At 40.1% G+C, this 144179-nt stretch overlaps 1 protein-coding gene and 1 non-coding gene across 3 annotated transcripts; one reads left to right on the forward strand and one right to left on the reverse strand.

Annotated features, from left to right (window-relative positions):
• Positions 1-5900: 5900 nt before the first annotated feature.
• Ep300 (EP300 lysine acetyltransferase) lies at positions 5901-85706 on the reverse strand. 2 transcript variants are annotated; one of them, XM_077798232.1, is made up of 31 exons: positions 84937-85706; positions 63295-63932; positions 55625-55801; positions 53265-53526; positions 52037-52150; positions 50515-50760; positions 44922-45015; positions 44245-44382; positions 42099-42216; positions 41151-41325; positions 38098-38175; positions 37411-37520; positions 35548-35685; positions 34403-34840; positions 32005-32184; positions 31637-31781; positions 29367-29485; positions 27668-27907; positions 26945-27033; positions 24253-24333; positions 22600-22656; positions 21373-21450; positions 19146-19213; positions 17809-17959; positions 17535-17681; positions 16698-16811; positions 14739-14904; positions 13895-14059; positions 12320-12481; positions 9577-9858; positions 5901-9197 (listed from the first exon to the last, which is right to left on the reverse strand). In XM_077798232.1, exons 1-31 carry the CDS (start codon positions 85028-85030, stop codon positions 6993-6995), a joined length of 7269 nt encoding a protein of 2422 aa, XP_077654358.1. In that variant the 5' UTR covers positions 85031-85706; the 3' UTR covers positions 5901-6992. The 2 variants fall into 2 exon arrangements, with proteins under 2 accessions (XP_077654358.1, XP_077654359.1); XM_077798233.1 differs by lacking the exon at positions 50515-50760.
• A 31356-nt stretch (positions 85707-117062) lies between these two features.
• Trnaa-ggc (transfer RNA alanine (anticodon GGC)) lies at positions 117063-117135 on the forward strand. The gene has a single exon. It is a non-coding gene; the product is annotated as a tRNA-Ala (tRNA).
• The last annotated feature ends 27044 nt before the right edge of the window (positions 117136-144179 follow it).

Genomic DNA, 144179 nt, shown 5'->3' on the forward strand with positions numbered 1-144179 from the left:
TCTAGCCATCTGTCAATGGACATTTGGGCTGTTGCCACCTTTGGCCTATTGTGACTAATACTGTGAATATCGATTTGCAAATAATCTGTTCCCATCCTGAACGTAATTCTTTTGTGTACATGCCCAGTGGTGGCGTTGCTGACTGCATTATTTGAGGAACCGCCAACTGTTTTCCACCAAGGCTGCACCCTCTCACCATTTCATGTCACTGCCAACCACGCTCAGAGCTCTTCCTCCACATTCTGGCCAACACTTGCTCATTGTTAGAACCACGGGGTGAGGGAGTCAGATGGACTCCAATCTCCACTGCACAGGTGACATGGCTGAGGTCAAGTTAGTTGCCTTAGATCAACACTGTTGAGTTCTCTTCCTAGACATTTATCCAAACCTGCTCATTGTAGGTGACTCTATCACTTGGTTTGTCCCTTAGTTCTCCCCTTTGTTTCCAGTGTGTGTTGCACACAGTAGACCTTCCAGACCTCACAAATATGAGGTGACTTTGATGTCATGTGAAGAATACTAGCTGGGAGATGTCATCTGCAGTTTATACTCACTTTTGGGTTGGTTTCTGGATAGTGAGAAGGATGATGAAGAGTCAGATTCAGATGGGATCATTGTGTCACTACTGATCATTAACTGATAAAATGAATTATCTAGATTTTTATGTATACATATTTCTATCATTATATCGAAGGAGGGTCTCAGTTTCTTTCACTCTCAGGAGAAACTCAGTATATCCTAAGGCAACTTTACTTGTCCTGGGACAAATTTTGCTCAAGTCTACATTATGAACAGATTTTATTTTTGTCCAGTGCTGGGGATGGAACCCAGGGCCTTGCACAGGCTGGCAAATGCTCTCTCTTCCTCTTTTGTTTTTTCCTTAGAACCCAGGGGCGCTTTACTACTACTATTTTGAGACAGGGTCTCCCTAAATTGCTTGAACTTGTGATCCTCTTGCCTCAGCCTCCTGAGTCCCTGGGCTTGCAGGTGTATACCACTGTGCCTGGCCAGTGTTGTTCTTCTTGTTGGCCTTTCAGAACCATCCCCGTTGACTTTCTAGGCTCCTCATCTGCAGGTTAAACATCCCTGAAAGTTCAGGCTTCATGAGACAAACTCCAGCCCAGAATTATTAACCAGATGTTGGTCTGTGTCTTCCTATTTATTTATTTAAGTTTTAATCTTTGTTTTATTTATTTATTTTATGTGGTGCTGAGGATCGAACCCAGTTCCTCACATATGTGAAGCAAGCACTCAACCAGTGAGCTACAACCCCAGCCCCCTATTTATTTATTTTTTAAAAATATTTTTAGTTGTTGATGTTCCTTCCTTCCTTCCTTCCTTTATCCTTCCCTTCTCTTCTCTTTTCTTTCTTGTGCTGAGGATTGAACCCAGTGCCTCACACATGCTAGGCAAGTGTTCTGCCACTGAGCCACAACCCTAGCCCCTTCTTTTTTATTTTTAAATTGAGATATCATTCATATACCATAAAAAAGTACCCTTTCACTACCCAGGAATGCCAAAAACGAATTACCATCTTAAAGCATGCAGTTTTTATATTCACAGAACTGTACTACCATCACTAGAATTCCAGATCATTTTTTTTAGAGAGAGAGAGAGAGAGAGAGAGAGAGAGAGAGAATTTTAATATTTATTTTTTAGTATTCGGCAGACACAACATCTTCGTTTGTATGTAGTGCTGAGGATCGAACCCGGGCCACATGCATGCCAGGCGAGTGCGCTACCTACCGCTTGAGCCACATCCCCAGCCCCAGATCATTTTTAAAAAAATGTCTATTTTTTAGTTTTAAATGCACACAATATCTCTATTTTATTTTTATGTGGTGCTGAGGCTCGAACCTAGTGCCTCATGCATGTTAGGCGAGCACTCTATCACCTGAGCCAGAGCTCCAGCCCCCAGATCATTTTTTTCACCCCAGAAAGAAACCCCAAGAGTAGCCAGTCCTCATCTCCCCTTCTCCTGGCCCTGGCACTCTCTCAGCTGCTCATTCCTGTGGACTTGCTGTTTCTGGTCATTTCATGTAAATGGAGTTTTTGCGTGAACATGCTGTCAGTTCTTCTGGGTGTATCCCAGGGGTGACATTTTAGAGGAACTGCCATACTGCTTTCTTTCTTTCTTTCTTTTTTCTTTTCTTTTCTTTTTTTTTTTTTTTGGTGCTTAGGATCGAGCCCAGGGTCTTGTGCACCAGAGGCAAGCACTCTACTGACTGAGCTCTATCGCCAGCCCCGTGCTGCCTTCCCTTCTATCCAACACCAGCACCGCTTGTCTTTGTGTCTGATTATCAGCATTCTTGTGGGTGTGAAGCTGTATCTCAGTTTTGGCTTGCATTTTCCTGATGTTCAACATCTTTTCATGTGCTCATTGGCCACTTCTTTGGAGAAATGTCTGTCCTTTGCCTGTTTTTTTCCCCCCCCTTCCCAGTGTTGGGGATGGAACCCAGGGCCTCCAGGCATGCTAGGCAAATGCTCTACCACTGAGCTCCCCAACCCCTCCTTTGCTCATTATCTTTTATTACATTTATTCATTTATTTTATTTTTTTGGTACTGGGGCTTAAACTCAAGGGTGCTTAAGTCACATCCCCAGCCCTTTTAATTTTTTCTTTTGAGACAGGGTCTCATTAAGTTGTTCAGGGCCTTGATAAATTGCTGAGGCTGGCCTTAAAGGTGCAATCTTCCTGCCTCAGCCTCCTGAGTTGGTAGGATTACAAGTGTGTACCACTGCACCTGGTACATCTTTTTATTGTTGGATTTAAGATTTCTTTATATAGGCTGGATACCCAAATATGATTTGCATATCCTATTCTGGGTATTGTTTTTTTACTTTCTTTTTTTTTTTTTTAAAGAGAGAGAATTCTTTAATATTCATTTTCTAGCTTTCGGCGGACACAACATCTCCGTTTGTATGTGGTGCTGAGGATCGAACCCTGGCTGCACGCATGCCAGGCAAGCGTGCTACTGCTTGAGCCACATCCCCAGCCCCATACTTTCTTCATTGTGTCCTTTGATGCAGTTGTTTTAAAAATATATTTTTAGTTGTAGATGGACACAATGCCTTTATTTATTTATTCATTTTTATGTGGTGCTGAGGATTGAACCCAGTGCACCCTACTACTAAGCGATAATCCCAGCCCTGATGTGCAGTTTTCAATTCGGTGAAGTCTAATTTATTTTTTCTTTGTTGTTTGTACTTTAGTTGTCTTATCTAAGAAATCATTGCCTCATGCAAGGTCATCAAGATTTATGCCTATTTTTTCTATCATCTTTATATTTTAGCTCTTACTTTTAGGACTGTGATCCATTTTAACTTTTTAAAGAATTTCATTTTTTTTAAAATAAGAAAGTATATTTCTTCTTTTTTTTTAAAGAGAGAGAGAGAATTTTAATATTTATTTTTTAGTTCTCAGCGGACACAACATCTTTGTATGTGGTGCTGAGGATCGAACCCGGGCCGCGCGCATGCCAGGTGAGCGCGCTACCGCTTGAGCCACATCCCCAGCCCCAGAATTCCATTCTTTTGAATGTAGATTCTAGTTGTTCTAGTAATCAGTTGAAAAAATTATTCTTTCTCCATTGAATTGTCTGCAACCCTATAAAAAAAATCATTTGACCATAAATATATGGGTTTATTTCTGAACTGTCAGTTCTGTTCCATTGGTCAAAATGACTGTTTTTATGCCAGTGCCAATTTTGAGATCAGAAAGTATTAGTTCTTCAATTTTTTTGCTGTTTTGCAAGATTGTTTTAATGTTTCTGGCTAAGCCCACATTTTCTCACACCTGCTTGGTACTGGGGATTGAACCCAGGAACACTCTACCACTGAGCTACATCCCCAGCCACAAATATATATATATATATATATATATATATATAATCTTGCTAGATGGCTCATACTGACCTTGAACTTTCACTCCTCCTGCTTCAGTCTCCTGGAGAGTAGCTATGATTACAGGCTTGTGTCACCATGCTCAGCTGTTAGCAGATAGCCTGATAGTGACTGAATTTCTAGATCAATTCAGTGGTATTGTTTTCTTAGCAATGACGGGTTTCACAGTCCATGAAAAATCATGTCTTTTGTTTATTCAGGTCTTTCAACGTTTGTGGTTTTTAGTGTACAGGTCTTTTCCACTTTTATTCAATATATCCTTAAACTGGCTTGCTTCACAGGTATTGGTTAATTTTACAGCCATTGCCAGGGCTTTTCTATAATAAAGGAGATGAAGGCTATGGAAGAAGAGCTTGCAAGTTCAGCAGACCGCCAACTCCCTGGTAAGTCTTTTACTAGCTGTGTGGTCTTGAACTTTTTTTTTTTTTTTTTAATTTGTCAAATGGGACTCTTAGGAACCTAAGTAGATGAAAGCACCTGGAATACTGTGAAGTGATGATTAGAAGCTGCCCAGTTGAAGAATTGGGCCCGTTTGATCTCGTCATAATTTTTCACTGTGAACCAAGGGTGGGAAAAATTACATAATCACTGAAATTACCTTGCACTCTGTGACTCTGGACTAATCTATGTCTTCCCCCCTCCTTAGCACTACTTCTGGTCTGGGGCAGCTATTTTTCTTCATCTCCACTTAAGCATTTCACCCTTACTTCCTCCATGCAACATGTGTGCAAGTTTAGTACTTTTGTTTTTGTGGTGCTGGGGATTGAACCCAGGGCCTTAGGCATGTAAGGCAAGCACTCTACCCACTGAGCTATATATCCCCAACCATTTTTTAGTCAGAGGCACAGCTATGAAAACTAGGAAATTACTGCTTGGGAATGTAATGGAATTCATGGATCTCCCATTTGGGGCTTCAGGCTAATCCTGGGTGCCTGGTCCTAGGGGATTAAGTGGCACTCACCACAGTGGGGTTTCCACCAGTGGGTCTGGAGATGCTCCCCAGGAGGATCTGGTTCTGGGCCAAGTTCCTTCTCACTTCTACTTCCCAATTTATCTCCCCTCTAAGATCTAGCTTCCATACTATCCTTCCCAGGCACTTTCCCAATTCCTATTAAAACTTTCTCCCCCAACCCCTCTTGCATTCCTTGTCACTTAGCACTAGATTTTTGCTGTTCTTTACCTTAGTAAACCCTCCTTCTCTAGACCTTGGCTAGCTCCAAGGCAGGACTGTATCCTCACCAAGTGCTGGACGGCCTGGCACAGATCTAGGTGCCCCCTACTTATCTGCTGGTTTGGTGACCTGAGGCAGGTAGGTGCTTGATACCTTTCTCAGAGTTAGCTCTGATGAATAGTGTACAAGTTCCCATAAATGCTTATCTGTTTTGAGACCATAAAACGCAAGAGTTGAGGTATATATATACCTGCCATATATCATGGTTAGTCCAAAACTTTACCAAGACCAGACCAGACCTGCCAATTGATGTCAAAGCAGCTCAGTAATAGTGTTCTAATTAAAAACACCTGGTCATAGTCAATATCTAGCAAACTGCTGGGCTTACACTGTAATCTCAGCTGTCCAGAATTTTCTTTCTTTCCACACATTTTCCTTCAACTTGGTTCCTCTAACCCAATTCTTGTTGGGCAATTGGCAGTGGTAGCAAAACTTCTAGTGGTTTTCCTTTTGACTTAGGCAGGTGTGATCCCGTGGATCCTCATTTTCATCCCCGGTAAGAGGGTAATTAGAAGACACCGAGGTCATCCTTACTTACTTAGATGATGATGATCCTGTCAGCTCAACTTTTGACATCTTACTGGTATTTGGAATGTTGTATTTTTTTCTCTCTGAACTTTGGACAAATTCTCCAACATCTATATAGGAATTCATTATATCTGTTAAGGCAGCTGTAAACTAAGGTCTTCCTTTTCCCCTCTTAATCCTAAGCAATCAGGCACTTAAGACAAAGATGTGCCCCCAAGAAGTGAAACAAAGCTCAGGTGTCTGTCTCACACAGTTTATTTAACAATAGGTAATAAGAAATCAAATTTAACAGTCTATACAGTGATCCAAAGTTCATATTTATAAGTAATCAACTTTAATTGCATGATTTACAACAGTTGAGGGTTTTTGCTTTCTATTTTCAAGTTTTACAGAAAGTGTGTGTGTGTGGGGGGCAGGGTAAGGAGGAAGAAAGCAAGCAAAGAAGAAACCCCAGGGACATTTTGCATGTTAAAATCATCCCACTGGAATCGTTTCTTACCCTCTTTTTAAATTTTTCCTTTGTTAGATGTAAAAATAACAAAAAAAAATTCTTTCAAGAAACAGAAACCACAATATATAATACATCGATTTGGCAGCTGCCCCTGTATATTTTGAAAAAGTCATTTTTTCCTCTCTACATGTACAAATTATTTTAATACTTGAAGTTTTACGCTCAGACTTACAGAATAGAAAATTTTCTGGAGCACAAAAGTTGACTTAAAGGGAGGAAAGGGGGAATTTTTTTTTAAACATTTTTAAAAGAATGAACATCTTTGCACCCAGAGAAAGAAAAATCGGTATTTTAATATATATTTATATATATTTATATATATATAGAATGTAATTTTAAAGTAACATTAACCCCTTTTGTCCTCTGGTTTTAGAAATGTTCTTTTTTTTTTTTAACTCTTCCATAAAGTGAGGAAAATAGGGAAAAATGTCAACCATCTGCACCAGTAAATAATAACTATTAATATTACATATTTTCATTAATTTAAAAAAAATAATAAAACCTATTGGAGGTGCAAGGCAGGAGCATATGGTTGGCTTCAGACCTCAGCCTCCTCCCAGTGCACACTTAAACCACACACACAAGGGGGGAAAAAAAGACTGGGTGTAACCAGCCATAACAAAAATATATTCTTTGTATTCTATCATCCCTCAGGTTCATCTTGCATGTTTGCTTAAACCACAAACGGCTACTGCACAGTTCTTATGTGTTCCAAAGAAAATTGTCTTTTAGGCTAAGAAAGATTCAAAAAAATTGTTTTCAGTACAAAAAGTCTTAAGAGAAAATAATTTTTTTGCTCCCAAAATACTACAAGGTGTCTCTAGTGTATGTCTAGTGTACTCTGTGAGAGGTTCGAATTCAAGTCTGAGTTATCGGTGCTGAGTCCCAGGTCCGTGGCGCTTGCACCATGGAGGTTTGCCATGCCTGGATTGCTAGCGAGCTGAGAAAGCATTGAATTCTGGTCCGGGCTGGCAAAATGCCCTTGTTCCATGGGATTGGTGGCCTGGGCAGCAACCAGTCCAGGATGTGGGGAACTGGTCTGTGGGGAAACGTGGTGTGGAGAAGGCTGAGGCTGCATCCTCGGGGATGGGCTGGAGTGGGGGGGCTGGGATTGTGGCCGTGGAGAAGGGACAGGCTGGGGAGAGCGCACTTGATTGGAGAGAGAATTGGGGATCTGCTGGCCTTGTAGGTGAGGGGACTGAGCCTGATTTGGGAGTATATGCTGTTGGGGGCTCATGGGGTTGGGTTGAGCAGGGGATCCCATCTGTTGTTGAAGGAGCCTTTGTTGATAGGCCTGTAGAGTGGCTCCTGCCTCTGCTCCCAAGGCCTGGGGGAGCTGGCCCATCTGTCCCATATTCCCTTGTTGCATCTGCTGCATGTGATGTTGCATCCGCTGTTGTTGCTGCTGCTGTTGCTGCTGTGGGGGGTAGCCAACTCCTTGGGGTTGTTGGAATTGGTTATGGTTGGCCATTCCTGGGCCGATTCCAGGCCCTGCTCCCTGTTGCTGCTGCTGTTGTATCATCTGCTGTCGTCTTAAGATGTCTCGGAATTGTGAAGGCATGGTGTTGTGATTCATGTTCATTTGCTGCGCTTGGGGGCTCATCCCTCCCATGGGTGGCTGGAGTTGCTGCTGTGGCTGCTGCTGAGGCAGGCCAGCCCTCTGGACTCCTGCTTGCATGGGATTCATGTTCTGCATGGCTGGACTGGAGTGGACGCCCTGCTGACCTGGCATGGTAGGTGGTTGCAGCCCTGGCTGCCCCTGGGGCATGCCTGGCTGCCCAGGAAGAGGTTGTGGATTAGAGTTGGCATACTTGGCAGCCCGCTGCTTGATGAATGCAGCCAATAGCTGGGGGTTGGCGTGAAGGATACTAAGCACCTGTTGCTGCTGTAGGGGAGAGCTGGGAGACCTGAGAGTCCGCAAGAGGTTTTGTAAGGCTTGTTGAGACACAGTGCCTGGTTTGAGTGGGCTCACACCTACCTGGCCCAATCCTGGTTGTGGAGCCATGTTCAAGGGCTGACCATGTTGGGCCACTGACATCATGGCTGGCCTTGGCATCCCGGACTGGAGTTGCTGGGGCTGAGGCAGTCCTCCTTGGGCCCAGGGTGGCTGTTGCTGCATTCCTGTAGGTCCCATTCCTGGCTCCAGATGCCCAGTGGGACCTCTGGCCATGGGAGGTGGGTTCATTCCCATGGGGGCCATGGGGGGCATCTGGGGCATCTGGTGTTGGATTGGCCTTTGGAAAATTTGAACATGGGCCATCTGGCGCTGCGTCTCAGCTGCCCTCTGAATTTGCATTGCCATTTCTACTGCTGCAGGTGGGGGGCCTGGAAGGGGTGGTTGAGCAGTCTGAGGGGGGGTTGGAGGGGTCACCTGGCCTGCTGCCTTACCCTGGGACACAGGGCCAGCAGCCTGAGTCCTGGGTAAGTAGGGGGGCATGCTGTTGGGAGGGGTAGGCTGGGGCTGAGAGGTGGGCTGGGGCTGGGGTGTCTGTGGTGTGGTTGGCTGTTGCCCAGTTGGTGTGGTTGGAGTGGCAGGAGTTGGGGAGGGCAGGCCCTGTTGCCCCACCACACCAGTCCGCTGCATGCTGGCCATCCTCCTGCGGAGCATCTGAGCCTGCTGGAGCCGGTGCTGCAGTTGCTGTTGCCGGAGCTTTTGCTTGATGTTGAGGCAGAACGGCACAGGGCACTTGTTCTCCTGGCAGTGCTTGGCATGGTAGCAGCAGAGGGCAATGAGCTGCTTGCAAATAGGGCACCCACCATTGGTTTTCCGTTTGCAGCCCTTGGTATGCTGCACAACCCGCTTCATCTTCTGGCAAGAGGGCAGAGAGCAGTTGGCATTGCGGCACTGGCAGGCATGGACCAGAGACTGGATACAGCGCTGGATGCTCAGGCGACGAGAATCTCCTGGGCTCTGGGTGGCTGCAGCCTGCTGGTTGTTGCTCTCATCATCTAAGCCGAGACCTAATTTCTCCATTTTGTGATCATGGTTTTTAGTGTTATAGCAGGTGATACACAAGTCATAATCCTGGGGAAAAAATAAGGAGTGCAGGTCAATTCTCGGAGAATTAAATCATTCAAAAGCATTTTTAGATACTTGGCATAGGCTACAGAAGCTCCTTTTTAAACAGGGTAAAATTAGCCTCTTCAAATATGAGGCCAGGGACTGGGGTTGTAGCTCAGTGATGGAGTGCTTGCCTCAAAAGTGCGAGGCACTGGGTTTGATCCTCAGCACCACATAAAAAAAATAAATATCATGTCCATCCACAATTAAAAAACCAAGCCAAACAAAAAAGCAAACATGAGCATGAGGTTGGGCCCTTTCTCAACTATGTAACATGTGTCTGCATTACCCTTTAAGACAATAAAGACCCAGAACCCCCTCCTTCCTACAACCTGGTACTGACCTCACATACGGTGCAGTGCCAGCGTGTCTCCACGTGGTGCTTGCACTCATTGCAGGTGTAGACAAAGCGGTCCTGGCTCTGTGTGTGCAGTTCCACCAGCATGCACATGGTGGACCACTGGGCTCGTCGGAGTGAAGAGAACTCCAGATGCTTGTCCCTGGCCAGGGTAAGGAATGCATCCCGACCATCCATCAGATCACAAGGGATGAGAGGGTCAGGATCAACGATGGGAGGCAGGGAGTTGGCAGCAGGGCCTGCGATGAGGCGGATCACAAAGAAGACCTGCAAACAGATAAGCTTATTCTAACTCTAGAGTACAACTATAGCAGAAAGAAGTTGAGCAGCACCCAGCGGGCTGAGTAGATGCAGGGTTAGCTTACTACCATACTTACCTCTCCTCCTATTCACCTATCTCTGTTCTCTCTGATTAGGTATAATGTATCTATCTTTCCCACTTGATTCAATAAATCCTTCAAAAATAAGAATGGTCTAGATCAGGCCCAGTATACAGTGAACATTTTGCTTCAAGACAGTCTAAGATGGAACTAATGGTTTAACCTGAATCTAATTGCGAGCAAACAATCACAAAGCTCAAAAAGAGAAAGTCTGCTTAACTACTCATCAAGAAAATACTCATGTCTCTGAAGAAAAAGCTGGCAACAATTCAAAATGAAAGGCAACTCCACACAATTTGACTCAATATCCTGGAGTAGAACACAGGACCAGACATTAGATGGTGACACTAGGGTAAGTTTCTTGAGTGGAAAAACAAAAACAAACCCCCAATTTTTGTTCATTGAAGGTTGGAAACTTGGAACAAACATCATTTCCCATAACCATTAGAGGCGGCAACAAGCAACCGTGTTGAAATTGGTACTGGGGATGGAACTATCACTGTGAGCTACATCCTCTTCTTATTTTCTGAGATAGGGTCTTGCTGAGTTGCTGAGGCTGGTCTTGAATTTGCGATCTTCCTGCCCCAGCCTCTCATGTTACTAAGATTACAGTTGTGCACCACTGTGCCTGGCTAGAACTATGAACTTTTTTTTAAAAATTATTTTTTAGTTGTTGATAGACTTATTTATATGTGGTGCTGAGAATCGAACCCAGTGCCTTACTTACCCCAGTGCCTTACACATGCCAGGTGCTACCACTGAGTAGCAGCCCCAGCTGAAGAACTATAAACTATTATTCAACTGATTACACTAACCTGCTATGCAGCCCATGCTGGTTTTAGCCAGTTTCTAGCAGACTGAAAATCTGCAGACTGGCAGGAAGATCTGCAATGCACTGGGCCAACCAGTGCTTTTGTTACTATCTATAGTGAAGCTAATACACTGATTTATAACCTACCCCAGAGCCTCAGAATTCAGGCCCTAAGATTAAAACCCAGTCATGGAATGAATGTGTCCACAATTTAAGTTAAACTTAGCATTAACTACTGTTTGAAGAATTAAAAGAGCTAGTAACTATCAATTGTTGATAATAAATACCCAATTAGTAACTCAGGAATTCTTCATTTTGATAGGCTTGATACCATGTTTCTCTGATAACCACGTCAGTTTGCTAGGCCTCAAAGGGGGATGGGCACAGTAGTGGACTATGGGAAAAGATGCTTGAACACCTATATAAGGTATAAATTACAGGAGAGGGTTCTGCATATTTATTTCTCTTCCAAAGAAACTGCTTAACCAATAGTTGTAATTCCATATTTAAAATCAAACTTTCTGTTCCCTCTCCACATAATTGCCACTTTCTGTAAAAGAATAACTTGGTGTCTGTAAGAACTGAACTGTGATATTGAAACCACCACCACCACAAAACTTTATGTCTTGGTTTTTTCTTATGGGAAACTCCAGTTATATCCTCAATTACCCATAACAAATAAAGAATGTAAAAAATTAATCAGAAAAAAGGGTTATAAGTATATATGTGAATGATTGATTTTTCTCCAATTCTACTTCCTAATTTTACTTTTTTTTTTAACCCACCACTGAATCACATTCCCATCCCTTTGAGACATGGTCTCAATAAATTGTTGAGATTAGAGGCATGCCCCACCATGCCTGGTTCCAAAGCAGGAACAAACATAATTTTTTTTCCCCCCATTTCTTTCTCAAAAGCACCATTACAAACAAACTGAAATGGCTAATGGAGTTAAAAAAATTTTTTTTTGTACTGGGGATTGAACTCAGGGTTACCTGACCACTGAGCCACATCCCCAGTCCTATTTTGTATTTTATTAAGGGACAGGTCTCATGGAGTTGCTTAGTGCCTCACAGTTGCTGAGGCTGGCTTTGAACTCTTGATTCTCCTGCCTCAGTTTCCCAAGCTGCTGGGATTATAGGTGTGTGCCACTGTGCCCAGCTGGCTAATGGGAGTTCTAAGGAGTTTAGAAAAACAACATTCACCAAACACAAGTACATTCGAGGGCTATGGTTGTGGCTCAGTGGTAGAGCGCTTGCTTAACATGTGTGAGGCACTGCATTCAATCCTCAGCACCGCATAAAAAAATACAGACAATGTTATAGAGTTAGACAAACTATGCATATACTTTTGAGTTATAAATCCAACGACCGCACAAGCTAATAAACACTGTCTTATAAAACCCACTAAGACTCCCTTTTCTTCCCAATCACCATCAAATGAGTTCTCCCCCCTGAATTTTCAGTGGTTTGGTGCTTACATCATAAATGCCAATTGGGGTGGGTCTTTCACCCACCTCTTGGAGACTGCCTCTTACCTCTTTATGTTTCTCCATGGTTGCATATAGTTTCTGGGAGAGGTCATTAGATACATTGGGCATACCAGGCTTCTTTTTGTTACCCCTACTCAAGCTGCTCTTGTTTTTGCTGGTTTTCTTATTATTTTTCTTTTTAGCATTTTTGCTGTCTCCTTTTGTCACCTATATGGTGGCCAGAAAGACAAGAAAACATTAAGGTTTTATTAAGAAGTGATTTGTAAACAATTCTGAAGATAAAATGACTTTTCTCCCCTTTTAAGCTAGAGATTAAACTTATATTTCACAAGCTCTTCACTTACTCTCTCCTTTTTAAGCTGCTATTTATAGCAAACTAATATTTACTAATATATTTGCCCCAATTTTCTCCAGTGCAGACCTGATCCTTCATTAAGGTGATTGATGCATCCCTAACATTCTGCCTAGAAGAGCCTCACAGTGCACAGACCCCGATGATGGAACAAAGCCCAGATCTTGGCTAAGAAACAAGGAATGGCTGTATGGGGTAGTAAAGAGTGCATGGAGCAGGTGATCCATAAGACCTTGGTTTTGTATCCTACCAATTTTCATTCTAGAATTGTATGAGCCTATAAAACAAACCAACAAAAAAGCTCCAACCCATCCTGAAAAACCAAGTATTTTAAACTAAAAGGCTATGTAGAATTTGTATGTGTGTGTATATGGTGTTGGGGATTAAACCCAGGGCCTCATCCACACAAGGCAAGCACTCTACCACTAAGCCAACATCACATCCCCAACCCTAGGATTTCTTTATAAGTCAGAAATCTAATTAGGACTCAAAAAAAAAAAAAAAAAAAAAAAAAAAAAAAAAAAAGCCAGTACAGTGAATTCTAGATATGCTCTGGAAAGTGACTGTCAGGGTTATTAAGCCAAGTTCTATGTGATGGAGAAGCAAAACTGTCCCAGGCCTAATTTTTAATAGCCATACGAAAGGGCTCTTAAAAATTAAAGGGGGGAATGTGGCGGTGGCTGAGAATGCAGGTCTGCAGTAAAGTGCTTGTCTCATGTGCATACATGAGGCCCTGTGTTTTTATTCCTGAGACTGGAAGGAAAAAGGTAGAAAACAGATGCCAGAAGTAATATAGCACTCAAGGTCTAAAATATCCATAACTGAGCCCTTTAGATAGATAATTCTTCACGACTGGGGATGTAGCTCAGTGGTATGCCCAGCATGCTCAAGGCCCTGGGTTTTAATTTCCAGTATGGGGGGGAAAAAAAAACGACACCACACACAAAGTCAGTTTTTCAGAATTAATTCTTGTTTCTTTTATCACTTATTACTCATCTAAATTGTGAAAGGGAGTCTGATGCTAAAGAGGATGATAATCAGAGAAACAGAGTCATATAGAAATCTTTCTAAGCCACCATTTTTTGCCAAAATTTTTTCATGGTGCTGGAGATGGAACCCAGGACCCCACACATGCCTCTTGAGCTATGTCCTCAGCCATCTTGCTCAATTTAAAAAGAGTTCTTTCACACCAAGGTAAAAAGTGAAGCTCCTATCTGGATTATTTGTAAGATTCAAGGCAGACAGTGAAAAGAAAACAATGCCCTTACATCAGTGCTTTCATTGCTGGTGTTTTCTTCCCGCTTTCTCTCTTCTTCCTCTTGTTCCAGTTCCTTAATACTCTCTTCCAAAACATTGGGCCAAAAATCACCCTCAAAGTATGGCAATTCCTTCGCACTTGTCAATCGATCTTCAGTAGCTTGTTTAAAAATATCCTGTAAAAACATCGTAGTACAGTAATTTCTATGTTTTCTTAAAGCATTGATTATATATAGACACAAGATGAAGTATTAAAATGTCTTCTAAAAGCTGGCTGAGATTTTATCCCTAACCCATATGTCAGGAAGATATTTAGTGTCATGCATGAATAGTGAAAAAACCTGGTCTAATGTCAGTATCCCAATTTTCCTTTCCTATACTCATGATGACAGGAATATATTCTGCTTTAACATAAACACATGGTGTAGTATTTTCCTGCTAGGTCTAAGAGATGGCACTAGCACTAGCAGCCCTCCTTCTAATTGTTATGTTATTGGCATTCCAGGAAGCTTTATGTTCAAAATGACCCAAACTACAATACTGGGAACTATTGTTGCTATTGAATGGTTTGCTGGGCTGCTTGGAAAAAAAAAAAATTGTTGTTTTCCTCAACTTAGTGCACATAAGATGTTTAAATAACATGTCTATTATTTTAATTGGCCATAACAGATTTCTTGATCTACAACTCTTTTAACACCTAGTGTTTCTTTGAAAATTTTCATCTGTATAAAATAAAGACACTTTATCAAATTAGCATAATTGTACCAATTATGTGGAAGAAGCAAACAGAAGACTTGTAAAATGACAGAAAACAGAGTAGCCAAGAATACAGTATATTTCCATACTCCAACTGACCTTGTAGTCATGGACAATACGCTCTGACACAGCCTTGTCAAGCATCTTTTTGTACCACTCCTGCAGTCGCTTGGGTTTGGGTATCTTCTGGTCAGGAGGATGGCAATGGAAGATGTAGTCATCCCCCTCACTTGGTGGACATGCCCAAATATGCCCTGTTGTATATCTAACACCACAAAGAGAAGGAATACCAAGAGGTCATTCATTCTAGACAGAATGTTATATTTTATTTATTGTGGCGCTGGGGATTTAACCCAGGGGTGCTCTACCATTGAACTATACTCCTATCCCCCCCCCTTTTTTTTAAAGAGAGAGTGAGAGAGAATTTTAATATTTATTTTTTTTAGTTCTCGGCGGACACAACATCTTTGTTTGTATGTGGTGCTGAGGATCGAACCCGGTCCGCACGCATGCCAGGCGAGCACGCTACCGCTTGAGCCACATCCCCAGCCCTCCCTTTTTCTTTTAAGACAGGGTTCTGGCCTGGGATTCCCCTGTCAATTTAGCCTCCTGCTTATAGGCATGCATCACTGCACTTACCCTTCATATAAGAGATGGGATCTCACTATGTTGCCCAGGCTGCCCTAGGTTCAGAGATTCTCCTGCCTATACTATGAAGTAGCTGGGATTAGGTGTGCACCACTGCACCTGGTAGAATTTAAACTTCAAACCACATGGGTAGAGCCGATACAGAAGCCAATAATTTTTCTCAAGATAACAAACTGCACAATCTAACATCAGATCAAAATTCTTAGGCCAGAACTAGGCATAATACACAGCAATAAAAATGCCTACCTACTATATTTAGGAGGCCATGAAGTAGTATGGTGAATTTCATTCAGAGAGGGATTATTTAGCTCTGTTATCAAAATCCCAGATTTATATTTTACCACCAAAAGAAGATTTTTAAAAAATATTTATTTTTTAGTTGTAGTTGGACACAGTACCTTCATTTTACTTATTTTTATGTGGTGCTAAGGATGGAACCCAGGGTCTCACACTTGTAAGGCAAGCGCTCTACCACTGAGCCACAAACCCCAGCCCCCAAACAAAGATTTTAATGCAAGGAACATGGCCCATTTTAACAAAAGGTTAAATGAAAGGCAAACTGAAAAGTGTATCACTACCTTGCCTTCCACGTTTTATTTTCCAGGATATATATACATGGAATACCTTTAAAACAGTTTTGTTTTTGGTCTTGATACTCAGGTGTCACAAGATCAAATGCAGTTCAAGATTTGGCCTTTAATGGGGCTGGAATTGTGGCTCAGCAACAGAGTGCTTGCCTAGCACGGGCAGGACCCGGGTTCGATCCCCAGCACCACAAAAAAATAAAGGCATTGTGTTGTGTGCATCTATAAGTAAAATAAAATAAAGATTTGGCCCTTAGTGGGGGACAGTGGCACACACCATAACTAGCTTCTTGCAAGGCTGAGGCAGGAAGATCACAAGTTCAAGTCCAGATGGGGTAATTCAGTGAGACCCCATCTCAAGATTAAAAATGAGAAAGGGATATGGATGTAGCCCCTGGTTTCCATCCCCAGTATGTAGGAGAGATGGAGTGAGGGGAGGGAGATTGCAAACCAACATTCAATTTCAATTGAAGAAAATAAAGCTAAGGGGCTAGGGATGTGGCTCAAGTGGTAACATGCTCGCCTGGCATGCGTGCGGACCGGGTTTGATCCTCAGCACCACATACAAACAAAGATGTTGTGTCTGCCGATAACTAAAAATAAATATTAAAATAAATAAATAAAGCTAAAGTAGGATGGCTGAAACTAGGAAAATAATCCTTTGTATTAGTAGCATTAACTTCAGAGGGGCTTCAATAATGTTCAGATTATAGTTAATGTGAGATAAGACCAAGGTCAGGAAAAGGTAAAAATTATGTATTTAAACATTTCCGCCTATGTTCTCACCACAACAACGTTATTTAAAAGAAATAATTAATATACTTACCCCAATTTCTTGACATATTCTAAATATCCAATTAGAATTTCATGATAGACTGCAGTCCTCAAGCATTTAGGACGGAAGAAATGAACACTATCGAGGTAAGATATATATACTCTCCTATATCAAAAATGGAGAAAAAATAAGACATATATCAAAAAGAATTGTTATTTTATGTGGCTAAAAATACCTTCCCTTTCTTCTACGTTCTTTGCTCACCCTTTCAACTGTAGTGCTTGTTAACATTAGTAAACAAATAGATTGTGGACCTTTCAGAGAAGTTCATGAGCCTTAAACTTCCTGTATTAATACCCAGCATGGCACATATTATACCAATCAATATACATATTGAATATATTCTGACAGAATTCTTTTTTTTTTTTCAGAGTTTCTTAATATTTATTTTTTAGTTTTCGGCGGACACAACATCTTTGTTTGTATGTGGTGCTGAGGACCGAAACCGGGCCGCGCGCATGCCAGGCGAGCGCGCTATTGCTTGAGCCACATCCCCAGCCCCAGAATTCTTATTCTTGCCTTTCATACTGTTTTGGGAGACAGAATTTCTAACCATCCTACTCCAAATATTAGCAACCTAGATTTAAGTCAATTTTCTGAAATGTATGAGTTTAGTTCCAGGCTGCTACTCATATCCTTTAAGAGAAGCGTTGTATAGTTATTTTCTGTTTGGGGGCCATTTTGTCAATCTGTTTGACTTAATACTTAAGATTTCTCATGTTCCAACCAAGCACACTAAACCCTTTAGTACCCTGTAATGCTTCTTCATCTGTTATTATTTTCAAGCCCTACACAAATTAGAAATTAGCCATAGCAAGGCAGTCATACCTCTGGTTGGGTGGAGGGCAGTCAGAGCCATACTCTTGAACATGCATGCCAAAGAAGCACAAGTCAACACCATCAATCTCTTCAAAGGCAAAGAGGGCTTTGGTTCGGTATGGAAAGGATTCTGCCATCTCTCCACTATCTACAAACCTACACAATACAGATTAGGGGGAAAAAAACCCACAACATATATATCATTCAGGTTGGAATGACCAATAGAACCTAGATATGAACAACTATGGATCCATAAGAGAAAAAAAGGGAAATTAATAGATACCTTGCTTTCATGCCTGGTTTGACCTCCACAGTTTTGTCGGAAGCATGAACAACCCTAACAGTAACCTCTCCTGATTCAGGATGATTCTGTCGCCTCAGAAAGTCATTCACTCGATTCTCTAGAAAGGTGCCAAGCCTGGTAGATGGCAACCCTAAGAACACACATTAAAAGTTAAAAAGGTTTAACCAAAACAAAAAACTCACCAAGATTATTGAAATTTTACTATCAGTCTTGAGGTTCAATCTCAAATCTCATTGTGCTCCTCATTCACAGTGTAAACAGAAAAACGAACTAAAATTTTTAAAAAGTTAGCTAGGTAGTTGGTATGGGGAAGGGGGCAGAGGAAGAAAATTTTGTTTACATGTCATATTAGAGTGGGGCTATGCTTAATTCTCTGTATCACTGAGATTTATGTATGTGCTATTTAAAGGAAGCAAAGTACTCAAATAATGTCTAATATTTCAACTATTTGGGAAGTTTTCAAAAGTTAAATCCATAGAACAATGAACATCAACATGGACTTTGCAATATATATTATATATTATATATATATATATAAACAATATCTTGTTATTTATTTCATCTTATCTTTTATTTATTTATTTTTACATGGTGCTGAGGATAGAACCCAGGGTCTCACACGAGTGCAGCAAGCACTCTTCCGCTGAGCCACAACCCCAGCCCAAGATATTATTTTAATATTTTTCTTAGTTGTAGTTGGACATTTACTTATTTATTTTTATGTGGTGCTAAGGATCGAACCTAGGGCATTGCATGTGCTAGTAGGTGAGAGGTCTACCATAGAGCCACAATAATGGTTGAGCATTTTGAAAAACAGTATAGGAGTCAAAGCAATCCATAGGTCACAATATACTGCAAAAGCATCTATAAAACTAAATGAAATACTACAATGACATTATTAATGTCTATCACTTTTATGATAAAATATTCTCTTTCTTTTCTGCAGTACAGTGGATTGAACTCAGATGCACTCTACCACTGAGCTACATCCCTTGCCCTTTTTATTTCTGAAACAGGGTCTCAGTAAGTTGCCCAGATTGGCCTCAAACTTGTGATTCTCCTGCCCCATGTTGCCTGGAAAAGATCATGTGAAGCCTAAAAATGTCGTCCCTATAAATGATATAGTTGCTCAGAGGATGGCATTTCTGGCCAATTATTTCTACATGTGGCCCTCATTATGAAATGCTCCAAGTGAGGAGAAACATACAAAAAAGGAAAACACGTTGTGTCTAATCAATTTCATACAAAAATGCAGATTACAATTCAACTTTCAGTAGATTACTGATTAAATAACTTTAAATAAGATTAAAACTTACTTTTAGCAGAAAACTTATTCTCTTTTCTAGTTCGTGCAGTTTTCTTTAAACAGCCATCACAGACAAATCTAAAATGTAAACCAAGACTTTGCTTACACAAAATAGCATTTAAGTTAACATAGATTAAAAAACACCCCAAAACAAAACTTGTCATCTGCATAAAATTAAAATTCAGAAGACAACCTCACACAAGTATTTCTGCATATACAACAAAAGGTTAATACAAAGAATACACACAGCACCTTTAGGAATCAATAAGAAAAATTTTAAGAAATGTGAAGGGCAAATAAATTGGTTTATATATGAAAAGATTACATTACAAACTAAGACAGGAATATTCTCCTGGACAATCACAGTGGCACAAGTGTTGATATTTCCTAAATGCTACAGGTAGAAATGTACATTTTAAAAGTAGAACCAACTGATTTCAAATATACATTCTCTTTGTTCCTATAATTACATGTGTGTACATGTAGTTTCTTGCAACCTGAAATCACATAAATATCAATAATTAACTAAATGGGTTACAGTTCATTACAGAAACTAATGATCCATTAAAGATATAGCAGACTTAGGCATGGTGATATACCCCTGTAATCCCACGTACTTGGGAGACTGAACTAGGAGAAGAACAAGTTCAAGGCCAGCCTGGGAAACATAGCAAGACCCTGTCTCAAAACTAAAAAAGCTGGGCACAGTGGCACATGCCTGTAATCCCAGCTACTGGGGAGACAGAGGCAGAAGATCACAAGTTCAAGGTCAGCCTCAGCAACTTTGAGACCTGCCGCAGTCTGTCTGGGCACAATTCAGGAGCCACTTGTCAAAAGAAACTAACTTTATTTTTAGAATTACAAACGCCAAACAAAACAGCTCCTCAGGAAAAAACCCTCAGAGCCCAAATGCCACCACCAACTGCCAATCATCAGCTGGCAGCTGGAAGTTTGCTGGGGCCCCTTTGGCTGTGGCTCTCAACAGAGACCCTATCTCAAAAAGGGCTGGAGATACAGCTCAGGGGTAGAGCCCTTGCCTACTATGTCTAAGTTGCTGGCTTTGATCTCTAGTATTATCCAAAATTAAAGGAATCAAAACCAAATCCCAAAAGCCCCAAAATGCAGCACACATAAATGAATGTCCCTGATGTATCAGATGCAAAAACTAAAAAAATAGAACTAGTATTTACATCAGTAAAACATAATGGCTGGTAAACAGAAATAGATGTGGGAACTGTTAGCCATGGTTATTCTGGTGGTGAGGAATTTGGGTGGAAGAGAAGAAAGAATCTTATTTTTTTACTTTATTGATTTAGAAAAAAAGCAAGCTTAATAATGTAAATATTATTTCAAATTAGCTGACTGCTCCTAAATTGTAGTAACCATAAGAAATCTCTTTAATCATAATCATTCTTATCAAGTCTACAATTATTAAATAGAGCTCTAAAAAAGCACACTTCAAGATAATTCAAACTGAAAATTAAGTAGTAACTAAAAATCACCTACTGTAATTTTCCTTGGAGTTAGAAGTTTCTTCAAAAACAAAACCCAAAAACCTTTTTTTGGCAGTGCTGGGGGTCAATTCCATATTTTCTGTAAAAATTTTAAATAGTTTCCCCTTTCCTATGTGACCAAACCAGCATTAATAATTTGTCCAATATGTAATGGAGATCCATGAAGCCCCGTATTTCCCCTTCTTTCTTGGGAATGGAGCTGGGATCAGCTCCACTATTGCATAGTGAAAGGTTGTCTGTCCCTCTCTCAATATGAGCCTATACTGCAAGTACAGCTATGTAACTTGTCCCCATCCCCACCAAAAACTGTTTAAGTCAAAACACTTAGCAAAGTCATCACATTCATAGCATGTGTTCTAAAGTAGTAACAAGTGTCCCTCACCAATATCTATCTGTATCTATTTTTCTATTGCTATATGACATCTAACACCTGCTTTATCAAAAGATTTACTTTTGATATAACAATTTTAATGTAACACCCAGCGGAATAAAATATACATATATGAATGAAAAGAATGCATGCAAATAAGAGAGAAATCTATTTTTTATTTTTGGATTTTAGGTTATTTAATGTTTCAAACATTAAATCATACTGATATTTTTCCCAATCCAAAGAAAACATTTTAAAGACAGTAACTCTGAAGGTAAAAATGGTTATGGCAAAGAAAAAAACTTAATATTCATGAAGAAAAATTCCAGAGAAAACATTGATATAAGCCTCACCCAGCTGGCCAGATGATCTCATGATGAAGGACACAGATCTGATGCATCTTCCTTCCACACTCTGTACATTCAACAAACCTGAAATTGCAAGCCAATGCCAAAATTAACACAGAAACTTCAATGAAATTCAAACTGAAAATTAAGTAGTAACTAAAAAAGAAATTTCCAGGGTTGGGTTATAGCTCAGTGATAGATCATTTGCCTAGCATGTATGAGGCACTGGGTTTGATTCTCTCAGCACTACATATAAATGCATACATAAAGGTCCATTGACAACTAATTTTTTTTTTTAATTTCCAGTATTTCTTTTCTTTTTTTTTAGAGAGAGAGAGAGAATTTTAATATTTATTTTCCAGTTTTCAGCGGACACAACATCTTTGTTTGTATGTGGTGCTGAGGATCGAACCCAGGCTGCACGCATGCCAGGCGTGCGCACTACCGCTTGAGCCACATCCCCAGCCCCCAATTTCCAGTATTTCTAACAATTCAAAAGCTAGCCAAGGTCAAGCCCAAAAAACTTGAAAAACAATTTAACGAACTTTTTATTTTTAAAATGTTTAGTATTTATAGATAAAGCAAATTTCAAAAGTGATAATATTCTGTCATTAAATGTGACCATCTTAGATTTGACTATGGAAAGTCAATATAAATTTCTGTACATAACAAATTTCTGTATTGTCTAAACGAGTCCAATACCATCCCCATCCATTGTAGAAACACCTAAAAAACTGGTATATTTCAGTGCTCCAGGTGCTTCAAATGAGGGGATTATGAGCATGTACTGTAAATGCAGGACATAATGGAACATGGAATACAAAGCACTGAGCAGAGGTAATGTGATGTTTCACATGGGCCCATAGAAACACTATGAACAGCTGTGCTGGGGATTAGCCCAGTGGTAGAGCGCTTGCCTAGTGTATGTGAGGCGCTGATTCCTTAACCAGTACAAAAAAAAAAAAGAGAGAGAGAGAGAGAGAGAGAGAGAGAGAGAACACCACCACAATAAAACATTAAATCATTCAGTAAAATATATATGAACACTACTACCTGGAAATACAAACTAACACAACAGGCGTAGTTCCTAAATGCTTTCCATATTTTTTCTGGCAATTTAAATGTACATCATGTATATTTAACACAGAAATATAGTCATCTGATCATGGAAAACGAGAATGAAAGAAAGGAAAAAAGTCAAAGTGTATTGATTGGTCAAGAGAAACTACTTACAATTCAGGATCCAATGTGTCATTTTTTCTCTTGGAAAACTGTTCTTTATTTATTGTACTAAGGAGAGAAAACAGACACTATGAGAAAAGGCAATAGAGAAAGATGAGCAATCTAACCATATCTAACTAAAGGGATCACACCCACATAGTAGATGGATAATTTAGATACTTTAACGGGTGTGTGTGTGTATACATATACATATATGCATTCTTGGGCTACACAAATGCATGCTTATGAAAAGGAATTTTCAACAGGACTTTATAGTACATAAATTTGCCCTAAAATGAAACGGAGAACCCAGATTTAAATATAAAAATTCTTTTTCTATCTGACCCACTGTTTTACACACTTTTTTATAAGCTTGATGTAAAACAGCAGGAAGTAAACCCCTATTTAAAAAAATTCTCTATCAGTAATGTCTCGACACTCAACTTTTCTATCAAGAGAAAATCTCAACATTAAGAATACAGTTACTCCATGGTATCAGAGGGAGCCAGGAACACTATAACTATAGATACTAACAATCCACAGATGTTCAAGTCTTTTATTTTTGATTGACAGTTAGAAATGGAGGCTAAGTTTGAAGAACAAAAATTCTATATTTCATATACAGTATATACACATATATATTTAAAGCAATTTCCCATGGCAGCCCTTTCTGAAGTCCAGCACATCATACTGCTTTGGCCTTAGTACATACAGAAGCTATGGATCTCACATGCATTTCCTACACAAGTTATCTGAATGGTGGGTCTTAGGCTCTCTAAGTATGATCTGAAGTCAGAGAGCACCAGGAAGATCTGGGTACTTTTAGAAATGTAGACTCTTTTAGATTAAAGTAATTTAGATTAAAGTAATTTTTAAAGCCAGAGACATTGCCTTGAAGTTTGGAACACTTGGTAGGCCACTTCTGAATCAGTGAAACCTGCCCTAGAGTGAACCTCCCTGCTTTAGCCAAGAGTCAGAATGCCTCCTTGGGAAACCAAGGTTCCCAGCACCCACAGTCTCAGACTAGAACCCAGAACTTCTATCCTGTATTTCAATAGTGACTGAAAGGGAAGTGCAACATTATAATCCAGGTTTTCTCAGAATCCTGTTTGTACTATTTTACTACTTTTGTGGAATGTACTCCACATCTTCTGTTTAAAGAGTTATTCTTTCTTAAATAAATAGTGTATCTAAATTTTAGAAATTAAAATTGCAGTTAAGGCAGCATTTACCAAACTGGTAAGAGCTTATGAGACTGCAAAACCCAACTAGGTCTATTAAAGCCCTACATGTTAAGACTGTTATTTTTCAGAAGATAGGGTACTTTTACTCTATCTAAACTGACTGTCCAATGTGGACATATCCCTAGATCAGCACTGTCTAGTAGAGCTTTATGCCATGATGGCTATGTGCTGATAACTAGCCATAGATGGCTACTGGGCATCTGAAATGTAAGCGTACAACTGAGAAGTTACTTCTGTTTTTGTTTTTTTTAATTTTTAACTACCCACCCGAGACTAATGGCTATGATACAAGCAGGACCAGCTAACACCTTGTAGAAGCCCAAGTATCATCATCTGAAAACAAACTGAGGGGAGGGAAGAAAAAACAAAAACAAGCAAACAAACAAAAAAAAACACTTCTCAAAATAATGCAGTTACTTACGTTTGGGGCTGGGAAGGGTCATCCCCCAAAGAAACGCTCTCCCCTTGGATTTCATTGAAACACTTCTCACAGAAATGATACCTGTCGGCAAGAAGGCCATACTGGGGTGAACTGTTCCGTTCACACAACACAGCCCAAGCCAAGCAACGAAGCCACCAATCACAGCAGGCCAAGGAGGGGGACGGGAGCAGAGAGCAGGTCATCAACGGCGACAAGGACATTCAATGATGCAGATTTATGGGCCCCACAGTTTGGGTTTTTTGGTTTTGGTTTGGTTTTTTGTTTTTTTGCAATCAAAGCCAAGTGCAGACAACGACAAGCATGAGGGAGAAAAAAAAAACACAAAACAAACGAAGAAATGAGGGATTGCAGGACAACAAAAAACATAAAAGCAAGACAGGACAACACAAAGCAGAAAGCCAAGGCAAAGCACAGATTAGCATTAAATATCTCAACGGGATCACAAGTAGCAAATGATTACAGCAAATAAAATAAAAAAATTTCACTTACACAGACCCATACCCTTTCACTTCACTAGCTATTGCTACTTGATGTAAATAATCAGGAGGAGGAAGAATGATAAATATACCAGAGAGGAGACTGTCACTCTCACCACTACCTAAACATGGCAATCACACACTACTTCTTCCCACTTCCAAAAAGAAAAACAAAAGAACCCAGTTGGGCAAGGCACAGTGGCGCACGCTTCCTCAGGAAGCTGAGCCAGCAGGATCTCGAGTTCAAAGCCAGCCTCAGCAAAAAGAGAGGTGCTAAGCAATTCAGTTAGACCCTGTCTCTAAATAAAATACAAAACAGGGCTGGGGGTGTGGCTCAGTAGTTGAGTGTAATCCTTGGTAACTAAAAAAAGACCCACTAGGGATACAGTAGAAGGAAATAATTTCTCCAAAAACAAATGATTAAAGAACATAAAATACAATCCTAAAGTAGCCTTAAGTAAAAAAGATAGTTTTTCTCTGAATAGATTCCACACAAAGTAGTTAAATACACATTATACCCATTATATACTTCAAAAGGGCGGGGGGAAGCAGCGGTGTATTCAGGTATGATTAAATGTGCATTGGTAAGAAATAAAAAAAGGGGGCTGGGGTTATGGCTCAGTGGTAGAGTGCTCGCCTCACACGTATGAGACCCTGGGTAAGATCCTCAGCACCACATAAAAATAAATAAGTGAAATAAAGGTATTGTGTCCAACTAAAAAATATTTTTTTAAAAAGTACTATACATTGTTGTTAAAAATCCAAAAATGGCATAAATCAAGATTATGAGGAAAGTTTCACGCCAGTTGTTACCTGAATTTTTAAATACAACGTGCTTATGTAACTTTAGTCTCCCCTTTCCTGACTTTCAAGGAATTAAAAAAAAAAAAATCTGGATTCTAATACCTACAAAGTATTAGAACTCTTCTAAGTAAACAAAGTTTGGGCGAGTTTTCAAGGCTAGAAATGCATCTGTAGCACACAAGTTCAACAAAACCCCAACACCATGGGCTTGGTATTATTATTTTTAAAAATTTTTTAAGTTGTTGATATACCTCTATTTTATTTACTTATTTTTATGTGGTGCTGAGAATGGAACCCAGAGCTTCACACATGCTAGATAAGCGCTCTACCACTGAGTAACAACTCCAGCCCCAGGTTTGGTATTATTAAAAGACTAAAGGCATTTAACTACCCAGTCCTACTGTTACTACTGTCAGAAACTGCAAAATAAACATCCAATGCAAGCTATATTGGAGCCTCATTATTGAAAACAGGAGATTAATCATGTTTAAAACAGATTCAAGAATGCAATTTTTGTGATTATTGGTTACTAACTGAGCAGGAGAAAATGCTTAGTTCATTACAAGTCTACCAATCTCCACAATATCTAGTTTGTTTTTTTTTTTTTTTAGAGAAGTCAGGTACAAAACTATTTTGAAGGTTTTCCTTTTAATTTACTTGAAGAGAACAAAGCAAATACTCTTAAATCCTATTTTCATCTCTTCTAAGAGCTACTAAGGGATAGGCCACACAGAAAAAAAATAACAAAACAAAACACAACACCTAATTTTAGCCACGTGCAGTGACACACGCCTGTAATTGCAAATTGCAGTGGTCTGGGAGACTGAGACCTCAAGCAACTCAGCAAGACCCTATCTCTAAATAAAATATTTGAAAAGAGATTAGGGATGTGGCTCAGTAGGTTAATGTTCAATCCCTGGTACCAGAAAAAAAAATACAATAGTAATTAAAGCCTACAAATTTTAATTCAAAGTTTTACAGTAGGCTGTGGCAATTAATAAAAGCACAACATAAAGAGATGTGGAATCTGGATACAGTCCCAGGAGCTCACAAAGTTGCATATCTTCCCAAGCTCTTGGGTTCCTCCTGTATACAAAACCCAGGGCTGGGGTATAGCTCAGTATTGCCTAGCATGTGTTGAGGTCCTAGTTTCAATCCCCAAACAACAAAAAAATAAACAAATAAATAAAGGCCCAGACAACTCAAGCAAGGGTATTTTTTTGCTAGGAAATTTTATAATTCTGCAAGCAAAGGCAGAAAACAATGATAGAACTTGTGGCGTACAGGTGTATTCAAGCAAGTTACCATGATGCATGTGTGCTTGTTCAGCTGCATGCAACTTCCTAGACACAAGGACACATGAACTGCAGTCTACATGTGGTCAAGCTTACCTGTTCTGGTAGCTGTAGTAAGTAGCATCACGAGGGATTGTGCATAACTGTTTGCCATAGCAACACAGTGTCTGTGGAGAAAACTCCAACTGCAAAAGAAATATTTTGTTAAAGAGCACAGTGTGAAGTGTGAGTTAGAATAGTCACAATGGAAAATCTAAACAAGAGTTAGTGATGTCTTAGTTTTCATTTATGTTAATTACAACAGACTTCAGTTTCCAAAAAACATTCTAAGTTGAAAGTTCACCATCTGAGGTAGACCAAGCAGTCTTTTATTTCTGTCCCATTCCACAGACCCCACTAGGACAAGTACAGGTCAAACACTGTGATTGGGTATGCAAAAGAAAGCTAGTAGATGTTCTGCAATGTACACATACAGTGGAACAGGAAAGAGCCCCTATTCCAGATGAGCTTAGTCTGATGATTTGGCATTCTAAGGTCTAGTTTGCCTTATAATTCATGTCTGTGTACAAAATGTCTTTACAGAAAGCCCATTCTATACAAATATTATATTACTGTGATGTGTGAAACTAACAATAAACAGTGCATTTAGAGAAAGGTCCTCTTGGGGCCGAGGATGTAGCTCAGTGGTAGATTACAGGCCTAGCATGCCTGATGCCCTAGGTTTAATCTCCAGCACAGGGAGGGGAGAGGGAGAAGACAAGACGGAGAGAGAGAAAGACATCTTATAATTTAAAGGCAGATTTGAAAGCCATTTCTTACCTTTCTGCCACAACAATATCCAAGGCTTTGCATGACTGGGTCAATTTCTTGTTCAAAGACCTCAGAGAGCTTGGAACAGTATTTGTATACCCGTGAAGTTTTCCGGTTATATAGCCAGGCATTGTTGAACATGAGCCAAATGTCGTCCACATATTGCCAAGGCTCTTGATACTGTCCAGTGTCTAACTTCCTCTTGATGGTAGAAAGATCCATGGGGCTTTTCACAATATCAAAGTAATCCTATAAGGACAAGTGACATCCAACAACATTATTCACTCTTTGGGCAGTGTATTTGAGGCAGAATGGAGTACTCTATTATACTCTTTTAATTTTCCATGTAATTGAAGTTTTGACCTGTTTATATTCCTAAGAGTAGACTAATATCCATCACATCTTCAAATCAGTTTATATACACATGAAGTGGTACAGAGGGCAAGGAGAATAAAGCTAGTAGGGATTCTCAAGACAGTAGGCTGATGGTCCCCAAAGTAACTCCAGCTGCTATGCCATAGTACACATGAGATTGGTACAAAGAAGACAAGTCTTAAAAACTCACTGGAAGGGGCCTATACAAATGAGGAAATGAAGCCCAGAGAACTAAAGTGCTACATCTAAGGTCAAAGGAAAAACGAACTCCTGAAGGATTTTTGCCCCTGGAAGCACTCATGTATCCTGTCTAATAAATTTTAAAATCTTCCAATGAAAGCTGCTAGCAGCTTGGTGTATATAATGGCATTTTTAAAAGGACACAAAACTGGGCTGGGGATGAGGCTCAAGCGGTAATGTGCTCTCCTGGCATGGGCAGGCTGGGTTCGATCCTCAACACCACATAAAATAAAGATGTTGTGTCCACTGAAACATAATTATTAAAAAATTCTCTCTCTCTTAAAGGACACAAAACTAACTTGGGACCACCATAAATCATAATACCCAGAAATTCTACTCCTAAAGTAGTTACCAAAGAGAAATATAGACATATCTACAATAAAAACATGTACATGAATATATAAAGCAGTGCTACCCTCAATAGCCAAAAAGTGGAGATAACCAAAATGTCTACCAATTCAACAATGAATAAATGAAATGTGGTATTATCTATTATTAAAGCACAAAAAGGGATGAAGTATTGATTTTTTTCATTTTAGAGATGGGGTCATGCTATGTTGCCCAGGCTGGACTCAAACCTCCTAGTTCTCCTGCTTCAACCTCCTAAAGAGCTGGATTATAGACACATGCTTGAGGTACTGACTGATGCTATAAAATGGCTGAACTCTCCCCAACTGCCCCCTAAAACTTGAAAGATATTATACTAAGTCATAAAAGATTATTGTGTCCACCTACAACTTAAAAAAAAAATAAATAAAAAATAAAGAAAGAAAGAAAGAAAGAAAGAAAGAAAGAAAATGAATTAAAATTATGGTGACTGTTGTACAACTCTGGGAATATATACTAACTATGAACTTTAAATAGGTGACTTGTGGCTCAAGTGGTAGCGCGCTCGCCTGGCATGCGTGCGGCCCGGGTTCGATCCTCAGCACCACATACCAACAAAGATGTTGTGTCCGCAGAGAACTAAAAAATAAATATTTAAAAAAATTCTCTCTCTCTTAAAAAAAAAAAAAAAAATAGGTGACTTGTATGTGTATTACACCTCAATAAAACTGGTACCAAATTAAAACCAAAGAAAATAAATACTTACAGGGATTCCCAGAAGCTGAGGGTCCACGGGTTGACGAAAGGGAAGGGATTCTGGGTCCTGTCGGTAAAGTGCCTCTAATGTTGGCATCAGTGCCTGTCGTAGTTCTTCTGGTTTGAAAACTTTAAAAGTACATTTAAATTGATTATCAATTGAAACAAACCATTTAAAAAAAAACATTCAAGCTGAAGTTTAAGTACTCAAGACTCACAAAATACCAAAGTGATTATACTGGGCTAGAGGTATAGCTCAGCAATGGAGTGCTTGCCTAGCATGATCGAGGTCCTAGGTTTACTGACTAGCATAGAAGGTGACTACACTGTCCTCCAGGAAAGGGCTTGTTTCCTGATTCTAACTCCTGCTCTTTACAGGCAGTACCTTCAAAACAGCATGACTTGTCACCACAATTATAAGCTCAGTTAATTTTCCAGTCATAAATTCAGTTAACAGATACTCGGCTAAGTAGAAAGAGAAGCCAAGGGCAATTAAAAATCTATGAAGAGATGTCACAAAATAATAGTCCGAAAGATACGGGTGGTAAGAGAACAGAAAATGTTCTTTCATGACACCAGTATTTACGTAACAAAGCCAGAAATAGGAATTGAAGGCACTCAAAGAGTCTCTGATTAAAATACTTGATGTTTTAGAGCTGAGGAGTAAAAGTGGTGTATTATTTTAACAGTGGATACTAGGGTTTATGTGTAAAATTTAAGAGAGAGAGAGAGAGAGAGAGAGAGAGAGAACTAAATTATTGTTGTTAAGAATAAGAGTCTCGGTTATTCAAAACCTGTTCTTTTCCCAAAAGTCAAGAAAGATTTGCTAGCATTTCCAACGAATGGAATTAATTTAAGCCATCATTCAAGAAACTAGTGATTAAGGATTCAACTTTGAATAAATAAAAATAAAAACAAAATACTCTGAGAAACGGAAGGCCTTGATCTAAAAATTAACTTCACCTTCAGGTACATATTCGTTAGTACTTTTAGATATTGTTCACTTCAGTGAGGAACTGCTATGAAAAAAAAAATTACACTACAGAGAGGAGAGAGTTCTATCACAGACTTCTTTGTACTCAAAATAAATGAGTAAACGTGTTAGATTAGATTTTTTAATTTTTTTTTAGTTGTTGATGGATCTTTCTTTATTTATACATGGTGCTGAGAATTGAACCCAATGCCTCATACATGCTAGGCAAGTACTATACCACTGAGCTACAATCCCAGCCCTACAGATTAAATGTTTTGAAGAGAGATCCCTAATAGTTAAATACTGCATTTGTGGGGCTGGGATTGTAGCTCAGTGGTAGAGCACTTGCCTTGCACGTGTGAGGCCCTAGGCTGGATCCCCAGCACCACATAAAAATAAACAAATAAAAATAAAGATATCGTGTCCATCTGCAACTAAAAAAAAAAAAAAAAAGACTGCATTTGTTACAACCTACCTACATTGAAATACCATCTCAATACTTAACAAATATTTTAAATGAAAAATTTTAAACTTGGTATTTTATGTCATATTTTTAGAAAATTTTTATAAACATCATCTCTAAGATTTAGCAGATCACTTACCTGAAGGATCACCAAGAGCCATAAGAAGCTCTAGTTCTAGTTTTTGGGAGTTATCTGAGTTGAACACTCTGCCCAGGTACTATATCTGGCTGAGTAACCTGGGGCTAGTTACTTAAACTTGCTAAGTCTTAGTCTTCCTGCCTGTTAAAAATTTCAGACTTAGGCTGGCTCAGTGTTGTGGCTCAGTGGTAGAACACTCGCCTCGTATGTGTGAAGCCCTGGGTTTGATCCTCAGTGCCACATAAAAATGAAATAAAGGTACTGTGTCCATCTACAACTAAAAGAATATTTTAAGAAAACAAAACGACCTTCAGAGTTGTTGTGTAGTTTTTAAGTGATATAGTTGCTGGTCCTTGTCACAAAGAAAGCAAACCATAAATGCTACTGTTATTAGTGCTACTCTTTCCTGCATTTTAGTCAAGGATATAATTCATCCATTTTTCTCTTCTGAAAAAGATAATTTCTCAAAGGTGCTAATGAATAAACCCTGAAGAAATGAGGGGCACGACTGACTCAGCAGTCATATCAAGTGCAAATACCTACAGGAAAAAAATTTTTTCAATAATAGTAAACCAAGCTCAGGGCCCCAAACTTAATGAAATCACGTTACTAGTTATTTCTGAGGCCCAAGAGGCCCAATCCTGTTCTATTCTGGGTCTTTGTTTTTTCTCTACCTCCAGAAACAAACAGCCTAAAAAATCTTACTCTTTTTCTTTGACTGTCCGGGAGCTGGAGAAGACTGGGTAGCTGAAGTACTTGGATGGTCTTCCTCCTCTTTTATTTCAGTTTTTAACTCTGTGCCTCTCTCTTCTGTTTCTGCAGGTTCCACTTTACAGTCTTCAGCTTTAGCCTAAAAGATAAGGTACGTATTTTCTGTATTTCAAAAACATTCAGTTGGGAAACAATACAATTAATAACATAATTAACTCTCTCCCCTGGACACATCTGGAGTCTTTCTCACTGGAAAAAATCAATGTAATTAGACCTAATTATCAGAATACTTTCCTAGAATATATTTTTCTTTAAATCAGGAGTCATAATCAAATCATAGCAGTTACCTGCTCTACTCTTACCTCTGGAATATCCTCCGACTGAGTGTCTGCTGGTTCTGATTGATCCACTTCCATTTTGGCCTCCAGTTTTACTTCCTGTGATGGCTGCTTCTCAGGAATGGTCTGAGAATTCACTTCTGTGCTACTAGTAGATGGAGGGTTTGACACCTGTCCTTCAATGCTTACAGCTGGCTGGGAAAGCTATAGAGAAAGAAGGGGAAACACACCAAAAGTTTGCCAATTACACAAGTAGAATTTAAGTTACATAGAATTACACACCAATATTTTGGCTAGTGCCATTATATATCCACTTATGGTGTGCAATTTAGGAACAGGAGATTAAGGCCTTTGTGATACAGACAGGCTGATTATTTTTTGCTAATTACCATTCTGTGGAACTATGTGAGTAGTGGAGTTCCAAAGATGACTTTCTCAGAGAAGCTCACATGTATCAAGAAATGAAACAAGCTAACAAAAGGATAACTATTTTTCTTTTAACCTCTCATTAGCAAAAGTTTCAAATACACAGAAAAGCAGAGAGAACAAATATAGTGAACTTCCTTACACAAAGATTATTTTGAATTAACACAAGCATGTGTTGGAATCCCTGGCAATTTTAATCTTTTATTTTTCAAAATAATAGTATTATTTTTTAGTTTTCGGTGGACACAACATCTTTATTTTACTTTTATGTTGTGCCGAGGATTGAACCCATCGCCCGGCGCATGCCAAAACGAGCGTGCTACCGCGTGAGCCACATCCCCAGCTCTGGCAATTTTAATCTTTCCTTGAAGACTTCCCAATGAGAAATGTTACAGGTCTGGAGGAACTAGCTCAGTGGTACAGTGCTGTGTGCAAAGCCCAAAGTTTTATTCCCAGTACTGTATTATATTAGGAACAAAAAAAGTCATAATTAGTCATATTTTTCAAATCTACCATATTAAAGAAAAAGAGCAAGCAAATTTGGACTTTTCTTTTTTTTTTTAAACATTGCAAATGATTTTATTTAGTACTTCTGTAGCAACATTGTCTCTTAGACCATTCTTAAGACTTTAAGAACGAAACCATGATGTAAAGCTTTCTTTCATACATGACAATAATGGAGTGCATTACATTCATAATTATCCATTCACAGCAATTTTTCGTAACTCTGTATATAAAGTATGTTCACACCAAATTATACCATTATACATGAGCTCTCTTAATTCTTTTTGCATACAATTCTTAGTACACCTTTATACCACCATTTATCATATCTGTTTGTATGTATATAAGGTATGTTGACACCAAATTTACATCTTCAAAATTTGGTCTTTTCTATATTCTGCCCTTCCTTGTTTTTTAGAGGTTACTGCTAGGACTTAATTCACAAACATGACTGAGCTAAAATATTAGTATCAATCATCAAGGCAGAAAGTCTAAGCCTTACAGAGTTCTTTAAACAGAGACTCATGTACTAGATGAAAATTTGGACCTTTTACCATAAACATAACCAACCTGTCACAAAGAAGCTACATGTTGTGGGCCTATAATTCTTTCACCTTAGATCACTTTTTTCTTTTTTGGTGGAGGGGACGGAACCCAGGGCCTTATGCATGTATTGTACCACTGAGTCTTACTCCCAGCCTGAGCTTAACTTTCTTTTTTAATTTTGTAGTTATAGGTGGACACAATGTCTTTATTTTACTTTATGTGGTGCTGAGGACTGAATCCAAGTGTCTCACGCATACTAGGCGAGTGCTCTACCTCTGAGCCACAACCCCAGCCCTAATCATAACTTTTTAACTTTGTTTAGAGCTACAGAGTGCTGGCATGGTGATATAGACCTATAATCAGGGCAAGAGGACTGCAAATTCCAGGCCAGCCTTGGCAACTTCTGTCTTAAAGAAAAAGTGGCCAGGTGTGGTGGCGCATGCCTGAAATCCTAGCGGCTCAGGTAGATAAGGCTGGAGGATCACAAGCTCAAAGCCAGTCTCAGCAATGGTGAGGCGTTAAGCAACTCAGTGAGACCCTGTCTCTAAACAAAATCAAAATAGGGCTGGGGATGTGGCCCAGTGGTCAAGTACCTCTGAGTTCAATCCCCAGTACCCCACCTACCAAAAAAGAAAGTACGAGTAGTAGAAATAGTGTGTGTGTGTACAGATTTATATAAATATAAAAAGGCTAGAGATGTAGCACAGTGTTTGTGCCCGAGTTCTATCCCCAACACTGCAAAGAAAGAACAATCAAAAAAATAAACAATAGTGCTACAAAGACTCAGAAATCCATTAACCCCAGGTCCTTCTATGCTAGGCAACAAAATAGAAAAGGTTCCATTCTATACATGGAGAAATAAGAGATGAAATAAGACTAGAAATAGTGCACAAATAAAATACAGAACAATTTAAGTGATTCTGTGTAAGACCCAATCTCCGCTTACCGGAGTCGCAGGCTGTGGAGGCAATAGTGGTGCTGTTGGTGTGGGAACAGAGGCTGCTGTACTTTGCTGAGAGCGAGGCTGCTGCTGGGGCTGGTCGACTGAAGGAGCAGCAGGAAGTGAAGGTTGCACTTGGGGAGGAAGCTGGGTTGTTGGTGGTGTAGGTGTCTGTCTGGATGGGGGATGCAGGGCCTGGGGCTGTTGTCCAGGTGGCATGGCAGGAGGTGTAGGAACAGGGGCTGGAATTGCTGTTGCTGGTGGCTGCTGAGCCCCTATGCTTGGGGGAGTGTGGTGAGGTGTTGGGGTACGACTGGGTACAGGAGAGGGTGAATTCTGATGGAGAGCTGGCTGAGGGAGAGGGGGACAGTGAATGTGGCTCCCTTGAGAACCTGGAGGCATTATAGGAGAGTTCACTGGACAGGAAGAACTGGACATTTGTGCCTATTAAATTGAAGGGAAAAAAATATTTATATAGACAGGTTATATATTTACGACATAAAATGATTAAACAGAAAGCAGCAAGGTCTCTATTTTAAAATACCCTATAAAAAAATCCTATTGCTGGCCCCGAGATGATGATGATGGATGATGACACAACTGATTTAGTACTTAACCAAAGAGACTTCAAACCATCCAGCAGAATGGTTTTATCAATGCAGGGGCACAGGAGACTTGAGTATACAGAGCTCCTGGGACCTTTCTATCCTCTCTTCAGTCACAGTTCCTCCTTCTACATTGCAGTCTCACTAAACTTTCAGTTCTAAAAGTGTTTACTCCTCAAAAAATGTTAAAATCACCAATTTAAAAAAATCATTGAGGGGCTGGAGATGTAGCTCAAACGGTAGCGCGCTCGCCTGGCATGCGTGCGGCCTGGGTTCAATCCTCAGCACCACATACTAACAAAGATGTTGTGTCTGCCGAAAACTAAAAAGAAATAAATATTAAAATTCTCTCTATTTCTCTCTCTCTCCTCTCTTAAAAAAAAAAAAAAGAATCACTGAATAATCTCTTCATGTTCTGAAATCCAAAACTGTTACTAAACAAATAAACAATTCTGTTTTCTCTCCCTAATTCTCTGCTGCCACCCTTCACTGTAAAAACCTAAATCAAGAGAATAACAAAGTAAAAAATCCATTTGTGAAACATACTTGAGACACTGGTGCTTGACCGCTGGATGGAGCCAAAGGCATATTTGTTACATTCATTCCCTGTGATGGGAACTGAGTTTGGGAGAGGAACTGGCTCTGGCTGGAAGGCTGCTGCATGCGAGGCCCATAGCCCATAGGCTGCAAAAAAATCAGAGCAACAAAATGCTTCAATATAGTTCTACTACACTTGGAACTATCAACTTCTCTGGCTTTGTTTCCAGACTTTGTTTCCAGCAAAGAAAAGCAAAAAGAATAGAATACATGCAGACGTGAGAGTACCAAGGGAGAAATAAAGTTGTGGAAGAATCAACTCTTATGCCAACGTTTAACAGAAGAGCCTCAGTGTTTACCAAAGCCTACTAAAGAAATAATAAGAAGATTGGTACAAAAGCACATTCTCTTGGTATACAAATATACCTGGAACTCTGACAAAGTATCAAGTCAACTGTGTGCACACTGTTAAAAGTGTAGAGAGTGAATTACACTGAGCATTCTGCTCCTGTTACTGGTATTGTAACAACATCAACAATAAGATTCTAACAGGTAAATCCAAAATATTACAAGTGGTTGCTGAATCTGACAGGATTGATGATATGCAAATGCTCTAGTGACTGTTAAATCTCATTTCTAAAATTGCTCTACGTAAACCCAGACTTTTATTGATTTACTTTTTACTTTTTTGCAGTACTAGGAGTTGGACCCAGTAGTGTTCTATACATTGGGACACATCCCAAACCCTTTTTATTTATTGAGATAGGGTCTCATTATGCTGCTGAGAATGGCCTTAACTGGTGTGCACCAGTAGGTAGGAAATCTAGAGTATCAAGAGGAAAACTTCATAAACAAAGAAAAGCCACTGCCTTATAAATTATAAAAACAGGATGCATGGTTAAATATGACAGATTAATGAGATGTAGTAGTAAATGCTGGAGAACTTCAAAAAGGCCCAAGAAATGGTGGCACCTGGTAAATATAAAAGGCAGGCTGAGATATGGGACAAAGGCAGGAGCTGGCTGGCTGGCTAAGACTTTACAGAAGCAACCGCAAGATGCTAAGTCTCTACTTTCCAGTTTCTAAATCAGACAACTGCCTTTCTATTACCCTTGCAAAAGATCATTCCCTGCTTGGAAAGGGGAAAACAGGTACTAAAGGAAAGAGGTATCTATAGACTGTTTGTTTTTTGTCAGCTATGATATATACACTTTAGCCATATATATATTTTTTTAAGTTACAACCCACTTCTGTGGCCATTATCTAAACTAAAAAATTATTACCTACAAAGTGTTTTAATTTACTGTAGTTTAACCATAATTAATTCCTCAATGTACTTAATACCCCCTCTCTCCCCCTAGTTCAGTATACAAGAACTGGGCATAGTCTAACATGCATGTACTCCTAGCCATGGCAATTACTAAGGAGGCCAAGGCAGAAGGATGGCAAATTTAAGAGCAGCCTTGGCAATTAACTGAGATGCTATCTCACAATCAAAAATTTAAAAGGCTGGGGATATAACTCAATATTAAACTATCCTTGATCCCCAGTACTCACACTGCAAAACTGAGTACATAATGCCACTGCCTTAAGATGAATTTTGTTCAACTTACATCCACTTATTATCTCAGGATTAGAAATTAGGAAAAATTTCTAAAAAGTACTTTCTAGGTAAACAAGATATGCAAAATATAAGGGTATTAACATTTCTTTCCCAGTTGTGGTATACTATTTAGTTCTTGCCATATTAAAACTATTCTTATCCTGAAACACATCATGTTGTAGTTTATGATATGAAGTAAAAACGAAGAAAAAAGATTTTTAATATATAAGGTAGAAATCAAACAGATTACCCAAAGAAGTCAAACTAACCGGGTTGAGAGTTCCAGGCTGGGCCAACTGTCCATGGTGCTGAAGAGGAGAGGTTTGCCGGGGTCCAAGAGGGGCCTGGGGCATATTCATCTGACCAAACTGATTTAAACCTGTGAATTCATGTAAAACATAACATCTGAATACCTTGAAGGGAGTGAGATATGAGTTTTTTTTTTTAAATATTTCATTTTTAGTTGTAGTTAGACACAATACCTTTACTTTATTTTTATATGGTGTTGAGGATCGAACCCAGGGCCTCCAACATGCCAGGCAAATACTCTACCGCTGAAGCACAGTCCCAAGATAAGAATTTTTATATCTGATTCTGTGTAATTTTCTCGGGATTAATAACAAAAACTTTCTTTCAACCTCATAACTACAAATGAATATTTCATTCACAACGGCTGAAGAAGTGGATTGTTAACTAACATATGGTTTCTAAATGAAATTTTATAAGCTGCAGTTAATTCCAACTTAGCCAGCTGTTTTGAAATGGAGGTTTTATCATTTACTTGTCATCCCCAATGCCCCTTCCTCTGTGGGCTTCCAACCCCAAAAAGTTTTTTAATTTGACAAACAGGTAATTTTGATACTTGCTACTGGTCTAAAGCAAGAAAAAAATACGGCAAGTATAATTTTATAGTACACCAGAGACTGTTAAAAATGGATTTTTCTTTCATAATTTACCAGGTTGTGGAGTAATCCGAGACATCATCTGGTTTGGCACACTGCCACGGATCATAGCTGGATCAGGTAGAGGACCATCTGGAAAGGAAGAGAAATGGTTAAACAAGTATTTTTGTACCAGCTGCCCTTCACTAAACAAAACAAAAATCTACAATATATTGCTAATAATAGCTTCAAAAATTCAGCCTGAATCTCAAAAAAAAAAAAAAAAAAAAAAACCCAAAACATTCTGAATTAGAGATGAGCCTGAAGAAAATGTCTTCATGTTATATTGAACTATATCATGTGCCTCCTAAACACAAAAATAAAAATATTTAAAAATGAGATTTATATATGAATTTTACTGTTTTCTTAGATCATCTATATATCCAACAAGGTGTACAGAGAAAAATATTAGTTCTCCACAATCCTGTGACAAAACAAGATGCCTCAGTGACCAGCTCCTTCCTCCTGAGTGCTGCACAGTCAAACCTCAGGCACACAGGTGGGAGACCCTCCTCTAAGGAGATATCACCCATCACTTAAGACAGCTCAAAATGTGTAGTAAATGAGCATTTTTAACTTTTAAAGAGCCTTCCAAATATCTCTACTGATTTGGTTACTTGTTCTTTCATATGTATTTTCCATAATTATTGTTTAATCTTTTTCCTTTTTTTAGTATTTATTTTTTAGTTGTAGTTGGGACACAATACTCTCATTTTATTTATTCATTTTTATGTGGTGCTGAGGATCAAACCCAGGGCCTCACACGTGCTAGATGAGCGCTCTGCCACTCCTCAGCCCTTCTCTCTCCCTCTTATCATAGTAAGGTGATTAGCACCCTTAATATTGAAAATACTTTCCTCAGTTTGTTCAGTCCAGTATTGCTTATGATACCTTCTATTATTATTTTTTTTTCTTTAAAAACTTTCAGTTTGGGGCTAGAGTTGTGGCTCAGTGGTGGAGCGCTTGCCTACCATGTGTGAGGCGCTGGGTTTGATCCTCAGCACCACATATAAATAGATAAATAAAACTTAAAAAAAAAATTTAGGTAGTGCCTAGTTATAGAGAAATTTCTTAATTTCCTTTTACATTTCCTTGAATAGTCTATTTCAATTTCAAACATTTCTCTTAAAGCTCAAAATCATTAAGTTTGTCTATGACTAATTTCTATAAATAGGAATAAGGCAAGGATCTAATTTTATAAAATGTCAAATTTAATATGAGCTAACAGCAAACTTACCATATTATTTTACTGATACTACTTGAGCAAATTCTACCCAACCCTAGTATTACAAACGTGTACTTCTCTATTTCCCAAATAATTATATTAGTTCAGGATCAAACCCAGATTATTTCATTTTCTCTTATTTTCGGAATCATTATTTTTTCGTTGAGATCATTTCTCAAATCTAATCCTTGTTTTCTCATTCCAAAACATTTTTTCCTTATACCTACTCAAAAAGTATGCTCCTCTTCCCTTGCCACTGGGGCTCCATATACACTATTCCTTCTGCCAGAAATGTTGCTCTTTCTAATTCTTTATATATCTTTGTTCAGTTAGAAGAGTGTATGTATTTAGCTAGATGTGGTTACATTACAGATGCCTAAAGTCCTAGTTACTCAGGAGGCCAAAGTAGAAAGACAGCAAGTTCTACACTAGTAGCTTGGGTGACTTAATGAGACTATGCCCCAAAACAAACAAAGAGATTGTGTCCAAAAATAAATAACCACATAAATAAGTAAATCGGTGCATCTGGCACACTGTAGTTCTCAAATATGGCTGTTAAAGGCCAAGGATTAAGGAAGATGAATTCCTCAGTTCCAATGGTCAACAGATGGTGTAAGAATTGCTATTTGGAGTTTCAGTTCATACTTCCTATAGGTAGTCAGTATTCCTTAACTCAAGAGGAACAAATACCCACTATCATAGCCTTTCTTACATCATTTCAACAGCCTCTGTTCTTATGTCTGTGTCTCAACACCATATTACACTGCTTAGAACCTAATAGGTCAATGAATGAATGAAGTAATGTTTAGGAGAATGGTGTTACAACCAGAAACGACCAGACGCGATTTTAAATGATACTATGCTTCTAAAAATTTGTTTTAATACACAAAATATGTTGTGTTAAAGAGGAAGCATGACATTGCAACATGTTCTTGAATACTTTCAGGAAGTATTTAAGCCTTTATGGGGTCCCTGAACCTAGCCGGCCTACCTCTACTAGTTGCCTGTCACAGGCAAGCCATTATTTTCTATATTCCACTATTAGAGAAGACTATTTTAGGCTCTAAAAAAAAAAAAAAATGTCAGATTACCAAGTTAAGCATAGTGCCCCAAATCATAATATACTCTTCAGCTGACATTTTTTAAAATATTTTTTTTAGGGCTGGGGATATACGTCAGTTGGCAGAGTGCCTGCCTGGCATGCACAAGGCCCTGGGTTCAATCCCCAACACCACAAAAAATTTTTTTTAGTTATAGATGGACACAATACCTTTATTTATCTTCATGTGGTGTTGAGGATCAAACCCAGTGCCTCACACATGCTAGGCAAGCACTCTACTGCTGAGTCACAACCCCAGCCCCATGAACTGTCACTAAACACACACACACACACACATATGTGTGTGTGTGTATATAAGCTGTTGATGGACCTTTATTTTATTTATATGTGGTGCTGAGAATTGATCCCATTGTCTCACACTTGCTAGGCAAGCTCTCTAGCCCTCAATAGCTGATTTTACTAATGGATGAACTATATTCATTTCATTGGCAAAAGGCCATCTGAAAACCCTAGAACTACACAGCTTATACAAATTAATGGCTTTATAAATCGGGTGAGGTGGCACAGGCCTTTAGTCCCAGCTAGTTGGGAGACTCAGGCAGGAAGATCACAAGTTTTGAGTTCAGCATGGGTAATTTATTAAGACCTTGTCTCCAAATAAAATAGAAGGGCAAAGGATGTAGTACAGTGGTAGCATGCACACAGACCTGGGTTCGAGTCCTAGTACTGAAAAGACACACAAACATAATCACCTTCATCCCAAAATAAGTAAAAGCCACTTACTAGAAGTCATTCCTTGTTGTGGCTGTCCCATGTTAGGCCCTGGATTCATGGAAACTGGTACCATGCCTGCAGCATTTGGTAGCATATTCTGTTTCTGCAGTCTAGTCCTTCGTTTTTCTTCTAGTTCCTTCTGAATCTTATATATCTTCTCAGCTAGAAGGTGGTAGTATTCAGCCTTTTTGAAGTAAAAGAAGAGAGTTGAGGGTAAAAGAACTATTATTGGTTAACTGAAAAAATTAACAAAGAACAAATATAAGCTTCATTTAAAAAGTAGACAGAAACTAAATGGAAAAAATCGAATCTACCTTCTTTGGTCATTTCAACAATAAGTTCATGTTTGGAATGATCATGTGGCCAATAGTTTTGTTATGAATTCATACAATAAACCAAATCTCTAAAAGCAGGATTCCAAAATATACACTGGTAACTTGGAAAGAATATCCTACATTTTAAGTTAGTGTCAACTTGGAAAGAAAGTTTAATTAGAGAAACTACATTGTTACTTGAGACGACAATTTCAAGCAGCTTATATACCACGATCTAGAGAAAATAGCACAAAGCTCAGTCACTTTTTAAGTCGACAGAAACACAATCTAAATGAATAAAGCAGCAAGTCAGTGCACTGTATTTAGTGGAAATAATATAAGAATCTTGGGCTGGGTTGTGGCTTAGCGGTAGAGCATGCGCCTAAGCATGTGCAAGGCCCTGGGTTTGATCCTCAGCACTATATAAAAATAAATAAAATAAAGATATATATAAATAAATATTTTGGTGATATACACTCAAGAAATTGCTTTATATTGACTGTACTGAGATAAAAAGATGAGGTAACTAAAGGGATTACTCTTGGAAGCATAGTATCACTTGGTATGTTACAGAAGACTAAATTAAACAACCAGAACAGGCCCATTTCTGATTCTCAACAGAAAAGAAAAATCAGATGCTCACGCGATTATTTGCAGATTCATACATGTCGCCTTCTACTTTCCGAGCATACGCGACTAGATTTTCCATCCGCCTGTCTTTTAAAGCAGCAGGATCCGGAGTAGGAAATATGGCTTGAACACTGGGAACAGAAAATCCTTTTATTGTAATACCATGTCAACTTTTCATTCATGTCATACAATACTCTATACTTTCCCCAATTTGTACAATGAACATACAGTTAAGGGGAAAAAAGATATATTCACGTATACAGCAATACTTACCAAAATGAAATTCTTTTTTGTGTGAAGACAAAATGTCCTCATTACAATATAAGAAATGACTCCATAAAAATTCTCCAGTCCCTATTACTCTATATGAAGAACTCAAGAAGTTATAAGGCACTAAATAAACAAACAAAAAATCCTGACCTTTGTCATGATAGTTCAAATGTACAGTATACTAGAAGAAAACAGATCAAGATGATGGAAGTGAAAATTTAGAAGACACAACTTGAGTTGCTAGAAAAATTTGAAAGCACAAAAAACTTTTTAATTACAAAATAATAGTTTGGTTATTCCTTATTAATTCATTAAAACCACAGCATTCTTGGCTTGGTAGAGCACTTGCCTAGCATGTGTAAGGCTCTGGGTTCAAATCTCAGCACCACAGATAAATAAATTCTATTGACAACTTAAAAAAAAAATTAAGCCAACCTAAGGTAAGCCTGATGATTCCAATCAAGTCAATTTGAAAATGTGGCTAGTAGTACATGCCACTTATTTGGAAGGCAAAGAGAAGCAGGAGATTCTCAAGTTCAAGGCCAGCTCAGACAACTCAGTGAGATACTGTCTCAAAAATAAAATAATGATAAGTAAAAAGAAATGGGGCTAGAGATGTAGCTCATTGGTAGAGTGCTTGCCTTGCTGGAGTGAAGCCCGGATTCAATCCCTAGAGGACTACAAAAAATAAAATTTATGGGCTGGGGTTGTAGCTTAGTAGTAGAGCTCTTGCTTCACACATGTGAGGCCCCTCAACACTAAATAAAAAAATAAACGAATAAAAATAAAGATATTGTGTCCATCTACAACTATAAAAGTATTTAAACAAATAAAATAAAACTTAGATAAAAATGCTGAGTACAGTGTTGTAAGTCTATAATCCAATAACTCAGGAGACTGAGGCAGGAAGATCACAAGCTAGAGACCAGCTTAAGCAACTTAAAGAAATAAAGACTAGGGGTATAGCTCAGTGGTGTTGCACTGCTGGGTTCAATTCTCTAAAAACATCCCCTCCCTACAAAAAAAAAAAAAAAAAGACAGGCAGGGGAATAAAACAAAGGAGATCCTGCTATTGAGTGGAGGTGAAACGGAAAGACTTACTTTCTCCAAGAAAAAATGCTTCATGCTTTTTCATGGGTAAAGTCTAATCCATAAAATCTAAGCTCTGCCTTTTTGATCTTGGGCACATTATATTTTACCTTATATTTACATCTGACAAAAACTGTTTCAAGATGGAGTTTGTGAAGAGGAGCTCCTGGCATACATCAAATTCATATAATGTAGAAAGTATTTCATAAGCTGTTATGAGGACATTTGAAAGATCACAAGAGGGGCTAGGGATGTGGTTCAAGCGCTAGCTAGCTCGCCTGGCAGGCGTGCGGCCCAGGTTCAATCCTCAGCACCACAAACAAAGAAAGATGTTGTGTTTGCCAAAAACTAAAAAATAAATATTAACATTCTCTCTCTTTAAAAAAAAGAAAAAGATCACAAGACCAGAGAGACCACCTAACTAGATTCAACTTGTCAACATAATAAAAATCATACCAGGATTAACAGAAAAGGATCTTACCCTCTACATAGTTTAAAAACCTGAGAATTAAGTTTTCATATGAAATATAAATCATGCAAGGCGATGGCACTAAAATAAACAATAGTTAATCAGTTCATTCATTGTTGACACTAAGAGAATAGTTCACATAATGTTAAAGCTGAAAATCTACAAATGGGAGGAGAAAAAAAATTGAGAAGCAAGAATGACACAAGAACAGAATTCAACATCAACAGTTTGGTTATCAGTAATATTTCTTTGGTGGTTAAAATCCTAGCAGGTTGGAAGAATGCTCACACGATAGCTCTTATAAATAAGACATGCCCACAATCTTACTTACAGTTTATGAACAAGATGATTTCGAAGATCCTGAGTAATATCTTCATGCCACTGTTTCCGAATTCCAGTACTGGATGGTTGAGCAGCGGTTGGCATAGGACCCAGGGAGGCCACACTGGCATTCTCATTCATCATTGGGCTTCAAAGTAGCCATAAAAATAGTTTTAGTGACAGGCAGGAGAGAGAAGACCTCACTTAATCAGTGCTGGGAGTGATTACTGCCATAGGTTCAATAACCAATGGCAAATCTATTTGCATAAAGGGGGTAATAATACCCTATGGCAAGTATATGTGCATAAGAGAAAATACGCATGTGACTGCATCTGTGTGGGTTATGTCACTACACTGGTGTGAGGGAAAAAAATTATGCTTCCTACTATAAGAGAAGAATGAAGAATTGTGTTTGGGAAAAACTAGATCATGACAAAAGACAAAGCTGTTACTTGGACATAACATCTCAGGGAACCCCCTTGGATAATGGGACTCCTAACAATGGACTATATCAAACTCTATTTTTATGCTGATGTGATCCTTAAACTTCCTACTGATACAATTTAAAATAAGAGTAGAAAGTACAACATGTTTCTCTTATTTCATAAAGAAAATATCAAGAAAGCTAAAATCTTCAAGAAATTCTTAAGTATTGGAAATGTGATTCAGGGTCAAAATAAAACTTACTTCTGAGAAGTTATGGCTGAATGCAACATTGAGTCAGAAAGAAGATTCGGCGTCTGAACCCCTACACCTCCATTTACTCCCATAGGACTAGCATCTAAGTCAAAACAAAGTAAATAGGAAGAGAGAAATAAATAAAATAGCCACCATACAATAAACACCATAAGCTGAGTCAAATGACAAATTAGAAAAAAACTGTAGCGCATGCAATAAATAATTATTAGCAATATAATTAGTAACACATAAAAACTAATACATAAAAGTACCCTTACAAAACCATTAAGAAATAGATAATTCAACAGGAAAGTAATGGGCAATTCCCAGAAAAAGAAATACAATAGTTTTTAAAAGAATGCAAATGCGCTGAACTGCACTTATAGATGAAGAATTTGAAACAATATATTTTTGTTATGTGAAAAGTCAAGACTTTTAAAAGTTGATAGCCTAAACTATATTTTGAGTTGGGCGCAGCAGTACAAGTCTGTAATCCCAAGGCTCAGGAGGCTGAGACAGTACAATCTCAAATTCAAGACGAGCCTCAGTAACTTAATGAGACCCTGTCTCAAAATGAAAAACAAAAAGGGCTGGGGAAGGGGGCTGGGTTTGTAGCTTAGCGGTAGAGCGCTCACCTAGCACACACGAGGCCCTGGGTTCAATCCTCGGCACCAAAAAATAAACTAATACAGATATTGTGTTCAACTACAACTAATAATAATAAATATTTTTTTTTCAAAAAAAGGGCTAGGGACATAACTCAGTAGTAAAGTAACCCTGGCTTAAATCCCCAATAACCAAAATAAATAAATAAATAAATAAATGAAATCATATTCAAAAATAGAAATGTGAGGAAAGAAACATTTTCAAATGTTTCAAAACTCTAGGGACAGGTATGTCCAGGCATTAAACATATAAACACACATGCACATCTTCTTTCACTTAGAATTTCTACTTCTAATCATTTGTCTTATACTTATATCTATGTAGACCCAGACTCCATAGTAATATAGATTCAGTAATATTAAAAGAAGGAAAAAATTTAAAACTACAAACAAAATCACTCATGGAACTGAACTATACATATATATGTTTTCATAAGCACAGAAAATTTATTTAAGGACACAGGAGTATGTTGATTGTGATGAGAAGTGGGATGAGAAGTACTGTTATGGTTAAAGAAAAACATATTTAACTGAATATTCCTTCAAAATGGTTTGAAAAAGCTCTATGTGTATCTACTTCTTCTTCAACAAACAATTATAATGAATATTCTATTTATTTAAAGTAGCCAATGGCAATATTCACACTAAACCAGATTTTCATGTTAAAACTTTTTTTTTGATAAGTTCTATTAATATACTCCCTCAAGTTATTTTAAAGACAACAAAAATCCCACTGAAATGCAAATAAATTGGCTAGATCTATAAATAATATTTAATGAAGACAAGTACTGTGGACTTCTTTCATTCTTGTCCCTAAATACCTTCCTTCTGATGTCAACAGGCTGGCTCTCTGAAAAGTAGTTGCTGGAATGGTCTTTCTGAAATAGAACTGTGTTGTCCATAATTCTCTATTTGTCACCATAGACACTTCATATGTAGATAATACCTTTGTAGAAAAATTGTATGTGTAACAGATGTTTTACTGATGGCAAAACAATAGTACAATGAAGGAAAAAACAAAACTGTGGTTACACAATATATAATCTTGCTCATTTTACTGCTTTCTGATGCCTCAGGAAATAGAAAAACATTCTTTCAAATTCTCCAGATTCATTTAACAGTGGTTCCCACTAATGGCTAAATCATAGTTTGAAAAGAAAATTCATGGCACCTGAAAACCAGCAAGAGAATATACTTGTGTTTTCTAAAGGGATTTCATCCCAATAAAATTTTCAGACTAACTAAATGCACTAGTAACCAGAAGATATGAGAACATGGTCCAGCATGATCACTTAAGGCTCCAACACAGAAAAGATAATTTTGTAATTGAATTATACATTTAAAAATTCTAGGCTTCAAAAAAATTCTCTCCCCCTCCGTTATAGAATCTCTACAATCCAACCTGATTTATGTAAGAAAAACAGCACAGCACCATCTACTTAATCATTTGCCTATCTACCCAGACTAGGGTTTAACATGGAGACCAAGCCCACATAGGATGTCTACTCCACACTCCAGCACAGAATGTCTGAATGCTGCATATCATTTGTTCTACAACCTTGTCCATCACAGTTACCTACAATTCACAGCCCGATATAATCCGGTACTACAGCCAGTTGTGTCACAGTGAGAGACATGTCTGCTACCCAAGTTGGAATTGTGAACATATCTTCCACATGGCTTCATTATGCTTGCTTAGGCTTTTTATCCTCACTAGTACTACATATTTCAGGTAAAGATTCTGTGATATACATCCATAATAAATAAAATATTTTGAAAGATCTCAAGTATTGGAAACACAAGCTGGGGTTGTGGCTCAGCGGTAGAGCGCTCACCTCGAATGTTAAGACCCTGGGTTCGATCCTCAGCACCACATAAAAATAAATAAATAAAATAAAGGTATTATGTCCAAGTGCAACTAAAAAAGAATAAATGTTGGAAAAAAAAAAAAAGAAACACAAGCCTTTGGAAAAAGAATACAAAACCAAACGGAAAATAAGTTTCTCATAATAACAGTTTCAGAATTTTCAAAAAATACCCGAAAGATAATAAGAAAATTTGAAGGGCAACAAGAAAACAGGGATACTATAAAGAATAGGTATTAATCTGGGCATGTGATGCACACCTGTAATCCCAGTGACTAGGGAAGCTGAGGAAAGAGGATCACAAGTTCAAGACCAGTCCTAGCTGGTAACTTAGCAAGACTCTGTCTTAAAAAAACAAAAAGGGCTGGGGATGAGGTTCAGTGATAAAACACCTTTGAGTTTAATCCTCAATACCCCAGTCCCCGACAAAAAAGCACTAAGGGCAAATATAAATACTAAGATAATATTTAGACTGATATTTTAAAAATGTTCACACATATACCACTGCTAAGAAATATTAGTCTGAAAAGTTTAAAAGGGAAATAAACAGACAAATCCATACAGTGAGACAATTTAATTATATGCCTTTTAGATTAAAAGAAAAAACACATGACAAAAAATGTACACTCAGTTTGGGGTAAAGTGGGGAAATTTCAATGAATATTGTATATATTAGATGACATTATTGAATAACTTAAATTTTTCAGGGTTGATAATGATAGTTTAAAAATAGTGTCCTTATTATTAGGATATATGTTGTAATATAATTAATCATAAAAAATTGGGATCCCCCCCCCCCAAAAAAGGTAGGATGCCTCAAATCCATGCAGAAAAAAACAGATACGGCAAAAATGTGGAAAAGTAGTGACTCTGGATAAAGGATATGTACACACATCTTTATCTAACTCTAGGTAGGTTGAAAAACTCCAAATCAAAATTCAAGGGAAAATTTTTATTCATATACTGGAAATGGGGAACAAAGAATTCACCAAAATACTACCTTTATCCCAAATATGTATTGATGACCAAAGGAAGAACTTATTACTGGGGTGGACATGCAGACATTTTTTATGGCCCCAATCTCATGACAGAGAATTTTCCTAAAGTTCTAATTACATATCTATTCCATCTTCTTCACTTAGTTCCTAAGAATGAATACCTTAGGGTTAAAATGATGTGGGTGAGGAAGTGTTACCATTTTAAGTCTATTCAGGAAAGCGGCATAACATTTTTGTTTGCTGAAAAATTGGAAATTAACTAGAGCGACTGCGGGGTGGTAGCTTAGTGGTATAGCACTTGCTTTAACATGTGATGGGTCCTGGGTTCAATTTCTAGCACTGCACAAAAAGAAGTATTAGGGGCTGGGCTGTGGCTCAGTAAGCATGTGTGAAGCACTGGGTCCAACTCTCAGCACAATATATATATAAATAAAGGCCCATCAACATCTTAAAAAAATTAAATAAAAATAAAAGGAAGTAAGGGAAAAGAACTTTTTTCTGTACTGAACATGTTCGGACTTTTATTCTTGTTTCTAGTTCCTAAATGACCTAGTAATAAGACATTGTTTAGAGATTATATACAAATTCGAAGCCATTTTGTATATGGGACTTGAGCATCCTATGATTCCAATATCTGTGGGGAATCCTGGAACCAGACCCTGTGAATACTAAGGAATGACCATACTTCTTATTAGTAAACACAAGAGGATGAAGAGGCAATGCCTTGAAGGTCAACTTAAATAATAAAAATACAGCTGGGCACAGGGAGGAAACACATGTAATCCCAGTGAAATGGGAGACTGAGGCAGGAGAATCACCACATTAGGCCAGCCTCAAGCAACTTAGTGAGATCCTGTCTCAAAATGAAAAATGTAAGAGCTGGTTATGTAGCTCAGTAAAAAGTCCCCAGATTCAATCCCCAATATCAAAAAATAAAATAAAATAAAATAAAATCAGGAATAGAACATCCCAGTGGGCAAAAGTTAAAAAACAAAAAACAAACAAACAAAAAAAAAAACACAAAAAAAGGAAAAAAGGGAACAGGATACAGTGGAAAAGCATTTGCCTGGCTCACTGGGTTCTCTCCCCAGCACTAGAAAGAGAAAAAACAAAAACAAAAAAACAAAAACAAAAGTGTCAATCTAACTTTTTAAACAAAATAATTTAGATGTTTAACAGCCTGACAACAAAAGGACAGTCACAGGGCAAAGCTCTTTTATTACATATACACAGAGCAAGAAAAAACACCAAATTAGGATATCATCAGAACACCGACAAACCAGTTTATTCAAAAATCTATTTCCAGAGGCACAGCACACTATTCCTGCTGCCAGTTACATGGAAATCTACAGCAACAATAACCACGATCATTAGCATATATTTCAAACTAAAACAATACTTTAAGCCAAATACAATTTCTGTTGTTGGGTTTTTTTTTTTTTTTTTTTTTTTTTGGGGGGGGGGAGACTGGACACTGAACACAGGGGCATTCAACCACTAAGCCACATCCCTAGCACTATTTTGTATTTTATTTAGAGACAGGGTCTCACTGAGTTTCTTAGCACCTTGCCATTATTGAGGCTGGCTCTGAATTCGAAATCCTCCTGTATCAGCCTCCCAAGATGCTGGGATTATAGGTGTGAGCCACTGGCACCTGTCTCTACTGAGTTTTAAAACGGCAAAATAATTGGAAACCTCAAAGTCCATTTGTAATAGACCATTATATAAGATGAAATATTACATTAAAAAAGATACTAGATACTGATTATGAAAGATATCCACACAGTAAAGGAAGATACAGAATAACACAGGGATCTCATTAAACTTTCATTTCTAGAAATTTAAACTCCCCCCTGCCCCACAAAAAAGCGAAAAAAAATGATGTAATCCAGAAGTGTTACCTCTGGTATATGGATCATAAATGCTCTTTTAGGCTATGATTTTTTTTAAAAAAATCATATCCATAATTAGGGGGAAAACTGAGAAAAAGAATAAGGAGTTAATCCTGCAATTAGAGATGTCATTTATATACCCAACCAATATCGTCTCTGCTACTAGGAAGACACAAACTTACTCATGTTGCTCATGGGCCGCATGCCTTGGGGAGACTGACCAGACGGCTGATTTTGCTGGTTCTTCGCCTGTACCTGGGGTTGTGGTGGCATCTGATTTACTTGATAGGGTAGTCCAAGAGCTGCATAGGCTCTTTCTATAGAGCTGGGATCAATCTGACTAACAGTGCTTAGGCTAGGGGTAGACTGTTGACCCACCCCTAGAGAGCTAGGGTTTCCAAGTCCAACTGGTGCTCCAGTCAAAATTGCTATAGAAGATGAAAGACATGGCATTACAATATTAAAGATGGTGGGAAGAAAAAGAAAGACTAACATGTTTAAATTTCAAAAACCACAAAATTATTATTAATGGTGATCATATAATATCTCAGTATACATATCTTGACTCCCATTATCTCTGTGAAAAAACTTCTAGATGCAAAACTGATTGGGATTGAAGGGGATCATAGGTATGAAAGGTTTTTGGTCCACAATACCAAACAGGCTGTATCAGATTTCCCACCAACAGTATATGAATGCCCCAGAACCACACAAATACCAACACTGGGTAGCATCTTATCTGTCAATGAGATTTTTAAAAATGCTATTTCATTACTTAACAGTGAACTTTGTGTGTTTCTTCCCTCTGGTAAATTATCTCCTATTCCCAATTTTCTTCTGGGGAAATTATGATTTGTTTATGGAACTTACTTCCATTTTCATATGCTTTCCATTTTTCACTGCTTAAAGTTATGGTTGACAGAGATGTGGTAGATGTACTTTTAAAATATATTTTTATTTATGACTTGTCTTTGCTGTAAGAAAAACTTTTTCATCAAAAGATTAAAAAATAATCAGTTTTTTATTTCTGTTAAGATAATTTCTGGGGCTGAGGTTGTGGCTCAGCGGTAGAGTGCTCCCCTAGCACGTGCAAGGCTCTAGGTTCAATCCTCAGTACCACATAAAAATTAATAATAAAATAAAGGTATTGTGTCCAACTACAACTAAAACATAAATATTAAAAAAAATTTCAAGTTATTTAGACTTCAGGTATAGTAGAGTAACTTGCTCAATGTCAAAGCAATTATATTGAAATTTCCATGCATTTAAAATGGAGCCCAAATCCACCTATGGCTGTTTTAATAAAAGAATGGATAGTTACAGTTCTTGGATCTTATTTTAGCTATTTTAAACAATGTGATTCTAGGAATTAATGTGGATAACTGGAAGGAGAAAAAGCGAAAGGAAAAAAAACATTTTTCAACATAGTATGATAGCACTAGGCAGTTATAGCACCTCTACCTCAGTCCAAGAATTACAGGAACCTCACATAATCAAGAAGGACTCTGGGCTGGGAGTGTAGCTCAGTGGTAGAGAACTTGCTTAGTGTGTGTGAGGCTCTGGGTTTGAATCCCAGCACCGCAAAAAGAGAAAAGAAAAAAAAGGAAAGAAGAAAGAAAAAACAGTACTCTAGATTCTATCAAATAGCATAGTGAGAGGCTCTGAGTAGTTGTGGTATAAACCATAAAAGACTTCATCACTTACACTGTTGATTTCTTTTATCTCCAGCATTTTTGAGAGGGAGACACACAGGACAATCGTGCCTTGTACAATTCTTCCAGTGTGAAATGATTTGTCTAGAAGATGCGCAGTGTGCCACTAAAATGGAGAAAAAACTTTATTTTAAGAGTAGGATTTTCTTTTTACATAAACCATAGCTAACTTATCAATCACTAAGTGCTACAAATGTATAAACACATTTACCTTCATAACTGTGCTACTATATAGGTCCTATTGCTACTTAGATTTTAGAAGCTCCTATTAATACTCAGATTTAAATATGAAAACAGGCCCCTCACCAAAAAAAAAAAAAAAAAAAAAAAGTTAAGCAATTTTGCACATGGTCACAGTAGCCAAAGCTGGATTTAAACCCAAACCTCTGGTTTCAGAGCCCCCATTTTCCACCACTATGCAATATGACATACTTAAAGATATTCTTTCTAAGCCAATATGCTAACACATACCTATAAACAAGTTTTTACTTACTTCATACACAAACTCCTACTAAATTGGAAGAAACTGGGTGAAACAATTAAGTTAAATATTTGGGTACATGGCTGTTAGCATATCTTCAATGATAAGAAAAGGATGATACAATGGGGCAAATCAAAGCCAGTGAGGACCATCTCAAAATGAAAGACCTTTGAATTTTACTCTCATACCATCTCTAGATATTGGTTCATTAAATAAACTCAATTTTTATCATTTCCCAATGGTACAGTAGGGATTACGAGTAGAGGAGTCTCAAAATGATCTTTATTGATAGCAACATTATTTATAATTGCTAAACACTAGACAGCCAAGAGGTCTTTTACCAGCTGGATTGACTGTGGTATACTCAGATAATGGAATATTTCTTAAAGCTTTATTGAGGTATAAAAAAACATGCACAGCCAGGCACAGTGGCACACGCCTATAATCCCATTGGCTTGAGAAGCTGAGGCAGGAGGATTGCAAATTCAAACCCAGACTCAGCAACAGCAAGGCGCTAATCAACAAAGCGAGACCCTGTGTCTATATGAATATGAAAAAGGGCTAGGGATGTGGCTCAGTGGTTCAGTGCCCCCGAGTTCAATCCCTGGTACTCCCAACCCCCCAAAAAACTGCACAAATTTTTTGTATGAGTTCGGACCTATGTGTATACACCCATAATACCATCAGAATAATCAAAGTTCTAAACAAAACCATCACCTTCCAATGTGGGTCCACTCACCTTGACAGGACTTGCCTGACTGGCAGTGTGTCATATGGTTCAGGACATTCTTCATAGTTCGACAGTGGGGAAGGTTGCATTGCCTTACTTCCCCGTTAGCCTGTTCCCGGCGCTGGCACTTGTGAGCATGCAAAAGGAGAACAAGTTGCTGCTGGATGAGCTTTCGCTTCTCTGGGTCAGCTGTATGTGCTCCAGAACCCATCCCCTGGGCAACAGGTGTCACCAAGCCTGACTGTTGGACCTGTGGGGCAGGTTGTTGGCCCTATGGGGATATAACAATAAAGATACATTTAACAGGATATGTCTCAGTATGCTATCTTATTAAATAGGGATCTGGATATTTTCTATTAAAACCTCTATGGTTGGTCTACTATATGCAAATTATTATTATTTTTTGATGGAGAGATCCAAATATATACATAAATGATGGTCCCAACCATCAAGAAGCTCAAGTGGGATGGGGTTGTGGCTCAGTGGTAGAGAGCTTACATAGCATGTGTGATACAGTGGTTAGATTCTCAGCACCACATATAAATAAGTAAAACAAAGTCCACTGACAACTAAAATATTAAAGAGAGAAAAAAAAAGCTCAATATAGTAAGAAGAAAAAAAGATGGTATTACCAAGTGCTATAATTAATATATGATATGCAGAGAACTAAATCAAAGTGAAGAACATACATTGAGAGAGGAATAAGACTCCCTTAGATTTTAAAGAATGAGGTACTTGCCAGCTGTGGCTGAGGCAGGAGGATTACAAATCCAAGCTCAGCCTTGGCAACTCAATGAGACCCTGTCTCAAAAAATGTTAAAGATTTAACTCATTGGTAGAACAAACCTGGGCTCTCAATTCCCCACTACGATAAAAGAATAAGGAACTTCTTGGTTGATTCAGTAGAGGTCAAGGGAGTAAAAAAATAAAATTATAAACTCTGGAAGAAATTTAATTTCTCCAATTAAAAAGAAGTGGTAATGGGCTGGGGATGTGGCTCAAGCGGCAGCGCGCTCGCCTGACACGCGTGCGGCCCGGGTTCAATCCTCAGAACCACATACAAACAAAGATGTTGTGTCCGCCGAAAAGCTAAAAAAAATTAAATATTTAAAAAATTCTCTCTCTTAAAAAAAAAAGCGTAAGTCTTTCTAAGGGACAAGGATGCGATTTTTTTTTTTTAAATCTTTATTTTTCTAGTACTTAGAAGACTAAAATACAGTCAATGACCATAACAAAACCTAAAAACATCTCAAAGAGAAATAAAGTTACCATAGGACCCTACGCTTAAAAACAAACAAATAGGGCCGGGTTGTGGCTCAGGGGTAGAGTGCTCCCCTAGCATGTATGAGGCCCTGGGTTCAATTCTCAGCACCACAGAGGTGTAATCCCAACAGTTTGGAAGCCGAGACAGGAGGACTTCGAGTTCAAAGCCACCTTCAGCAATGAGAGGCGCTAAGCAACCCAGTGAGACCCTGTCTCTAGGGCTAAGAATGTGGCTTAGAGTGCACCTGAGTTCAATCCCTGGTACCCACACACATGAAAAACTGCTTAAAATACTCTATAAGGGGCTGGGGTATAGCACAGTAGTAGAGAACTTGCCTGGCATGTCCAAAGCCCTGGGTTCAAGTCTCAGTATTGCAAAACAAAAACACTATGTAAGGGAAGGTGTGGTGCCACACCCCTGCGATTCCAGCTACTCAAGGAGACTTGAGGCAGACTGAGGCAGGAGGATCATAATTTGCCAGCCTGGTGGGCAACTAAGAAGACTGTTTCAAAATGAAATTAAAATAGCTGGGGATGTAGCTCTTGGTAGAGCACTTGCCTACCATGCTTAAGGCCCTGGGTTTAAGCCCCGTCCTGCAACAAACAAACAAATTCCACTACACACTGGAATAGGGGATATGGTTCAGTGGTAGAGAGATCCCCAGCACTGTAAAACAAAAATAACTTTTGAGAGAGAAGTTACTTTGGTATGATAGTAGCAAAAAAAAAAAAAAAAAAAAAAAAAAAAAAAGAACTAGTAGATGCAGTCAGTGAGAACTGAGATCTTTTGCCAGAGAATCCTTCCCCTAAGAGCAGAGAGGTTTCACTTTCCTATTCCTCAGAAATGCTTACCAGCCAAATTTGCTAAAGGGCTAGTTCCCTGAAACTGCAGTAGCTTACTTGCTCCTGTTTGGATTAACACTCTCATTGGTTAAGAGAACGAACAAACCTCCTCTTCCCTCAGAGGGTTCACTCATTACATACCTAGGGTAATTCAGGCTCATAATGTGCAAATTTAGCACATACAGAAGGTATCAAAACTTTACACTTTTATTTGTTGTTAAAATGCCAGTTTAAACATACATTGGTAACTGGTAAGTACTTACCATGTTGGGCATTCCACTACCAGGAACTGCCTTTTTGTCCATTGCAAATGGAGATAAGCTATTTGGTAGTACAGTCTTTGTCTGAATCTGGAGCCCAAGTCCACTGGCTCCAATCTGCTGTCCAGAATTCTGAGGATATGGTGAACCATAAGGATTGGGGTTGTTCATCATTCCTATCTAATAGTAAGAAACGGAAGAAAAATTAATTTCCTTTCCCATGTTACTAGGACATTACTATGCCATTTCCCTTTTGATTTTCTATATACTATATACAAAATAATTTTTTAAAAAATCCTCTATTCATATTAGAAAACTAGCCAGATGTGATGGCATATGCCTGTAATCCCAGCAATTTGAGAGTCTGAGGTAGGAAGATTGAAAGTTTAAGGTCAACCTTGGCCACTTAGTGAGACCCTGTCTCAAAAATAAGACCTTGCTGGACTTGGTGGCACACGCCTGTAACCCCAATGGCTTGGGAGGCTGAGGCAGGAGGACTACGAGTTCAAAGCCAGATTCAGCAATTTAGCAAGGGCATAAGCCTGGGGATGTGGCTCAGTGGTCAAGTGTCCCTGGGTTCAATCCCCAGTACCAAAGAAACAAAGAAAAAAGAAAAGTTCCAGAGGTATAACTCAGTGGCAAAACACCTCTGGGGTTCAACTCCTAGTATCACATAAAACATATTTTAAAAAGCATGCCTTTGAAAGTACATTCTTAAGATCAAGAACAAGGGGCCTGAAGTACAGTAAATTTACAGCTCTTTTCTGTAAATACTTGAGATAAAGGTATTTTAGAAACACTTTTGAAATTATCTATTAAAAAAGGTTTGCCATTCATTCCCATTAAGTTGCATATGATGTACTTACATTTAATGTACAAACCATGGCCAATTCAACTCAACTTCCTATGTCATCTAATCCCTAAATATAACATTGTAGAGTTTGACAAATCAAAGTATTTTTGTACTCCAGTATTTTATTGAGAGAGAGAAAACTGGTGATTTGTGAGATATATATATATATTTTATTTTTATTTTTTTAAACGTAGGGACATTGATAACAATGCTTTCTAAACCTTTTAATTCTGAATCCTTGGAAAGAGCATGCAAATATCTTAACTCTACACCAATCCTTGCTGCCCTATAAACCAAGCTACTCTATTCATTAAGTTACCTGCTTACCCCTTTAAGTAAGTTGACTTTGCAACTCCTATATACCTGAAAGTAGGTTTTCTATAATTATGTTTTAGTTCACCTGAAACCATCATACTATGTATGATGATGATTAACTGAAAAGAGTATTAATAATTTAAAAGCTAGCTGGGCTTGGGGTTACACAACTGCAATTCCAGCTACACAGAAGGATGAGGCAGAATTACAAATTCCAGGCCAGACTCAGCAACTTAGCAAGACCCTATCTCAAAAAATAAAAAAGGCTACAAGTGCGACTCGGTGGTAAACATTCCTGAGATCCCAATTCCCCTCCACCCAGTTGTAGGATCCCAAAAGTTAAGTCAACTCCTACTAGAGACACTCATAACGGTAAATCAGAATGCTATAGCTACTGCCCGATTTAAAAGGTGCCACACACAGCTTCCATCCCTCTCTGCCAGATCCACTCCTATCAAAGGACCCTTCAATTCTATCTAAACACACACATACATCTTTCCCATGTCCCTGCTCAATGTTACCATCTTAATTCAAACACATCACTGCTAGTATAGACTAAGTTCAAGAGATCTTGGCTTCTATCGTCACCTGTATTTATTAATGGAGGGCATACCATTAAATGGTATACCAGGACCTTCATGAGGCCTATCTCTTCATGGCATCTTACTATTTCCTGTACCCATTTCTTATGAAACCATAATGTTTCTTGAGACTCTAACATTTGCCTTAAGCTTTTCTTCTATAACTGAACAGTGGCACATTTCCTTTACTATTTGATTGTGATGCTAACCTGTAAAGGAAATAAATACTAAGATCACAAACATGAAATTAATTTTCATTTTTCATTCTTTGTTTACTTAGGTGGCACAACCATAACTAACAAGTACCTACACAGATTCTGCTCATCCTTTTAATTTTGAATGCTACTACTGTGAATCCTCAATTGTCCTATAATTATAGAGTTCTTTTTTTACATTGCCATGTTTTCAAGCCTTAAATCACATATGACATAGATGATTATGTGTTAGAACATGTGCCTCTTCTATAGGTTAGACCACGCACAAAAAGGAAAGAACCTAGCCAGGTATAGTGGCACATGCCTGTAATTCCAGCAACTTGGAAGGCTGAAGTAGTAGGATCACAAATTCAAGGCAAGCTTCAATAATTTATCAAGACCCTGTCTCACAATAAAAAAAAGGGCTGAGAATGTGGCTCAGTGGTTTAGCACCCTGGGTTCAATCCCAAGACCAAAACAAGGGGAAAGAACCTCAGTTCATTTAACTTTGTAGCTTTATCATGTAGACATCCTATAACATTCAAAGCCGTACTTTACTGACTTTCAGAAATAACACTATAAAAGCCACAAAAAATATATGAACCTCATAAAGTTCAGTTTCTATATTCTGCTTACATAAAGATGACATCAAATGAGTTCCATTTTTAAATGTAATTAAGAAACTAAGAGATAAGTAACTTGGTCAATGCACTGATGATAATGGGGGAATGAGAATGAGAGTGGCAGAGTCTGGAAAACAGTATAAAAGAATGGGGTGACTTACTGATTCAATCTCCTCTCCAATAATTGGAATATTCTAAATAAATCTGGTCAGGAAGATTACAGGGACAAATACAGAAACAGGAATTCAGGATAAGTAAATGCTGTTGCTAAATGTGCTTCTTAAAGTACTAATAGTTATATTCCAACAGTATGCATGCTTACACGTGGGGGAACTGGGTCTCATTTGTTTCTTTTAATTAGTCTGGATTATTCATGAGAGACAGTATGAAAATTATCACATCTGCATGACAGTAACTGATAAAGAGATAATAAACTATGCTCATAAATTATAGTAAATTATGCTTAGTCCATTATTTGAGTAAATAAAATGCTGGAATTTGTAAGCTGCCTTGGTGTCTGTTAATAAGCTTAACATCTTTACTCAGATATATCCCAGTATAATCTGGTGTTTCACAACTGTGCACGGACACTACCTTGCCTGCTTAGACCAGCTTAATTTAAACCAGTTCCTGACATTGCTGGTTCCCTCAGTCATGAGGCATTACCTACATACTCCAAGCTCTCTCTCTATAAGACTAAAGTCTCAAATACACAAACTGCACTGATTGCTAGTCAAGAGGAATATTTTATTCCTGATGTTTTTGGTCACTATGTCAGAGACTCCCTGGTTTTTCTTACCCATTTCATCACCCTCAGAATTACGTTGCTAGTTAGAAAACACAATACAACCAATCTTCCTATCACTATCCTATCTCCTGTACCCCTTTCCTAGTCCCTATCACATAAAATAAGAAGAAAATATACTGTACTTAATTTATGCTACCCTGTAGTTATTTGATCTTGTTACCTCCCTATAGCTAATGTGTTCCAGATGTTCAACTGCCCATTATCACACAGACATCTATCTAAACCGAAAAAGCAAAGGACCAGGAAGGCACAGTTTAAAGAAGCTAAAAGAAAAAACTGCAGGGGACTATGCTCAGCATGATGGCACATGCCTGTAGTCACAGGACTCTGGAGGCTGAGGCAAGAGGATTCCAAGTTCAAAGCTAGCTTCAGCAACTTAGCAAGGCCCTAGGCAACACAGACCCTAACTTAAAATTAAAAAAGGTCTGGGGATGTGGCTCAATGGGTAAGCACCCTAGGTTCATTCTCCAATACCACCCCCGCCCCCAAACTCTGATTCTACAAGTTGCTTCTAAGTTTTCAATATATTAAAACTAGAGTGCTGGGGTTGTGGCTCAGTGGTAAAGCCCTTGCCTAGCATGTTTGAGGCACTGGGTTCAATTCACAGAACGGCATATAAATAAATAAAGGTCCATCAACAACTACTAGTAAAAAAAATACACATACACACACAACACACATATAAAAAACTAGAAAGCTGGGGAAACACAAGAACCAATACACACATGAACCAACACATGTGAAAAAGAGAAAGAGAGAGAAAAAAAGATAGATAAACATTGATGAAGAGGAAAAGTAAAAAGCAGAGCATGAAAGGTAAAGAATATTAACACTTTAGGAACATTTACAACAGGGAAAAAAATCCCTGTTAAGTCTTAGTCAGAGCTGCACACACCATACATAGTTAATGCAAGTCAATACTATGTGATTTCAAGGTTCAAGAAATAATAAAATCAATTTAGATGTTTCATGCTATCAAGTAGATTCACAAATGTCCAGGTTATATATTTGTACTGGTGTTATATGCAAGTCTTTGTGTTAAAGCAATTAATAGCAAACAGAGACTAGAGCCATCCAACCTACACTATGTAACACTATTATTCAGTTTCTCTTCATATGGATTTTCCCTCCCTGCCTTCCACCTAATGAACCCTTAATCCTTCCTACCTGCTGTACTACTTGCTCAATCAAAGCCACTCAAGTTCTAAAACAGAGGTGCAATAATAATAGTTCTTAGTTTAAAAACATTACAGTTCAGGATTCAACATCACATGGCAAGGGCCATCACCAACTGATGCTAGTTTTAAAAGAGCTCCAAAACTGACATTAACACTCCTGTTTTGCCCAGGAGGAGATTACTCCTAAAGCAAATACTCAATTGAATGAATGCCCCTCTGAGGCTTTTTGTCTGTTTTGGTTTTTGGTGCTGGAGAGAAAATTCAGGGCCTCAGTTTGCTAAGCATGTACCATTGGGCTACACCTCCAACTCATGATTTTTGTTATTCTAAATACCAATTTTCATCGGCCATAAGGTATAAAAAAATTTGGAGATGAACCTAACTGGATCCAGGTAACAAAAGTATGTAAATCAACCAATCAGAGGAAACATGGGTTAGGATTTCTTTTTTCCCAGACCTAAGACTACAGAGTAAGAAGTAATAAAAATGTTCCAGGATTGTGTATGTGAAGGGGCCAGGGATCATTAAGGGAGAACTGTGGAAAGGATTACAGAAAGTAGTCATGACTATTGCTGTTCTATAACTCTAGCAATGAAGATTGTACAAATGTTGCAGCAAACATTATCACTTTGTTTTTTAGCTGTGTAGGCTTTAGATTGATACATGAATCATAATAACTGAATGGTACTAAACTACAGCAATTAATATGAGCTTTTAATTCACAAAAGCAAGAGTTCTCTACAACTCTTGAGATTTGTTTCCCTTACCTATATGATGGAATTAAACTATTTCTTTTGAAGACTATTGTTATAAACTTAACCCTGGCACATATTAAATACCTATTAAGACTCTTTAACACCAATTTAAGTACTTTTATACAGACTGATATATTTATTATTTTACTTTTGGTACTGGGGAATGAACTTAGGGGTGTTTAAATATGACATCTCTAGCCCTTTTAATTTTTTGAGATAGGGTCTCACAAAATTGCTGAGTCTGGCTTCAAACATGGGATCCTCCTGCTTTGGCCTCCTGAGTCATTGGGATTACAGGTTTGGTCACCGCACCAACCCAGCCTTTTTTTAAGCAAATTAGTGAGGCTGGCATTACAGGTGTGTACCACCACATCTGACCTGAGATTATTCAATATCTATTTTAAACTTTGTGTTCCTGATCATAAAGGCTCTCTCACTGAACAGATTTTAGATGGACACAATACCTTAATTTTGTTTGTTTTTATATGGTGCTGAGAATCAAACCCAATGTCCCATGCAGTGAGGCAAGCACTCTACCTCTGAGCCACAACCCCAGTCCCTGAACAGATTTTCTGAATGAATTTAGTCTTAGTTCCATAGTAGATAAAACCCTTACATTAATTTATACAGTATTAATCCAACTGAAATCTCTATTAGCAGCATGATCATATCTTCCACTCAACTGCTGTTCATAGCCCCTATAAGATAATTTTAGGACTTATAAAGTGAAAGGGGGCAAGTGCTGGCTAATAATTTAAATACTCTTAGATTTATTTTAATCTTCAACAGGAAAATTTAGGAGGCCTTTCTTCCTGTCATAAAGAAAAAATTAGATGTTCTATAAAAATACTTGGATCTTAAATGCGTACCTCTTCCTTAACTCCAATAATTTAGTCCCTTTCCATCAAAATATAAACTCCTGGGTTGGGGCTGTAGCTCAGTGGTAAAGCACTTGCCTCGCATGTGTGAAGCACTGTGTTGGATAAAGACGCTATGTGTTCATCTACAACTAAAAAAAAAAAAAACTTTAAAAAAATATATAAACTCCTTAAGGACAGGGGTTTGTGTTTTGTTCACTGCCATTATTCAGGTCCTGAAAGAAAGAAGATAGGAAAGTTTGTCTACCTACATGTGATTTTAGTTTCTCAGCCCATGTTTGTCCCTATGCCTTAAATTCTCACTTGCATTCTCTGCCCCCATCAAATTGTTCAAGAACAAAATTCTTTTTTTTTTTCTTTTTAAGAACAAAATTCTTAATGCTGTTCCAAGTACCCCTCTTAGAAAGTTTGCTTGGACTCCTTTAAAAATCTTAACCATTTCCAATCTTCCAAGTGCAGCCATCTATCGTTCAAGAAATAATTAACCATTGGCTATTAATAGCATGATCCCATTTTAAGAAAAAAAATATTTTTAAGAAAAACAAAGGAGGAATGATATGCTTAGAATGTAGGCAGAATACACATTTAAAAGGTCTTTAAAATGTATTTAGTATTCAATAAAGCTAAGAAAGTGGGCTTTCTAGAAAAGAAAAGCCTTTCAAGTATGTCTGTAATCCCAGTGGCTCAGGAGGCTGAAGCAAGAGGATTGCAAGTTCAAAGCCAGCCTCATCAACTTAGTGAGGCTCTAAGCAACTTAGCAAGACACTAAATAAAAATAAAAAATAAAAAAGGGGTGGGGGAGAGCTGGGGTTGTAGCTCAGTGGTAGAGCGCTAGCCTTTAGGCTGGGTTCGATCCTCCGCACCACATAAAAATAAATTAATTGAAGATATTGTGTTCAACTACAATTAAAAAATAAATATTAAAAAAAAATCTTTAAGGGGCTGGGGATGTGGCTCAAGCGGTAGCGCGCTCGCCTGGCATGCGTGCGGCCCGGGTTCGATCCTCAGCACCACATACCAACAAAGATGTTGTGTCCGCCGAGAACTAAAAAATAAATATTAAAAATTCTCTCTCTGTCCTCTCCTCTCTCACTCTCTCTTTAAAAAAAAATAAATAAATAAAAATAAAAATAAAAAAAATCTTTAAAAAAAAAGGGGGGTGTGGGGTGTGGCTCAGTAGTTAAGAACCCCTGGGTTCATTCCCTGTTAATAACAAAAAAATCCAATAAATTACTTAAAAAACCAGGGCCACCCCAAGTTGTTCTACTTAAAGATGCATAATGCCAACTATCACTAGTCAGTTGTAAAATCAATGTTTTTACTTATAGAAGAACTTCTTTAGAACCTCTGACATCACAAGAGATCACTGACATATAACACACAGGAAATACTATACAATGTTAAGATTGAATACGGACAGTAAATCAGTAACTGGAACAATCAAATGGGTACTGATTGTGTTCATAAACCAAAAGGGCACTTACTTACCTTAAGGGGCTGGGAGCCTCTCAATCCTGTTTGTCCTCCCATCTGGGGAGTACCCTGCTGCAGTGGATCAGTCAGTAAGTTGCCAGCATTTCCCATGCCTGGATTTGGGTACTGCATATTCGGTCGTCCCCGGCCTGCTCCAATTGAACCGTTCATGACTTGATTAGGCATTATCCCTTGTCCATTGCCTGCAGCCAGCATTCCAGGATTCATGCCAGCATTCATCCCTGTGTTCATTCCCATGGAAGGTGGATTTACTGGACTGTTCATCATACCTGTTGTGGACTGTGTGGGACCTTGATTTGGTCCACTAGTGCCCATCCCCATGTTGGGAGAAGTCAAGCCTGCCTGTGTCATTGGGCTTTTGACCATGCTATTTATCAAACCTAATCCAGGACTATTTTGTTGGGCCTGGCTGGCCATGACTGGGCCTGGGCCACCAACTCCCATGTTGAGGTTAGGGGAACTACCAGACCGTAGCAATTCTGACAACTGTTTATGTTTAGAGGCTGCATCTTGTACTATGCCAAGACTTGTTTGAAGCTGACTAATATCACCACCATTGGTTAATCCCAATTCTGTAGAGTTGATTAATTCATCTGGTAAGTCATGCTCCAGGTCAAACAAAGATCCAAAATCTGAAAAAAAAAAAAAAAAAAAAGGAGGAAAGATGAAAGTTAAAGTCTCACACAACCAAAATCATAAGCCTCTTTGTATTTTGGTTCTGGGTAAGCATTAAATATCATTTCCAAACCTCACTCCATGGATTATCACCTATTTATTATCTGTATTACAATTTTCCATTCTAAAAAAACATTAAGGGGCTCTGTTTATACAAACAAATTCAAATATCTAAGAATGGTACCTAAAATAAGACCAAGGGGGAAAAGGATTGAATGTTGGTATAACACCCATCATGGTAAATTGCTAAAAATTTGTACTAATAATCATGAAAAAGATATGCAATTATTATTCCAGCCTTCCTTAGAAGTTAAAACAAACTAAATTCAAAATAAAAACAACAAACTTTGTGTTGGGGTTGTGGCTAAGTAGTAGAGTTCTTGCCTAACATGTGTGAGGAACTGGGTTCAATCCTCAGCATCACATTAAAAAAATAAATAAAATAAAGGTACTGTGTCCCTGTACAAATAAAAAATATTTTTAAAAAACCAAGTTAAAATGTATGATATACAAACACAGTCAAAACAAACAAACAAACCCCATCCATTTATAAAATGAAATCTACAAATTCATTGTAAGCTCCAGGAAGACAAGAGTTGTCCACTATTTTTTGGCAAGCTCCTACCACAGAGTCTAAAACACAAAGTAGGGTCTTAACCAACTGAGTATATTTACTTTTATATGACCTATAGTCTAAAGAATAGTTTTCCTTAACCAAAATCTAATCAGATCAATATAAAACAGCTTCAACCCCTTCAACATAAACCACCCCATCATGATCATCAGCCAAGGTGATACAAATTATAGACTGACACAAAGCTCTTCAACATTGACACTGTTAGCATTTTAGGCTAGCTAATTCTCTGTTGTGGGGAGAGGGGAGATTGTCTCATGACTATAGTATGCTCAGCAGAATACCAAGTGTGGTGACACACACTTATAGTCACAGCTACTCTGGAGGCTGAGGCAGAAGGACTGCAAATTCAAGGCCAGTCTGGGCATCTTAAGTCACTGACTCCAAAAAAAAAAAAAAAAAAAAAAAAAGATGGGCTAGAGATATAACTCAATGTAGAGCACGCCATCCCTGAGTACAGAATATCTCTCCCCTCACAAAGATAATCAGCAGATCCTTGGTCTTGTCACTTGATGCCACTAGCACCTGTACCCCAACTGTGACAATCAAAAAACATTTCCAGACATCACCAAATGTACCATGGTGGGGCAAGACTATGGACAGTATTAACCTAATATCATTTGAGATGTTGAGTTTTCTTTCCCTTTAATTCTTCAAATAGAGCTCACATGAAAGGAAGTATTAATAAGTATTTATATCCCATAAAAAAGTCTAAACCTTAAAGACAAACTACCATTTTAATGATCTACTTGATCCAATTAGTATTGGTTCCTAAGGAGAACTCCTCTTCTGTGTAACCTTCATATTCTTGGAGCATTCTATCTTATCACTGAAATTACGATTATGTCTGCTTTTCTCCCCTTTCCCTGTTACCTTACTACCCCTCAACCCACTCATTTACCTAAACAGCAGATCTTTACAAGCACAAGTCCTACCATTACACACCAATTTCTTGCCTAGTGCTCATCACAGTAAGCATCTGGTCATAAAGAAACTGACTAAACTGATTTGTACCCTAAAACCTCAGGATATGATTTAGAACCCAGACTTTTACAGATCTTTCTCTTTCCTATTGAAAAAAATCCTATGGGTCTCTCCATTATAAAAACAAAACATTTGCTGGGTTTGGTGGTGCACACCTGTAATGTCAGCAGTTCAGGAGGCTGAATGAAGCCCTAAGTAACTAAGCAAGACCCTGTCTCTTAAATACAAAAAAGGTCTTGGGATGTGGCTTAATGGTTGAGTGCTCCTGAGTTCAATCTCTGGCACCAAAATAAACAAACAAGTAAATGAAAACATAATAAACTATGAATAGCTTGAAAACAAAGTTTTCAATAAAATTAACCTAAAGCTTTATTCAAAAACAACTACAGGCTGGGAGTATAGCTGGGAGTATATTAACACTCGTTAATGAACCTTCTCTAGGAATTTCAAGGCCCTGGTTCAAACCACAGCAAACAAACCCTGACCCAAAAAAGACAACTGCTTAATAAACTGCTGTTATTTTCTTCATTTTTCCTGCTAATTATATTATTTACAAGATCATATTTTATGCCCAATTTTTATATTTCCCCTGGATTACCCAAGAAAATATGTTGGCATCAGCATACTGAACATAGACAGAAAAAATTAATCTCCATCTACAACAATTCAAAACTTAAAAGACATGTTAGAAAATAAGGACAAAAATTCAGGAAGTAAACATCCAAGTTACTATATTTGAAAAAGAACAGAAAAAATGGTAAAAGATAAAAATGAAAGAGAGGGACTGGGGTTGTGGCTCAGTGGTAATGTGCTTGCCCAGCATGCGTGAGGCACTGGGTTCAACTCTCAGCACCACATACAAATAAATACAATAAAGGTCCATCAACAACTAAAAAATATTTTTTAAAAAATGAAAGAGAACATAAAAGATACAAATGATAGGGTATCAATAAAATTAAACAATGACTCTTTCAAGAGAGTAATAAAAAACTTCTGGAAAGGTTAATGAATGAAAATAAATAAATAAATAAAATAAAGCAATGAGGGCTCAGTGGTAGAGCGCTTACCTAGCATGCATGAGGCACTGGGTTCGATCCTCAAAGTGATAAAGAGTAATGTTTATTTAAAAAATAAATAAATAAGTAAAGCGATGCTATTAATTTTGTGCAAAATGTGAAAACATACAAAAATGGATAAACACCCAATGAAATACTTCAACCAGGGCTGGGGCTGTAGCTCAGTGGCAGAGCGCTTGCCTAGCATGCGTGAGGCACTGAGTTCAATCCTTAGCACCACATAAAATAAATAAAATAAAGGCATTCTGTCCATCTACAACTACAAAAATTTTAAAAATACTCCAACCATAATCAAAAAGAAACTGTCTCAATTTCTACAACAAATTATTGCATAAAAGGAGAGAAAAAGAAAAAAAGCTTACTATAAAAAGATACACCAGGTGCAGTAACAGACATCTGTAACCCTAGGCGACTTGGGAGGCAGAGACACACGGATTGCAAGAGTGAGGCTAGCCTCAGCAACTTGGTGATATCTTCTCTCAAAAAATGAAAATGGCTGGGGATGTAGTTTAGGTGTACTCTTTATATTCTTAGAGCATTCTGGGTCTAATCCCCAGTACTACAAGAATAAACGATTCAACAACTGGAGCTATTTGGATTCTAATTTGAACAAATCAAATGTAAAACCACCTTCTGAAATCACAATATACTACAGACTGAGTAGTGGGTAATATTAACAAATGACTAATCACTGAGTATGATGATATAGCAACAATGTTAAATAAATCCTTTTTACTGAGACACACTGAAGTTTCTGTCAAAGGATCTGGTTGAGATTTACTTTAAAATACTCCATTAAAAGCTGGACACGATTGCTTGCACCTGTTTTCCTAGCTACTCTACGACTCTATAAGACAGGAGGATCATAAATTTGAGGCCAGCCTGGACAACAAATTGAGATCCCATCTCAATAAGAAAGAAACATACACACACCCCTAAAATACTCCAGTGAAAAGGGAGAGGCTTGAAAATACTTGAAGCTCAGCAATGGGCACATGGGAGTCCTAAATAATTCCATTATTATCAGAGAAAATCAATCTTTGGTTAATCTTTCCATAAAGAAAGCACCATATTATTGGCCTGGGGTTGTAGCTCAGTGATAAAGCGCTTGACTAGCATATGTGAGGTGATTCTCAGCAGCACATATAAATAAATTAATAAAATAATGGTCCATCCACAATTTAAAAAAATACTTTTTAGTTGTAGTTTGGACACTATTAATATCTTTATTTTACTTATTTTTTTAATAGTTATTTTTTAGTTGTAGTTGGACACAATACCTTTTTATTTTATTTATTTATTTTTATGTGGTGCTAAAGATGGAACCCGGGGCCTCGCACATGCTATACATCTATCGCTGAGCTACAACCCCAGCCCAAAGAACACTATTTCTATTCAATACTGTTCTAGAGTACGCAAGTAGAACAATAAGAAAAAAAAAATCACAAGTTTGAAAAGAAAACAAAACTTATCTGCAGGTGATAACTATTAACACAGGAAATCCAAAGCAAATATATCAAAACATTACACTGTACTCTATAAATTACCAACTCGAAGATCCTAAGTTTGTTTTGTTGTTGTAGACGGACACATACCTTTATCTTATTTATTTTTATGTGATGCTGAGGATTGAACCCAGTGCCTCACACATGCTAGGCCACAACCCCAGCCCAAGATCCTGAGTTTTTCAGGGAAATCAGATAATTCTAAAGAATACACAGTACAACCAACCTAGTTTCCACCTCTGTATAACAGGCAAATACCTACTTCCTGTCTTATTTATAAGGATGGAATTAATATATAAAATGCTTAGAACAGTGCCTGGCATATATTTCACACTGTAAACATGTTACCTATTTTTATTTAATGAACCACTTACTCTATTAGGAGACAGACAAGCATTTATCAGGCATGTTCAATATGTCCAGCACTATACTTGGCACATCACATATGGTTCTCATAATTTATTTTCTCAATAATCTCAGAAGTAAATAACAACTAAATGTACAGATCTCACTGAGGAAGGGTAAGTGTTAGTAATAATGATGTCAGCAATAAGGAAGTATAATTTTTGGCCCTAGATTGAGGATTTAACCTGCATTACCCTTAAATCTAGTGTGCTTTGCTTGCTTGCTGTCTCTTGTTGATACAAATATTTAACATTACAAATTAGGGTCTCCTATAAAGGGGGGTCAGTTACTACAGTAGTAGATACTGAAAATAAAGGTTTGAGGGTTGATTTTTTTTTAAAACTGGTAATCCTAAACTTAATTTCAATAGTTCTAACTGTAGTTGCTACCATGAGATCTATACTCTGGTTTCAATTAAAAAATGGATCCCAATACTGCTGTTTTCCAAAATGGCCCATTTTATTAAAACCTCAACTATTCATGTCTTATCTCCCATCTGGTTATAGTTAAATTATTTGTGGGCATCTTATTTCTTTACCAAATTACAAGCATACGATGGATAAAGGTCTCTTTTAATAGATAACTTTTTATTGGTACTAGGAATTGAACCCAGGACTAGGCAAACAGTCTACCCACTAAACTATATCCCTAGCTACTCCCCATCCTTTTATTTTGAGACAGGGACTTGCTAAATTACCCAGGCTGACCTTGAACTGGATTCTCTTCTTCAGCTTCCTGAGTAGCTGGAATTACAATCTGTGTCAATGGGCCCAGATTCATTTAATAAACATGTACATTTCCCATATTCACTGTACATGCTCAAACAGACAAGGTACAAATAGCTAATATTAAATATATTTATTAATAGTGAAGTGTTTCCAGATCTTATAATTGCATATGATATACCTAATTGGGTATTTAACATTATAATAGTATATTAAGGTATCTTACTTGTATTTAAAAACCTTATATTTTCAGCCATGTAGATTGTTAAACCTTTCCTCTTTTACAACTGTGCTGGTTTGGTCCTTTAGTCACAGCAGTGAAAAGGCTAACTAAAACATGCCTGGAACAGTGGTGCATGCCTGTGATCCCAGCATCATGGAAGGATGAGGCAAGAGGATCATAAGTTTAAAGCCAGCTTCAGCTATTTAGCAAGACCCTAAGCAACTTACTGAGATCCTGTCTTAAAATTTAAAAAAAATCTGGGCACAGTGGCACACAGCTGTAATCTCAGCAGCTCAGGAGGCACAGACAGGAGGATCTCGAGTTCAAAGCCAGTCTCAGCAATGGCGAGGCATTAAGCAACTCAGGGAGACCCCGTCTCGAAATAAAATGCAAAATAGGGCTGGGGATGTGGCTCAATGGCTGAGTGCCCCCGAGTTCAATCCCTAGTTACACCCCCCAAAAAAAATTAAAAGAAAAATTAAAAGGGCTGGGGATGTATCTCAATGGTGAAGCACCCCAGGGTTCAATCCCCCATATAAAAAAATAAATAAAAATACAAACCCTTGACCCGTGATCAAACACACTATGTTTTTTTCCAGTGTTGAAAACACTTTGTCTATTATTGACTGTCAATAGTCCAAACTTTAATTATTACTATTTTGATTAAACCTCAAAGTTCTGACATTTATGATCCCAAATGCTATCAGCCACCATCAGTCATCTATGCGCAAAGTATGTGAAACTACAAGCCACTTTGTCCTATTTGTAAATGTTACCTTTCCAACTGTGAACAATTAACTCTCAGGACATTAAAACTTATTTTATTTCCTTTCATTGAGATGTTCTAAGAATGTGACAGTTCTTAAAAGATTCTAAAGTACTCCACCTAAATTATTAATCTTTTGTTTGATTGTGACAGGGTATTACTACAATGCCCTGTTTGGTATCCAAGTTCTGAGCTCAAGTGATCCTCCTGACTCAGCCATTAGAGTGCTGGGGACTAAGGCACATATGGGTCAGAACAAAGGTTTCTTAAGATTTTTTAGTACAGTATGCACCCAGCGCAGAGGTACACACCTGTAATCCCAGTGGCTTGGGAGGCTGAGGCAGGAGAATCATGAGTTCAAAGCCAGCCTCAGCTGAGGCCCTAAGCAACTCTGTCACTAAAATACGAAGTAGGGGGCAGGGGATGTGGCTCAAGCGGTAGCGTGCTCGCCTGGCATGCGTGCGGCCCCGGTCCGATCCTCAGCACACATACAAAGAAAGATGTTGTGTCCGCTGAAAACTAAAAAATGAAATATTAAAAAATTCTCTCTCTCTCTCTCTAAAAATAAAATAAAATACAAAATAGGGCTAGGGATATGGCATGGTGGTCGAGTGCCAAGTTAACTTTTGGTATGCCCCCCCACCAAAGATCATTTAGTACAGTTTGTTTCCATGTTTACTTAAAAAAATATAAAACACTTTATATAAGTAAAATACTATAGTTTTGATTGAAGAGAAACTGGGAGAAGGAGGATCCATTCTCCTCAAATCTCTTTACAACCCTATTCCTCCTTGGGAGGACATAAATTTGAACATGACTGATTCCCTCTGTGTTTTTAAAACAGATATAGTAACTGATGCCAACTCTGACTCCCCTAAGAGACTACTATTTTGTTGTGAATTTTGTTGTATTCACAGAACCTGTTCAAATTCCTTGCATCTCCCTCTGAAATCCTTCCTATACATAAAAATAGACTTCATTTTTATAATCATTGAACATCATGAGAATCTACAACTTTTATAAAAAATTTTATACTGAGAAAACAACTTAACAAACTTTTAAATAGTATTTCCAGACTTAAAAAAGTAATCAGGCACTAATCGGTGATTAAGAGGTTGGCAAAGTTAAGAGTACTGAAGCTCTGTGGCTGGGGTTGTAGCTCAGTGGTGAAGAGCTTGCCTTGCAAGCATGGGGCCCTGGGTTCGATCCCCAGCACTACATAAAAATATTGTGTCCATCTGCAACTAAAAAAGAAAAAAAGAGTACTGAAGCTCAAAAATGCATTATGGCACAGGGTGCAGTGGCACAAGCCTGTAATCCTAGCAGTTTGTGAGGCTGAGGCAGAGTTAGCTTCAGTATTTCAGTGGTTAAGTGTCCCTAAATTTAATCCCCAGTACGCCCCCACCCCCAAAAAAAATTATGGCTGGGAGCAGTGGCACATACCTACAATCTCAGCTAATTGGGAGGCTAAGGCAAGAGGATCATAAATTCAAGGCCAGCCTATGTAACTAATAAAGATTCTGTCTCAAAAAATAAAAAGGGCTGAGCATGGTGGTGCATGCCTGTAATTCCAGGAGCCTGGGAGGCTGAGGTAGGAGATCACAGGTTCAAAGCCAGCTTCAGTAAGTTACAGAGGCAAACAACTTAGTGAGACCCTGTCTCAAAATAAAAAATAAAGAAATAAAAAAAATAAAAAGGGCTGGGGATGTGGTTCAGTGGTTAAAGCACCCTTGGATTCAATCCCTGGTACCAATAATACATAGTCATAAAAGGGCTGGTGGTACAGTATACCTCAGATAGAATGCTTGCCCAAGGACCTGGGTTCAATCCCCATCTTCACCCAAAACAAAAACACCAACCAAAAAAAGCTGCTATTATGTGAATTTTGTTTTTACTACCAAATTCAAATCTCTCCCCATTAGGTCTTTCTTCAAGGGCTTCCCAGAATAAACCCTGCTAGCAAGTTCATGAGCAGTGAATTAAGGAATACAGTGTGTGTGGACAGCAAAACCAGAGTATGACTTTAAACCAAAGTTAGTCATAAACAGTAAATGAAAACCTGTGGGATTCGTTACTGAGCAGCCTCAATATCACACCTCTGACTAACTTCCTTGGGTTCTTCCTTTTCCTTCAAGGAAAGAGAAAAAATAAAGGTTCAAACCATTTTCTCAAGTCCCTATCTCAACTTGCACTGCATGGGGAATATAGTTCAGATTAGCTGAATAAAATATTATGTTCACATTTAGAAGCAACACAGCTGGGCATGGTGATATGCACCAACAGTATCAGTCACTTGGAAGGTTGAGGTAGGAAGATAGATCACTTGAGACCATGAGTTTAGTTTGAGTCCAGCCAGGTCAACACAGCAAGATGCAGCCTAGGCAAAGGGGGTAGCCTTTCTAGCATGCACAAGGCTCTATTCAATCCAAGCATCACATAAATGACAATGAGAAGCAGCAACAGCAACCTAGAGGGTCCTACAACATAGTTTGAGATTTTTGTTCCAGAGGGAAAAACTCATTCAAATAATTTTTAAGCAGAATTATATGAACAAATTTGCATTTATTAGAGATAATTCAAGGAAACAGGATGAAGAATGAAATGAACAGAGAAGTCTAGTGACAGGGAGAACAGTCAGGAAGCTACTGTTGGAGAAATGATGTAAGCAAGCAGTTATACCTGGAGCACAAATACTAAACTGACAGAGGTATCAAAAATTGTAGGTTGGGAGTTACAAAAAAAAAAAAAAAGATAAAGGTGAACCCTAAAATATCGGGCATTGTCAAGGGAAAAATATACTGGTATAGTTAACCAGGGCAGGGGGTAGGCACATATTTCACTGGTAGAACTCAAGCCTAGCATGTGCAAGGCTCTAAATTCAATCCTTGGCACCAAAAAACAGAAAACACACACATACCATGTTTACATAGAGAAAAATGCGAAGCTTATGTTACTGTTGGAAAACTTACGCAGTGCTGACTATTAGGTACCTAATTAATAGAAAAGGCCCACTAAGAGGCCATCAAAAATGCCAGAGGTCAATGACCTATGAAGATGTTAATCAATAAAAGATGCTAAAATCCCAACATTTCCCAGTCTGTCCCCCAAGGAGAAAGTTGTAGTAGCTGGTTCCAAGGAGAAAGTTGTAGTAGCTGGCATCCCATGCTTCAAGGAAAATCCACTGAACATAGATCATGGGAGATAATTAGTAACTAGGTAGCAGTTTTGCTGGAGTTATGAGTGCAAAACCCAGACTACAGAAGGTTGAAAAGTACAAAGTAAAAAAGTAAAAAAAGGAAGTTATTTCTTCTAAATAATTTTACTTCTGGGCTGGGGTTGTGGCTCAGAGGTATTGGGTTCAACCCTCAGCACATTAAAAAATAATAATAAAATAAAATAATTCACTTTGTCTCGTTTTGATTTGATCAGAAATTTATAAACCTGAGAAAACTGCAATGGCGTATGCCCAGAATCCCAGAAGCTTGGCAGGCTGAGGCAGGAGGATCTAGAGTTCAAAGCCAGCCTTAGCAAAAGTGAGGCACTAAGCAACTCAGAAAGACCCTGTCTCTAAATAAAAGAGGGCTGGGGATATGGCTCAGAGTGTCCCTAAATTCAATCCCCAGTGCCAAATAAATTAATTTTAAAAAATAAAACAAAATTTAGCATAACACATGGTTTATCCAATGGACCATGTGTTAGAAATGTGATGATCTTCCAGGCACCAGTGGCACAGGCCTGTAATCCCAGCAACTAGGGAATCTAAGGCAAGAGAATCACAAATTCAAGGACAATTTCAGCAACTTAGTGACCCCTTGTCTCAAAATAAAAATAAAAGGGGTTGGGAACATAGAATGGCCCTGGGATCAATCTCCAGCACCAAAGGGGAAAAAAAGACAACTTAAATAAAAACAAGTTTGGGGGACTGGAGATGTGGCTCAAGCGGTAGCGCGCTTGCCTGGCATGCGTGTGGCCCGGGTTCGATCCTCAGCACCACATACAAAGATGTTGTGTTCGCCGAAAAAACTAAAAAATAAATAAAATTCTCTCTCTCTCTCTCTCTTAAAAAAAAAAAAAAACAAGTTTGGGTTAAATATGTGGAAAACTATTGAGTCAAATCACCCTTTCATTATTGGGTACTGATTCTATAGATCACCCGTGGTGCCTATGCTTGTGGTCTTCACAGCAGATTTAACCACATAATTCCTTGTAAAATGAATTCTGCTCACTTAGTCTTTCCAAAAATCAGAAGATTAAGACAATTCCACAATACAGTTTCTCCTGAAACTTTAAATCATCCACCATGAAATACATACAAGAAGCATAACCTTCAAAATTAGCACAATTAACAGAATCACCCAAACTACACTGTCTTGTAAGCATAATTACAAGCAAGTTTTAACACTTAAATAAGATGCAAAACTTAAAAGAATTTTAGCTCAAAATCTAATTCTACTGTATTAGTTCCTCTTACAGTTATACTTTTTTTCATTTAGAGGGTCACAAATTATTTGTTGAACTGTTTATGTGTATTCATTAAGCAAAAATCCTTACTAATTATCCCAAAACTAGGGCTGGGGATATAGCTCAGTTGGTAGAGTGCTTGCCTCGCATGCACAAGGCCCTGGGTTCAATACCCAGCACCACACCAAAAAAGAAACCTTAACTAGTAAATTCTCAAGAACCCACTTAGAGAACAGAATCCACCCACTGTTTCTCCTTTCTTCACATTAAAAGGAGGTTAAAAAAGACCTGGGGATGTAGCTCAACGGTAAAGCACTTGCCTAGCATATATAAGGCCCTTAGTTCAATCCCCAGCACTGCAAAATATAAATAAAAAACCAGAATAGACATCCCAGATCTGGAAACCTTTATTTCCTTCATCTACCCTGATGTGAGGTAAGAGGATGAGCAGGAGCTAAACAGATGAAGAGTGGAGAAAGAGAACAACCTAAAGAGGGGAGGGGAGATTCATCCAATTCATCAAAGTAAAGCAGGGGGAGCCAAATGAGTGCAGAGATCAGAATGGAGCCTCCTGTCCACAGCTCCTGTTGAGGGATTTGGAATTTCTCTCTCTCTCTCTCTCTCTCTCTCTCTCTCTCTCTCTCTCTCTCTCTCACACACACACACACACACACACACACACACACACACCAGTCAAAATCTACCTAACATCATTCTTATAATGGTTTGGCTAAACACTAAAACTGCTGTATTTCACTGCATAATTGTTACCACCATATTAACTCATATGCAAGAGTAATCTGTGCTTCCTAATCTTGTGCCAAAGACTTCTTAGTAATAAATGATTTTTAAGTAATACTGGCATAGTTTTGGTTGTTTTTTTTTTAATGTCACATAATGGTCGCACCCCACTTTTTTGCAATAAATAAAATCTGTAGCAATTATGTGGTGAAATATAGTACTAATCACAAAGATTCCTTGTTATCATTGGTTTGGGTCATTCCTACACTGTTCACTTAAAAGCATGCAACTTTCAAAACACTAGACTTTTGGGGAAACAGAAGGGGGAGGAATCTAGCTATGTTGCCTAGGCTGTGCTTGAATTCATTCATCATCCTCTGCCTCAATATCAACAGCTGAAATTAAAGGTATATGTCACAGTGTCCAGACTGTAGCCTTTAATATGAGGCAATTCAACCTTCACAAGCATGAGGTTAAAATAACTTTCCCTTTGTATTTTTTAAGTAGCATTTTAATACCTTACATATGAAACAATTAAAAAGAGAAAGAAAGAAAAAAATGGCAGCATGCAGTCAAGTGTGATCCGAGCTGTTCAGGAGACTGAAGCAAAAGATCCCAAGGTTCAAGGTTAGCTTGAGCAAAACAGCAAGTCCTCAAAATAAAGATGCACAAACCACAAAATTTGAAGGAACACTAATTAAAATGAAATATCCACACTGGAAGACAAGATTTTTAATACTTCCAAAACAACTGAAAAATCTCTTTATCTACATTTAGACTGAGGATAATGATTATACAGGATCACATAGTTCTTCATTCTGGCAACTGCTTACTTTTGAATCCAATAGAGTCAAAGGGCAAAATCACAAGCAAATTTGCACTTTTTTTTTTGAGATAAGGGTCTTGCTATACTGCCCATGCTGACCTCAAGCAGTCCTCCTGACTTGATTTCCCTGCCTCAGCAGCCTCCCTAGTACTGGGGACTAAAAGGCAAGCAAAAAATAAAAGTAAGAGCTGGGGTTACAGCTCAGTGGTAGAGAGTTTGCCTAGCACATGTGAGACACTGGGTTTAATCCTCAGCACCACATAAATAAACAAATAAATTAAATAAAGGTATTGTGTCCATCTAAACTAAAAATATATTAAAAGGGGGTGATGAGGATATAGCTCAATTTTAAAGCATCCCTGGGGTTCAATCCTCAGCAGGAGATTGGGGGAAAGATGCTATACTTTGGGAAGAGATTAACTTGGAAGTCCATTCTTAAACATTATCATTATTATTAAAATTTATATATTTATTTTATATATATTTTATATATTAAAATTTAAACAGAGATAAGAGTACTGTAACTAATCAGGAATGTGACTGGGACCCACTTTTAGAAGCTTTACATTGACATCTGCCTTGCTCTTTATCAATGATGTTCTCATTGAAAATAACAAGGAGAATATTATTTATTATTATTTATTAAAATCCACCTTAATAACACAATGATGTTTACTTATCTACACTGTGTGTCCATATCTATGTGTCCATATTATGTGTAATTAACACAACAATAAAAAATAAGTTAAAAAAAAACATACTGTTGAGTGCTTAACTATCGCTGAACATTTCTTGATTTTGAGTACACCTTGGGGTTCGATCCAAACAAATGCCCATAGGGATCCTATATGGAGAAGGTATCATACCATCACTTAACAAAATCTCCTAAAATTGCACATCTGTAAATAACAAAGGGGAAAGTGAACTGTTTGTGAACTACTATATTTTCTACATTTATGTTAATTGGTTAAAAAATATGGATCTTAAACAACTCACTTTGGTAATTTTAATTTACCATAAACTTCCAAGGTAATTGATAAACTCATTTCAAGAGATAAAAAACCTACTCCTGATCTTCCAATTATGTTCTCTCCCAGTTTTCGTCAACTATTTCACTCTTCTGCTCCTACAATTTTAACCCCAATGGCAAGATAAATGGCCCATTTCTTAGCATATTTTGTCTTTCCAATAATAGGACCCCAACATTCTCTTCCACCTGCATGGCATGAAAACATCCCAACTGGGCTGGGATTGTGGTTCAGCGACAGAGTGTGCGCCTAGCACCACATAAAAATAAATAAAAATAAAAAAGGTATGGTGTCCAACTACATCTAAAAAATAATAACAAAAAAATCCCAACCACACAGCCTTTGTTACAGACATATCAGAACCATTTGTATTTGTTCCACCTGAAATACTCTTCCAACTTTCCTACTTTTAAGAAAAGGTAAGATATCTCCAGCTCCAGCAAATAAATGTTTGTCTCTGATTTTCAGCCAAACCCAAAACCCACCCTGTCAGAAATGACCCCTACCCCCTTTCTTTGAAACTTTTCAGAAACAGAACTTGTGAGATAACTATGTACACATATACCATTCCAGATCCCTTAAGGCTTTGAAAGTAGAAAGCACTATTCTTTACAACCCAAATGCCTAAACTTAGTAGGTATTCAATGTTCCGTTAGCTGAAAGGAGATACAGGAAAAGCAAATGAAAATTGACTTATTCAATTCAGGAGAACCATACATACCACTTCAAAATATCCAAAATTGAATCCATTACTAGCCTCCTTGCTATATATGTAACACTACACACCAAAAAATATCTTCCTACATTCTCTAACATAGTAAATCATCACCTTTCCAACTACCCCAACTTGAAACTTGGGAATTATCGTTCCTTTTCCATGAGCTACCTAACATCAAATCAATCTTCCTTCAGATCTTTCCACCTTTGTCCACCTTCTGTGATAAGCCCATCCTTACCAACACTGAAACATTTTCTCACTGCTCACTCTATTTTTCCCTTCTTCTTCCCAAAGAACTTCTCACTTAAATTAATCCTCTAAGTATGTATAATCCTAATTCCGTCCATTTAAAACAGCTAAAATGCAAAGTGTAAACTCCTATAAACATCATCAGCCCTGTATGAATGACCTCTTGCTCACTTTACACTGCACTTTTGCTATTCCTGAGGTTCCCTGAAAGGCCATACTCTCTGGCCTCATACATTCTCCTGTTCCAGCCTGGGCTCATTCTTATTAATCCTATGTCTACCCACGAAATTCCATCTGACACCAATCCTCAAAGACAGCTCCCAGAGCCTATAACCACTGGGTTAAGGGTCCCCCTATACCTCCCCCACACTTCTCCCCTTTATCTATAAACTTCAGGAAGGAAAAGAAGGGACTATGTCTGTCTGGATATTACAGTGTTCCCTATACTGAGGATAAAATCCCACCATACAGAAAATGTTGCCTCAATACCTAACAACTGCCATCTTGTCAACTCTTCTAAATAAGTACTCTTCAAACTGTGGCTCATACACCAACAGTGGGTCATGAGATCAATATACTGGGTTGCAAATCTGCGCTTAAAAAAAATGAAATAGAAAATATTGGAGTACAAGTAGTAAAAATAAATATTGTTTGTTCCCTTGTTGAGACAGTGTCTCTGGTTCTACATATAAAATGCAGTTCTAATGGGGTGTGGTCAAACTTTTGAAAAGCACCGAGTGTTCCTACTTTTCTTCTTCCATAAGAAAATCTTAAGACCCAGATAAGCAAATGAAAGAGAAAAAATAGTATTCAATCACACAATTCTTTAGAAAAAGCCATTCTTATCTTAAGCAATACCAAATGAGAACAATTTGTTTTCCAGTTTCTCGTTATGCTTTAAATATCTGTTCATCTTCAATTACATATACAAAACAGTCTATGCAATAATATAGTACTTTTAATCTTAATTTAATCTTTATTCCATATCCTTTAAACTCCTAGAAAAATAATCTTTGGGTAGATGATGTATTCCTACATCATAAATCACACTCTAACACTGCTATCCAAACTTCATGTACTTGCCCTTCTCTTTATCTACTCTAAATATATAACCATTTAAAAAACAAAACATATCACCACTTTTCTTGTGATGTATTTGGCAATGAAGTTAAAAACAATTAAAAGTTAATAAGTACAACCTATGTAGCAGCAAGTAGTTTTAAGCATTTTATAAAAAGAATTCTCTGCTCAGCATGCTGGGGCATGCCTATAATCTCAACTACATGGGAGGCTGAGGCAGGAGGATCACAAGTTCAAGGACAACCTCAGCAACTTAGTGAGACCCTGTCTCAAAATAAAAGGAGTGCAGGAGCGGTAGCACTCACCTGTAAACCCAGTGGCTCAGGAGGCTGAGGCAGGAGGATCCCAAGTTCAAAGCCAGCCTCAGCTGTCTCTAAATATTAAAAAAGGGCTGGGGGTATGTACGTATGTATGTGTATGTATATATCAGTGGTACAAACCCCTGGGTTCAATCCCAAGTACTAGGGAGAAAAAAAAAAAAAAGAATTATCCTTTACTCCTCACCACAACCCTATAAAGTGATACTTGAGGAAAAGAGGCTGACACACAGATTAGGTAACTGGCCCAAGATTCACAGTCAATACAGGTATGGAATCTATACTCTGATAGTCTTGACTCTAATTTCATTCTCTTTACCACTCATTTTTCCCCCCAGTAGTTTTAATTTTACTATCTCCCTCACTTAACAAAATTACTCCTAATTGCCCTTTTGAGCATTTATAAAAAGGATCTACATCTAAAAACAAATTATATCCAAATTGCTTAAAAGAGGTTTAATACCTCAATTAATATTTATTCTCTTAACTCCTTTTTGAGAACTGGGCAATAATAAAAAATTCCTATTAAAATTTCAAAAGGAAACTACCACCTATCGTGTGAAAAAAAATCTGAAAAATTCAATGTTTAAAAATTTTATATTTGCTATAGTGTTTCAATTGGCCATTAATTTCACTGTTTGCTATACTCAAAAAATTCAACTTCAGGTGGAGAACAAGTGGTACATGCCTATAAGCCCAAGTTCTAGGCCAACCTCGGTAACATTGCAATAGCATGTTATTTAAAAAAAACAAAACAAAACAAAACAAAACTGGGTGTGTAGCTTAGTGGCAGAGTGCTTGCCCAGCATACAAGAGGCAGAGGCCCTAGGGTTCAATCCCTGATACTTCCAAAAAATAAAAATAAACAAATAAATTCAGGTTCAGAAAGGAGGAAACTAAAAATCTGGACAAACACACACAAGAAGCCATGTCTTATTTTTTTTCCATCAATCTGGTTGTATGGCAGAATAACTCCTGAATTGTTTTTATAAATACACCAGGAAGAAGTATTTTACACTCCCACTTGTATCTGCAACATTCTTCCCACTCTTTTCCTCTTTCCTATTTAACCACTTAATGTTTCTACAAACACCACCATGCACTAATTTTCAACTGTTTCTATTTTTTTTTCCTTTTTATGGACTAGTTTAGAAGAGGTAGAAAATTAAAGAAACAAAAAATGCCAAAAGGTAACCAAGGCAGAAAGCTTTTCCTCAAAACTTCCCTCCCATCTATTTACTGGACATGCTAATACATTTCCCATCCCTGCAATAGAACATGAACTCCTGGTGAAAAAGGATGTCTTACAACTTAAAAAAAAATAATAATAATAAAAAAGTCACTTTTACTCACTATAGACCACAAACAATCTTCTTCAAGTCCTATCAATGAATTTACTAAGCCTTGAGAAGAATAAATCTTACCAGGCCAAAGAAAATTAAGGGAGTTGGTAAAATGCTCCAGTCAGTAATACCTCAATAGACCAAAGATGCCAGAAGCATAACTCTAAACATTCATGCCTAAAAAATAAAATTATAACACCACAGGTCTAACTGAAAAAGGAATGGCCTCCATCAAAATGTTCTGCTAAGGATGGTAAGCCACTGGTGCATAATATTATTTTGACAAAGTAAAACTGACATTTCAAAAATCCTTATCATCTTTTTAATGTATACATTAATCTAGTGGTTGACATGCTGGTATATTTTATACTTTGCCCTGTACCTCTGGGAAGGTGGGGAAGGTGGGGAAGGTGGGGAAGGCATAAACCTAAGCCAATCTCAACACATACAGTAGGACCACCCATCATCCCAGAATCTGTTCTTTTCAGTATATATAGCAGTTAAGTGCTTACAAAGCACTGACAGAACATATTCACTGAGCAAAGATGGCAACGGATCATCCTTCTCATTTCTACTCAGATTATCAAAAACAGATTCAAGAAACTTTTCTAGAACTTACCTGTTATTAACTTTTCTAGTCAAATTTACCAAAACATTTTTATAAACAGTTTTTATGGTCTTTTCTGGAGAAAAGGAGGAGGATAAAAAGGCATTTCATTATTGAATAATTTTGCCCTAACCATACCAACTAAGTAAAATGTTCTCTTTTTTCTTGGTACTGGGGATTGAACCCAGAGGGCTTTACCACTACACTACATCCCCAGTCCTTTTTGAGACAGGGGCTCACTAAGTTGGTTAGGCTGGCCTTAAACTTGTGATCCTTCTGCCTCAACCTTCCAAGCCACTAGGCCTAGCCCAAACTAAACAGAAATTTCCATGAATAAAATGCAAATATTGAAACAATCATAAAGGTGAAAAGATAAAAAGTCTCTTTTTCTCCCTATTTTTGACATACAAAACTTAAACTTGAATCAACCTGGAAATTTTTTACTATACTTGAGCATTAAATAAGTCATTTTCATTCTATGTCAGGGCCTAATCTTAGAAGTTCAGAAGCTGGGATTTAAGTATTAATTTGTTTTGTAATACTTCAGCATGTCAACCCACTGGATTCCAGTTTTCATTCCTATAAGAGTAAAACACTCAAACATCCTTTGTAGGTATGTGCTTAACACTAGAAACTTTGAAAAAGTTTCTGGGATCTAGCCAGGGACACGCCTGTAATCCCAGTACTCAGGAGGCTGAGGCAGGAGGATCTCGAGTTCAAAACAAAACCAGTCTCAGCAATTTAGCGAGGCACTTCGAAACTCAGCAAGACCATCTCTAATAAAATATAAAAAAGGGGCTGAAGATGTGGCACAGTCATTAAGCACCCCTGGGTTCAATGCCCAGTACCAAAAAAGAAAGTTTCTGGGATCCAGAAGTTTTGGCTCATTTTGGCCAGTTCTAATCATAATCAAATATCAAAGAACAACTTCCTTTTACATTTATAAAATAGTAAAGCTACAAGTCAAAAATGTAAAGTTGTAAATTTAAAATGTGAAGTTTTAAAAGTGCCTTGATTAAAAACTGCCTGCAAACTTACATTACACAAAAAAATATCAAAATGTAATGGTGCTCAGCATGAAGTGAAGTTCAGAGAGTGGCAGGTTTTTTTTTTTTTTTTTTTTAAATACTTATCCCCTACCCCTCACCCCCCAAAAAATCCAGAGTGGTTAAAATTTGAAATTGTACAAAGAATTCCAGGAGTAAAGAATTGATAAAAAGGGGGGGGGGATTAACTCACTACAAATCTTAGAAAACCGTTAAGATCAAATTCAAGAATTAGTGAATTAACTAATTCCAATGTTTAAGGACTCTTTTTTTTTACATTTAGGACTCATAATATTCAAAGATATTTCAAGAAGTAAAACAGTTTTTGCTTATTAAGCCGGTATGACACTACCAAAATGAGTTAGCCCAAGTTGATAGTAGTTAGTCAAGGACACAGATCAGTAATGGAGAATAAGTAGTGCACCTGAACAGACAAGAACAGAACTCCAAGTTTAAACTGCTCAAATCAGGACTCATCAAAATAAAGCATATAAAGTTTTCCCTACAACAGTTACTAGCTAATGCAAATGTAAAATCCATTACCACCTTAGGCAAAAACTAAAGAACAAAAACTGTATTATACAAAAACTGAAGAAATAACACAAAAATCTACAGGAAAATACATGTCTTAAGATGATTTTAAAATTTGAATGACACCGTAGTAAGTGCAAAGAACAACATATTAATGCGTATGAACTTGAAGAGAAAGAGCTTTAAAAAAAAAAAAAAAACCTTAAACTCCAGAAACTTCAAGGCACAGGCACAGATCAAAGTTCACACATGGCCAATGCTTGTTCTTAGGAAGAACACTGTTAAGACTCCTACTTCTCAATTTTTGCAGGTTAACTTGGACCTGTGACTTATATGATTGATAACACCTAACTCTATAAAAGCAAAAAATTCAAAGCATTTGCTATATCCTCCTATTTTCATCCTTTGAGATGAACTCTACTGAGAAACATGCTCTAGAAGTTTTCTACAAACTTAAAGGGTACATTTAACTCCATTATGCACTCTCACTGGCAGATGGAGGGATGACGTTGTGCCTGTTCTCAGGGAGTTAAAGAGATGCTCATAGTAAGGGGGAACATCTTGGGGACTGTCAGATGGCCAGCCATTCTTCCTCTTCATTATCCTGGCATCTCAAACAACTACAACTGCAAAAGGGAAGGTCGCTGGCCATCAGGATAACACCATTAAACAGTAAGTAGGAAAAGAAAAGGATGATGGAAGAGATTTCCCTGAATTTCCCCTAACAAAGGGACTGTCTACAACTCAAGGAAGAAAAGAACCAGAGAGCTTTTAAACTGAAACCAAGACCTTCAAATATATTTGAAGAGTATAAAGACAAAAACAAACACAAACCTAATGCATATTTTAAAACTTTTGAACAAGCAATTCACGTTTGAAGTTCATGACTGGGACACTTTCAACTTCGAATTTCAATTTCCAAACACATAATTCCAGAAAATCATTTATCTTTTCTCTCCCCACTCACCATAAAAAAGTGACAAACTGCAAAGAAAATGCCTCTACTCTCCCAAACCTAAAAACCAGAGTTTCAGACATTTTGGTCTCAGAGAAAATGAACTGGGAGATGTAAAATGAACTGCGCTCCATATTGATTCTTAAAGCAAATAAGGAGGGAAAAAAAAGGCTAAAAAATGGTCGGTAAGAGCAAATAATTTTGTTAAAACTTTACGTCAAACTTGAGATCTACTATCTCACACACACAAAACCAAGATTTTTTACATCCTATTTCTCAACAGAAAATCTTCTGAAAGGAGCAAAATCTTGAAAAGGAAAAGTGGGAAAGTAAAGGAAACAGAATAAGTATAACGAAGGAGAAAGAATTCAAAATCCCTCAATTACTAACAACAAAAATCAAAACTAAAATCGCATAAAAAATTCTTACACACAAATGCATTTCTCAAATTAAACTGCATTGGAGCAACAATAAAGGCCATTTCCATACAGCACTCACTTAAGAGCTCTAATTCCAGAACACACATCGATATGACATAGTGTTGCAACGAATGTATCAGGAGGCAAAGAAAATGGTTGGGCCACTGGACGTCTTCGACCAGCTCATTCAAACACCTTTAAAATTAATTACGGGGCAGGAAACTAGGAGGAGAGAAAGCGAGAAAAAATACAGAAGAATAAAGGTAGACTGAGCAGAAACGATGAAGGGGGATGTGGAAGGCCAGGGCTCCCCGATACTAACCTGTGCCATCGCTGGCCGACGCCGAAAGGGCCGGAGATGAGAGTTTAGGCCGCTTGGCTGAAGGCGGCCCGGGTTCCACCACATTCTCGGCCATTTTTAATTCTTTCGGAGATACAGGAGGGGAAAACGAGAATCCTCAGGAAATATCTTCTTCGGCCTGGGGTCCCCGCCCCGCTCCCAGGGGTGGGCTTGGGGGCTCCGCCGACACCCGAGGGGGGTGGGGAAGTTCCTTTTTCTGTTCGCCGGGTCGCGGTGGCTGGAGAGGGATGCGGACTCGATAGGAAAGGTAGGGGCAAGTGCGAGGGGCCGGGCCTCCGCCGGGCCCGGAGGAGGGCACAGGAACAAATCCGCCGAGCGCGTCCGCTGCGGCGAATTCCCAAGAACTCGCGGCTCTAGAGGCGCAGTCCCCGGCCCGCCACGGCCGGCCGCTGCCCAGCCAAGGTCTCTCGGAGCTCCGCCGCCGCCATCAGCCTCTTCCTCCTCGGCGCTGTCCTCCTCCTTCTCATCGCCACAAGGAGGCGGGGGCGAAAAGGGGGGAGAGGAGGAGGCGACGAGAGACACTCACCTCCTCCCGGTGCCCCCTCCCGGGCCTGCGCCCCCACCCTCCGAGCCCTCCTCCTGCCGCCGCGCTCCGCGCCGCTGCCGCACCGGCCCCTAATGGCCGCAGAGAGCTCACCCGAGCCGAGAGCCAGGCTGGCGCCGCCGCCTCACATCGCGCGGCGGCTGGCGGAGGCGCGGCGAAGACGCCGGGCGCGGGGCTCGCCGGCCCAGAGGGCCGAGGGGGCCGGGCCAGGCAGCGCCGCCCGTCCGCCCGCGCCGACGCCGAGCCCACCGAGGAGGCCCCGCTCAGGCGGCGGCGCAGGCGGCCTCCTCTCGCGCCGCGCTCTCCGGCTTCGCCCTCCGCTCCCGCGGAAAATAAATAAATACGGCCGCCGCTACGGCCCCCACCCCCGGCGGCCAGGTGCCGGGAGCGCCCGCCCCCCGGGTTCGGCTCGGGCCGCCCTCGGCGGCGGGCGAAGGCGCCGCGGGGCGCGGGGTTATGTAATGGTCCCCCCTAGGCGTCGACGCCGGCCGGGCTCCCGGGCCGCGGTGGGGGTGTGTGCGGGCGAGACGGGGCTGGGGGTCGCCTCAGCCCGTGCGCCCCGGGCCCCCTGCCACTGTCTCGGCCCCAGCCGCCGCTCTCCGGCCCGGCTCCCCTCCGCACTCTCTCGCTCCCGCAGTTCGCACTCAGCCCGGCGTCCCGCCTGCCCACTCTCGCCCGCTCCCTCTCGCCCTCTCTCCCCCCCAGCCTAGCACACAAACAAGATGGCGGCTGTTGTTTCTTCCCTCTGCCGAACCCTCCTTACAGGCTAGCGGTAGCGACGGCGGCCGGAAATGAGCCAAGGGGGGGTGAAAAAAAGGGGAGGGGCTGGGGCTCCGGAGGGAGGTGGCTGGGGCGGGGCCTCGCCTGAGCCGCTCACACAATGGGGGAAAGAGGAGCCGGGGGCGGGGCCGGTTCCAATCACGGGATCCGCCCAAGGCCCCAACGCGCTTGGCGCTTCCGCAAACTCCCCCGGCGTCACCCGGCGGCCCCCTTTAAAGGGGAGGGCTTTAAGGGGGGGGCCAGGGGCGGACTCGGAACCTATTTTCCGTCGGTGGACAGTTACGGGGGAAGGTGCTAGGGCTGGGTCTCCGCGTAGAAGACCGGTGGGAACCGGGGTGAGGGAGCCCGGGAGCTGCGCCCCAGAAGGCGCCAAGTCACGGCGCAGGTGGACTAATAGGAGTGCTGGTGGGGAGGGCCCTGAGTCCCGGGCCCTTGAGCGGCCGGTCTTTCGACTTGGCCGGTCTATCCACCAGGTAGAGGATACCCGCCGCCCCGGGTTTGAGGACAGAGACCCCGTGCACCCCCTCTTTCCTCCAACGTCTTCCCAAAGAGAATGGCTCACATCTCCAGACCACACTTATTACGAATTGTTCCCATTTTCTCTGAATTTTCTAATTTTTTGGACAAGCATATTTATTACTTTGGCAATTAGAAAAATAATAGCAATGGGAGAATGTTTTAGGTCCAAACCCAAAATCTTGACCATTAAACTGAAGGTTTAGGGTATTTTTAGGGTATTTCTTTTTGCCCATCCCCAATAGACCAGCTTAATAAAAGACCACATTAGGCAGTGCCTTAAATACAGTGTATGGGGTAAAAGCAGAAATGTAAGGTACTAAAGGTAATGTAACTGCGAAAAAACAACAAAAACTAATGAATGGAAGATGTTTGAAGTCTGGTGTATGGAACAAGAAGTTTGCAGTAGAAAGAAGAAAGTATGCTTTAACATTCCTACACACTACAGGATTCCCCTGTGTTTCTTCCTTGGGTAAATTGGGACTGGAGAAGATAGCAAGGGTGTAAATGGCCTCCTAAGGAAACCCCAAACCACTATCTATCAAGATGATTAAAAGCTTTTTCTCATATTTCACATCTTATGCTCCTTAGTTGGTGTTTACATTACATATTGTTGGGCCTACTTCCCCTCCACCTACCCCAATGATGAAGAGAATAAGAACCTAGGAGTAGGATTGGGGATGTAGCTCAGGGGTAGAGAGCTTGCCTAGCATGTGTGAGGCCCTAGGTTTAATCTCCAGTACCAAAAGAACCTAGGTGTGAAGATCCTATAAAACAACTCAAGTAGTCTTGGAAGATGAGTTCAGTTGCACAAACAGTAAGCCTAGTTTACCCAAACTTCAGTAGAAAAGCAGGCAGATTGAAAAGGACAATACTTATTTATCTTAAAACTGTTAGGGGACAGATTCATGTGTAGGGGGAAGAACAAGATGGACCTTTAGGAATCTTTAACAGTGTATACCTCCATTCACAGTAATGAGGACAAAGGAAGGAAATGAGGATGACACCTGGAATCATGGTCTGTGATTTCCTTGTGAGAGGGTTGCTTACCCAATTTTTGAAGATTTCTGACCTTAAGGAAAATATTTGACTAGTTTTGCAGAAGATCCACCTTGAGTCTTCCTATTCAGACATACCCTACCCACCTGGCAAAGATACTGTAAGACTCAGTTTAAGAAGTAGATCAAAGGAATAAGGCACTGTGGTACACTCCTGTAATCCAAGCAGCTTGGGAAACACAAGGAAGGACCACAAGTTCAAAGCCAGCCTCAGCAATTTAGCGAGGTCCTAAGCAACTATCTCAGAAAATAAAAATGGAGGGGAGCTGGAGATGTGGCTTAATGGCTAAGTACCCCTGGGTTCAATCCCTGGTATCAAAAAAAAAAAAAAAAAAAAAAAAAACCCAGGAAATCAAAGGAGACCTGAAAAACATGCTATGAGAAGATTCCACAAAGAAAATGAGAGGTCTGGGCTGGGGATGTGGCTCAAGTGGTAGTGCGCTCGCCTGGCATGCGTGCGGCCCGGGTTCGATCCTCAGCACCACATACCAACAAAGATGTTGTGTCCGCCGAGAACTAAAAAATAAAAATATTAAAAATTCTCTCTCTCTCTCTCTCTCTCTCCTCTCTCACTCTCTCTTTAAAAAAAAAAAAAAAGAAAGAAAATGAGAGGTCTAAGCAAGTTGCAAAGGTGCCTGCCTTTAATTCCAGGGTCTCAGGAGGCTGAGGCAGGAGGATTGAAAATTTGAGGTCAGCCTCAGCAACTTAGTGAGACCTCCTCTCAAAATTAAAAAAAAAAAAAAGAGGGGGCGGGGCCTGGGGCTGTAGCTCAGTGGTAAAGCACACTGAGTTCAGTACCAAAAAAAAAAAAAAAAAAGAGAGGGGGGGGGGGGAACTGAGAGGACACAGTCCTGGCCAAGAGGGAAGGTTCTAAGTAAATAGAGAACGCTGATGCTTGGTGTATCTTCCTGGGATTTAAGCCCTGGCTTTTTACCCAGGATGATGTCCTGAAGTCTGCCATGTTAGAAGTGGGGGCGGGGGGGGGGGGGGCGGGGGGGTCCAAAGGCAAATCAGATGAGACTTAAGATGATTTACTTTTTTTTTTTTTTAATCATCAGCCTGGATTATATCTAATTTAATCAAATAAAAATTTAGCCAAGCATGAGGTATTATGTGCAGATCAAGAATGTATTCTTGGGGCTGGGGATGTGGCTCAAGCGGTGACGCGCTCGCCTGGCATGCGTGCGGCCCGGGTTCGATTCTCAGCACCACATACAAACAAAGATGTTGTGTCCGCCGATAACTAAAAAAATAAATATTAAAATTTTCTCTCACTCTCTCTTTAAAAAAAAAAAAAAAAAAGAATGTATTCTTGGGGCTGGGAATGTGGCTCAGGTGGTAGCGCGGTTGCCTAGCATGCGTGAGCACGGGGTTCAATTCTCATAAAAATAAGAAATAAAATAAAGATATTGTGTCCACCTAAAACTAAAAAATAAATATTTTTTTTAAAAACGAATGTATTCTTGGAAGTGGGCTGGGGATATAGCTCAGTAGTAGAGTGCTTGCCTGGCATGCAGAAGGACCTGGGTTCATCACCCATTACTAAAAAGGAAAAAAGAAAGATTGCCACAAGAATGCCTTTATGCTGGGCACATGGGCGCAAGCCTGTAATCCCAGCAACAGCAACTCAGGAGGCTAAGACAGGAGGATTGCAAGTTTAAGGCCAGCCTCAGCAACTCAAGGATACTCACAGTAATTTAGCAAGACCCCCCCCCCCAGCTTTTTTTTTTACTTGTAGATGGCACACTGCCTTTATTTTACTTATTTGTGTGTGGTGCTGAGGATCAAACCCAGTGCCTCACATGTGCTGGGCAAGCACTTTACCACTGAACTACAACCCCAGCCCAAGACCCTGTCTTGAAAATTAAAAAATAAAATAAAAAGGGCTGGAGAAGCAGCTTAGTAGTAAATTTCCCCTGGCTTCAATCCCCAGTACCAAATAAAAAGAGAAAAGAATGCATTCATGAACAAGTCGTTGAGGCAGGGGCATGGTGGCACATACTTGTAATCCCAGCTACTTGAGAAGCTGAAGCAAGAGGATCACAGGTTCAAGGCTAGCCTCAGCAATTTAGCAAGACCTTGTCTCAAAAATAAATAAATAAATAAATAAATAAATAAGAAGGTCTGGGGATGTAATTTAGTGGTAGAATGCCTCTGGGTTCAATGCCAAGTACCTCAAAAAAAAAAAAAAAGGAAGAAGTTGTTGGTCAGTAGCTGGGGAGCCCAAGAGGCAACAGACTGGCAGGTAAGAATAGGGATGCTGAAGTGAAACAAGATGAGATTTAAATTCTGGCTCTGTGATGTAGTAACTGTGTGACTTGGGCAGACTCATCATTTGTTAAGTAGCTTTCATGATTAGACCTAACTTATTGTAGGGCTTTGATATAGCTCAGTGGTAGAGTGTGTACTGAATTTTCAGGAAATCCTGGGCTCCATCCTCAGCACAACCACTATCAACACCACCACAACAAAATCACCCCTGTTTTATTGTAAGGATTAAACATGAAAATTTATGAATAAGGCTTTTTGAAGGGCTTAGCACATAGTAGTAAGCACTCAGTACACCATAGCTGCTTCAAATCATTTTTTCTAAAATGAAAAGGATTGTATGCAACTCAGAAGGATAACTCAGAGAATAAAAATGAGATGAGTGCATGTTAGGCTTCTCCATAGTCAGAAATAAATATCCCATATGATCATCCAATTTCAAGACATTCTCTGTGCACCTCACAACCTTCTGATAACTAACCTGTCTTCCTTCCCAGGTGTTCTGATTGCCAAAGAGAAGAGCCTTAGGGAGTGGGTTCGAGATTAGGAGGAGAAGGGCCCGGGCTGTGGCTCAGCGGCAGAGCACTTGCCTAGCATTTGTGAGGCACTGGATTCAATTCCAAGCACCGAATAAAATCGAATAAAATGAAGGTATTGTGTCCATCTACAACCAAAAAAAAAAAAAAGAATAGGAGGGGAGATGCATTACTCCAGTGTGTGTTCATCAGTCTACATCTGGCCAATTTGCTGCCCATATTGTCCTCAGTTTACCTCCTTCCCTTTGCCCTCACATCTACACAATTTTTTTTTCTTTTGGTCTTCCCTATTCCTATGACTAATTTCTCTGTCCTCCTACTTTACCAGCTAGACACCTGAGAGACATCCGTGAAAACACATAGTCCTCCCTAATCCTCTTCCATCATCCCAAATTGTCAGTCTCTTCCTTTGGACTCTACTTCTGAAATTATCTTCTTGTTCAAATGCATTTTGAGTCATGTGAAAGTATTACAAAAATTAAATTAAAAAGGCTTGTATCAGTGTGGCCTCAACATTGTTTTTGCCAAAACACTTGCTGTCAAGGGAAGAATGGTTTGTGCTTTTGGGTTGTTCTTACAAATGGGAATGGGAATGTGAACAGGGTTATGAAAGTGGCTTCACACCCTTTACAAGAGGCTGATTTATATACTCACCCAAAATATTGTCAGCATTTACAGGGATGCGTTTTTATTTACATCACATTTAATAAAATGTGTTCTTGGAAAAAAGGATGTGCAGAATTGGGTTTGCATACACTGTTGGTGGGAATAGAGCATTGGTGCAAACCAAATGTTTATAGCCTTTGAAAAATCCCAGGATGTATAGGACACAGCTTACAAGTGCATAGAGATGGTATGAGAATATTTCCTGTAGTATTGCAGTGGCTCCCTCGCACTTCTGCCAACAGAGGAAACAAACTAACAACCCATGTGTAGCTAAATGGTTAAAAACAAACAAACAACCACCACCAAAACAACAAAATGATGCAGCCTGGCATGGTGGCACATGCCTGTAAACCCAGTGACTCTGGAGGCTGAGACAGGAAGATGGTAAGTTCAAGGGCAGCCTTAGCAACCCAGTAAGGCCCTCAGCAACTTAGCAAGACCCTGTCTCAAAATAAAATAATAAAAATGGCTGGGGCTGTAGCTCAGTGGCTATATATCCCTGGGTTCAATTCCCAGTTTAAAAAAAAAAAAGAAAAAAGAAAAAAAGGGCTGGGGCTGAAGCTCTGTGGTAGAGCACTTGCCTCGCAGATGTGAGGCCCTGAGTTCAATCATCAGCACCACATAAAAATAAATTAATAAAAATATATTTTAAAAAAGACTCACAAAATAGCTTTAAAAACACACACACAACTGTGGATATGATTCTGCATATATAAGATATCTAGTTTAATCAAATTTCTAGAGACACAAAGCAGAATGCTGGTGTGCATGAAAGGAAAACGGGGAGCTATTGTTGCATGGGAACAGAGTTTTAGTTTCAGAAAATGAAAAAGTTCTGGAGAATGAATATACTTAATAACACTGAACTGGATACTCAAAAATGGTTAAGATGGTAACTTTTATGATATGTGTATTTTAGCACAATCTGTTAAAATTTTTGAGGACTGGGGATGTAGCTAAGTGGTAGAGTGCTTGCCTCGTGTAGAGGGGAGGGGCACCCTGGGTTTGATCTCCAGGACTCTGAAAAAAAAAAAAAAAATCAAGTGTACTATCATGGAAAGATATCTATATATTGCTAAGTACAAATAGAAGAGGTTAGCAATTATTTGATGACTCTATTTTTATAAATGTAATTATTAATAAAAATGGGTTAGAAGCCAGGGGAATATGCACCAAACTGTTAACAGTTTGGGGGCAAGAGAAGTGTTGTGGGGAACTGTCATTGTACATAATAAATGTTTGTGATGCTTGAAACTGGGACCCAAAAGAATTTTTTTTTTTTAAATGTCAAGGGTTTCTTTGCTGTTAGGATAAGTTTCACGTGCAGGAAATGGTGCCTGCCCACCTACCTCATTTCTCTCCGCTTCCCTCTTTGCGGCCAAGTAGAATCATTTGTATACCATTTGTGCCATGCTTTCTCTGCCCTTGAGACAGCATACATATATTCCTGTGTCTGAAATCCTTACCCCTCCCACCCCTTTTCCCATCTAATTATCAATCACCCATCAGGTCTCAGTTTACACATTTCTTTTCCAATAAAGCCCTCACAGATCTTCCAGACTTCTGTGTGGTCCCCAACCAGCACCCTGTGCTTTTGAATGGCTCCACATTGCACTCTTCATTCTAGGTGCTTAGGTTCTTGCTGGTCCTTTCCTTGTGATAACAAAAAAGATGACTGTGTTGTTGAACTCTCTCTCCCCAACTCCTAATTCAAGACCTGATGCATACCAGGGATGCAACTCAAACTTCTTGAACAAATGAATGGATACCATTGAGTTTTGAATCTCATCTGGGACAGGGGTCCCTCTGCTCCAACTTCATCTATTCTACCATAGCAACAAAGACTTTGTGGTCTTGGAAAAGACATGATCTATCTTACCCGTCCATCAGGGTGTCAGTCAATCTCTGTCTTTCCTGGAATTTTCAATATTTTGATCTGGATTCTTTATAGTTACATCAAGTAAGTGTTTGTGCTCATTAATGATCTGGAAACTGGAGCCATAAAGCAAGCAAAGTGTCCTTCATGGGGCTCCTAAATGGTTCACTTCAGTCCTGATGGTGCTACATCATGCCTAATGACATAGAAGGTGACAAGGATCAGTTCTCCCAAATCCAGGCCTCTTTTTACTGAATTGTTGCTACTTCCTTAGTGGGGAGGCAGGTCTCAAGCTTCTTCGAAACTCCAGCACCTAGTACAGGTACTGGTGCAGAATTCATGGCCAATGAATGCTTGTAGAATGAGGGAAGGAAGGAAGGAAGGAAGGAGATAAGAAGGAAGGGTGTTGTGTGCACATAAAAACATTCACAGAGAGCTGGGGTTAGCTCAGTGGAAGAGCGCTTGCCTAGCATATGTAAGGCACTGGGTTTGATCCTCAGCACCACATAAAAATAAATAAATAAAATATGGTGTCCATCTACAACTAAAAAATTATTTAAAAAAATTCACAGCCTTGCACACACACACAATATCTTTTCTATAAAATTAGAACACTGCCTACCAAACCTATAAAAGCAGACACAGAACTTGTCACCTTCTATGTCATTAGGCATGATGTCCCACCGTTAGGACTGAAGTGAACCAGCAGAACCTAAGTTAACCATGCCCTGAACATCCTTTATTAAGCCTTTCTTTGTGCTCAACATTGTGCTGAGTGGTGTGGATTCAAAGATGGAGGAGTCAGGCTACGGATACAGCTCAGTGGCAATGCACTTGTACAAGGAAAAAAAAAATGGAGGAGGCACTCACTGTTCCTGTCCTCAGCACACCATCTACTTGGAGAGAAACTCAGACATGAATAGTTACTGGACACAGCGAGGCTCCCTTTAGCCTAACAAGGATGTCTGGTTTGTAAGCAGAAGTGCTTGATTCCTGGCACCTGGTGCCTAGGCAGAAGAGGACACAGAGTGGGCCCAGCCATACCATCAGGGATCACTGGTGTCATGCTGTGAAGTTTGGGCTGAAGTTTGTCCTTCTTTTTGCTTGAAATAGCATAACTATAAATTAACACATCCATAAGGAAATTCATGGAATATTAAAATGTGTTAACAGTATTGCAAATACAAATGTGATTGACTTCAAAATAGGAAGAACTGTGACCTAAAATCCCTCCTTTATATTCAAAAAGGCTTCTCCAAAGGATGATAAAAGAGATAGATATGCAAATCAGATGTTTTTCCATTCCTGGTAGCCCCTAAACTTATGTCGTGTGTATGGTAACTATAGCCACAATGTGTGGACCTATCAGACTGGGATTCTACCTAAAGGATCTCAAAATAGCTCTGCTCTGCTCTGCAGCAGGCAAGCGTCTGCTCTATTCGGCAGTAGCTCATTCTTTACTATTGTTGCTATGTGACAAACTATTGGCTCCCAGTCTTAATCCAAGCCTGCCAGAGAAGGAGGGTGGGCAGAGGGCTTTGGGAGAAGCATCTTTCCTAGAATCTAATGTAACAAGCCTGTCCTGAGCATGTCTTAGGTACCCCTCCAGTCCCTTGCCCTGAAGATACAAATATCTAATTCAGTTCAATGAACATTCATTAATGCCTATGTGAGGGCACTGTGCTGGACTCCAGGGATAAAAGATAATAAAATTTAAATGGCTTCTTTTAAATAGTAAACCCGCTATTTAGAGAGAGGCAGACTCATGAACAGACGACTACAATGTAAGGTAGTCAATACAACAATAGAGGATTGGGTACAACATGGACATTCAGAGGGGGTGCTTCAGGTGGGTGCATCTTTGGACATGGTGATGTGCTTGTGGGATACCAATAGAGAGGTCACCCGGGGGCAGCTGGACAAATGGGTCTATAGGGAAATCCTGGAGGGAAGGACTTGCTGTCTAGTGAAAGAAGAAAGTCTAAATACTCAGTACACTGTAGTGAACACTTATACAGAGGTTCATGCAAGACAATGTGACAATACCATGGAAATTTTTACATTCTTGTAGTATCTGAATCATGAATAACTAAGAGTAGTTTCCTCAATTAAAAAAAAAAAGTAGGGGGGAAGCCTAAGCAAAATAATTGGATAACTCCTTGGGTGGGAGTCCAGGCGTAGGTCAGGAGAGCATGACCAAAGCTGCCACAGCCAGCGCCACGAAGCCCAGAACCCGGACAGTGGGCACAGGCTTACTGGAAAACTGAATATATGGCATAAGATGGCGACATAAGATGTTTTGGAGAGTTGAGGTCATTAGAGGCACGGCTGCACTGTTCCATGCTTCTCCTACCTGACAGAACATTCTGTGTGGGCCTACAAGACCACAGGACTCCAAGTGGATCTCCACAAAAAGGAGGAAGACTTGATCTGTTCTGCTAATTGCAACCTTATAGGTTGACTCCTTAAACTACTTTGATTCATCTTGGTGTAAGTCACAATGAGGGGCATTCTACCACTGAACTTTATCCCAAATCCTTTTTATTACTATTTTGAGACAGAGTCTCACAGACAGGATTACTGGCATGTGCCACAGAACCTAGCTAATTCTACTACCCATTCTGTTTTTTGGGTTTTGTTTTTGTTTTTGTTTTTTGGTACTAGGGTTTGAATCCAGGTGTGCTTTACCAATGAGCTACATCCCCATCCCTTTTTATTTTTTATTTTGAGACAGGATCTCACTAAGTTGCTGAGGGCCTCACTAAATTGCTGAGGTTGGTGTTGAGCTTTCTTTTAATATTTTTATTAGATTTTGATGGACCTTTATTTTATTTACTTATTTATATGTGGTGCCAAGAATTGAACCCAGTGCCAAATGCATGCTAGGCAAGTGCTCTACCACTGAGCCACAACCCCAGCCCTGGTGTTGAACTTTCAATCCTCCTGCCTCAGCTTCCTGAGTAGTGGGGATTATAGGTGTGCACCACCATGCCCAGCTTATTCCTACCCTTTTTATTTTATTTTATTTTATTTTATTTTAGCTTTATGTTCATACATAGTAGTCAGGTTCATCCCTATATTCCTACACATTCTTGAACCTTAGTTTAATTCTAAACTTTGACCTAGTTCAGTTTCCCAGGTAAGGGAAACAGACTCTAAAAAGACCTTGTTGTTGGAGCTAAGAGTATAGAAGAACTGGTGGGAGATTCATGAAGTCATTTGCTTGTTTATCAAAAAGGTATTGAATGAAGTTCGGTGCCATGGGGCATGCCTATAATCCAAACAACTTGGGAGGCTGAGGCAAGGGGATTTCAAGTTTAAGGCAAGCCTCAGCAATTTAGCAAAGCTCTGTCTCAAAATAAAAAATAATAAGGTCTGGGGATGTTGCTCAGTGGTAAAGCTCTCCTGGATTCAACTCCCAATACCTGCCCTGAAAAAAGTATTGAATTGGCACCGCATGTGGCAAAGAAAGGATCAATTTATTTGATCTATAGAGCTCTTACAAAAGCATAAGCAAAAACATGGGCACCCCCCTCCCCCCAAAAATTATAGGCAGTTGTGGCCAATAAACTGTACAGTGAGCTAAATAATTCTCATGTCCTTGAGTCCACACCTTGAGTATAGACAGAATCTGTGACTCATTTCTAGCCAATAAACTATGGCAAAAGTGATTGGCTGTCACTTCCAGGTTATGCTGGATACCTAAGACTCCATTTTAGCAGACTGTATCAAGAGATTCTCCTTGAGCTAGGGATGTGGCTCAAGAGGTAGCACGCTTGCCTGGCATGTGTGCGGCCCGGGTTCGATCCTCAGCACCACATACAAACAAAGATGTTGTGTCCGCTGAAAAGCTAAAAAAAAAAAAAAAATATTAAAAAAATTCTCTCTCTCTAAAAAAAAAAAAAAAAAGAGAGAGAGAGAGAGAGATTCTCCTTGCTGGCTTAATGAAGCAATGAAATAACCAGCATGTTGAGGAAGCCCATTGTGGTGGTCCTAGGATCTGCCATTAGAGGCCTCCAACCAACAACAGTCCAATGCCAGGCTCCTCAGTCACACAGCCAAAAGGAAAAGATTCTGCCTACAATCTGAAAACTCTTAGAAGCATGTTTTTTCTCATTTGAGACTTTGGATTAAAAATGCAACCCAGCTGCTGCCCTGGGAGACCCTGAGCTGAGCAGGAGACCTCAAGAAGTTGTTCCCAGACTCTTGATTCATCAAATGTGAGATAATAAATATCTGTATTGTTTTAAGCCACTGACATCATGGTAACTTGTGCAGTAACAGAAAATAAATGCAACATTTTAGGAAAGGAAATAAAAATGAGTCTTATAAAAGTTAGTCTTATAAAAATGCATGTGTTTATATAAATCAAGTCATGGTTTAACATTTTCGAAGGTATATTGTTCTCCCTTTCTTGTCCCCAGCCACCTAGTCTCTTCTCAGCCAATTTCTTACATATGCTGCAGAGATAATCCTTGTATATGTAAGCAACCAAAGTTATGTTTCTTTATATGTTAACTTTTTCCTTCTTATTTAAATGGTATTGTATATTATATATGCTATTCCTATCGTTTTATTGTTATTTCTTGTGGAATGTACTATTGTCTTAGTCTTTTTCTTCTGCTGCTATGACAAAATGCCTTAGACTGGGTACATTACTAACAATAAAATTGTTTATAATTTACAATTACAATTTTGGTGTTGACATTCAGTCCCTGGAGAGAACCTTCTTGCTGTGTCCTCATACAGCAAAAAGGCAAAAAGGAATGAACACTGCCTCCTTGATAAGGTCATTGATCCTTTGTGTAGCAAGAATTATGTAAATTAGCATTCATGGCAGAGCTATCTCTAATACAAGAAAAATGGAAAGCCTTAATGTCCATGCATAGTAAAGTGGAAAGATAAATTGTGGTTTTTTAATACAGTGGAAATCACACAGCAATGAAACAAACAAATCAGAGCTTCATGCACTGACACAGCTGGACTGCATAAATATCATCTTGAGCTAAATCAGTAGGTCACAAAGGAGTATAATTTTCTTTATATAAAGGTCAAAGGGGTGAAGCTAAACTGCTGTACAGTGTCTGAGGATTCATGCAAAGCAGGAAAAGGAATATTACCCAAGGAAAGGGGAAGAGCCAGGCATGATGCCATGCCTGTAATTCCAAAGACTCAGGAGGCTGGGGCAGGGGAATCCCAGGTTTGAGGCCAGCCTCAGCAATTTAAGAAGATCCTGTCTCAAAATAAAAAATGGCAGGGGATGGGAATGTAGCTTAGTGATAGAGCACCCCTGATTTCAATCCCCAGCATTATACAAAAACAAAAACAAAGCAAGGGGCTCTTCCCTCATCCTAATCACTACCTGCCAGAGGTCCCACCTCCTAATACCATCATTCTGGTGATTAGGTTTCAATATATGAATTGTAAATTACAAATGATAAAAATTGTACAATCACAGTTCTAGTGTTTGACATATACAATCAAACCATAACAAAAATTTTTGGTACTGAAGATTAAACCCAGGGGTGTTTGACCATTGAGCTACATCCCTAGTACTTTTTATTTTTTACTTTTTCACAGGGTCTTGCTGAGTTGCTGAGGCTGCCCTTGAACTTGCAAACCTCCTGTCTCAGCATCCTGAGTCAATAGGATTACAGACATGTGCCACCATGCCCAGCTATATACTTTTCTTTGATAACTTACTCACTTAGCTCAAGATTATTTTTATGCAGTCCAACCATGTTGATGCATGAAGCTGTGCATTTTATTGTTGTGTGGTTTCTACTGAATCAATAAAATGTAATTTTGTTTTTCTGTATTACTATGGATTAGCACCTGAGGTTTTCCATTTTGGGGGTTGGAGGTGTAGCTAACTGGTAGAGCACATGCTTAGCATGCACAAGGTCCTGGGTTCAAACTCCAGCACCCTTCCCCCCAAAGTTTTTCCATTTGTATTGTATAAAAGCAGTTTTACAGCAGGGCTGGGGTTGTGGCTCACTTGGTAGAGTGCTTGCCTCACATGTGTGAGGCGCTGGGTTCCATTCTCAGCACCACATATAAGTAAATAAATAAAGGTCAATCAATACCTAAATTTTTTTTTAAAAAAAAAGCAGTTTTACTCTGTGCACTAATTTACACAACTCTTGGTATACATGGACAAGACTTCTTCAAGGAGTTCAGACATTAGGAATGGAATTACTGGGATACAGGATATGAACATCTTCGGTTTTTCTAGATAAAGCCAAATTGTTTTTTCTTAGCAAGTTTACCAATTCATATCCCAGCCAGCAGTGTCTGAGAGTTCCTGTTGTTCCACTTCTTTGACAATATTAGTACTATGAGATTTCTTTCTTTCTTCTTTGGTACTGGGGATTTAACCCAGGGTGCTTAACCACTAGCCACATCCAGCCCTTTTTTGTATTTTATTTAGAGACAGAGACTCACTGAGTTGCTTAGGTCCTCACTAAGTGGCTGAGGCTGGCTTTGAACTTGTGATCCTCCTGCCTCAGCCCCCAGAGCCGCTGGGATTACAGGTGTACGCCACCACACCCAGCCAGATTTCTTAATTTCAACCACTCCAATGGGTATGAATTGCTACCATTTCATCATTTTAAGTTTTAATTTGTAATTCCCTTCTAACCTATTTGAATTTCTTCTTTTGTGAAATGCCAGTTTAAGTTTTTGTTCAATTTTCTATTGGTTTGTCTTCAATCTGGTTTATAAGTTTCCACTTTGTCATTTGAGTTTTAACTTTGCAAATGGATCTTACATATATGATAAAATGCTTACCTTCAGTTATAAAAAGGGATGTGACAAAACTACAACAGCACTCTTTTTGTCATGATCAGATTGAAAACACTGTGTTGACAATCTTGTGAAGAATGTATAGTAGTTCATTATAGATGGGAGAGCAGATGAGTGATCTTCTATGGAGATCAGTCTGGAATATCTAACACACTATTAGATGCAAACACAGTTTGACTCAATAGCTTAATTTCTTGGGATTTATCCTATGGATATAATCACTTTTGTGATTAAGGCTATTCAGGGTAACATTGCTTATAACACCTAACAACTGAAAGGAATTTAAGTGTCCATGATGGAGGATTGATTAAACAATCTAGGACACATCTTTAAAAAGGGACACCATGCGGAATTTTTTTAAAAAAATCAGTTTCACATAAGCTGAAAAGGATTATCTTTCCAAGATATAAGGTTAAGTAAGAAAATTCCATGTGCAGAATACTGTGTAGAAATTCTGCCATATCCACAATATCTGTACATATATACTTTTATTTACATAGAATATCTTGGAAGGATCCTCAATAAAATAGGTACAGAGAGAGGCTCAAGGACCGTGTGGTTGAGGAACAGGGCAGAAAGAGACTTTTCTTTTTCTTTTTACTCTGTGTCCCTTTACATCCTCTGGATTTTTTACTATGGGCATGTATTACCCATTAAAAGTAAATTAAATAATAAATTTTAAAATGATTGAGCTACACACTATCATGGCATATGCTTACAATCTTAGTGACTCGGAAGGCTAAGGCAGAAGAATCACAAGTTGTTCAAGACCACCCAGGGTAACTTAGCGAGACTCTGTCTCAAAATAAAAAATAAAAATGGCTGGGGATAGCTTAGTGGCAGAGTAGTCTGGGTTCAATCTCCACTAACACACACACACACACACACACACACACACACAGGAGGGGGGGTGGGGGGAGTATTCAGCTCCTATTATGGGCTAAGTTGTAGAAGAATGGTGCTGAACAGAACAGAAACCTTGCCTGCAGAGGCTCCTGGTCTAGTGTCAGGAGTCAGAGTCCAGCACTGCATGGACCTGACCTGTGATTAGCACTGTGACAAAGCACACAGAGGCACTCTGGAGGGAAGTGGCGCAGAGGAGTGACATCCAAGAGATGGACAGGCAGCTGGAGGTTTACTTGGGGAGCAGAAAGAAGAGGGAGCCACTCCACAGAGGTAGCTTATGGCCGAGAGGCCCCAGCTGAGGAAATGGCATTTGTGGAGGGGAGCAGAGCTCTGTCCATTTGAGGAACTGAAAGATCTCCCCTCAGCCGGAAGCTGACATGAGTCAAGTTTGGTTCTCAGAAACAGTTATGCTAGAAATGTGGAGAAAGGATTGAAAAGGGCAAGACCGGAAGTGTCTGCAGTTGTCAGACAAGAGGGGATGGGAGGTTGGATTAAGAAAGTGGCAGTGGGGAAAGAAAGGATGGGATAGATTCAAGGGATTCTGAGAATGTAGGTTCTACAGAGTTAGTGATAAGGTGATGGAGTGGGGGAGAGAAAATGGCTGTAATAATAACGATCAGGTAGCAGCACCTGTCCACTACTTGGCATGATTCTGTCATTCAGTCCTCTCAGCAAGCTAGGCAAATAGATACTGCCATAATGAGAGTCTGCAGACAGGAAGGCTAAGGAGGTTAAGGAACTTGCTTGAGGTCACATAACTAGCATATGGCAGGCAGAGAAAAAATTAAAGCCATTTGTCTGGCTACCAAATTCTTGCTCTTAACCCATCTCCTAAGGGTGACTTCCAGGTGTACAGTTTGAGAAACTCAGTGATTGATGATGCTATTTATGATGGTATTTACTAAGAAAAAATACAAGAGAGGAAAAATTTTGAAGCAGAAAATGTGCATTTGAATTTTTAGTTTAATGTTTCTTCAAGACTCACAAGTTGGTTATAATACTTATTATTTAATGTATGTATCAATACAACATTGTTATAAAATAATTACACATGTTATGAAATTATATAATTAGATAAAATTCTATGTGATATTGTTGTATATGTAAAACATTATATATTGTTACCTACTTATGTAGGTTTGTATGTATGTATGTATATATATATATACAAACACATGTACATATATATATATATGCATACACACACACACACATACATATGGGGGGTGCAGAGAGAGAGTTCTGAATTGAAAACAGTGATGATGTGGGCAGAATCAACTTATAAATAGTGCCACCAGGTGTAGAGGTACATGCCTGTAATCCCAGGAACTCAGGAGGCTGAAGCAGGAGGATTGCAAGTTCTGGGCCAGCCTCAGCAACTTAATGAGACTCTCAGAAACTTACTAAGACCTTGTATCAAAATTAAAAAATAAAAAAGAGGGCTGGGGATGTGGCTCAAGTGGGAGCACTTGCCTGGCATGCGTGCGGCCCGGGTTTGATCCTCAGCACCACATACAAACAAAGATGTTGTGTCCGCCAAAAACTAAAAAAAAATAAATATTAAAAAATTCTCTCTCTCTCTCTCTCTCTTTCACTCTCTCTCACTCTTTCTTTAAAAAATATAAAAATAAATTAAAAAGACTGAGGATGTAGCTCAATGGGAAAATACCTCTTGATTTAATTCCCAGTATGAAAGAAAGAGAAAAAGGAAGGAAGGAAGGAAGGAAGGAAGGAAGGAAGGAAGGAAGGAACCTAAGTCAAAGGAATGGATGAAGCTAAACTGTGATAAACTAAATAAGAGGAAAGAGAATCAAGACAGCTTTTTAAACAGATAAGTTACATGATGAAATCTTGTTAATAGGAATTTAACACTGTCAGCAACATGAAAAATGTGTCTAGAAAAATAGGTAGTAGAAACCCTAGCTGGACTCACTGGCACACACCTGTAATCCCAATGACTCAGGAGACTGAAGCAGGAGGATCTCAAGTTCAAAACCAGCCTGGAAAATTTATTGAGACCCTGTCTCGAAATAAATGAAAAAAGGTTGGATATATAGCTCAGTGGTAGAGGGCCCCTAGGTTCCATCCTAGTACTGGAAGGAAAAAAGGAAAGAAAAGGAGGAAGAAAAAAAGAGAAACTCTGATAGATGCTTTCATTATCATTTAGTTTTCTTCCAAGTATTTTCAACAATTCTGTGCCAGGGACCACCCAGCACAGGGAACACAGAGACAAACCAGATCCTGTCCTAGTCCTCTTAGAACTTTGGGACCATGAATGGAGTGAGATCAGTGAAACTCATGCTGTGAGAAAGGCAAGCTGGGCTTGTGGTGCTGTGGGAGCACATAGAAGGGAAAGGATGTCCAATCCAATATGGCGGGCATGGCTTCCTTAACAGATGAACAAGTAGTGACAGGGCAGGGCATTGGGGGTAGAGGGGCAGTAGGGGTAACAGTGAAAATGACATATTCAGTAACTGCCAGGAAGTCAGTCAATCTGAGGCAATGGGTGCTTGTGTGGAAAAGGAAAATAGATATGGCTGGAGATGGAGAAAAAGCTTGGTGTACTTGAACGAGGAACTTGAATTTTATCCTGAAAATAGCAGTAAGACTTTAGAGGTAAAGAGAGAAAGAATATGGCCAGATTACCCTTCAAAAAGATCAAAAAGATCCCCATGGCTGTAACATGGAGGATGGGCAGGAGAAGACCAGATATCAAGGAGGATAGCTAGGAGGAGATTGCCACAATCCACAATCTTCCTCCTAAAAGAAATTTTGCTCCCTTTGACTAAAATGTCTGTCTTTCATTCTCCACCCTTTGAGGTACCTACCTAATAAATATCTAGATAAATATATCCAATAGGTAGAAATAATGATGTGGAACACAATAAATAGTTAAAAAGTGAGATAAAGTCCTATAAAATGACAACATATAATTAAGACTTGAAGTTAATGAGCTTTCCAGCAAGAGTGGATAGAGACGGTCAGGGACCTTGGAGAATCACATCACTTAAGGCGCTGACAGTGAAACATGGGGCCATGGAAAGATCCGCAAGACATAATCATGGAGGAGGGAAGAGTGAAGAGCTGTAGAGGTCAAGGGGTTAGGGAGTCTCCAAAAGCAGAAAGTCTTTCTCAACATCTCCTTCTACCAAACACCTCACATCCAGTCTATCAGCTGGATAGAGAGAAGAGGAGCAGAGAGGACAGAGAGGAATTTGTTAAAAAGTGCAAGAAAACAAGAGGATGGATTTGAGGAATATTTAGCAGTTGCATTTTTAAAGTTGGTGGTTGACAAGCTAGCCAGATGTAAGGTTGAGTTCACACTATAGGGGACAATGGTGCTAGAAGTAGACCAAGAAAAGTAGACCGAGGACAGTGATGCCCCCTGGAAGTTGTACACTGCAGAGGCCAACTGATGCAGCTTAGAATTCATGGTCACCAATCTCCTGGGCCCTTCAACAGTGTGGAGAACATGGGTGTGAGTGGTTGTCCTGTAGTCCTCTCTGCCTCCACAAGACCAGTTCCAGCCTTCTCTATGCTGAACTCCAAACTCCCCTGCTTCCTCTCTCACCGTCTACCCCACAGAGCAAAGTCTTCAGAACGTAATTCATTCACATCCCCCTACTAGATGCCTATTTCTTTTTTCAGTTTTAGTAGTCTGGCAAAATGACCAAACTCTACCAAGATTAGAGGAAAATTTAGGAATCAAAGATCTAGCTCAGAATAATTCACAGCTAGGCTGGGATTGGGGCTTAGCGGTAGAGCGCTCGCCTAGCACGGGTGGGACCCAGGTTCGATCCTCAGCACCACATAAAAAAATAAATAAATAAAGGCATTGTGTATCTATCTACACCTAAAAAATAAATATTAAAAAAAAAGAATAATTCACAGCTATGGGTTGAATGTGTCCCTCAAAATTCATGTGTTGGGGGGCTGGGATTATAACTCAGTGGTAGAATGCTTACCTAGCATGGGTTCAATTCTCAGCACCACATATAATAAATAAAATAAAGGTCCACTGACAACTAAAAAGATATATATTTTTTTAAATCCATATGTTGGTGCTGGACATGTTGGACCATGCCTGTAATCTCAGAAACTTGGAAGGCTGAGGCAGGAGGATTGAATGTTTGAGGCCAGACTGGGCAATTTAATGAGACTCAGTCTCAAAAAATAAAAATGTAAAAGAAGGAGCTGGGGATGTAACTCAATGGTAGAGCACTGTACCAGTCTTGGATTCAATTGCCCAGTACCAATAACTAACTAATTAACCAAATATTTAAAAATTAATGTATTGGAAACTTAATCCCCAATATGACAGTTGAGAGGTGGAACCTTTCAGAGTCAATTAGGTCATGGGGGCACCATCCTCATAAATAGATTAAGGTTGTTATTGTGGGAGCAGTTTATTTATAAAAGGGGAGCTAAGCCCCTTTTTTCTCCTTTATTCTCTTTTTCTTTCTCTCTTGCCATGTGATGCATTTCACCATGTTATGAACAGCAAGAAGACCCTCTCTAGATGCAGCCCCTTGATCTTGGACTTCCCAAGCTCCAGAACAGTGAGCCAAATAAACTTCTGTTGTTTATAATTTACCCACCCAATTCTAAGTATTTTGCTGAAATTCTTCATAGTCAAGATGGAAGCATTTAATCTTTTTTTTTTGTATTTATTTTTCAGTTGTAGTTGGACACAATACCTTTATTTTATTTATTTATTTTTATGTGGTGCTAAGGATCAAACCCAGGGCCACGCACGTGATAGGCGAGCACTCCACTGCTGAGCCACAACCCCCGCCCCTAATCATTTTCATTTAATTGTTTTCATGAAAGAAAAAAAAAATGCCGGCCAGGCATTGTAATCCCAGTAGTTTGGGAGGCTGAGGGAGGAGGATTGTGTGTTCAAAGTTCAAAGCCAGCCTCAGCAATTTATTGAGGCCCTAAGTACCTCAGTGAGACCCTGTCTCTAAGTAAATTTTTTTTTAATATTTATTTTTTAGTTCTCGGCGCACACAACATCTTTGTTGGTATGTGGTGCTGAGGATCGAACCCAGGCCGCTCGAATGCCAGGAGGGATGGAAAGTCTCATGGGGGCAGAGCTGGGACTTAAGTTTGGAGGAGCTTGAACAGGAAATCAGCAGAAGAACCAGAGAAGATTCAAGAGCGCAAGGAGGGAGGGTCCACATGCCAAGAAGGATCCTCTGCTTTAAGATGCTGGGTTTAGGGCTGAAGAGGTAGCTCAGAGGTAGAGCACTTGCTTAGCATGCATAAGGTCCTGGGTTCAGTCCCCAGCACCACACACACACAAAGTCAGAGGTTAGGCTCTCTGGGTTTTAATCCCTGGTACCCCCCAAAATAAATCATTAAATGTTTTTTAAAAATGATGAGCCAGGGGCTGGGGCTGGGGCTGGGGCTCAGAGGTAGCGCACATGCCTAGCATGTGTGAGGTTCTCAGCATGGGTTCAATTCTCAGCACCATGTATAAATAAATAAAAATAAAGGTCTACCAACTATTAAAAAAATATTTTTAAAAAAATGACAAGCCAGGGGCTGTGGCGCACGCCTGTAATCCCAGTGGCTCCAGAGGCTGAGGCAGGAAGATGGCGAGTTCAAAACCAGCCTCAGCAAAAGTGAGACAATAAGCAACTCAGTGAAATCCTCTCTAAATATAATACAAAATAGAGCTGGAGATGTGGCTCAGTGGTCGAGTGCCCCTGAGTTCAATCCCTGGTACTCCCCTGAAGAATGTTGAGCTGGGTGCAGCAGCGCCTGCCTGTAATCCTGGAGTTCAGGAGGCCGAGGAAGGAGGATCACGGGTTCAAAGCCAGCCTCAGCTGGCCCTAAGCAACTTAGTGAGACCATTTCTAGGTAAAACATTTAAAAGGGCTGGATGTGGCTCAGTGGTTAAGTGCCTCTGGGTTCAGTCCCCGGTACTAAAAAAAAAAAAAAAAAAAAAAAAGATTCATTTCCAATTCTTTCATGAGGCAGAGCCCAGGACTGCTTCACTCCCTAGAGTGTGCAATCCAAGAGAAAGTGAGAGAAGACTCCAAGACAAAACTCACCATCTTTTTATGAATTAGTCTTGGAGGTAACAAGTTGTACTTTTTTTTTTTTTTTTTTTTTTTACAGTACTGGGACATTGAACCCAGGGGCACTCGACCATTGACAAGCTCTCACTTTCTGTATTCTGTTCCTTGGAAGTGAATCAATATATCCAGCCATACTGAGGGAGAGGGAGGTAGACAAAGATGTGAATACCAAGAGGCAGAGATCACTGGGCGTCATTATCACTGGGCATCTTTACCTTTTCCTTCCATGGCCAGGCAGTAAAGAGTTGGTGGCTGGAATTCAAACAGCCATCTTGTACAATGAGCAATCTTGGAAATGGAGGATATGAAGGATACCGCGAAAGAATGCAACAGGCCAGAGTTCCTGATATTGTGGAGAGCTATTCCCTCCATGGACCATTTAGCGAAAGAAGAACTCCTGTCTTAAGGATTGCAAGTTCAAGACCAGACTCAGCAACTTAGTGAGGCCCTAACAACTTACCAAAATAAAAAAATAAAAAAAGAGTGGGGATGTGGCTCAGTGGTTAAGCACCCCTGGGTTCAATCCCTAGTACCAAACAAACAAATAAAAAATACTCTTCAGGCTCCTAGCCTTTCCTTTAGATTCAGCCCCACACTGTTCCGTGTTCCCTCATCCTGGATGCATCCTCTCTCCCTTCAGCTATCTCCCCAGGAGAGGATCGTTCATTTACCTGTGACCAGGAGGGAAGACCAACAAGGCCTAAAATACTTGCTATCTTGCCCTTTACAGAAAAAGCTTGCAGACTCCTCCTCCTAGAGGAGGCAGGACAGGAGGGACAGGGAGTACAGAAGGAGACAGAGGTGCCAGTCAGGCTGGTGAGACCATAAATGGTTAAACAGAGTGCTGGTGGGACCACAGCTCTCAGGGAAAGCCACACTCCTAAGGGGAGTTGGAGAAACACGGACAAGATTCAGGGGAAGCAGAGGGGCAGGGGAAGCAGAGGGGAAGCAGGAAAACTAGACAGAACATTAGAGATTAAAATTTGGGGAGGGACGAGGTCCTCATGACCCTGGTGAAGGTTCAGACTGGAACCCATGGTCCACAACCATCAGCATCAGTCCCTGGTCTCTTTTCCTTGTACTGCCTGCCCCATAGGAGGGTACGATGCTAGGGTTCTTGGTGTGCATGCTGGAATGGCAGGGATGACATGCGCACAGCCTCAAAAGAGGAGACTGAAGGGGAATAGTGAAGAGCAAGAGAGGGGGCTGCAGAGTGAGCGAGGCAAAGAGGTAGGAGGAGACCAGGAGCCTCGGCTCCTATGGGGCAGTCAGGTTGAGCCAGGTTCCAGTGAGAACAAGTAGGCAGATGGGCTGGGGATGTTGCTCAGTGGTACAGTGCTTGCCTAGCAGATATGAGGCCCTGTTACAGCCCCAGCACTACAAGAGTAAAACATTTAAAAAATAAATAAATATATATATATATATAAGAGAGGGAGAATTGGTGGAGAAAATAGTGACTGTTTAGGCTGAGAGGCTTTGTCATGGAATGGGGGAACAAAAGACTTAGGAGAAAAAGGAAGGAGGAGGTGTGGAGGGCAAAGGAACTCAAACTAGACTGAGGTCCAACAAAGCAAAGAAGGCCAGATACTGCAGCTGGTTACCACTCTAAGAACAGTAACATAAAATGGTCCCCTTTAGAGCATCACAGTGATCAATATAAGCCAGGAATGATGGTGCTTGTCTATAGTACCAGCACTTGGGAGGCTGGGGCAGGTAGGTGGTCCAGGGCAGTATCAGGAATCCCAATCTGTTGTCAGGGACAGGGGCTCCTCTTATCCCCTTATTCGGTGTTGTACATCTTTTTCCAAGGTGCCTCAAGCTTCAGGATCTAGTAGCCATCACCTCTCTTTTCAAGCCAGGAGAAAAGAGAGAGAAAGAGAGGAGACAAGCCCCTCCTTGGAATGACGCCCCCAGAAGCTGCCCGCCATTGCTCATCCATTTGCCAGAACTTGGTTTCATGGCTACACCTTGCTGTAAGGCAGCCAGGGAACCAAATTTCATTCTGAGTGGCCATGTGCACAACAAAGTTTTATAGCACAAATGGAAAACGTACACTGGTGAACAATGTTCTCTGAACATTTCATCCATATTTCTATATATAGGAAAAATGACCATATATCCCAATCTGCCTGGGACAGTCCCAGTTTACACTGTTATCCCAAATAATTATTAAATATGTTCCATTTTGCTGAAAAGGGGAAAAGAGGAAAAGAATCTGGCAATTCCTCAAAAAGTTAAATACAGATTTACCATATGATCCAGCAATTTTACTCCTTGATAGTAATAAAAAACTGAATTAGAGACTCAAACAAATACTTGCACATCCATGTTCATAGCAGTATTGCTTGAGTAGCCAAAATGCAGAAACATCCTATGTGTCCTAAGATTATTAGATTAATAAAATGTGGGATTATAGATACAATGAAATATTAGTCAGTGATGCTACAATGGGGACAAACTTGAAAACATTATGATAAGTAAAAGAACCTGACACAAAAAGACAAATATTATTTAACTTCACTTATTTAAGGTACCTAGATTTTGCAAATGCATAAAGACAAAGTAGAGTAATGGTAACCAGGGTCTAGGGGAGAGATGAATGGGGAGTTACTATTAAATAATACAGAATCTCTATTTGGAGTGATGAAAAAAGTTTTGGAAATGGATAGTGAAAGTGGTATCACAAAAATGTGAAAATACTTGGTATCACTGAACTACAACTTGAAAGGAATTAAAATGGAGACTGGCATGGTGGTACATACCTGTAATCCTAGCTATTGAGGCAGGAGGATAGCAAATTCGAGGTCAGACTGGCCAACATATCAAGAACCCGCCTTGAGAAGAAAAAGGTTAAAATGGTCAATTTTGTTATGTATGTTTAACTGAAAAAAGGTTTAAAGGATTTACCCAAGAGAAAAGAAAGCCTATTTGTCCACACAAATACTTTAGTGGTAAAGAACTTGCCCAGCATGTGTGAGGCCCTGGATTCCATCTCCAGCATGGCTAAATAAACATGGCATCCTCTGAAGAGGGACAGGGAAGATTCCCCTCTATGGCAGAAGAACTGCTTCTTGAGTATACCATTCAGATAGCCCCTCATTCTGCACTCTGGGAGGTTCTTCCTTTTCCATTATTCCCCTGTAGATACAGGAGAGGTAGGCAGCAGAGAGAGAGCTCTGGAACTCAGGGCCCCACATGCTAAGCAAATGCTGTACTTCTGAGCTAAACCCCCTGCCCCCAGACATACTTTTTTAAATCTAAATGCTTTGTTCTGCAAATGAGGCTGTGCTGAGCCTAAGGACAATCTCTTTCAGTGCTTCTGAGTCAGGGGTAGGAAGGTGGCATCCTTAATGCGGACATCGGCCATCTTTGCCTCTAGGCTCATAGCCTCTGGGAGAAGTTAGACTCATCTTGTGCCAAGACTTTACTCCCAAACCACTCCTTATAGTTGTTTACATTTATTTATGTATTTCAGTGTTGAAGATCACAGGGATCACACAGGGCCTCACACATGCTAGGCAAGCACCCTACCACTGAGCTACACCTCCCCACCCCCTTAAATTTTTATTGTTGTTTTTGCTGCTGGGGATGTAACCCACAGTCAGGCATGCATTATGCCTCTGAGTGACACCCCCAGCCCATTGCTCAAATTTTGCAATTTGCAATACCAAAAGAGATGTTTGTTTTTAGCCCTGAAAATCTCCATGTTGTAGGATTCTTGGGCAACTTGCCGCAGGCTGGCACCCTTCAACCTGAATCTTTCTCTTGCAAGACTCTTTTTTTTTTTTTTTTTTGATACCGAGGACTGAACCCAGGGGTGCTTAACCACTGAGGCACAGTGGTTTTTTCTTTTGAGATGGCCTTACTATGTTGCTGAGGGCCTTGCTAAATTGCTGAGGCCAATTTTGAATTTGAGATTCTCTTGCCTCAGCCTCCTGAGTTGCTGGGATTACAGGAATGAGCCACCACATCTGGTTTGGGGGTCCAAATACCATAGGCAACTGCAACACAATTTTAAGTATTTGTGTATCTAAGCATATCTAAACACAGAAAAGGGGGCTGGGGCCTTGGCTCAGTGGCAGAGTGCTTGCCTAGCATGTATAAGCACTGGATTCAATCCTTAGCACCGTATGAAAATAAAAATAATAAATTAATAATTTAAAAAACATAGAAAAGGCACAGTGAAATTTAAAGTATAAAAAAACAAAGAAATAACACACTTACCATGGAAGGAGTTGCCACTGCTGGGGAGGTAGCTCAGTGATAGTTTTCAAGCTGCACTTGTGACCCTTTAGTGTGTTGTGAAGTCAAAAGGGTCAAAAACAACATTACTTTGAATGACGTAGAATAGAATTAAAAATACCAGATGTACACAGGCGGGAATAGAAGCTGTGTTCCACTAAGTTATCTGCTCACATTGCTTCCAGCTCCCTGCTCTGCCCTCCTGTGCCAATGGGTAGACTTCATCCTTCAGCTCCTGTGTGCTACCTGAAGAAATTCAGGCAAAGAGATAAAGAAGAAGCAGGAGCAGGGTACACAACAGTCTCTTATTTCCTGTTCAGGCAGCTGTGGCAAAACACATCTCCTTATATCCCACCAGCAAAAGCTTAGACCATTGTCATATCTAGTGTTATTGTCATTGTGGGTTACCGTGTGTCCATCTCAAAGTTATGTAACAAGTTTGGTAGGGGAGCGAGAAATGGAGAAAGGATATCAACTATAGGGCAAGACATTTCTGAGGACTGCATTGTTAGGTGATGTCACCATAATGTAAATATCACAGAGTACACCTGCACAGACTGAGGTGGTGCAGCCTGCTACACACCTAGGCTAGGTGGGAGGGCCTGTTGCTCCTGGGTTACACACCTGTGTGGCACTATACTCCACTGAATACCGCAGGCAACTGCAACACAATCACACCTATGTATGTAAGCTTATCTAAGATAGAAAAGGCACAGTAAAAATTAAAGTATAAAAAGTAAAGAAATAACCAGGCACCATGGCATGCGCCTATAATCCCAGTGTCTCATGAGGCTGAAACAGCAAGATTGCAAGTTCAAAGCCAGCCTCAGCAATTTAGCAAAGCTGTAAGCAATTTAGTGAGACACTGTCTCAAAATAAAAAGTGCTGGAGATGTGGCTCAGAGGTTAAGCACCCCTGGGTTCAATCCCTAGTACCAAAAACAAACAAACAAAAAGCAAAGAAATAGTACACTTGTATAAACACTTACCATAAAAGGAGTTACCACTGCTGGGGATGTAGTTCATGGTAGAGCTACATGAGGCCCTGGGTTCCAGCACCGCAAAAAAGAAAGGAGTTTGCAGGACTGGAAGTTGCTCTGAGTAAGAGGAGAGTGAGTGGTGAATGTGAAAGTCTAGACATTAGCATGCACTGCTGTAGATTACAACACTGAACACTTGGGCTACTGTAAACTCATTTAAAAAAAGTTTTTCTTAGAAAAATTCTCTTTGATTCTTTCTTTTTTGGTACCTGAGATTGAACCCAGGGGTGCTTAACCACTGAGCCACATCCCCAGCACTTTTTACTTTTCATTTTGAGACAGGGTATAAATAAGTTGCTTAGAGTCTTGCTAAGTTGCTGAGGATGGCCTGGAACTTGCAACCCTCCTGCCTAAGTCTTCTAAATCACTAGGATTATCAGAGTGAGCCGTGGTCCTGGATTGGCACCCTCTTCAGAAGTTATGTCCACAGTGAGAGAGAGAGAGAGAGAGAGAGAGAGAGAGAGAGAGAGTGTGTGTGTAAATTTTAAACTATTTTGTATCCTAATTCAATCATGTTGTAAGCATTTTTCTAGTTATTCAGACTAAAATTTTAATAGATATTACATTTTATCTTATGAATCTAAAATATCTTTATCCATTCTTCTTCTCAAATATTTAAGCTATTTTTTCCATTATAAATACTTGTCCAGAACAATTAAAAGGAGGAGGAGGAGGAGGAAGAGGAGGAGGAGAAGGAGGAGGAGGAGGAGGAAAAGAAACTAGAAAATAGAGGGCTAGGGGCCAATCTTAGCAGTAGAGTCCTTGTCCAGCATGCATGAGATGCCAGGTTTGATCATTAGCATCAACAAAATGAAATAAAACAAAGAACTGGGAAAGAAAAAGAGCAAACTAAACCCAAAGCAAAAAGAAGTAAGGAGAGCTGGCTGCAGCGGCTCACTTCTGTAATTCCAGCTACTCAGAAGCCTGAGGCAGACATGAATTGGTGTGAACATACTTTATATACAAACAGAGATATGAAAAATTGCATTCTATATGTGTAATAAAAATTGTGATGCATTCTGCTGTCATGTATTTAAAAAATAAAAGCAATTAAAAAAAAAAAGAAGAAGAAGGCTGAGGCAGAAGGATGACAAGTTCAAGGTCAGCCTGGGCAATTTAGTGAGCTCCCTAGGAGTTAAAAAAAAAAAAAAAAAGGCAGAAGAGACTAGATCAGAAATAAACAAACTAAGAATATAAAAAGAACAGAGAAAACCAACAAAACCACCAGTTGATCCTATGAAAAAATTGACACAAGTGATAAACTTTTCCTTAAATTCATTAACAAAAGAGGATAGAAGATGCAAATTACTAAAATCAGAAGTCAAAGAAGGTGTTAGGTACAGTGGAACCCACCTGTAATCCCAGTGCAGAAGGATCCCAACTTCAAGGCCAGCCTGAGCAATTAAGTAAGACACTGTCTCAAAACAAAATTTTAAAAGGGCTGGGATGTAGCTCAGTGGTAGAATGTCTGTGGGTTCAGTCCTCAGTTCTGGCAAAAAAAAAAAATAAAGAGAGAGAGAGAGAAAGAGAGAGAGAGAGAGAGAGAGAGAGAGATCAAAAAAGGGACAGAACTACCAATCTGCTATGGTTTGAATGTGTTCCCTACAAAGTTCATGTATTGGAAACTTAATCCCCAAACCCGTTTGTTAATGAGTCTTGGAAGTAAAGAGGTTGGGAAGTAATTTGGATTAGATGAGGTCATGAGGATAGGGGTTCCATGGTAGCATTAGTGGCTTTATAAGAAGAGGGAGAGACCTGAGCTACCGTGGTTGTTGTCTGGTCATGTGATGCCCTCCACCATGTTAAGATGCAGCAGAAAAGCCCTCACCAGATGCTGGTGCCATGCTCATGCCAGCTCAGACTTCACAGCCTTCAGAACTGTCAGACAAACAAATTTATATTCTTTATAAATCACAGGGTCTTATGGGTGGCAAACACCTGTAATCCCAGGAATTTGGGAGGTTGAGGCATGAGGATCATGAGTTCAAAGCCAATCTCAGTAACTTAGTGAGACCCTAAGCAACGTGAGATCCTGTCTCAAAATAAAAAGGACTGGGGATGTGGCTCAATGGTTAAGCACCCTTGGGTTCAATTCCTGGTACCAAAAAAATTAAAAATTAAATAAATGAGTTGCTTGATCTCTTCATGGTCTAAATATTTTCAGATTGTCCACTTTAGGCTTAAGTAGACTATAGATAACAATAATCTACTATACATTTCAAGAGGTACAAGAAGCCAGGTGTGACTGTATACTTCTGTAATTACAGTAACTTGGGAGGCTTAGGCAGGAGAATGGCAAGTTCAAGGCAGCCCTCAGCAAGTTATTGAGATCCTCTCTCAAAATAAAAATTAAGAAAGGACTTGGGTGTAGTTAAGCGGTAGAGCAGAGAATTCTTGGGCTACCTCCAGTATTTGCCCCCTCCTCCCCCTCCCAAACAAAAAAAGAGAGAAAGGAAAGGAAAAAGAATCTAGAAGGAAGGATTTTGAATATTTTCACTATAAAGAAATGATAAGTGTTTGAGGAGATAGCTATGTCTATACCTGATTTAAACATTACACAATGAAAACATGTATTGAAACATCACGTGGCCCTCCATTAATATGCATTTTATGTATCAGTTAAAAATAATTTTAATTAAAAAAATAAATTAGTGTATGCCTTTAACCCCAGCTACTCGAAGGGCAGAGGAAGGAGGATCACAAGTTCAAGGCCAACCTGGGCAAGTTAGCAAGATTCTGATCAAAATTAAAAAAATAAAAATACACTGACATAAACTTATAGAAATATAAAAAATTGCAAGAGAATACCGTAACTGTACTATAAATTAGATAATTTAGATGAAATGGACAAATTCTAGAAAAGCACAAATTGCCAAAACTAACTCAAAAATATCTTGAGGACTGGGGTTGTAGCTCAGTGGTAGAGCACTTGCCTAGCATGTGTGAGGCACTGGGTTCGATTCTCAGCACCACATAAAAACAAATAAATAAAATAAAGAATAAAAAAATATTGAAAAATCTGAGAAGGCCTATAACAAGTAAAGATATCCAATTAGTCATTAAAAACTTCCCACAGGCCAGAGAGCTTCACTTGAGAATTCTACCAAATATTTAAAGAATTAACACCAATTGTGGTCTTCTTTCTTTGTTTGTTTGTTTCTTTCTTTGTTTCTTTTTTATTTTTTTGTATTTGGATACCAACTCTAAAGATACCCATGTCCTGATCCACAGAACCTACATTTTACAAATGGGGTTAAATTCAAAATGTCAAAATGCAAAGATTATTCTGGGCCTGATGTAATTACAAGGGTCCTTTTAACAGGGATGCAGAAGACTTGGATCTAGGCTGTAAGAAGGAGGAAGCAGAGGGAGCAGAGGGAACACAGTCTAAGAAAAGCCACTACTCAGTTGGGCATGCTTGGCGCACGACGTAATCCCAGGAACTCAGGAGGCTGAGGCAGGAGGATTGCAAGTTGGAGGCCAATGACTCAGTAAAACCCTCAGCAATTTAGTGAAAGCCTGTTTCAAAATAAAAGATAGAAAGGGGTAGGGATGTGCCTCAATGATTAAGCACCTCTAGGGTTCAATCCCTAGTTAAAAAAAAAAAAAACAAACAAAAAAAAACCTCTACTCAGATGGTTTTGAGGATAGAGGAAGAAGCCATGAGCAACCTCTAGAAACTGGAAGGGACCTGAAATGGATGTTTCCTGGAACCTCCAGAGGGAACGGGCCTGCTGACACCTTGTTTTATCCCTGAGAGACTCATTTTGGACTTTCAATCTCCAGAGTTATAAAAAAATTAATTTATGCTATTTTAAGCCACTAAGGTTGTGGTAACTTATTTACAGCAGCAATAGGAAACTAATGTACTAATCTTTTATCCACTTCTAACAAATAGGAGGATACACTTTCCAAACATTAGAAGAAGCCAATACAACCTGAGAGCAAAACTGGATAAAGACTTCATGAGAAAAGAAAATTGCAGATCAATATACCTTATTAACTTAGATACAAAAATCCTGAACAAAATACTAGGAAATTGAATCCAACAATATATAAAAATTATGTGTCCAGCATGGTGGCACATGGCTGTATTCTGGCTGCTAGGGAAACAGAAGCAGGAGGATTATGCACCATGATAAGTGGGATTTATCTTGGGAATGCTAAATTGGTTTAACATCTTCTGCAGAAGAAAGTTAATATGGTAGAGTTGAGATGGCTATCCTTTGAAATGCCTGCTTTTGAACTCTATCCTTGGCTGGCATCTGGGAACAGGGATTTAAGGACTGGTAAGAGTGGCTTGCTGTACCTCCACTGCACAAAGAATGTGGTTCAGGCTAAACACCTGCTTTCCTTCTGGGAGTCTGTGATCTGGGTATGTGCTAGGCAGAAGCTGACTCCGTGACCAGCTCCAGTAATAAACCTCGAGCACGGAGTCTCACGTGAGCTTCTCTGGCAGACATTTCAGACGCGTTGTCACAGCTTGCTGCTGGAGGAATCAGGCTTGTCATCTATTGACTCCACTGGACGAGCACTTTGGAAGCTTGTGCCTGCTTTGCTTTGGACTTTGCCCCATGTGCTGTTTCCCCGGGCTGATCTTTCTTTGTGTCCTTTCACTATGATAAATCTCAGCTGGGAATAGGACATATGCAGAGTCCTCAGAGTCCTTGTGAATCATCAATCCTGAGGATTGCCTCATGTTTGGAAATCAATTAATGTAATATATCACATTGATAGAATAAAAGATAAAAGCCCTAGGACCGGGCTGAAGTTGTGGCTCAGTGGTAGAGTGCTTGCCTGGCATGCATGAGGCCCTGGGTTCAATCCCCAGTACTGCAAGTAAATAAATGAATAAAATAAAAGATCCAATGACAACTAAAAAATATTTTTAAAAAAAGGCCATAGGATCATCTCAATAGATACACAAAAGGGTATGTGCCCAGCACACTCTCATGATAAAACACTCAAAAAAGAATGAATAGGAGAGAAGCTCCACAACCTGATAACAGGAATCTGTGAAAAATCCACAATTAACATCATTCCTTTTTCTTTTATTTTGGTACTGGGGATCAAATTCAGGGGCACTCAAACACTGAGCCACACCCCCAGCCCTGTTTTATACTTTATTTAGAGACCCTTAGGGACTGCTAAATTGCTGAGGCTGGCTTTGAACTCGTGATCCTCCTGCCTCAGCCTCCTGAAGGACTAGAATTACAGGCATGGGCCACCATACCTGGCTGTAATTAATATCATTCTTAACGGTGAAAGCTGAATGATTTCCTCCTAAGATCACAAATAAGATAAGGATGTTGTCTGTCATCACTGCTACCTAACATTATTCTAGTTAGGGCAATCAGGTAAGAAAAAGAAATGAAAAGTATCCATATTAGAAGGGAAAAATAAAAGTATTTCGCCAGGTCCAGGGGTGCACACCTCTAATCCCAGCCATTGGGGAGACTGAGGCAGAAGGATCACAGGTTCAAGGCCAGCCTGGGCAACTTAGCAAGAGCCTAAGCAACTTAGACTCTGTCTCAGAAAAGAAAAGAAAAAAAAAAAAGGAGAAAAGAAAGAAAACATCTCTACTCACAGCATGTTGTAGGATGGAAGGGTGATGGGAAGGCAGCTCAGGACATGACGATCAATTGCATTTCTACATGCTAGCAATGAACATTGCAAAAATGAAATTAGGAAACTAATTCCAGGTACAGGAAAAATAAAAGAATAAAATACTTAGCTATAAATTGAACTAAAGATATATAAGACTTACCTGCAAACTATAAAGCACTGCTGAAAGAAACCAAAGAAAATATAAATAAATGAAAAGACAATTTTATGTTCACAGAAATCTTAATATTTTAAGAATACAATCTATCCAATTGATTTATAGATTCAATGTGATCTCTATCAAAATGCTAGTTGACTTTTAGAATAAAATTAACAAGCTGATCTTAATATTTAAATGAAAATACAAGGGACCCAGAACTGCCAAATAACCTTGAAATTTAAAAAAAAAATGAAAAACTCAAACCTCTTGAAAAAGGAAAAGGAAGAAAGGAAGGAGGGATAGACAGATGAAATGAATGCTTGGACAAGAAGCACATGAAAACATACTCAGCATCATTAGCCATTAAGAAATTATAGATCAAAACCACAGTGAGAAACTACTGGAATCCACTAGAATGAATGGATTCAAAGACAGGCAGTAAGTGTTGGAGAAGACGCGGGAATGGGGAGCCCTCATACAGTAATGGTAGGGATGCAACAATGGCACATCACCAGGGAAAACAGTTTGGCAGTTCCTCAAAAAGTTAAATGTAGAAGCCAGGTGCAGTGGTACACGCTGTAATCCCAGCAGTTTAGGAGGTTTAGACAGGAGGATCGAGAATTCAAAGCCAGCCTCAGCAAAAGTGAGGTGCTAAGCAACTCAGTCTCTAAATAAAATAAAAATAGGGCTGGGGATGTGGCTCAGTGGTTGAATGCCCCTGAGTTCAGTCCCCGGTACAAAAAAAAAAAAAAAAAAAAAGTTAAATGTAGAGTTACTCTGTGCTACAATACCTCCACTCTGTTATGGTTTGGATGTGAGGTGTCCCCCCAAAGCTCATGTGTGAGATAATGATTGGGTTTAGAGGAGAAATGATTAAGTTATGAGAGGCTTAACCCAATCAGTGAATTCATCTCCTGATGGGATTAACTACATGGTGACTGAAGCCTGGTAGGGTAAGGCTGGAGGAGGTGGCCCTAGCTTTGGAGTATGTATTTTGTCTTCGGCAGTGAAGTCTCTCTCTGCTTCCTGGTTATCATATGAGCTGCTGCCCTCTGCCACACTCTTCCACCATGATGTTCAGCCTCACCTCTAGCCCCGCAGAATGGAGCCAGCTGTTTATGGACTGAGACCTCTGAAATAGTGAGCCCCCAAATAAACTTTTCCTCGTCTACATTTGTTCTGGTCTTTTAGCCATAGTGGCAAAAAAGCTGACTAAAACACACTCTTAGGTATATATACCAGAGAAATGAAAGTACACATTCACACAAAAATGTTTACATCAATTTTCTTAACATCATTGTTCATAATAGCTAAAAAATAGAAACATGAATGTCTACCCATGGATAAATGAAGAAATGAAATTATCCATTTATAAATTCCACCCATACAGTGGAATTTTACTTGACTATAAAAGAAATGAAGAACTGACACATGTTACAACATGGATAGACCTTAAAAACATTAGGCTGAAACCTGTAGTCCCAGCTACCTGGGAGGCTGAGGCAGGAGGAGCACAGGTTCCAGGACAGCCTCAGCAATTAGAGAAACCCTGTCTCAAAACAAAAACAAAAAAATTATATATATCTCATACTGGGAATTAAACATTAAACCCAGGGTTGCTTATCCACAGAGCCACATCCCCAGGTCCCTTTTAAAAAATGTTTTATTGAGATAGGATATCACTAAGTCCTTATGTCCTAAGTTACTGAGCTGGTCTCAAACTGTGATCGTCCTGGTTCAGCCTCCAGAGTCACTAAGATTACAGGTGTGTGTGCCACTACTACAGGCTCAAAATTAAAAATAAATAAATAAATAAAAGAGCAGGGATACAGTCTTTTTTTTCATATATTTAATTATATATAGACACAATACCTTTATTTTATTTATTTTTATGTGGTGCTGAGTATTGAACCTAGTGCCTTACATGTGCTAGGCAAGCGCTCTACCACTGAGCCACAATCCTGGCCCTTAGATGTAGTCTTTTTAAAACAACTGGAGATGTAGTCCCATTGAACTATAGGCTCTAAGTGGATGAATTGTATGATATATGAATTAAATCTCAATAAAGGTGTTAAAAATGTCAAGGGAGCAGTTAAGTGTGTCTCTTAGAGGAGCGTCTAGAGCAGGAGAAATGAATTGGAAGTTATCAGGTCACAGGTGGGAATGAGTAAGGCTCAGTACAAAGACACTAACAGGTACACAAGTTCAGGGTCAAGTTCTGGGGCCCCACAGTGGAGGGAGAGAAGGGAGAGTCAGACAAGGAGCCCCAACCAGGGCAGCCAGCAGCATAAGAGGAACCCAGGAAGATATGGACTAACTGAGGTCAAGAGAGAAGGATGTTTGGGGAAGGGGAAAGGATCAAGTGCAGTTGAGTGAGCAGGGGGCGCAGGCAGGACACAGAGTCTACCCCAGGCTTTCCTCCCCTGTTGGCAACAAGTGCACAAAGTGCACAGTGGGTCCCCCTGAAGTTTTCCCCAGCATCAGGGAGTGCAGCAAAGCTGAAGGAGTAGGAAAGGAGCACAGCATGGTGTCAGGCATACCAGAGACACTCCCAGCTCCCACACTCATTGCCTGAGCAACCTGATGAAAGGCCCCACACCTGCATCCTCAACTCCAAACCGGGATTGTCCTGCTGGCCTCTGAGCATGGATGGGGAGAGGGAATACTGGGCCATGCCAACTGCCTGGCCAAGAGCAGGCACTTTGTTAAAAGCTCTGACTCCAGAGACAGGGATCTTGATTAGTTTCTTAACCTCTATGAATCTTCATTTTCAAAAGGTTTAAGAGAATATTAGTAAAATCTACCTCACTAGCTTGTTGCAAGGATAGATGAGAAAATGCAAGTGAAACATTTGGACAGAGCCTGGGGCTCAGTAAGGGCCAGTTAAAAAGCTGGATATCCCTTACTCTCTCAGCTCTTGCTCCCCTGCATGTCCTTTGTTGAGTGACAATCAGGTGACACCACAGGACATGGGGGGAGCAGCTTTGACAACCTACTGATCCTGCAGGCTGGGCCAGGACTCCTAGATAACCCGTCAGTCCAGTTATCCGGGGGATTTGGCTGTGAGGAGAGCTTTGGGACTTACTGGACGGGGGCGAGTGTGGGTATTGGGGGGCAGGGGTACCCTACAATTCCTCCTTAGCTTTCATTGGCTTCTAGACTGGCCACATGATCATCGCCTTGACACTGAGAGGGGACAACTGCACTGGGGCCATCACCCGACAAGTCCCTTACATTGGGCCTGCTTAACCTTGAGCAGCTGCCTTGTCCACGGCCAACAGCTGGGCCCTGCAGGGCCATAAATCACTGATGACACTCGATGGGTAGACGTAGCCAGCGCTGCCTCTTGTGATGGGGGTGGGGAGGGGGAGCAGGCAGGGGCTTAGAATCCCACCCCCATAAGCCCCCCAGTTGCATTCAAACCAGGGGTGGTTTGGTGTTTGACTTTGAATCCTTGCTGGGCAAATGCTTCCTTAAATAACCTTAGGTCTGTACTACACATCAGAAACAGGGTGGATCTACAGAGAGGCTCTAGCAAAAGTGATGCTGGAAACTGGCTTGTAAAGTCTGAAATAAAGCCTTCACACTCTCTGGGGTCGCAGGGACCAGCCAGCCCACTGTTCAGGGTTTCCCTGCAGCTATCCTGACTGTGCCCTTGCCGCAAAAACCAGCATGAACAGGAAGCAACTGATCCGACAGTCTCCACTAATGCTCAAAACACATGCTTGGAGCCCACTGACCAGACACATCCAGCCACTGGCAGAGAGACCAGAGAAACTGAAGCCAGAAGAATAGGAAACGCACCCCAAGGGTATGTTCACTGCAGGATACCAGAAGGCTGGTGTTTCCTCTTATCTGATGAGAGTGAATTCCAGGCAGTTCCTCCATGTGCTTACTTTGCTCCTGTGAGATTTTGCCTAGAAATGTCTGCAATGGCATTTTCCCTTTACTAGTGGAAAGGAGAACAGCATTAATGATTGTTTTGCACTTGATTCATAAGGGCAAAATAATCGGCAGGGCATGCAAACAATGTGATTGTCTGCAGCTCCTGACTGTCAACATGTGCATGTGTCTTGCAAAGACTGGAAGAAAGGTGCAAAGATTATCACTGTTGTTTTAGGATCACAGTTGCTTTTTAAATGGGGTGGGGGTCTCACTATGTTGCCCAGGCTCCTCCATTGATCCTCCTGCCTTAGCTTCCCAAGGACCATAGGCTCCACTTTTGCTTAAAATTTTCTTTAAATTTAAATTTTATTTTTTTTTAACTGGCACACAAAAACTGTATGTATTAATAGGGCACCATGAGATGTTGTGATACACATACACATGGCAACATGTTGTTGTTGTTTTTTCTTTTTAATTTTTTAGTTGAACATGGACAAAATACCTTGGTTTTAATTATTTATTTACTTTTTTTTTAATGTGGAGCTGAGGATTGAACCCAGTGTCTCAAGTGTACAAGGCAAGTGCTCTACCACTGAGCCACAACCCCAGCACCCCCCCTTCCCCCCTCCACATCATGTGTTTTGGTGGGTTTTTTTTTTCTTTTTTCTTTTTTTGGCAGTGCTGGGGATGAAACCCAGGGGCCTTGTGCATGGTGTAATGTTTAACTCAGGTTAAACATATTTATCTCCTCAAATTTTTGTGATTATTTTCTTCTTCTTCTTTCCTTTCAGTACTGGAAATGAACCCCAGGGGTGCTCTACCACTGAGCTAAATCCCCAGCTCTTTGTATTTTTTCTTTTGAGGCAGTGTCTCACTAAATTGCCCTGGCTGGCCTCCTTCCTGCCTTAGCCTCCTAACTAGGTGGGATTACAGGTGTGTGCACCACCACGCCCAGCTGATTTTTATTAATTTTTAAAAGAACAGTGGTTACATTTTGCCAACTTTTAAAATTAAACAGATGTTACTTTACCCATTTTTTTAAACTTGGTAACGTGCAAAAGCTACAAAATTCAAAAGGTATGAAGAAACTATACAAGGAAGCACCTTTCCAATTACTCCTGACAAACTCTGTCTCAACCTGGTGCCACTGTAGCGACTTGCCTTCATGCTTCTAGAGATAGTGTGTGTGTGATAGTGTGTACCTTCCTTAGTCACACAAAGGGGAACACACCGTATAGACTGTGCTGCCCATTGCTTTTATCACTTAATAGCACACACTGAAGTCTTAATTTTTGTGTTTACCCACACTCCCACACCCATCTACCTCATTTTTTTTTTTTTTTTTTTTGGTATTGAGGACTGAACCCAGAGGTACTTAACCACTCAGCCACATCCCCAGCCCTTGGGTCTCACTAAATTACTGAGGCTAACCTCAAACATGTAATCCTCCTGCTTCAGCCTCCTGAGTCACAGAGATTACAGGCATGCACCACCATGCCCGGCTTAAATCTTTATTTCAAGACAGGGTCTCACTGAGTTGCCCAGGCTAGCCCAGAATTTGCAATTCTCCTGTCTCAGCCTCTGGAGTAGCTGGGAATTCCACCCTTTTAAAAGCTACAGAATACTCCTTCATATAGACTATTGAAACACACCCCTATTAGTGGACATTTATGTCATTTTCAATCATTCAACATTACAATAATCTACGATATATAGGCTTCTTTGTGTTATTTTGCATATGTTTTAAGTAAATCATAGGATAAATTTCTAGAATCAGAATTAGTGAGTCGAAGGCAAATAGTTTGTTTCTTGGTTTTGTTGTTTTGAGACAGGGTCTCACTAGGTTGCCCAGGTTGGCCTCCAACTCTGGGGTTCCCGTGTTTGCCCAGGAACTCCCAGGCTTGTGCCACCTTGTCTAGTTTAGGCACATCTAATCCATCTTTTTTCAGTGCTGGGGTTTGAACCCAGGGCCCTGTGCATACTGGGTAAGCACTCTACCACTGAGTTGCACCCACCCAGCATGTCTATTTCAAATTTAGATAATATTGCCAAACTGCTGGCCACACTTTACAGTCTCATAAGCATGGTAAGAAAGCCCCTGTTTATCTACACACTAGCAACTGCTGTCAGATTCTTCAGACTTTGCCAATCTGATTTAAAATGATACCTCAGAGGGATCATAATTCACCTTTCTCTTATGATGAGGGAAACTGAACATTTTTCCATCTGACGTGCAGTTCCACTCAGGAAAGCTATCCATTCACACCCTTTGTCCATTTTCCAATTCCATTTTTGTATTGTTGTTAGTTTTACATTATCAAATTTTTAATATTTAAAAAATATAATTTGGTATTAAAAATAGCACATACCCTTTATTGAGTATTTCCGGATGCTAGGCATTGAATGAAATAAATAATCACAGAGCACATGAAGTTCCTAATTCTGCACTTTCACAGAATGTGTTAGGAGTGGCATTTTGTGTTGTGACATTATTTTTATGATTCTCACTTGCAATGGCTGCTTAGCATTCTATTGATAGTGTATATGGTATCACGTAATTAGCTGTTCTCTAATTGTTAGCTTTCAGTTGCTTCTGTTGCCTTATAATTTCTGATTAGTAAACCCTTCAAATTGACTTTAAAAGTTAAACTCTTATATTGACATCATAAACTGCATCTCAAAAATATCGAATACATATCCTCAAAATATTTATAAATATTCAGTCATTGTAATTAAAACGTTTGCCTTATGAAGTAGGGTGATGCAATGGCAAAATTTACCAAAGGCTCTGAAGGACACTGATACACAACTCACACACACACACACACACACACACACACACTGTATCCACTATCTACCAGTGCTTCCTTTCTACTCAGTGGAAACTTCACCCATGGTTTAAAATGGATGAAAAATTATATTACTCTATTTGCTGCAAAAAAGTTTCATTGGGATTGTGGATGTAGTTTAGGGGTGGAGTACATGTAAGACCTGGGTACAATCCCCAGCACCAAAAAAAAAAAAAAAAAGGAAAAAAACATAAATCAAGATACACTTTTTTGGGGGAGAGGTATTAGGGATTGAACTCAGGGACATTCAACCACTGAGCCACATCCTCAAGCCTTTTTTTTTTTTTTGTATTTTATTTAGAGACAGGTCTCACTGAGTTGCTTAGTGTCTCACTTTTGCTGAGGCTGGCTTTGAACTCGTGATCCTCCTGTCTCAGCCTCCCAAGCTGCTGGGATTATAGGTATGTGCCACTGTGCCTGGCAAGAAACACTTTTTTAGTGTGATTTACTCCTCAATATTAATAAAAGAAACAAGTGAAAAAAAAAAAAGCAAGTGCAATTTTTTTTTTCACATGGCATAAGAAAATAATAAAAGAATTACCTTTGGAGTGGGGATGTGGCTCAAGCAGTAGCGTGCTCGCCTGGCATGCGTTCGGCCGGGGTTCAATCCTCAGCACCACATACAAACAAAGATGTTGTGTCCGCCGAAAACTAAAAATAAATAGTAAAAAAAAAAAAGAAAATTACCTTTGCCATATACTACCTTTGAAAGAGTGATAGTTAAATTGCAGAGGGCACTACTATGTATTTTTATGTATGTAGAAGCTTGCGATTTTGTTTTTTCTTAAAAGTTTGTTTTATAAAAATGTTATTTTCATATGCTTTTCTAAGTAATTTGTGTGTGTGTGTGTGTGTGTGTGTGTGTGTGTGTGTGTGTATGTGTTTACTAGGGATTAAACCCAGGGCTTTGCATGTGCCAGACAAGTGCCCTTCCTCTGAGCTACATCCCCATTTCAAGACAGGGCCTCTCTAAGTTGCAAAGTCTGGCCTCAAATTTGCCATCTTTCTGTCTCTGTTGTGCACTATCACACTTGCTTTAAAATTCTTTTACACAATGCCAGGTGAGAAAAAGAAAAACATAAACATAAAGTTATACACTAAATATGACTTCAATCATACTAAAAACTAAAATAAGGCTGGGGATATGGCTCAATGATAAACAGCTTGCCCAGCAATATACACAAGGCCCTGGGTTCAATCCTTAGTACCACAAAAAAATAAATAAATAAATAAAAATAAAAATTAAAAGACAGTTTTAAACATAGAAAATTGGATTAAAAAAACAAAACTAAAATACACTTGATAAAAGACTAAAAGAAAATACACGAAATTGAACAGTTGTATTACCAAATTTTCTATACTGTAATGCTACTTTAACAATGCAAACCAAAGCAAAAAATAAAAATAATAGTTTTTAAGGAAGGAAATCACAACAGTTACTACATGCTCTGATTTGGGGCCAAAATATTTAGGGAAAATTTTCTGGGTCTGAGCACACACCCATAATTCCAGAGACTTGGGAGGCTGAGGTTGGAGGATTGCAAGTTTGAAGCCAGCTTCAGTAATTTAGCAAGCCCCTCAGAAGCTTAGTGAGACCCTGTCTCAAAGTAAAAAGGGCTGGGGATGTAGCTCAGTGGCAAAATGCCCCGGGGTTCAATCCCCAGTACTCCTTCCGCAAAAAAAAGAAAAAAAAAAAAAAGAAAAACTTCTGGAATCCACTGTGTATACTGACTTGTCCTTGTTTCAAAGTACATCCCTTTGGGAATAGTCAGTAGGACTTTAATTGATGCCCTTCACACATTTGCAGCCAATGTCAGATTGTCTACCTTATAGAACAGAGCAGAATGAATGTCAGGTGTGGCAGGGACAGACTGATAGAAGCATCCCATGTTAGAAGTTCAGGTTCATTGGATCCATAAACAGACCTCAAAATTATAATTGTGGGACAACATAAGCCAGCAGCACACACACACAAAAAAAAAATCATGTTACTGATTATGATTACAGATGATTCCCTACTCCCTTGTTGTAGAGGCTTTTCTTGTAGAGTGTACAGATGCAAAGAGCTATGGAAGAGATGAAATGTCCCACAGTACAAACAAAGGAAACAAGGACTAGGTTTATAGCTCAATGGTTAAGCATTTGCTTATCGTGTGTGAAGCACTGGGTTCTATCCCCAGAACTGCAAACAAAACCAGAGGGAAGATGGAAAGACAAAGACCTTCCATGTTCTTGACTAGGCAGCATTAATGTAGTTAAAATGACCATGCTACCAAAAGCAATATACACATTCAGTGCAATACCCATCAAAATACCAATAACATTCTTCACAGAACTAGAAAAAAATAGTCCTAATATTCATTTGGAGTAAAAGACCCAAATAGCCAAAGCAATTCTAAACAAGAAAAGTGATGCAGGAGGCATCCTATTACCTGATTTCAAATTATACTACAGAGCTATAGTAGCAAAAACAGGCAGGACGACCAAAGGAATAGAATAGAAGACACAAAGACAAACCCACATACTTAGAGCCATCTGATGCTTGATAAACTTGCCAAAAATATGTGTTGGAGAAAAGATAGTCTTTAACAAATGGTGCTGGGAAAACTGGTTATCCATATGTAGAAGAATGAAACTAGACTCCTATCTCTCACCCAGCACGAAAGTCATGTCAAAATGGATCAAAGATAGGAATTAGACTTGAAACCTTGCAACTGCTAGAAGAAAAAAATAGGGTCAACACTCCATCATATAGGTGCAGGCACCAACTTCCTTAACAAGACCCCTGATGCTCAAGAAATAAAACCAAAAATCAATAAGTGGGATGCCATCAAACTAAAAATTTCTGCACAGCAAAGGAAATGATTAAGAGAGTAAAGAAAATGCCTACAGAATGGGGAAAAAATTTTTTTTCAGCTACTTCTCTGACAGGGGATTGATATCCAGAATATATAAATAACTCAAAAAACTCAATGTCAGAAAACAAAAATACAAACAGCCCAATCAATAAATAGGCAAAAGAATTAGACATTTCTCAAAATAAGAAATACTAATGGCCAAAAAATACATGAAAAAAGGTTCAGGGGCTGGGTTTGTGGCTCAGTGGTAGAGCACTCGCCTAGCATGCACGAGGCACTGGGTTCGATCCTCAGTACCACATAAGTGTAAAATAAAGATATTGTGTCCACCTAAAGCTAAAAAATAAACATTAAAAAAAAAAAAGGTTCAGCCTCTCGAGCAATCAGGGAAATGCAAATCAAAACTACCCTAAGATCTCATTTCACTCCAGTAAGAATGGCAATTCTCAAGGACACAAATAATAATAAATGCTGGTGAGAATGTGGGAAAAAGGTATATTCTTACATTGTTGGTAGGACTACAAATTAGTACAATCACTCTGGAAAACAGAGTGAAGAGTCCTCAAAAAACTAGGAATGGAACCACCATATGACCCAGCTATCCCAGTACTTGGTGTTTATCCAAAAGAACTAAAATCATCATGCCACAGTGATATATAGTTGATTCAATGTGTATAGCAGTCAGTTCACAATAGCCAAATTATGGAATCAGTCCAGATGCCCATCAAGAGATAAATGGATCAAGAAATGTGGTATATATACAAAATGGAGTTTTACTCAGCCATAAAGAAGAATGAAATAAGGGCATTTACTAGTAAATAGATAGAAATGGAGAAAATCATGCTAAATAAAATTAGCCAGACAGAAAATTAAGGGTTAAATGTTTCCTCTTATATGTGGAAGTGAGAGCAAAACAAAGAAAAGAAGATGGTTGAGGGGCTGGGGTTGTAGTTCAGTTGGTAGAGCTTGCCTAGCACATGTGAGGCACTGGGTTCAATCCTCAGCGCCACATAAAATAAAATAAAGATATTGTGTCCATCTACTATGAAAATATCTTTTAAAAAAAGAAGGTGGTTGGGGAGGGGATCTGATATTGTAAAGATACAGGATATCATAAAGATACAGGAGAGATCAGAGGAGTAGAAGAAGATTGAGAGGGAGAGAGGAAGGAAGAGAAAGGGGAAGATAAATGGAATGAATTTAACATAATCATGTTATACTCACATATTAAGGTACCAAAGGGAATTTCACCTTTGTGTATATGTAGAACGAAGAAAGTCTAATAAAAGTAGAGGAGGGAGAATAGGGGGAGGGAGAAGGGAGGAAAAGTGGGGAGGGATGGGGCTTGAAAGCAAATTCCATGCATGATTCCATGTGTGATTTTTTTTCAAAAGGAACCCAATTACAATGTATAATTATGACATTCTAATAAAAAACAGAGGGAATAAGAATTCTGAGACGAAGGCCACACCCAGTGGGTGGGGCACGCCTGTGATCCCAGTGTCCCAGGAGGCTGAGGCAGGAGGATCACAAATTCAAGGTCAGTCTCTGCAACTTAAAATTAAAAATGGAAAGGGTTGGGGGTATAGCTCAGTGCTAGAGCAACCCTGGATTCAGTTCCCAGGATTCGGGGGGAAAAAAGAGAGAGAAAGAGAGAGTGGGAATTCACCTAGTCATTGTGACACAGCAAGCCCACAAGGGCATATGTTCTTTTTTAAAACCAAGGGTGCTTAGCCACTGAGTTACATCCCCAGCCCTTTTTATTTATTTATTTTTTTTTTAGTTATTGATGGATCTTTATTCATTTATTTGTTTACATGTGGTGCTGAGAATTGAACCCAGTGCCTCACACATGCTAGGCAAGCGTGCTACCACTGAGCCATAACCCAAGCCCTTATTTTTTATTTTTTTTTATTTTTTTATTTTTTTTTAAAGAGAGAGGGAGAGAGAGAGAGAGAGAGAGAGAGAGAGAGAGAGAGAGAGAGAGAGAGAAAGAGAGAATTTCTTTAATATTTATTTTTTAGTTATCGGCGGACACAACATTTTGTTTTGTATGTGGTGCTGAGGATCGAACCCGGGCCGCACGCATGCCAGGCGAGCGCGCTACCACTTGAGCCACATCCCCAGCCCCTTATTTTTTATTTTTAGACAGAGGCTAAGTTGCTGAGGGCCTTGCTATGTTGCTGAGGCTGGCCTTAAATTTGCAATCCTCCTGCCTCACCCTTCCAAATTGCTAGGATTACAGGTGTGCATCACTGCACCCAGCAGGGCATACGTTCTTGATCCTAGTGTAGGAAGGGTCCAGCCCAGGGTTGGGGATGTGGCTCAATGATAGAGAGCTTGCCTAGCATGTCCGAGGCCATGGGTTCAATTCCCAGTACTGCAAAATTAATAGAGAAAGAAGAAGGTCCCAGCTCTTGCCTACACTCTTTGATGGGCTCCGCACACTCTTGAGTTGACCCACCCAGGTAGCAGGAATCCTTCCAGTAACAAGGTGTGACTTCTTTGCTGCATTGGCAAATGGATGCCCAGAACCCCACTTCCTCTTTTTTTTTTATTAATTAATTTTTTTTAAAGAGAGAGATTGAGTGAGTGAGAGAGAGAGAGAGAGAGAGAGAGAGAGAGAGAGAGAGAGAATTTTAATATTTATTCTTTTTAGTTCTCGGTGGACACAACATCTTTGCCTGTATGTGGTGCTGAGGATCGAACCCGGGCCACACGCATGCCAGGCGAGCGCGCTACCGCTTAAGCCACATCCCCAGCCCCTAATTAATTAATTTTTTTTTAATTTATTTTTTTAAAAAAATTTTTAGATGTTGATGAACCTTTATTTTGTTCATTTATTGATATGAAGTGCGGAGAACCAAACCCAGGGCCTTACACATGTTAGGCAAGTGCTCTACCCTTGAGCCACAACCCCAGCCCCACTTCCTCATTTTGAGGACCACCTAGCTCCATCTCATGAGCTGTCCTTAAACACCCAGGGCTTCTCTCTACTAGAGAAACCCTGAACAGGTTGTAGGTTTCAGCTTTCTCTCTGTTGTGGTTCTGAGGTTTTATCACTAACAAATTTGGTTTCCAAGGCAACTGTGCAGCAGTTTAGTCTCATGACACCCATCCACCTAGGCTGGCTTCAATGGCAGGAGTTTGGGGGATGTATTTAGTGTCTCTGTAAATCCTATACCATTGAAGCTCCTCCCCCTAAAAAAGCACATAGAAATGGCCATTCGGTGGCTGTGTAGACTTGTGCTTTCTTTCTCTTCTTTGCTGCCTATCAGACAAATGCAGACCATCAGAGGAAAGACCCAGAGCAGGAGGAGTGGTGGGTATGGTGTATCTTCAGAGTCAGTAGTGACAGTGCTGTGGAGTGATCTCTCTTAGCTTTCTGTCTAAACCCATCCCTTGCCAATGCCATTGGCCCAGGTCCACAACTCGGGTGAAAGAGCTAGACACAAGGCTGTGTTTGTAGGAACAGGTCAACATAGCCTCTCACTTCAACATTTTTGGTGGTGGTCAAATCACTTCTCTTCAGAGACCTCTAGGGATAGAGAGCTCATTCTCTCCCCGCAGGCCATCTATCTCATTGGTAAACACGCTTCCTTCTAATAAATTCAGCTCTGACTGCAAAGCCCCAGCTCTACCCTTTAGACCCTACCTAACCTGTTTGCTAAATCCACAGCACTGTCCTTCACTTGCCTGAGGCCTGGGTTCCCCCAAGGCTTCGCTGTGAAAGACGGACTTATAAGCATTGCTCTTCACCGCCCTTGGGATGGGTTATTTTAGGTGTCAACTTGATGAATTAAGGAACATCTGGGGGGCTGGGGATGTGGCTCAAGCGGGAGCGCGCTCGCCTGGCATGGGTGCGGCCCGGTTCGATCTTCAGCACCACATACCAACAAAGATGTTGTGTCCACTGAAAACTAAAAAATAAATATTAACAACAACAACAAAAAAGGCAGAAGTGGTAAAGTTTAAAAAAAAAAAAAAAAGGAACACCTAGGGAAATGACAAAGCATTATCACTGGGTGTGTCTTGGAGGGTGTTTTGGAGAGTGGCCTGGGACTTGGAGGACCAAGTGGGACGATCTGCCCTTTGTGTGGGCAGAGGCCATCCAATCAGCTGGGGGCCACATAGAACCAAAAAAGCAGAGAAAAGGCAAATTTCCTCTCTCTCCTGGAGCTGGAGCAAGGTCCCTCCCCTTCCTGCCTTTGGACATCAGAACTCCAGGCTCTGTGGCCTTGACTCCAGGACTTCCAATGCACCCCCCTCACACTGGCTTCTCAAGGGCCTGGCCTCAGGCTGGGAATCATACAATTGGCTTCCTGGTTCTGAGGCCTTTGGACTTGGACTGAGCCATACAACTGGCATCCCAGGATCTCCAGCTTACAGACAGCCCATTGGGGGACTTCTTGGCCTCCGTAATCGCTGAAGTCAGTTTCCCTAATAAATCTCCTCTCAAATATCCATATCTAATATCCTATTGGGTCTGTCTCTCTGAAGAACCCTAACTTAGCTCCCAAGATGCTGACAGACTAGAGGGGGAGCCAGCTGACAGATATGTATAGAAACCTACAAGTCAATGAGGGAAGATCAGAGGTAAGAGAGACACTGAGACTTATGGACACACAATGGCATCTGACAAGCACTGTGTACCAGGAGCTGTGCTTGGTGCTGGGAAGGCACTGAAGAAAGAAGGTGTTGTTAGCAGTGTTGGGTGGGAGAAAGAACCTGAAAACCCCTGGCTTTGCAAAACTAATATAGTTTTGTTGTTGTTGTTGTTGTTGTTGTTGCTATGCTGGGGATTAAACTCAGGTTCACTTTACACTAAACTACATCCCCAGTCCTTTTTAATTTTTTTTTTAGTTGTAGATGAACATAATATCTTTATCTTATTTATTTTTTTGTGGTAGTGAGGATTAAACCCAGTGCTAGGCAAGTGCTCTACCACAGAGCCACAACCCATCGCATCAGATCTTTTTATATTTTGTTTTGAGAAAGGGTCTCACTGGGTTACTAAGACTTGCTTCAAACTTGGGATCCTCCTGAGTAGAGCTGGCATTGTGAGCATGAGCCACCATGCCTGGCTTGATCTACTTTTCAACACTGAAAACTTAGGAGATTTCACATTAAAACTTGGACTTGTGGGCTGGGGTTGTGGCTCAGTGGTAGAGCATATGTGAGGCACTGGGTTCAATTCTCAGCACCACATATAAATAAATAAATGTCTAACAACAACTAATAAAATATTAAAAATAAACAAACAAAAAACCTGAACTTGTGGCCTCTACTGAAAAATTGGAAGACCATGCAACACTGGGCCTACAACTCCTCCAGGTGATCTTGTCTTTGTGCTGAGTAGCAGTAGTTCCCTTCAGACAGCCACATTCTCCTCTTTTAGCATCAGCCACTTACGTGTTTTGTGCCTGGCCTTTACAGGCACCTAGGTAAACACTTATGTTGAACCTGTTCCTTCAGTACTCATTTAGAAAGCTTTTAACTTAGTGATTCTCAACTTAAAGGATTGTCTTAGGGAGTTTTCAATAAAGATATTGTCTTAGGGAGTTTTCAAACTGCTCATCAAGGCTAGGGATGTAGCTTAGTGGTAGACACTTGCCTCTCATGCTCAAGGCTCTGGGTTTGGTTCCTAGAACCACAGAAGCAAACAAACTCATCCTGTGCATTGGAAGAATTCTTAAACAACTCCCTTTTTCTGTCCTTTCTCCCCATCCTCTACCCACTAACAATGAAATCCTTGCCAGAAGCCCAAACCTCACCCCTGCCACTTTGTTAGCACTGAAGTGTGAAACTTCCACCCACAAAGTTTCCCTGATCTTGCAGGGGAACGTGTAGACACTTACTCTCATCTCACACAACAGCAGTCTCGCCCCCTCTTCTCTAATCATCACTAGAGTTTGTAACTAAGCAACCCAGCATCCATGGGGTAGCAACCTCTCACCAATTCATTCATCCCTGGAACAGACATTGACTGAGCTGCTCCCACGCCTGGGACAAGCAAGCACTCAAAAAAGATTTGTTGAATGAATGAAGGAAAGACAGGAGGAAGGAAGATACAGGGATGAATGAGGCCCTTAAGGAGGACAGGGGAAAAACAGACTTGCCAAAAAAAAAAAAAGTTGTGGTGGTGCATGCCTTTAGTCCCAGCAGTTCAGAGTCTGAGGCAGGAAGATTGCAAATTCAAGGTCAGCCTGGCAATTTAGCAAGGTCCTAAGCAACTTAGTGAGATCTTTTCCAAAATAAAAACTAAAAAGAACTGGGGATGTAGCTCAGGGTCCCTACTCGGGATGTTCCTAGATTCAATCCCTAGTACCAAAGTAAATTTTTAAAAAAGGAGGGGGTGTTGTAACACAGGCCACAGAGATGTACATTTGCATATGTAAATTCTAAAATGAAAGTTCTTTAGTTTATGAAACCCAAACAGGCAAAGGAGAGGGGATTAGATCAGTTAGATCTTGAGGTGGGGAGCAAGAGTATATTACCCCATGAAGAAGGAACAGGAGACCAAGGAACATCACAGGAAAAGGCCCTGAGATATGGAAATGCATGGTAGGTCTGAGCACCGGGGAAGTTCAATATCAACAGAGCAGAGGCAAATACCTAGATTTCTAAAATCTATATCCATGAGATCCAAGCCAGTCCCAGTGAGGTCAGCAAGATCAGAGTTCTCTTGAGATGGCAGGCAGTCCACCTCCCTCTGAGGCCTCTTTGAGCACAGAGCCTGACTGCCCTGGTCAATAGAATGTTTGCTGAATAAAGCAGAAGATGCAACAGTGACAGGAGGGAAAGGAAACTGTTGTTAACAGGAGCTGTCCACATGCCAGGCATGTCCAAGAGACAGGAAGTGCCTCTAGGATGGGAGAATAAAGGCAAGGAGAATAAAGGCCACCAGCCCTAGGATGGGAGAATAAAGGCAAGAAGCTGGGGTGACAGGACCTAGGAGCCTGGAGGAGTGGCCCCACGGACTTCCTCAGAGGTAGGGTGCTGGAGAATGTTCTACCTCTCTCTTGCCCTTGCAGCTCTCCCTACCCTAGGGCTTCCTACTGCACACAGCAAAGACTTGTCCTGATGGGCTTTCTCTGGTCACAGGAACATGCTCAGCCTGGATGTGGCTATAAGAAAGTCCCAGGAGAGGGCTGGGGATGTGGCTCAAGCGGTAGCGCGCTCACCTGGCATGTGTGCGGCCCGGGTTCGATCCTCAGGCCCAGGTTCGATCGAGGTTCAATCCTCAGTACCACATACAAACAAAGATGTTGTGTCTGCCGAAAAATAAATATTAAAAAAGAAAGTCCCAGGAGGTTAACGATCCCCAGGAACAGACTCTCAAATAATGAGAGGTTAAAGTTAGTGGATCAATTTCAAGTTTCCTTATTCCTAGAGTAGAGCAAGTCTGAAGATGGCTGGAGACAGCCCGCTAGGTAGAGGCTGAGCTGGGGTCCTAGCTGCCCACAATGGGAACCCCTGGTAAATGGGTCCATCTATCAACCATGCCCTGCGCAGCAGCTTCCTGACCTTTCCCGTCCCTCTGTGCCACTCCTCCACTCCTCTATCAGTGCTTCTTGCAATCATCTTCTAAATAAGCCACCTACTCTCAAACCTTGCCTGAAGAGCTGCACTTAATGGGACTTCAGACAGGGAGTCACCGGAGTGGTTCCAAGAAGCAGGAACTGGATCATTGCCAGCCAGATGGCAAGAAGGTCCCTGTTACTGATGACTCTGTGACTAGGGCAGGTGCAACCCCCAGCAGGTTGAACCAGCACAGTTACTGAGACTTTCACCTATGGGAGACTGGGATGTAAAGATGCGGGCAGAATTCAGGTAGAAGGTGCACTGGGATGGGCAGCAACGCTTGCACTTGACACATCTAAGGATAATGTTAAGACCTGGGGAGCTGTTTGGCTGTTGTTATTTTTCATTTATTTAACTGCCATAAAACCAGGGGCCAGGTTGGGGATATAGCAGAGTTGGTAGAGTGCTTGCCTCACATGCACAAGACCCTGGTTTAATCCCCAGCACCAAAAAAAAAAAAAAAAAAAGATCACAGGCCTAACTGGGCAGGAGCATGCCTATAATCCCAGCAACTTGAGGTTGGCAAGTTTGAAGCCAACCTCAGCAATTTAGCAAGACCTTCTCTCAAGAAAAAAAAAAACTGGGGAGGCCGGCGCTGGGGTTGTGGCTCAGTGGTAGAGCCCTGGCCTAACATGTACAAGGCACTGGGTTCAATCTTCAGCACCACATAAAAAATAAATAAATAAAATAAAGGTATTGTGTCCAACCACAACTAAAAAAAAAAAAAAAAAGAACTGGGTAGTGGTGGAATGTGTGATTAGCATGCACAAGGGCCTGGGTTCAGTTCTTAGCACCAGCCAAAAAAAAAAAAAAAAAAAAAGGCGGGGTCAAGCATGGTGGCACATGCCTATAATCCCAGTGACTTGGAAGGCTGAGGCAGGAGGATCAGGAGTTCCAAGCCAGCCTCAGCAATGGTGAGGCACTAAGCAACTCAGTAAGACCCTGTCTCTAAGTAAAATACAAAATAGGGCTGGGGATGTGGCTCAGCGGTTCGGTGTCCTTGAGTTCAATCCCTGGTACAAAAAAAAAAAAAAAAAAATGCTGAATTTTCATGTCTCCTCTGCTAGGGACTAAAGAGGGAAGGATTGAGGTCCTGGGACTTGGCTATGATATTTGAATAGTTGCAGCTAAGAACCTAGATGCCCAGACCCACTTTAATCAGATGGGACATCAGAACTGGTCTCTCCTCTTCACTAGGAGAAAGCCCGCCCCCATCACCTGGAAATGTCATACTTGCCCTCCTAGAGATCTGTTCTTTCCTGTCCTCAAGACCAAAAATGAGGGTCAGCGCTTAGCAAAAGAGTTTCAGAACTTGGCTAGCATGTTCCAGCAGGAATAAGGAGAACATACCTTAATCTTGAGAGGAACAGACCAGGGAGAATGAATTAGAGGGCTGGAAAGGGGAAATTTATTGATCTGGAGGAACCCTCTCATGATTCAGGATCTGATATCCTGGAAAGGACTCCTGGAGTCAGGTCTTCTAGTACTATCTGGAATGGGCCTTTCGAGCTTGGAAACAATGCTATCCTATAGCAAATAAGGCAGAGAAGTGGCACTTGCCTTGATAGTACAGTGAAAGGGGTCAAAGAGCTGAGAGAAGTGAGTATGTTAGAATGGGTTGATTATGTCAAACCAGAGGACTTGCCAGTTGAGCACAACCTCTGAAGATACTGTCTACCACAGCAACGCATAATACAGCAGTGAAGTTCAACATTGTCTGCTTGGGGCAAGGGGATACATAAAAGAGGTAGGGATGGGGGTATAGCTCAGTAGTAGAGTGTTCAGCAGGTGCAAGGCCTTGGAATCCATCCCCAGTACAGAGGGAGAGGAAAGAGATGCAGCTACACACCTAGGCTACCTTTTACAAATGAGGATAAGACTGAAATAGCTGAGGCCAGGTGCTAGCACTTAATCCTCAGAGGCAATGTGGACACAATTACTACAAAGGGGAACAAAAGTGGAATAGCAATCAAGTGGCCTTTAACAGAGATCTGTGACAACAGCCTCAACAGATGGTTGATGTCAGCCATTAATTAGTAAATCTCAATCTCTCACCTCTTTGGCAGACATGGCTGGTTCTTATACGTAAAGCCTACCAAATGAAGGGGAGACCAGGTGACCTTGAAGAACCTGCAGTGTTATAGCCAGTACATGCAATAGAGGTTGCATAACTTCTCCAAAGGGACATTTAGTCATTTACCAAAGTAACTGGACACTACTAGCTGGGTGTGGCGGTACATGCCTATAATCCCAGTGACTTGGGAGGCTAAGGCAGGAGGATCACAACTTTGAGGCCAGCCTCAGCAAGATAGCAAGACCCTATCTCAAAAAAAAATATATATATATATATATGGAACTGAGAATATGGCTCAGAATCAGGGTAGAGCACCCCTGGATTCTATCACCAGTACCAGTCTCCCACAAAAAAACCAAAACAACAACAACAAAAACCCACAGACTGAGTAACTGACACTTTAGATAGAGGAATACCCAGTTCTTTTGAGGGCTCTTTAATGCAGGTCTGAGACAACAACAAGACAACAACAACCAAATGCCATACAGACCCCTTGTTGGAATGGGACACATGAAAGCTGGTGATCAATGAAAATGAACCATGGTCCTCTGGTCATTCTCTCTCTCTCTCTCTCTCTCTCTCTCTCTCTCTCTCTCAAAAAAAAAAAAAAAGAATTATTGTGGTTATATGTCAAAATACATTCTGCTGTCATGTATGACTAAAAAAAAATAAAAATAAATCATATAGTAAAAAAAAGAATTATTGAGGTTAGAAAGGCCAAGTAGAAGTAGAAGTCTCTGAAACTGTTTGAGCCCATTGTTTGTCTAACACGGTTAATCAGGAGAAATCATGCACCAGATGGAATGGTAGAGAATAGGACTCTATTCAGTATGCTGGTATACCTCTAGCAAAAGCTGATTGGATTATAGTAGATGACAGTGGGCTGTCCAGTTTAACCAAGTGGTAGCCCTAATCACAGATGGAGTATCTACCATGACAGAACCCAACCTCTAGTATTTGGTATGCTGTTTTTGATCTGCCAATGCAGTTTTTTCAGTGACTACCAGGAAGGAGGATTGAAGTCTGTGATGGACAGCAGACTGTGCTCATAGCCCTACCCCAGTGATAATTCTCCTGCTTTCTATACCAATATAGTCCTAAGGTCAGGAACAGTGATCCTGAGGCAAGAGGATCACTTGGGCCCAGGAGTTTGAGACCAGCCTGGGCAACAAATGAGACCCTCAATTAAAAGGAGAAAAGAAAAGAAAAAGAAAGACAATAATGTAGTAGTCCTCAAGAACCTTGATTATGGCTGGGGATATGGCTCAGTGATAGAATACTTGCCAGGTGGGCAGAAGGCCCTGGATTCAAATTCCCAGCACAAAACAACAAAACTTTAATCAGCTTGACACACTGATCCTACCATAAAGCATATCACCTTGAAGCTACTAGTCTAACAGAATGTTAAAATTATCCTCTAGAGCCTGGTGCAGTGGCACACATCTGTAATCCCAGCGGCTTGGGAGGTGGAAGCATGAGGATCACGAGTTCAAAACTAACCTCAGCAATTTGGTGAAGCGCTAAGTAACTCAGTGAGACCCTATCTCTAATAAAATACAAAATAGGGCTGGGGATGTGGCTCAGTGGTTGAGGGTCCCTGAGTTCAATCCCCGGTACAAGAAAGAGAGAAAGAGAGAAAGAGAGAAAGAGAGAAAGAGAGAAAGAGAGAAAGAGAGAAAGAAAGAAAGAAAGAAAGAAAGAAAGAAAGAAAGAAAGAAAGAAAGAAAGAAAGGAAAAAGAAAAAAATCTCTAGAATTCACAGAGGAGCCTGGCATGGTGGCACATGTCTATAATCCCAGCTACTTGGGAGACTGAGGCAGGACGATTACAAGTTTGAGGCCAGCCTCAGCAATTTAGCAAGACCTGGTCTCAAAAATAAATAAATAAATAAATAACAAGGGCTGGCTGGGGATCAGGGGTTAAGTATTCTCAGTACCAAAAAAGTCACAAATCAATTTGTCTTTAGATGCAGTGATTGTATCACAGACAGTAGGTATAGTAAAAAAAAAAAACAACTATCTAAAAAAAGTTCTTAAGGCTTAAAAAGACTGAATCCTAATCTCATTTAAAAAAAAAAATACTACTGACTTAAATAGAAGGAATTCTGCCAGTCTCTGTGGCTTATGAGAGTAATCCCATCAGTTCAGGAGACAAAGGCAGGAGGATCACAAGTTTGAAGACAGCTTCAGCAATTTATTTTTTAATAAATATTATTGCATATTTTTATATCTTTATTTTATTTATTTATTTTTTATGTGGCGATTGAATCCAGTGCCTCACACTTGCTAGTCAAACACTCTACCACTGAGCCACAACCATACTCCCAACCTTAGCAATTTAGCAAAACCCTGTCTCAAAAAAAAAAAAAAAAAAAGGAAAGTGGCTTGGGGCTGGGATTGTGGCATGCTCAGGGCCCTGAGTTTGATCCTAGCACCACATAAAAATAAATGAATAAAATAAAGGTATTGGGGCCAACTAAAACTAAATAATAAATATTAAAAAAAAAAGTGGCTTAATGGTAAAGCACCCCTGGGTTGAATTCCTAGTACCAAAAGGGAAAAAAAAAAATTGACTTAAATAGATTGAATTCTGAATTTATTTAAAAAAAAAACAAAAACAAAAACAAAAAAAACAGGCACACTGGACATGGTGGTGCACTCCTATAATCCCAGCAATTTGGGAGACTAAGGCAGAAGGATCATAAATTCAAGACCATCCTCAGGAACTTAGTGAGGCCCTGTCTGAAAAATAAAAAATAAAAAGTACTGGGGAGGTAGCTCAATAGTAATGCACTAAATACATAAATACTCAGGACAGGCAAAGATAAAACAAGATGGATTGTATGATTGATCCCCAGCAAGTTGATCCCCTCCACCACCAGTACTGAGGATTGAACCCAGCTCTAACATTGAGCCACATTCCCAGAACTTTTTGGTTACTTATTTATTTATTTTCTCATGGGATTTAACCCAGGGGTGCTCAATTACTGAGCTATATACCTAGCCTTTTTATTTTTATTTTGAGACAGGGTCTTGCAAAGTTGCTTAGGGCCTTGCTAAATTGCTGAGGCTGGTCTTGAACTTGCGATCCTCCTGCCTCAGGCTCCAGAGTTGCTGGGATTGCAGGCAAGTGCCACCACACCGACTTTTTACTTTGAGACAAGGTCTCACTTAGTTACCCAGGCTGGCCTCAAACTTGCTATCCTCCTCATTATAAGTGTGTGCCACTGAGCCCACCTTGTTTCTGTTCTGTTTTTTGAGGGTATATTGACCTCATGCTCTCTTCACCCTTATTTCTCTTTCTCTTCATATCAAAATTTCTTCAAAAATGGATCACTCCTTCACCCCTACTCTCAGCTCTGTTTTTGTTTTCAGCTGTTACCCCTTTGAAATTGCTTTTTCCAGGGTTACCTAAGGGTGTCCACTTTACTAAATCCAATGATCACTATTTTGTCCTCCTCCTCCTTGACCTCTCAAGGGCATACAAGGTCAGTCCTTTCTTTCTTGGAACACTTTCTTCCCTTGGCTTCTGGGACACCACAATAGCCTAGTTTCCCTTTAATTCCATTGGCTACCACCTATACCAATTCCAGTCCCAAAATATTAGATACACTACATCTCTCAGCTCCCGGATTTGTATCTTGTATCTCTAGCACTGCTGTCTTCTGAGTACTAAGTAAACAAAGTAACAAAGCCAAAAGAAGAAAGAATCAAAGTTCTTGACTATTAATAAGACTGAATGTTAATCTCTTAGAGATACATGCTGAGTGAGGTCCACAATTGAACTTGAATGAATTCTGAAATTTGCTTTAAAAATACCAGGCCCCAAAGGAAAAACGAAGGTGGTCGGAGAAAGACAAAATGAAATAAAATAACCAGCAAGGCAAAGATGAGACAAGATTGGCTATAGGCTGATAATGACCCAAGGTGGGTCATGAGTGTGGGCTCCTCATCTGACTAGTTGCCCACCTGAGTGGCACCTGACGTGGCACCTGACATGGCACTAGTGCCCACCTGACGTCTCCTCTTGGATATCTAAAAGGCAGCTCAGCTGTAACCTGGCCAAAACCTGTTTTGATTCTCCGGTTCTTTCTGTGTTCCCCATCCCAATTTAGAGCACAGACATCCAAACATTCTCTCATCCTTGAAGCTCTTTCTCTCAAACCACCCTCACCCCCAGACCAATTCATCAGCAAATCTGGTAACATCCACCTTCTAATGAATCAACTAGTGTCACCAACACCTCTGTGCTCATCCTGCTCAAGCACTTACATGGCCACCTGATGTCCCGTAAAGCATTGCGTGGCAAACAGAGCTCACTTAAGTCTTTCTCCACTCCTTCCTCTGATTTTTATGTACTTTTTCTCCTCCCCCACTCCTACCGTGTCTTTATCTCCGCTCCTTAACATTTTTATCTACCAAGCTTTAAAAAAAAAAGTTTTGTAAACAATCAGTCTTTCATCAAAACAGCGATTGTTGGGGGCATAAGCTGAAATATGACATGAAGTCAGGGATTTGTTTCACAATAATAGGGAGGGGTGGGGGGGAGGGGAAGAGACAAAACCAGATTGTCTGGAGTAGTTCGTTTTAGTGATGCACAGCTGGGGGCTCATTTTGGGCATCGTGACTTTTCGCTCATGTTCAAAATTCCCCATAACAAAATTCAACAGAAAGCCCGAGGTTGATAACTCTTCTGAAACTGGCTTCATGGACAGGAATTCTTTATATCGGGCTCTAAGGGTGCTCTGCGGTCTGCAACAGTGACAATGTAGTGAGGGCTTACTGTTCTTAACAAATGCAAGTTCAGCCCTGACGTCTTAAAATTCCTGAGCCCCGCAGGGCAGGGACCGAGTGCCTCTCCGGCTGCGCACACGTCGGCAGCTCGCGCGCGCGCAGCGGGGACCCGCCCGAGGCCAGCGCCCAGGACACCTTTGTGGACGCGGCGAGAACGCAGCTCGGGGAGCCCGGCTCCGCCCCTCGCCCGCCCTGCACGTGCAGCCCCGGGGCTCCGCGGCGTGTCCTCCCCGCCCCCACCGCGGGCACGTGACCCGCCGCCCTGGGGCCCCAGCGAGACTGTGGCCGCGGAGTATGCGGCGATCCAGGAAGATTCTGGGGCGACGTCCACACTGAGCCCTCGGGCTGGGCTGGGCTGAACTGGGTGGGCCGCTGGGCGGGGGGCATCTGGACTTAAGACTGTAACAAAGGTTCAGAGCCGAGCACGGAGAGACTAGGCTCTCCCGGACCCCTGAGCTGGCCCCTATTCGGCGACCCGGGAGCGCCCAAGGCTGGCTGGAGAGGGCCGGGTCCCAGGTACCTGGGTGTGGCCGGGCCGAGCCAGCCCTGGCCGTCCGATTTTTCTCCTGTGCGGAAGTGGCCGGGCGCGCGAGCTGTGGGGTCTGCAATCCCGGAGCCCTGCGCCTCCGCGCCCCGCGCGCGGCTTCCTTTGTGTCTGCCACTTTGGGGTGAACGAAACCCGCTTGGGTTTGATTTTCCCCTTCCAGTCCCCTTTTCGTGTTCAGGCTCCCTCCCCTGCCACTCCCGCCCCTGTGAATGTCTGTTCCCTTCCGACCCAGGCACAAGCAATGCAGGCGCCCATAAAGTCCCAAGAAAAGACTTTTTCATTCCAAAACCAACGCGTCCTAGCCGGGCTGCGGCAGCGTCCCTTTTACGCGCCGCCTCCAGAAATGGCGCCGGTGTCCCGACTCCGGCCAAGGCAGGATCCGGAGACAGGTGTGACTGTCGGGGCCGGGTAGAACGCAAAGGGGGCAGAGGTGTGTGCAGGCTGAGTGGGGACGCCCGAGGATGCCGATACACCCCCTGCTGTCGGCATTTCAGAGCTGGATACTGAGAGAGAGGGCAGGGGCTCGGGCAGAGCCGTGGAGCGCGGTGTGCGCGGGGGTGGGGGTGGGGGTGGGGGTGGTTTGCTGCTCCCGAGCCCCTCCGGAGGCCCGCGGGATGGGGTAGGACGATTGAGTCATTCCTTGCAGCCAACCACAGACTGATGAACCTCCCCCACTGCCACCCTCATCCCTAGCCCCGTTGTACTAGACATAGGGGCACAGAGAGTATACACAACAGCGCTAACGCACGATCTGTGTGACCTCAGCAAGTCGCTTCTCTAAGCCTGGGTTTGCTGGTCTGTTTGATGGGAGTGGCAGTTTTAAATAAAGCCTGTGTGTTTGGCACCTGCCAGGCTCAGCAAGGAAGACCCGGGTCCCCGGGTCCTGCTTGTTCCTGAGAGGAATGCATACACAAACCTAGCAAATATGCCATACTACACCTCCACTCGGGACAAACCCAGTCACCCCGTTTTTATTCCAAATATTCTGAGGCTGCTGGCACCAGGCCTGTGCTGGGCAGAGGCTGCCGAGATGAAGGCAACAAGCTTGGCCTGGAGAAGCCAATAAAAGAGCTGACTCTTTCCCTGGAGCACGTCAGCCAGTGGGTCCTGGAACATGCCCGAAGCCAATCTGCCCAGGGCCCTGTTGGGTCCCAGGCCCTTCCTGTGTCAGGGTCCATGATCTTTGAGCATTGCTTTGTACTTGAAGAATTTGCTCTTTTTTTGGGGGGGGGTGGTGGTGGTGGTGGTGGTAGTGTGTGTGGTTCTGGAGATGGAACTCAGGGTCCTGCACCTGCTAGGCAAGAGCTCTACCACTGAAGTACATCCTCAGCCCTCTAACTTCTTTTTTCTTGATGGTACTAGAGATGGAATCCAGGAGTGCTCTACCACTGAGCTACAACCCCAGCTTTTTTTTTTTTTTTTAATATTTTTTAGTTGTAGGTGGACACAATATCTTTATTTTATTTATTTATTTTTATGTGGTGCTGAGGATTGAACCAGTGCCTCACGTGTGGGAGACAAGTGCCCTA

The sequence above is a fragment of the Urocitellus parryii genome, chromosome 5 (genome assembly GCF_045843805.1).
Source record: "Urocitellus parryii isolate mUroPar1 chromosome 5, mUroPar1.hap1, whole genome shotgun sequence".
In the NCBI taxonomy this organism is placed as follows: Eukaryota; Metazoa; Chordata; class Mammalia; order Rodentia; family Sciuridae; genus Urocitellus; species Urocitellus parryii.

Coding starts and splice junctions, on each gene's coding strand:
- Ep300 (XM_077798232.1), bottom strand. CDS start 85,030: ATGGCCGAGAATGTGGTGGAACCCGGGCCGCCTTCAGCCAAGCGGCCT. Junction 42,217..44,244: donor AATCATCTTGTTCATAAACT/GTAAGTAAGATT, acceptor TTCTGTTCCCAG/TGTTCAAGCCATATTTCCTA. Junction 27,034..27,667: donor GATATTGTTGTGGCAGAAAG/GTAAGAAATGGC, acceptor TTTCTTTTGCAG/TTGGAGTTTTCTCCACAGAC.